Consider the following 109,966-nt stretch of genomic DNA (forward strand, 5'->3'; position numbering starts at 1 on the left):
AAAACTCCTGGAAGAATGCAACCTGAGAGTCATGACTCGTTTGTTGAAGTCTCGAAGTAGTAATATATCATTTTAATAGATGTCAATCACTACAAAATATAACCAAGTATGCAGAAGATTTCTCCGGAAGTTTTGCAATTAGCGATAAAAAATCAGCAAAAATGGATAAATAAAAGGTAAAGACCGGGAATTATAAATTGAATTTAACATCCAACGACAGTTGGACACCCCTGCTCCCATAGTAAACCGTGTCTCATTCGATCGAGCGCGGATGGACTCGCCGCGAATCGAGAACGTGCCAAGGAGTGCTACCACTTTTCAGTAGTAATCGAGACGTCGTTCGATTCCCGTGCTCTCTGCGTGCTGTTGCCCGTAAAGGACGGTTTTCCTGACCGCCGAGGACCTTCGTGTTGGTGTGTGTGTGTGTGCGTGCGTACGTACATGTACGTGTGAGCGTGTGTGTGTGTGTGTGTGGACCAAACAAAACCGAAGGAAGGAAGCAGAACGAGCGAGATTGCACACGTGCTTCACGTCCTTACCAACTCAACAGTGTGTGCGTGCTTGTGAGTGTGTTTGCCCTTATACTACACCCCGCGTGTGTATGTAAGAAGGGTCCTGTACATCCTGAATAGTGGAGTGGTATTGGTAGAGGTGGCGGCGGTGGTAGTAGCACCCATACCGAAGGCAAACAGGGAATGTGAGGACCCCTTTGCGTTAGGGTCCGCGCGGAAGACGCTTCGGCTCATGGTGGTAGATGATGATGATGATGATGGTGTTGGTCGTGTTGAGCGCATTCAGTGTGTAATCTCCCAGCGGTAGGTAAGGCAGTAATTGTAACTCACCCTTTTTCTTGATGGAGGCGCCTGGCCGTTGGTAGCACTGACGATGGTAAGCCTCTTTAGAGGGTGGCTCTGGCCGTCTGGTAACAATTGGCCGACTGGTTTCAAGTAGAGTTTAAACAGACGCCAAACAGTACTTAAAGCTTCGCATTGTTTCGAGCAGCAGCAGCAGCAGCAGCAAGGACCAGTCGTCCTTTGATCATGAAGACATTCATGCGTTAGAGAGTTGCGTTAGCATTATTACAACAAAACAAAACAACAACAAAAAGCCTGCTTCAAAATTCCCCTTACCATAGGGTTCTAACGTAACAGGCTCGTTATTCCTTCTGCTCCAGCAACAGTGCTTCAGAAATTATTCTGAATCTCGACCAAGGCAAATAGAAGACACCCTCTTGGGTAAATAGAACCTTCAGTTCGGTTACGAGCTCCCGTTTTTTAGCCATCAAAGCGAAACGCCTCAATCAACACACCCCTGCTTCCCGTTCTTTCGCCTTTGCTTGGGTTTTCTTTCCAGTTTTGTTTAATTTTATGACTCTTTTAAACTCTACCCACCCAAACCCAGAGAACGACAATCCTTTGACGCTCTTAATTGACTGTTTTGAGTCGAAATTTCACCCGCCCCGAATGCTAAAAGGGATCGAAAATCGAGCTTTTAGCCTTTTTCCGGTAAAGAATTCTTTTAGCAAGGAATCAAATTTCCTCGACCGGGAAAACCCTTTTCGCTTTAAAAAAATGGTGGCAATGTTATATTACAGTAGACCCGTTTCTCCCCAAAAAGAAAGCGCAAACAATCGTTTGCCTTACTTGCTTGCTTGCTTGCTTAAAATTAAAGAGCCTTGTGACGTTCAACTGGTAGGGAAAGTATACGACGTGGTACTAATGATGATGACGGTGATAGCATCGGTGTGCAAGAAGAGTGTGTTGGTGCCTGTTTGCGGTGATGTGAATGTGTGCGATTTTATAACATGTGATCCCTTCTTTCTTTCTCCTTGCCAACCGGTGGATTGTGCACAGAGTGTAAAGTTATTCCCCAAGGATGTGAGATTGAGGCTTGTTGAATGAAAAATAAAGGCAAAAGTGAAGATATAAGTGTCGTTCGGGTGGGAGAAAAAAAATGACGGTGAAAATTGTAATCGATCGCAGTGTACCACCGGGCGGTGTACCGGTGTTCGGTGCTGCCAAAGGCTCACCGTGCTTCTGATCCGATCGGCAGTTGTGACCCAGAGTGGAGTGTGTGACGAGAGAAAAAGGCACAGGGAAAGGAAGCTACACGCGGCAAGATTGCAAACGCTGGTTGCGCGGTTATCGTGGAGTGTTGTGTACTGCTCAAGTGACACTGCCATTAAGTGGGTGTTTGTGTGCGTGCGTGTTGCGTCAGTGTGTGTGTCTTTGTTGCAAGACGCCATTCGTCGGCTCCAAGAGGTCTCCAAGCGAAGACTCCTCCTCCAATTCTGACGGAACGGAAATCCTGTCTTACTGTGCCACAGCAAATAAGCCCAAGAGAGGGAACGTGTCCTCGTGTGCCTGTGTTTGTAAGAGTTGCGTCGGTTGAAGGTCGCTAGAGGCCATTAGTGAAGCTCGCCGGAGGAAGCATGCACGAAAGGTAAGGCTTTAAATAATGTATTCGCATTATCTTGCTGCACACCAAATTTAATGGCACGGCAGCAACGGTAGCAATGAAAAGGCGCGAGAATCGCGGTTGGGTACTCCGTAGTACAGTAGTTAGTGGTTTTAATCAACGGCTAGCATAAAACACCAATGGTGACCACACGCGCTACAAGGTTGACCACATCGGTGGGCGAGTGTTCTTCTATGCCACCACAAGCCACAGGATTGTTAGGGGGATTTCACAAGGACGACCCCGCACAAGGACCCTTCGCGGATCGATAAAATCGATTTTACCGATACCGAGCGAGGGCCTCGCTCCTCGTTGCTGTTGCTAGGACGGATGGGTGGGCTTGAATTCTTTTTTTCATCCGCTCCCATTGGTTGGTATTTATTACAAGCTCGCACTTCCATTGCCACTGGATTATTAGCATATTTTGCATGAATGAAATGGCATGGGGGAAAGCAATAAAATAATGGACGTGCCACGTGGGACATTTTCGTACAATTTTTTCGAATATTTATCCTATAAGCAGAAAATAGTTGCTTCAACGGTGTTGTAAGCTTGGTTTGAAATGCAAACAGATTGTTTAAAAATCAAGCCTCTTTAAAATTTACCATTGCATTTTAATACGTGTAAAATCATTTCACAACAGGTGACACTATGGGGTAGTCTAGAGCAATTAGTGGTCAAAATCGCTATTGCTGTGGTAATGGTGTGAACCAACAAAAGATATTATTTCTCTATAGAAATTGTATGATTTCATGAATTAAGAACCAAAAGCATTCAGAAGACACTATTAAATGTGTTAATTCTACTGACATTTGATACTGCGGACTTCACTGAAGGACTGGGCGCCTCCATTATTCGCATCATCTTCAATTATCACTTAATTTTCTGTTTCTGGGTAGAAATGGTTCTGAAAGGGTTTTAAACTGAATTCAAAAAAGAAACAGCATGTTCAAATTTCTTAGTTGTTAAAAACACTGTGAAAAATATCGGAAAATTTGCTCACAAAACTTTAAAACAATTATCAATTAGAAATTATATACTTGGAGCTTGGATCTTTCAATCTCATAAAAATATTGAGCAATGTTTTATCAGCTTTAAGAAAATTCTGAGATGTTAAATTATCAACGAACCAAACGAAGCATTTTATAGGACAAATCCTGATTGAAACATTTTTTATTCAAAAAACTTAAGGAGGTTTTGTTGATGCTTGATGTAAATAATGCATCATTTTATTCCAAAGCAAGCTCAGGACGCCTAAGAAATTGAATTAAACAAATTGCACCATAAAGGACCAGAATGAAACAAAACTTTCCTGCTAGTATCATCCAGTCTGGTAAATCAAATTAATTTCAACCGCTATTCCTGACGAGCTAGACTCAATTCACCCCAAAGTAATTCAACAGAGCAAACCCTTCCGATTACAGTCCCACAAAACAAAACCAAAGGCAGTGCTGGTACAGTAACTGTCTTAAGAAATCAATTTACTAACTAAATCAACCCAAATCCCAAACCCGTACTGCCGCAGCTCACAGGAAACCCAGCCTTTTCATTGATGGGTCGCTTAATCTTCATCATCATCTTAAAAGGCACAACGCACTACGGCACAGGCTCCAACCGGAATAGAAAACCTCATCCATGTCGGTTGCAGTGCGGGGTATCGCGGGCAGGTTTTGCTCCATTTTTCGTTTCCCTTTGCTTCATTGCACCACCCTTGGCACCACTGTACAATAAGGATCAACCGGCAGAAAGAAAGATCAGCAATCGTACTAAGACCTTCGGGGCTTTCTTCAAGAGGGTGAACAAATTGCATTTTAATTTGCTCTGCAAAAGTGAATTATTGCATCCGGAATGGTACGGAAAATGTGCAAACGAACGCCGATGAGACTGAGACTGAGCTTGTGCCGGTGTGGTTGAATGCAGCACGGGCACGAAAGGATTGAATGACTGTTGATGTGACTTGCCACGAACTGCCATCGAAGCGATAGAGAGAGAGAGAGGTAGAGAGAGAAATCAACCCTTCAGCTTTCCACTGGGTCACATGCTAGTGGTGTGGTCTTTTGCGTCTGTATGAGTGAATAGTTCGCACGTAATTTTTACCGCTGTGTGCGTCTGCGGTGTGCGAGTGTGTTTCGATGAAACAAATCAACTTTCCCAAAGGCACGCCTCAGTTTCAGCTGTGGGAAAGCGTGGGAGAAGCATGGAAGGAAACACCCCAGAACCGCACATGTTACACCAGTGCTAGGGGGTGGAAATGCTGTGCTTGTACGCGATGTGGGTACCAGAGTATTCAGCCCACAAGAGTATAACTTAAGCGAGGGAAAAAGCACATAAAAAACAACCACGAGACAGGCTGGGAAAAAGCTTTTCTGTGTTTCTGTGCCTGCGCCAGCCAACGCATTCGCGTGGAAAGCGACGAAGTAAAGCTGCCTCAGGGTTGGTAAAAGCGGTACACTTGCGGAAGGGAAGAATGATGAGCAGTGGGGGAGAAAATTACAGCACAAAACGCCGGCTAAAGTAAAGTATTCGGGAACGGGATTGGGAAGAGTTTGACCTCCAGTCTCGTTTCGTTACGAATCCACGCGCAAAACGGGAGGAATATTGATTTTACGATCTCTGTTTCGCAGAGTACGGATGTTCGTTCCTGCAGGAAAGTAATGTCGGGAATAAAGGAAAAACTCTTAACGCTTAGTATTGAGTATGGGTTGGTTTGCAGAGAGAAAAAGGAAGGGAATGGAAAAGGGGAAACTATCGCCTTGCTCTGTGTTCCAAATCCTGGAAGAAAGGAACGAGAAACTGAAAAGCCAAAGAAATAAATTGAAAGAAATACTACACTACCACGTATTGTGCATAATGTGTGAATGAATGAAGAAGCAGTTTCTTTAGTAAAGTTGTTTGAAAAAGGGGAAAATGAACAATCAGTAACAAATGTCCCTTAGTCAATGTTTGGCTTCGATTTTAAGTCAGTAAAAAGGTATCATAATGCAATATCTAAGATTTTTTGTTAAAACGGCAAATGGATTATAAAAACCTTTTAAAACCTAAAAATTCCTCAAAATTGACCTCATATTAAGTATATAGTATATATACCTTTCTTCATGAAGAAACGGGTTCAAAACGAACTAAATAAAAAAAATCAACAATTGTCATCAACTGTTTTTAAAGATAACTATTTTCAGAACTTGGAGCGATTTGAGATAATCCAGCCTTCGTCAAGTGCTTATATATTTTATACAAGCATTTTCTATTTTCTTTAATTCACATTCTTTACGTTAGTTTACAAATACAATCAGATAAGCTTTGTAAAACAGAACAAAACACACGACACTGCTTTGTAATCGCTCGCACATAGCTTCCCTTCCGGTAAAATTCATTCAATTTTACAGCGACATGGTTAAGGATTACATTTTTCCTACGAAAACCGGTACGAAAAAGCCAGATTTGTTCGAAATCATCAAAACATGGCCCAAACATACCCACTTTTGGAACATCAGCACCGAACAGCAAATCCTTTTTCCTTCTCCGGGTTTTTTTTGGTCTGACTACCATCAGGAGCACCCAACGTGTGTGTGTGTTGGTGTGCGTGTACGACGTGTTTGTTTATACGCCCGTTTTCATTTCTGGTCGTCTAGCCGTTGGACGCCGCGAGCAATTTTCTACCCGATACCACCCATTTCGCTCCACATGTTGCTAGCGTGCGCTGGACGAAAAAAAGGGGAGAAATGAAAATTTGAGCACAAAAAAACACACTCACACACACACACACACATTTCATTTCCATTCGCCCTCCAGGGGACAGACGTACTAACAGAGTAGTGAGAAAGGCAAGCTCGAAAAGTGATTGTAAAAATTCAAAAGCACAAAGTCAATGTTGGCAGTAGAAACTGATGGGGTTTTGCGGGGGAAGGCGAGACCCAGGCAGACAGGAAGCGTGTATAGAGCTGTAGTAATAAAAAAATAATCCATTATACATAACACCGACGGTGAGAGAGAGAGAGGGAGAGGAAGTAAGAGACAGCACCAGCCAAACAAACCGAAGGCGAAGAATGTCGTGTATGTCACCGTCCAAATGCCGCCAACGTTCTAATACCCATTAATCAGGCTAGAGCTGTTGAATGCAATGTTCAGTGCTCGTAGTGGTAGCGTCGGTGGTGATGTATGTGTGAAGGCAGAACAAAAAAGAAAAAAGAAACAGCGCCGTCATGCAAATGCAGATCCATGGTTGCATGCATCGTTGCATGTGCACCGCCTAACTCGTCTGGTATGTAAGCGTAAGTGTATATGTGTGTGTGTGTGTGTGTGTGTGGAGCGTGGTCGTTCATCCATAACCAACTACCGAAACCAAACCGATGAACATCGTCCGGAGTGGAATGCAAGTGGCATGCCATTGTGCCCGGGATGAACTTGGAACCGATGAAGGATGGAATTTGTTTTGCAATAGAATGGCCGTGCAGCAGTGGCAGGAAGCAAAAACTAAAAGAAGTAAACAACAGATAAATAAATGCATCACATTGTGCAGATAGATTCGCAGACATTTATTATCACTCGTTGCTGGGCAGTTGAGCAGGAATGTTTATAGGTGCTTCGCTGAGGGAACCCGTTTTTTGTTTGTTGTTTATTACTTTTCACACTATTTATTATTGCTTCAGTGGAAGTAGTTGTAGAGGAAAGCTCGATCACACTGAGTTCTTGCTGACAAACGGGGGGAAATTATAATAAATGTATTTTTCAAACCCAAACTTTACAGCGAAATTCCTCTTTGCGTGGTGAAGGTACGTGTCCCACTTTTCCACGATGACGAATGTGTAATGGGAAAGTTTTCTCTTACGCTCACTGAACACATACGAGGATTATGCTCGAGTTTTCCAAACAAAAAAGGCGAATAACACTGGAACTGGAGAGTGGAGAAACTGTTCCTGAGATTTTATTAACATGATTACAGTCATACAGAGCTGTGTGGAATTGAAGCTTCAACCTTGTGCATGAGGAAAACTATTGTGTGTAATTGCATTTCACTCCCAAAAATAATACACTTTTCATCAGCAGCAAACTTCACTCAATAAAACCTCTCTTCAAGGAACTTCGTTCCTTTCCTCCAAAGTTCCCTTTTGCTCTTGACTTTGACACAAACGAACCATCCAGATGGAACATAATTTGCATCTCATTCAACCATTTTTGCATAACTCGAAGCGAAGCTCTACTCAACCATGCGCAAATTAAAAGCCATCATCAACATTATTATGCTGTCGGTGTCGCATAATGCACCTGTCAATCTCGGTGGTGTGCGTATTCCCCGGGAAAAGGACCCACAGTCGTAGCGAGACAAGAAAATGAGGGATAAGTCAAATCTGGCTCCAAAATCTTCCATTCCATTGAGGTAAGGTGTCCAAAGGCGCACACAATCGCATTTACGGGAAGCCAACTGTCTGAACTGTGATGCATCATGGATAGCAGGAACTCGACAGAGCAAAACAAAAATCCTCCGCAAAACGCACCGCATCAGCAGCAAATCAAAATCCCGAGAAGATCCTCTCAAAAGCAAACTGTCACAAGAATGGGCTAAACGCCACACGCATACATAGCATTTTTTTATCGTCCAACTCGTGACCACCGAACAACGGTAGGCCCGGTGAGATGGTGTGTAAGCGGAGATCCCTCACCCAAAACCTAAATTGACACAACCCCGAAGGCCACAGGCAGTGGACAGCTTTTTTCCCTTGCTGAATGTTTAATAACACTGCGGACACGGACAAGGATGCATCGGAGCTGCTACGGCGAACGGCTTTGAATTAAAAGCTCAGCATAAAAAGTGAAACCACTGCTGCTGCTGCTGATGCTGCTGCTGGTGCCGTGCAATCTGGCGCGAAACCCAACCGATGCCGACGTGATGCGAGCGATGGTTAAAGAGGATTGTATGTGTGCGTGCGTGCTTCAGAGAGAAAGGAAGTCAAATGAAGGAACAAATAGGGTGAGCACGTTGCTCACATTTCATCATCAGTACGGTGTACGTGTCGTGCAAGCTGCAGTGACAATGTGCACGGGATGGTTTTTTGTTCGTCTTCGTAGATGGTGCTGGAAGAAGGGTCTTGCATATGGTGAATTGAATGCTGGATGGATAGAAGGAACAGAAATGGATGGCTTCCACTAGGCTTAAACTATCAACTTAATGATGCTGTGGGCCTTCAAATGATCATACACGATGCGTCGTCGTAAGAGCGAAAGCTGGATCCTTGTCCTTTCAATTCTGTGTAAAGTAAAATTAATATGGTTGAAATCGTTTGTGGACTCTTTAATGCATGCTGTCCTTGCTGTACGCTCTTTAAAGTTGTTGAAAAATAACCCTTAAAGTATGCCATTTTCACTGCCTTGCGCTGTAAGTTATATATGTTTCCCTATACCATCTTAATAAGAATCGTATGATGCCTTTTAGTTCAAAGTCTTAGATCATCAAGCAAAAAAGTTTGCTTAAAAATCAAGCAATGATTTATGTAACTGTTATAGAAAAAATAAAAAAAGCCAACAGCTGTTAGAACAGTTTGATTTGATTTTTGATCAAATTTGAGAACAGTTTGATTGATTGACGCAAGTTTACATTACAGGCTGTGAATCATGTAATGAAACTTTTCAATCGCACAAGGTGAATTCTGGATTCTAATCTGGACGGTCTGGTGGCCGAGACGATAGCGGTGCACCAGGGCGGAAGATCCAATTCCATCCTGACTGTCTCCCCGTACGCATGATGAACTATTTTGCTATTGTTAAAATCAAGTCATTTTAAAATCAAGTCATTGTCAAGGGGCGGTCCGGTGGCCGAGGCGACAGCGGCGCCGGTCTTCACACGGCAGGGCCGGGGTTCAAATCCCATCTAGACCACCTCTCCGGACGTAAGGCTGACTACTTTACTACGGGTAAAACTAAGTCACAGAAAGCCAGAAATGGCATGCCGAGATCTCTCGAGGTTGTAGTGTCAAGGAAGAAGAAGAAGAATATCAAGTCATAGAGAGCCCGAAATGCCATGCTAAGACCCATCAAGATTGTAGTGCAAGGGCAGATGAAGAACATTCCAATCTTGCTGTGGAACTTTGCAAACATTTAATGGAATCTTTCATACAGCTATGAAAAATTTCAAAGCAACTCTCAAAAGTTACAATTAGCTGTTAATTTTCTTCCGAACTATTGGTCTAAGCCTAGCATACGGGAAAATTGCCAAATGTCATTACAAGTTTTCGTATGCGACTTGGTTCCTCGTCTTTCCGTATGAAAACTGGAAGTTTAAAGTTTCTGCCACCCAACTTCCTAACATTATAAACTCCTTAAAATATGCAAAAAAAATTGTTATTAAGCGGATTGAATTTATTCCTTCAATATAATTGTTTTAATAAATAAGGCATAATTTCCAAGCCACAAATATTTATGAAATGAATCCATTTTCAGAACTTCAACGAAAAATTTCAATCCATGGAAAATATAAAATTAAATCATTTCAACACCTGTTGGTAACGACACACAGAATACCTCAATGAGAGAGCCAACCAACCGCCAACATCATTATACCGAAGCAAAAATCCTCCAAACCTTGTTATAGGGTGTAGAGGCGAGCAAAAAACACCTCACGACACTCAATTCCCACCTTGAAGCACCCCTTTGTGCGATTGCGTGTCAATGTTTCATAAACAATTAGCCCTGCACATGTGTGACCTAGCACCGAACCTACCTAGCCAGCGAACGTGCTCTTTAATTTCCCAAGGTTGTTTTAAGCCGCCGAAAAAGTGCTGTCTGTCACGCCACTCCGAATGGTGAAACGCACACGTAAAAACAAAACAAAAAATCGCCTTCTTGTGTTTCCGGGTTGTCCAATAATATAATATTTTTTAATTTAATTGTTAAAAAAAATGGCCAGATTTCAGTGGGGAGAACGTTGGCATTATTGATCGACTCTTTTTTCGATTTTCTCTCTCGCACACCACCGATCGATCGTTCGCACCGTAATTGCATTGCCTGTTCACGTACGACACGCACCATTAAGCGATCTTTACCGTTTTATCGCATTCAAAGGTGAAATGGTTTCGAGCACGGGAAAATTAACTGTGAACGTATGAGCAAAGGGGGAAGCAAAAAGCAGCATCAAATGCTTATCCGTCACAGCCAGACGCATCGCGGCTGAGTTGATTGCGTTAAATACTTTTTAAGCTGTGTGACACATGCCCGAGCTGTGTGCCCTGATCAAAAGCGTGAGCCAGTGGTTCAGTGCTTTCTGGAGGGCACATAAGGTCCATTTAGCGTCCTGCTTTTGTCATCTTCTTCTCGCTCTAGAATCGATTTATCCAAGAGGAAAAACAACAAGCAACAGTGCTCTCAGTACTGGCAGGTTCCGTTCCAAACCCATACACCTTCGCACCAGCTGGAGGCACGTAATTATGGCGCCCACTTTCACGTGTATGTATGTGTGTGTTTGCGTGTGTGGTTGAAATTTTATGTCATCATGTTGCTTTTTCGCTTCCGGGCAAGATGAGATTTTTGAGCTCCGGTGTTTCCACGCATATTTGACAGTGTGCTCATCTAAAAATGCCAGCTGAAGTCGAAGTCTTTTTCCCCACTCGTTCGCTTGACACATAAACCAAAAATAATAAAATACATACACACGCATCGTGTTTTTCTTGATATTTTCCTTTACTACAGTGGGATAGGATGACTTTTTCAACCGTTCCAACACACTACAGACAGCACTAAGTGAAGCATTTTTACGCAAATCCAAATGATAAACTTCTGTCCCGTACTGCGTGCATACTTTGTGGTTTTTCCAGTCCCAGCTTGTGTTGCAATTCAGTATCGTAAATGTATCCTTCTTCATACACGAACACAAACATTCAGTTGGCAAGCTGCTACAGCTCCTGTTTGTATGTGTGTGTGGCTCGTGAACATAATCGTAAAAAGTAAAGTTTGAACATTGCACGCAATTTATTTCTGATAACGATTTTATGGCCCTGCTGTTGAGACGATGAACGACACAGCAACGCACACCCAGGCACGAAAAGTGTGCGTGTGTGTATGTGTGAGGTGCGTGTGAATGTGGTTTTTATGATGCTCCGAAAATGGGACAGTCACACCGTTACACCATCAACCAAGTACACGATCGATCGGGACGACATAATGTTACTACGTCCGCTCGTCTTTACTCGCTCCTCGCAAAAAAACCCAAAAAAAAACGCAGCAGGTGGAAAGCAGAATAGCAACAGACGTCCTGAAGTGGGTATGATTTCGCCGAGGGTTAACTATTTTACTCCGTTCACGCTCGATTTGAATGATGGAGCCGAAAGTAGCAGAGAGCGCTCAGGAACACAGGGGAACCAGGCACCGAACAGATCGTCTGTGGACTTTTGTCAACGATCCAAGCCGAATAATGCCACGGTACGGGTACGACAGTGCTACTTGACTCGACCTGCTTGGTCGAGATGAGCATATAAATGGATATTTTTATGTTCCCTGCTATTATGATGATTGCGGGAAGCAAGAGCTAGGGAAGAAAATTGTGCCCAGCATTGCATGTGTGTCGGGTAAGAAAATTGAAATATGCTTGCGTGTGATGATAGTTCGTTGACGGCATTCTTACGCCGGATTGAGGTGGGTTCAAATAATGTGGTGAAATTGAGAGTGCCCGAAAAAGATGATAATGATTTTCCGAAAATAGAAAATTATTATTGAAATAATGATTTATTTTTAGAACTTCAATTTACTAGTCTATCGAAGAATAATTTCTTTTTTAGCTAAAGTTTTTTTAGCTTAGGTTATTGCACCTTAATGTCATTTAAAAATAATTCCCCAACCAATCATTTTTCATCTCTGGGTCTCCTATCCACCGTAAGCTGTTGGCAACAAACATTTACCCACTTTAGATTGCATCACGTTCGCTGCAATGTTGCACGATTTCACGATTACGACACTTGCCATCCTTCCACACCAGATTGACAACCGTTCCCCTGTTTGCCGGTATGGAACAGATCGTTTTCCAACGAAATTGTATCCAACCGCCCGTGGGGCCAGCCACTGCCAGCCGTGAAGAGTCAATGTATTCCTACGCTCGAAATGGTACGTCATGGACAGTTGACTCGTTTTCCTTTCGTACCTATCCTCCCCGGCCAACCGTTTCAGCTTCGAAGCGTTCTGATGTTTTATGACACGGAATGTCCAAACTATTTCCCAACCCTTGCCATTCCATTCCATCCCGTGACTTGTGTTTCACACATTTCAAATGCACCGACTGGATGTTCTTCTCCACTGTCGGTGTCTCTTTCTCACACCTCACCGGGCGGCAACAGCGATTATCTATCATCTCCGAGTCCAAGTGCAACCGAAGTAAACATGCTTCGGACACCGGGCGCACACACAGAAGCACACACCGTCGGCTCTAAATATGTTTAATTTCATTCGCTTTACGGTCGCTTACGTGTGCGAGATTCTGCGTGTGTGTGTGAAGCTCAATCTGTACAAACAAGATGATGAGCTGGAGCGTGGGATGAACTTCGATACAAATTCGGCGGCCACGGGTGAAAAGATACTCCCGGCCATTAAATGGACAAATAAACAAATAACTCCCGTGCTCTATTTTTACTATCGCTACTAAGAGGGGAATGAGGCATGACGGAGGTGAGCACAGGTTGGGAAAGGTTGCAGTACTACCGTAACGAAAGATCATCGGAAAGGTGTTTCAACCGACCGACGGTTGATGATGGGAAATCTATTTTCCTTCGTTTGATACGCGCCAGGCACCAGGCGCCTCCATCGCTATCTTGGCAATTTAATGTGAAGATAGTATTTGCTATTCATCGTATAATTTACTAAATAATCTAACGATTTTTCATTCTTATCCGATATTCTCTAGCTTTGATGGTTGGCAAATGATTTGAAAAAGAAAATTACGTTTTAATAAAAGAATCCTAAATTGTTTGATGAGGTATAACAAAACCTTTTAAATGTAACTAATTTATCTGATTTTACCATTCATGTTTTGAAGAAACTGCATCGTACTTTTTTATTGAAAATAAATCAAATTTACGAAAAATTCATCAAATTGTTTTATGAAAATAAAAATTTCAGGTTTTTATATGCTCGTTCCAATTTTAAATACGAAGCAGTTCTTTAAGTGCCGTAAAACAGGATAAAAAACGACCTGTGGTCAGCCACAACGAACACTCTGACACTATTTGCTTCAAAAATCAACTTATCTCCTTTTTGCTTCAACCTGTTTCGTTTGGCACCAGCAAAAAAAAAAGAAAGCAAGCAAACCCCGTCGCTCGTGATGGGATGCATCATAATTTGCGTGTTTTTAATTTCAATTTGCTTCACACCAGGGTGCCCAACGCGAGAGAGCGCCAGCAACCCGGTGAACGGTTTGCAACCTGTCGCTAAAATAAACGTCCCCCAGCAGCAGACAGCGGAAATGTCGGTTGACTAATCGCGGCTGACATTTTCACGACGGGCCGCGCATGGCCAGGGAATTGATGCTGGGTGTGAAAAATATAAGAGTAGCGGAAAAAAAGAAGCAAAACATAACATCATTCCGACCTGTGAACACGATGTTGATTTACGGGTGGAAAGTATCCTGAGTGGGTGAAAAATGCTGAAGGAAAAACACAAAAACACACGAGCAGAAAAACATGGACCGGTACATGGAAACAAACGTATCGCTTGTCCCTGTGACAAACTGTCCATCCAGCTCGTCATTAACATCATCATCGTCATCATAATTTTTCGGTAGTTGCCAATGGAAAGTAGGTGCCACACGGGGAAGGCAAAAAGAAAACACCAACCCGCAACAGACAAGCGCGTGTTTTCCTTTGGCATATCGACCGAGAGGCAGGTTGTCTTACGCGCACGATCGACTTTTCCTACACACTACACGAATGACCTGTGAAAAAGTGGACCGACAATTAACCGAATGACACTGAATACGGCTGGCTGTGTCGTGAGTGTGTCAGATTCGATAAGGGATGCTGGGAAAAATGAGCCATAGCTGTTCGTGCCGTCGGTGCCGGGCGGTTTGATCAAGTGGAAAATTTCGATTTCGGTACGATAAATTTTCAGCCTTGCAGAGAGCGTGTGAGAGGCATCCGGTGAGAGAAAGAGAGGGCAAAACAATCCACCAAACGCTAGGGAAATTGAATGTTGGCCTATGCTATGGCCGGCGGGAGTTGTGAGTAATTGAATGAAAATCGGTCATCAGTGTTTTTCCCGATGGGGTCACCTGGTTGATGCTTGATTATAGCAGAAAAGGAAGAGCACGAGCAGACAAAAAGCCCGCACATCTCCCTAAGGCTTTCCCGGCCACGAAAAGTTTCGGACCGGGTGAGCCACCGTTGGAAAAATCCAATCCGGAGGAAAACACGAAACAACACGGTGAAACAATTATTCCCAGAAAACAAGTGTTGTTTGTCCGGCAAAGCCGTAGGGACAGAAAGCCGTGGGTATGTTTCTATGTGTGTGTGTGCATGGTTGAATGAAAATTGAGCTCGTTGTGTTATATTCAATTGCAACAGCGAAATGGTTTTGGTGCTTTTCCACCTATTTGCTCAAACCGGCACACCATCCAGTTCGCGGCTGTTGGGCAAATCAATTCGCCACTGTTTCACTTTGTGGGCCTAGAAGCGTCACAGGTTCGTGTTTGTGCGTTTCGAGTAGTTGTCATGTTTGTCAGGTACGATTGGTACAGCGTATCGACAAATGGATAATAATGATAGGCCGAAAGCAGATGGTGGTGACGGTGTTGAGTGGTGGAGCGTTCTGATGGGTTTTGCTTGTTCGATGTCTTTTGACGTGAAGAACAATCGTTCGAGTGCTTTTTTGACCTAATAGTGGAGATTCAACTTTAACCGATTTACAAGAGTTTGTAGGAATTGAATTTTTCGTTGTGGGATATGTACTACTCACATTAAGTGCTTAAATTTGTTTAATCATGTTATGATGTTTCAATCATGTTATTTTCTTCTATATTTCATAACTAACATTTAATACATTTTACATACTTAATACATACATTTTTCTTACATACTTAATACATTTTATAGTATACTGATTATTTTAATAAACAAACCGAACAATGTTAAAGCTGAAACAGAAAAAATAATATTTAAAGAAATCAATGCGTTCAACCTCAACCTCAACCTCGACCTTTTTTTTCATTTGAGCCTCATCTTCTTTTATCTTGCCACAAGACACACACAATCATGGTTTCTTTATGGCCTTCTTCTTGAGTACCGCCCGTAAGCAGCTTTTCTATCAGTTCCCGGGTTTTATTGCCATTCAGTGATCACTTTATCCCATTGATAACACCTTACCTTTGGTGATCCCTTCGGGAGTCATAAACAACCAGCACTCACGTGAAGCAAACCCCGAAACCTCCTTACAAAATCCAACCCTACGGTGAGTACTGATGAAAGCGTCTAAAAATATCAACCCCATTGGATTCTGGTGTCGGGATGGAAAGGTGGGTAACGAAGGAAAGGAAGAAGAGCGGACTAACGGGGTGGAAATAGATCACTGCCTCTGGGTCATATTTTCGAACCACCTTTTCTTCTACCGACCCAAAACAGGTGAATTCATTTTTAATAACCTCATCAAGCAGCAGCAGCAGCAATAGCAGCTTCCAACAACCGCATGCGGCCAACTAGCGCAATACGGAACCGTAATCTCTCCGGTGAGCTATCTGCACCGACACAGTCAGCGTCAGCGGGTCAGGGGGGGGGAGGGGGGAATGTGCCTGTCGATGGAGCTCCGGAAGCCGCACGTGAATGGTTCTCGTGTACCAGAAGAAGCACACTACCGGTCGTCGTCGTCGTCGTCGTCGTCGAGAAACTTCTGCAGAATCTTTCCGGCATATCATTGCGGTTGGCTGTCAACTCTGGAGTGCTTTTGCTGCTGTGTGCTGGTACTTCAACTGTTGAAAAATGAGCTGAAAATATACACACACACCAACACACAATACAAAATCTCCTGGATTCAGTTGTCCCAAACAGTGAGCCAAGCAGTGAATTGTGGTGGTGGAAGCGCACTTGTAAAGTGCACAAGATTGAAGAACTCGCCGGGAAGTGAGTTCTCCGTCGGTGCTTTCATCGTTGATGACGCGCGCTCCACGACAGTGAAGCGACCTTTCGGTTGAATGTGTGGTGCCGACCGTCACACCTTGGCACGCTGAGTGAAAAGGGGGTTCTCTTTTGGTTTGGAAAATATTTACTATCCAGACTGGAGCTAATCACATCCGTTTTCCGAGCCGATGAACAAACTAACGATAAGACAACAACGGTACGGTAGGCATCTTCGAGGAAGGTGAACCCACGAAGCGCTCGAGTGCGGACATTAGCCGACAAAGTACGTAACGAGCGCCGACAGAACCGACCGTTGGGTGTTGGTATGTGTCTGATATTACGTTGGAGTTTTTGTTTTATTATTTGTGGATTCAAGCCTGTTTTTGGTTTTTCAATCAGAAGGAAATGGAGATCTCTTTGAACTTTTTCGTACACTGCATGTGAGTCAAAAGTAATGCTTTTAAGAGTGTTTGAGTACGATATAATAATTTCTGAAGTCAGAAACGACCCTTAAAGAGAAAAGATGCTCTACCATGCTCTTGGTAGCAGAAAGTTTGATATGTTTGTTTTGTCTCATGATATTTGTTTTATGCTTGTGAAAGTAGGTAAAAATTTGTATTGTTTATTGCATACCTTCAGGCGTATTCTTCAACTCTTTCAAATGTAACGATTATAAGATTCATTGCTGAAAATTCAAAGGAGAGAATACGAATATTACTTGAATATAAGGAGAGAGAGAGAGAGAGAGAGAGAGAGAGAGAAAGCAAAATAGTGAGAGCGAGAGAGAAAGAGACGGATAGAGAAAGAGAAGAGCGAGAATGAATAAGAGGGAATCGAAAAAGGCAACTTGAAATTGAAATAAAATAAATATTGTTAAACAATGCTTAATCCTTATTTATTACATTAATTATTTTTATTATCGAAAAAAAACATTTGTTATTTTACTACAGATACAGTATATCTTTCTTACACGAATTTGTATTTGAATTTAAACAAGCATCAAACTAAATACTTCCAGCTCTTCGGTTTACATACATGCAGGCTTTCATACAGACCCCGTTCATAATAAGTAATTAAAAATATTGATAGCAATTATTTTTCCCTATTTTCACCAACCACGGATCAGTCCAACGCAAACAGGGCATCGATCAATAGAACGAAAGCAAATACACGCTCCGCTTCTTCGATCCCGGCTAACAACAGTTTTACATAAATAATCATATTTATTTCCCATCAGATATTGCTTTGCTGACCCATGACCGCATTAAAATGCACACGTAGCAGCAGCAACAGCACTACAGCAGCATAATGAATGGAATCACTTGTCTCGGTTACACTTATTCCATTATGTTGACCCTCCTTCCTTTCATTTACCCCAATTTTCCTTGCCACACGGCTCGCTGTGCAACGAAAGGATTGATTTTACCCCCGTCAATTACTTGCATATTTCATCAAATTCAATTTCCGTGCCGGTAGAATTGGTTTCGGATGGATTTCGGAACACAAATGGAGCTCAGAGCAGAAAAAGAAACCACTCACAAATACTATCCGTAGGCAGGAAATAGACATATGGACACGGGTCGTATGGGTGGAAAGGGTTGATCGATTTCCATTCCATAATCGATTAAAACAACATCCTGTAAGCTGTCAGTAAGCGGGATGTGGTTTTTCGATGGTATGAGCTCATGACCAGATATCGCTGATGTGTGCGATAAAACAGCTCGGGTTTCAATGTTTAAAAATGGTGTGTAATCAGCATTATAAGTCGAAGATTTTTACTCGATCTGTTCCGGTGCAGCAATTTTACCAAACTGTCCTCAGGATCAGAAAGAGAACCACAGCTTTCCACAAATTCAATACAATCGATCCTAGCGGTTGGTGTATGAGTTGGAGTTGGAGTCACTCGAACCATCCATAGCGGAAAATGATATTGATTTTCCCCTCATGTCACCCTCCTCAAATCCTGTGCCATCATCCCTCATCAACAGTAACGCTGATAAGACGAAATAAGACTTTTCAAGTTCACTTCACTCAAGCTCACTCTCTCGCTCTCTCTCTCTCTCTTTCTCTCTCTCTCTCTCTCTCTCTCTCCCTGTCGAGCCTATCTCTCGCTTTCCATGCCGGATGTTTGTCGTTTGATTTGGAGCAAATCTTCCTGATGCTACCTGCAAGCCGGTGGGAAATTACTTCCACGTGCGGCATCTTTTATGCTCGCTCGCTAGGAATGTTCATCGGCCGTAAGCTCATAATGGTGGAAAAAGTTTCTACCTGAGGTTGTGTTGCTTTCTTCTGACGCAAAAACAATTCGGCCCACTCGGCTACCCTCTACTTATCGCTCTCATGGGTTGGGGACACATTTTTGTGCTTTGTGGAAAAGAAATTAAAGCGAGGTGCTTCTCCCGCTTTATGTATGCTTTAAGATGCTTCCTACGCAGCATGTTAAGCATGGAAACGACTGGTGACGCCTGGTGACGACCTATTCTCCCCCGCTACTTACGCACCGAACTGTGAACTGTGTCCTTTTGTGTAGCAAGGACGGAAACAAACAAAAAAAAACTGGTGAAACAATAGCACCGACCGAAAACAAAAACCGAAAAAGTGAGCCAGGAATGAGAGAAATGAAAATAAAAATATCGTGCCCAGCGTGCGCGCCACGAATGAATGAAGCAGTTATGGGAAATGTGCTGGAAGCAATTTGGGACAGCTCGCAGCTCTTAGGAGGCGGAGGGCGGTCACCACCACCAACAGCTCACCCCTCCCCTCGGACCAAACATACACAAAGCATTCACTCAAGCACACAACAAAACCCGCCCGAAAATGGTGGCCGCTGCTGCTGCTGCTGCTGCTTGGCTCCATTTTTGATGCTGAATGTTTTTTCTCCGCTCGCTCGGATCGCGCGCGCCCCCGTGTGTATGCAAGGATTCCCAAGACATTGGGGCGGGCATTATGTTTCGTGTGTTGTTTTCGCTTTCTTTTTTTTTTCTTTTACTTCCTTCACGAAGCTTTCAGCCGAACAGCATACTACAGCTCTACCATACAGCAGCAACCAACGGATGAGAATTTGTATGTAAGCGCAACCTCGGTGGAGAGATCGCGAGCGAACGAGGGTGGATTAGGGGCAAACGCACACTCACACACACATGAACGCATACTTTTCGGTAGCAAAGAAAAAAATCACACAGACCAGCATCATAAAAGGCGCATAAAGGCGTGCGTTGGGCAGCGTCTTTCTTTTCGGGGGCGCTTCGAAAATGTTGAGATTTTTGTGTGCCACGCCCGCACTCGTGGCAAGATTTGTTTCGTGCATGACCCATGGATGGGTTCTTCGGTGTAAAGGGGGTGGGAAGGGGCAGTGGAAAGTATAGGGGATGCACGCGAATGTGAAGCGCTTACGCGGAACGGAATTTTCCCTCGCAGCAACAGCATACTGGTGGTGGTGATGGTTAATGCTTAAATGGTCGAAAATTATTTTGATTGTCACGTCAAACAGTTACTTATGTTTTAATTTTGTTTTACTTTAAAAACTGGGTTTCGTAGTGTTTTTTTTTTTAATAAAATGAATCAAATATTGTCAAAGATTGCACATTGCATTTTATATGTAAAAATGTATAATAAAACAGATTTTTTATGGACAAATATTCATTATCAATCAAACAACATGTTAATGATTGCATACCTGTAGGCGCTCAAAAAACTCTCAACCGAATCGATCAAATCAAACTGTCAGCAGACTATCACACCTTCTAATAGAATCCTTTATCAATGCTCCCCCCTGTACCGATAAACGCAGTGCAAACATAAAAAAAAACCTCAACCCTAAATGATGTGATTAAAATTAATTTCCAAATGCTCTCCTGCTCCAACATTGCTCCCACACATCGCCATCAAGCGTCGAGGAATTAATAGGTATAAAGTCAAAATGCCGGTCCTATTAATACATCCAGACCCGGCCAACCGTACATACCGGCCCGAGATCGTACCGAGTTGATTTGCTACCAGGCAGTGTATAATCACCCTAAATCGATCCACCAGCTGTCGGTGGTTGGCGTTGCTTTTTATGGGGCTTGGGTTGGGCAAGAAATCGTGTGTCATTTATTCTTTTCCATCCTCTCACTTATGCTCGCGTGAACGCGGAATGGCTCTTGTCGAACAACTCTTCCTGTGTGGTGGAACGTTTCCAGAAGGAGGTTGAATCATACCACAACGCCGGTAGCCCTAATAGTGGTATCATTAAAAATGAGTAGGTTCCGTTACGGTTGTGTTGCTTCACGATCGTCACCAGCTGACTGGAACATTTGGTCTGGAGGATGATAGTGGCGATTGTTCGGTTAGTTTGTTAGCACCATCTCCAATTTGCCGAGGAAAGGGATTTGAAACATCCTTTAACTAAATCCGAGGAAGTGCAATGAAGATGAACGAATCTTTGTTTGTCTGCATTTATTTAACAAGTAAGCTTATTTATTAAAAAGTTATATTTCCTTTATGGAAAATATTTAAAATGTTACATTGAGATTTTTATTTTATTTTTTAGCTTCATCTTAACCTTTACAAGCTTTGATGCATTTCATTATTTTCAAAATTTCCAATGAAACAATAAGAGAAATGACGTAAAACAGCGACAAAAACTACACTCTATTGTGAGTGAGCTCTACACACTCACATTCAAAACACCTACAACAACTTAAGTGCATTCTTTTCAACTCAAACACACCACTCTTTTTTTACAACTACTCAAAACCACTCTCACACCCGGCCAGATCCTTCCCGGTCTGAATCTTCCGAAAATCCCTCATGTGGCCACGTACCCAATTAGACTGAATGCTCACGGTCATTAGCGCTCGGGGAATAGGTTTTATTGCAGTCCGGGCACTGCTCCATCGCCCGAAACCGGAATCAGCAAACTTCACTGGCACAGGCTCGCGCGCCTGTAGTCCCCGGGTTTCCGTGCACCATTTGCGCCATGAATTACAACACCGAGTTGGACGGCCTAAATTCGATTCAGTGTGGAACGAACCCTTTTTTTTGGATGCTTCGTTGAGAGGATTGGGAACTGTGGGCCCCTAAAGTAAGGTCCGGTTGGCTCGGTGTTCTGCTGGTTATGATGACCGTGTGCTGGTCGATTAGGACACAGGACACACCGACCCAGAGAGGCAAACGCGCACTCGTTTCGGATCCACCAGACCCTAAACGACCGGTCGCCCGGTTCAGCATTCTTATCAGCGACGACAACGGTGGAACATTATCACCAAATGACCATCCTTGCTGACGCGTAAAAGGGTTCCTCTCGCTGCTGGTGGTGAGCCCGCATGAGGCTTTTTTCTTCGCTTTTCGCCCATGCCTGATGCCTTCTCTTGGCGTTCCGTAATGGTGCAGCACCATTTAGCAAAAGAAAGGGCTGTCTATCTGAGGCGAGTGTCTGGCCGTGGGAATGTGTTATCTACAACCAGCCCTTACAGGATTGCTCGCGCGCGCGTTTCACACTCAGGAAACTAGCTTCCTGCTGCTGCTACTTCCCATCCAACATCGACTGTAGGAAAATCCGTTTTCCCGCCTAGCAAAGACAACCAAGGCGAGCAGAAAATCGATATAAACCTACCCGACCACTGCTCGGAAGCTGATTTGAGTCGCTCGGGGCCCACTTTCGATGGTGCCTTGTGGGGTGTGTAGAAGACTTAGCCACCCACGGGGGATTTCCATCCTGTAGTGGAAGATGACAGTGCTGAAACATGCCGCTTCGGGCTCGTTTAAAGTGTGTCCCATGATCTATTTGATAAGTCCCTCCCGTTCGGCGGGTTGGGCCAGCCCCGTCGACAGTGACACCCGCATTAAATAGAGCATGCAGTGCAGGAAGGAATACACGATTTATGCCGGCTCTAGCCATTCTTCGAGCACGGTAACGAGCACACCAACCTAAAGAAAACCGGGGTTATGTAAAAAAAATTTAAAGTAAGTGAAGAAGCATGTTTCGCTCGTTACAAAACGGGCAAGGTGTACAACGCAACATAATCCTCCCCTACTACGGTGGTTTGTTGCGGCACCACAACGTTGATAAGGTGTTGTAGATTAGCTGGACCCAGTCCCGGCCCAACGCCTCCAATCGTTAAGCGTTGTGATGATGAAAGTAGCTAAATAATTCCCAGGCCAGTATGAACAAACGCATAAATCCAATGCGAAAAGCTCGCTCACCTAGATTAATGCACCGGCTTCGCTCTCTAGCGGTAGTATTTGTAATTATGTAAAACACTCATTCCACTATTTCCTGTAGTTGCTGTAGCTGCCAGGCCGAAACCTTTCTGCCGCATACAAAGATGCTAGGAAAAGGAACGTAATTTAATTTTCATTATTTATCCCAACGCCCGCTCAAACCCGTCAGGCTCGGTATCGTTTTGCGTGGATGGGGAATACTTCCAACGAGAAAGCCTACGTACAAAAGCTTGTTGCAGTGCTAGGTACGTACCAAGCACTGCCGGAGGAAGTATTGCCGGCCACATTTTCTGCTGCAAAACCGAACCTGTGGCACGGCTGGAAGCTTCGGTTTGGGCTTCCATTTTCTGAGAAAACAAGCTCGGAAATGCAGTTGTAGGTTGGGAGCTTGTCGGTGTGCGAAGTTTTCCACAAAACCCCTCGTTTCTTACGTACAAGGCGCTGTAAAGCATGTTGCTGACTTGAAGCTCGGGAAGCCTGTAGTTTTCAATTACTGGTGATGGAGAGTGACGAGACGAGCACGGATTTTGATCGGATTTACTTGTGCCCGTTGGATTGTGTGAAAGACTATCGGTGCACCTGCAACTGGAGTTAGGCGGCTGCAGTGAGCTTTTAAACAATATTAACTCTTAGGATATTATGTTATCAACTGCCACAGATAGACCAACAATACACTATCTAAACGATTTTCTGTAATAAGTTATTAATACCACGCTGGTCCTCAAACAGTCTATTCATTCTGGGTTGCGCTGCGCCTAAATGTAGGCATTTTTTACCTCATGGAGAGATATCGCTTAGAAATAAATTAACAAATCTAGTATAACTTTAGGCGCAAAATATCCACCACACAAAAGCTTCTCAACTCATCTTGTAAATTAATTTTTCCTTACCTAAACTATCAAACTCAGGATTTGCTTATCGTTAAACCCTTTTCCTTATCCAGTGTCATAAAATTAGCCAAATTAAACCAAAATCAACTTCCATCACGCCAGTTTATCGCACCGAAATTCATGCGGGAATCCTGTTTACAAGGTTTTTGAGGAAATGAGCTTGAGTGCTCAAAGCTTTCTTCCACCCCCCCGCTTGAAAAACCCATCGAACACACCCTTTTCCCGAACGAAAGGAAAAGGTGTAATGAGCTTTACGAAATGAGCTGCTCCTTTTATCCACATTATCCAATTCCGCCCCCTAGCATCACCATCTTTTTAACCCTAAATGGCTAAACAAAGAACAATCTCTATCCGTTTTCCATTTAGTTTTTGCACGGGCACCCGTTTGCTAACTCTCGCAGCCGACAAGGGGAAATTGATCCGCGCTACTGCCGGGTTGATAATTTACCATCTTCGGCCGGCTTCACATACACCGCCGCCATACCGAGCGGAGGTTGGCGAGATGGAATGCGTAAGCCTCGGTAGAAGCTGTACCGGGAAGAATCCAATTTCCGGCCGATTTCGCATCTTCCATTTTCCATAATTTGTTAGCACAAGCGTGATGTGATGAGGTGGTGGTGTTGGTACAGCGATACTTATCGACACCGTACCACTGAAACTAACTGGCGCTGCTACGCCTCGCAGTACAGATATTGACCTTTAAGAGGTTTTGCAGTTACTTGGCAAATCATTGCTCGCCGGAACCTATTCAAGTCGTCCGACAGGCCCAGGCTTGTTGAAAGTAACCGAGCAGGAGAGCCAGCTGGCACGATTCCCACCGTTTGACGACCGGCTCGTTCTCGCTTTGCACACGCCATCTCGTCGGTGGAAATGATGTAAAATTAAAATCAACACTGTTACATCGACAGCTGTTCCGTTGGCGGTGGCGAACTTTGTGCAATAGTTGTGCGTCCACGCTCCAAATGATGATTTCTTCCACATTCCAAACACCTGTTTCTATATTTATTCTTCGTGGATGTGCTGAGCCCTCGCGCCCTTCCCATCACCACTACCATCGTCAGGATCTATTGTAATTTAATTGCCAATTTGTCAAGCAGCTCTTCGGGAAACGCTCAAGAGCACCCACTTATGCTCGGGCCAGCCCCGAGAGTGTCTGAATTTTAAACAACTCGCGCGCGCTTACCTTCACCTTTTGAGAAAAAAAGGTATGAAGCTTCCTGGTAGGATATTTACTTTACCACTTAGCCACTACTCCACCTGGCACTGGGGAAGAAAAGCTGGCCCCGGTGTATCAGTTCACACAGAACGCTCTTCAACTGGAAAACTGGAACCCATCTGATTTCACGATCACGTCTGCTGGATGGTAGATCGTGTAACAGGGAAACTAAACAACTTTCACTCTTGTCGCACCCGAGACCGTGCCGTGGAGTCAGATTATTAAATTTATAAGGAGTCGTGCAGCGATACGTTTTCATGCCTGCCCCACGTACGCTAACCGGTGGTGTAATAATTGATTTTGCCTAGTGAAACTCTTGAGCAACTTTTGTCAACATGTCTAAGCCTTCAAAGACATACGAGGGCACACTGTGCGGTGCTTCTGGTCGGTAAATAACCTCGAACCGCGCTCATTTCTTAAGCACGCGAACCAACAACAAACAAGGCTCATGAATAATGAACACACACACACACGTGGTACATCACCAGCCAAGACCCAGACATATCCCAGCGAAAGGGTAATGAGTGACAATTATTTTCCACACCACTTGAGCAAACTATCTACCTGAGGTGGGCTCGTCTTGCCCGTCCAGTGGGTCGGTTTCGTAATTTCGCTGCAATTACCGGATAATGTTCAAATCGCATGAGTAACGCCTTCTGCACCGGTCCTTGTCGAGGCTGGGCTTGGTTGAGCTTCGGCTTGCAAAATGTGGCACAGTGGTTTTAGAAAAGGGGTATCGTTGATGATGCATGTCCGTTGAATGGGGCAGTACTTTGCGTGCTTTAGAGCAAGAAATCACAGAAAGGATGAATTTAAAGTTTATCGAAGGAATGAAGAATATTCCGTTAACAGGAAAGCCTTATGAAAAGCTTAGTCTGAGGACTGAAATACTCACGATTTTCATGGAGTGACTTTGGTGGTCAGCATAGTAACAAGATTGCTATTCAGATTTCGCTGTGATCTCATTAAAGTTAAATCAGCTAGAAAGCCATAAAGGAAGAAAAAACTTAAGCACTACCAGATCTTTTTCCGGAACAAGATGTTGGTCAACAAGAGGACTTTCTGGTCACTCGATGTCAGTATTCGAGCTGCAACTGTTTTTACTGAACTTTAGGGAAAATAAAGTTCTGTTCAACAAATTGATGGGAAAATAGGAGTGTCTGAAATGATGAAGTCATCCATATCTTATGCATAGAGTGAATTGCAATTACTTTAAAAGATATCCGAATTTATTTAAATCGAACTCGAAGATGTTCTGGTAGATTCTATCCCAGATAATGGAGGTGTACATGGGTGCGATATTTGTAACTCACATCAAGTTCCAGCAACGAACTTTTGGCTCTTATCCGAACTTGAACCGTACAAGGATTCACTTGGTGTACAGCACTTGTCAAGTAGAAGTATCACACTGAGAAAACTTCTGGGTTTTGATAAGAATCTGAGCCTTAGGCTTATACTGAGGCATAACATCGCTGAGCTGAAAAGAAACCTGCTATCAAAGAAAGCGAACTTTCCAATCGATCTTCATCATGAGATCCCTTTAACCCAAACATTTTATAAACAGTCACACAAATAAAGTTAAAGAATCTTTTCTTATGTATCGATTAAAGGACAGTGGCAATCGCCTTTTTAGGTGGTTTTTATATATTTGCAACGTTAAAACTTAAGATATTCCATTTATCATCCTCTTCGTCTTACATTGCTAAGGGTTCAGCACGCCTATTAGACATGACCAGGTCGCCTCTCGTTGAAAATCCTTGCAAGTATTGCATCGTGCAAATATCCCCTATCCTACCGAATGAAACGGATGAAAATTACGTATTTGAGGGTTATTTAATGGTTTTCTTTCCTAACACTCTTTTACAACAGAGCAACAAAGAAGAAACCACCATCAGCACAGTGCATCAAACATCGATCCGACAAGAAAAGGGTTTGGTTCTGCTCCACCTTGATAAACTTGCTTCCACTCGCTTCTTTTTCTCACCCGTAGTCCATACTCCAAGTATGTGTTTGCATTTTCGGCAGAGGAGGTTTAGAATGGCCCTCGCCCGTACGTACGTACAGTCGAAAGCGTGCACATCAAAACGGGGTACTCCTTTTTTCCGAACGATAAGTCCCCTAAAGGGTTCCCAGCTCGGCCGTGCTGTCTGACAGAAGGAGCTTCACGGATGAAACCTCTAGTTTGCCGTTTTGTCACACATGCATTAGAGGCAAACGTTGTTAGCGAAGCACTATACTTGGCTCTCTATGCTTGTGCTGCAACGCCAAGCACAGCACAAACACACACACACACCGACGCTTCTTGCAATAGCACGTCAATGTTCAACCTCAATCTTACTGTTGCCAGATCGTGCGATTTTCTCCCTATGAACGACCGAACTGCAACATATCGCATCTGGTTCCAATCCGGAGTAACTCGTCTCGTTCGAATCTCTTTCTCACACACTTGTTCAGGACCGGATTTAAGGCGCCCAACGAAAAAAAAAAATGAGAACGTAAATAAAATTTACGACAGTCGATCCTCAAATCGGGTAGAAAACCGGATTGAATTTATTGCATCCTGGAATGAGCAGCAGAGTCGTGCGGCGTTGTTGTAGCCGTTGCTACACACTTCGTTACAATCCGGAGGTACAGAATCGCCCACTTTGAGGTGGGTTTGACAAAGGGGTGCCTTGGGGATAGAATAGCCGAGTGACTGTTGTTGTGCTGCCGGACGGATCAACCATTATTGGGAAAGTGGTTCGACACACGGATTCCAAATTTGGCACGGATTTAATGGTGAACTATGGCTGCCTGCATTACCGTGTCGGTCGGTGATTCTGTGCTGATGGAATGTTTAGGACGCGAGCGTGTGTGGACTTGGCATACCTTAGGGCAGATCAAATTACGTTGCAAGATGAAGTGCTAGGCATCACGAGGCACAATTTATACCGGAATGCATTTCATGCCGTCTGTTATGATTTGTTTTGTGGAAGGAAGTAATTTGTATTGGTGAATTTATGTTCGAATTCAAATGAAATTGAAAAATGCTTCAAAACGCCAAAAAGTATGCAATTTACATAGCAATGTGCTGCAATCCCTGAACAGCCATAAGATACGGATCTGTAAACAGAATCCTCTTTAATAAAAAGTTTGAAAACTATCAGAATAGTGATTTAAATTCAGTCTCTATTATTTTCTCACAAAATATTAAAATTATTTTAAGCTTGCTCGTCCATGGCTGCAGTGAACATAACACACCACAAGCCAAAAAAAATATAAACCGAACCCCTTTTTTGAAAATTCTATCCATTTTCACAGCTAACACATAAACTATCCACCAACGATCCACCGGTCAGCCATAAAACAAACAAGGTATTCATCTCTATAGACACATGTCCTCTTTCGTTCGAAAGTGTAATCACCATGAAAAGGGACTCTTTCTCTCTATCTCTCTTTCTCTTCACTCGCTGGTCTTTGGAAGCTGGCATGATGAACATTCAAAAAAGCATATTAGCTGTACCGAAAGCTTTTTCCGCTTTATTGCCTTGTGGATGTCCAGCCTGGCCAATGACTACACGTGAAGTATCTCCCTTCATAGTGTCTCCTATTTTCAAAACACGGTCATAAAAATGGGGAAAATTTTCATTTCAACTTTCACCTCTCACCAATGTGGGCGAAAAAAAGCTCAGCCCTCTCTCCCAGCCTACAACCACACACACACACCGATACACAACAGTATGACCTCTTATTGCCAAGGACAAGGCTTGTACACATTTTGTGTTGGTGTTTGTGTGTGTGTGTTTGGTTCTTTTCAACGGGGCCAAAAACTTCCGAAGCCCAACAACCGAGAAAAGCTTAATTAGGATTCATGTTTATTGACGTTTTGAGCCAGGGCCAGGGTAATTTTATCTACCCACCTTCTGCCATTCCCCTTCCCTCCACTTACTTGCCCCTGGATGATGAGGAAATTAAAATCACAGGGTGATAAAAATAAAGCGAAAAACTTTCGGCAACATGCGAGTACGAGTGTTGTAATTTTTTATACATGCCTTTCTCGGTAAACGGCCTTTTAAGCTTCCCAGTTCGGCAGTATCCCCAACACAGCACACTCTCTTTGGAGGATTCAAAATGGATGAGAAAACATTTTAATTACTATCGGGAAAATTAAATGCTTTCTCTAAGTCTTCATTTTCTAGCTCACCAGAATCAATCACCAGACAATGAGTCTATAAATCGCTAGAAAACACGTCCAGCTTGTAGCACGATCGATCAAGTCTAGTTCGCCGGTAGAGAACCGGTAACTCATTTTGAATTGGGACTGTTTTCATTAAGGATATTATCAAATTAGTTAACTCGATCGATTTTTCCTACTGGTGTGCCGGGTCTTCTACTCCTTCCACCACATCGTTCACTATTTGTTCGAACAGAGAATCAAAACAGATCGGTGGTGTAACCTACCATCGCCAAAAATCTGAACTCATTGGATTAGTACGCCCGGCGAGTAAAATGGGAGCAGGGAAAAGTTTGTTTGCCAACTCTAATCAACGATTGTAATTCAGCTATGACAACTAAATTAGTCTCCATTACGGCTTCTCTGTTTGTTGGCCGGCTGAAGGTGTTTCCTGGTCGAGATTGCGAAGAAGAGGAAATTTGTGCTTTCATTGTGCAAGCGTTTGTTGAATAAATTGTTGGAGGCGATTTATTCCCCTTTTTTGGTGAAAACAGATTAATTAAAGAAACTGGATATCAGTAAGTTTTAATGTTTCTATTAATTTTTTTAAATTAATTATACAGGATTCACCCCAACATTCTTTACAAAAGTGAAATGAATAAATTTACCATCTAGCTTCTCTATTAGCTGATTGATACATGGAAAATCCTCCCCAAGCCGGAACTGTTTCGTTCTCGGGTCCTGTATTGATACAACCTGTCAGTAGCAGTAGTTCAGTTCAGCTGCTCTCGCGTTTGGCCATAAACTTTCCGTTTGCCCACAAATCGATCCACAAAACGATACAAACGTGTGGTTCCAACATCGTGTTACATCAATTCAATTCCATGCACGGACTTCTCGGCTGTCTGTGCTGCTGTGGGTTGGCTTTTGTGTGGCAAGTTGCTCGACAATCGATTTTCCCCGTTGGACATTAGCGTTCATTCTCATTCGGTGTGGATGGGAAGGGAAGAAAATGTTGGTGGAAGGTGTAAAAGGACCTACTCCCGAAAAGTAGCAGCATAAGCGTTACTCTGCAAGTAAATTCAGCGTGTGTTTGTGTACCCGAACGCTTTCGTTCGGTGGTGGTGAAAATGAAATTCAATTAAAACTTTCCCGTTAAAAGGGCGCGTGCATGTGAGCGAGCGACATTCGCAGTCGGGAGGCAGATTTTCCGCGAAAAGGAAAACTTTTTTCTCACTGTTGCTGTTCTTCTGCACCATTCGCGTCAATCATTGATGCCAGCAGCAAACAGGGGGAGGCTGTTTAGGCTGGTGAGATTTGCATGATATAATTAGGAAGTAGAAGGGACCTGTTTGCGTGTGTGTTTTTGAAGCGATTTACTATCACTAGAAGGAAATGTAATAAATATATGTATTTTCTTTATGAACATCTAATTTGAAAATAATATCCTATTTTTTAAGAATAAAATTCAGCTGTTGTTCTTTGCACCCTTCTAGAGATTAAGCGATCAAAGCTTCCTGTTGAATGTCCCCTTCAATGCTTCATCATTTTCCAATTAGCGAAGAGAGTGTGGCTTGTTGGCAGCCCAGCACCGTAGAACGATGCTTGTTGCCGGTTTTCCTTGTGGACCTACATGCCAACACGCCCGGAATAAAATTCCACCCAGCCAAAGCACGCAATCGCTTTCCCATCAGCACATTGTTGCACTACCGTTGCGCAACCTTGAAGCGAACCTGGTGGAGAGTTCATTTGGCTGGCAGCTTTTGGGCTGGTTTTATTATGAGTGTGTGTGTTTGGTATGCTGAAAACCTGCAAGGCCAATGCCAAATAACCGTTCCCACATGAGCTAAAATTGGGCTTGTGTGTATGTAATCGTAACGAATTTCTGCTTTAAAGGTACGGAAGAAAATAAAAACATTTAAACACACCCGAAAACACAAACTTTACCATTCAAGGTCCCATCGTGGGATCCACGCGCGCCCTCTCTGATGGCTAGTCGGTAATTACAACTTTTCAATAAGGTGGCGGGCTCAGCAAGGATAAACCTCATTGTGTACGACCATAAACTCATTAAGCTTTTCGATGGGCTTCTATTGAGTCGTCTTTTAACCATCAGATCTGCTGCTGCTTTACCATCTCAGAGGAATATTATTTAATCAAAGTCCCGATAATGATTACGATGATTTAAAGGTGCGAAACGCTTGAGGCGCGGGATATACTCCTGAGAAAACAAAAGGAAGCAACTCGGTAACGGGGAAATAGCAATTAGAGGATTTTTAAAAACTCATTAAAATATTCTATTCAACAGGTAAAATTTGAGCGAGCTTAAAAGGAAAACCGTGCATTAATCAACGATAAACGGGCGGATTATTCGATGCTGAAATTATCGGATAGAATTGTAGGGTCATTGTTAATAGATGTTGAGCATGATTTCTTCACTAAAAATAATCACAAGTGCAGCTTTATCAGGGTCCTCTAAAGTATCGGGAGTATTTTGATGTTTATCGGAAGTTTACCTTTTATAGCCTACATTTAGGCGTCAACTTTATCATAGTCCATTGAAACATGTTTCACTCGTGAGAGTGTAACGCAGTAACTGCTAGGAGACAAGAATACGCTTAACCTCTTATAAAATGCTCTGAATTTTCATCTCCATACGCTCTGCAATCTCGAGAGGTCTTGGTCTGGCATTTCTGATTCCCTTGATTTTGTTGAAGACTCATAGCTTAATGCGAGTCCCTTCATGAAAGCTACTGGCATCTCTCCCAATAAGATCACAAGGCCACCCAAGACAGATCTGACAGGCAATTTGCCTACATTTTGGCGTTAAAAATATCGTTACATAGGATTGCTTACATTAGTCTTTAACTTTCTTCCTCTTTCAGTCTTTAAAAATAATCCATACTGCACAATTTATAGCGTTTGAGAATTTATAAAAAAAGAGAATAAAGCCACGCATGTGGGAATCTAATTAAAATAATAATAGAGCAAGATTTTTTTGTCCATTGTTGGGCGCAAAAAATTTTCTACTCGGATCGAAAGACTAAAAACAGGTGGGTCAAGCACGGTATTCAATTATAATCCAATCAAACCGAGACGCTACATACCACTGAGAAGTAATTGGAATTTCCCAAAATTCCATCTGCTAATGCTTGCACCAATTTGGACAAAAAAAAAAAACGAACTGAATCCAAAACTTGAACGAACAATCAAGTTACCGATTTAACGAGATCGAGTGCTTGAGCGTTGTAAATCACAGTCATTTAGGCTGCTCCCAAACACACTCTCCTACTCAACTGCACTTGATTGAGCTTTGTACTGTACGGGAGGACACAAATTTCCACCGCTCGAATCTCTTCCAGCGCTGACCTGAATAGTAAGAGCTAGGCACCTTATGTGACCCTGTTCTCGACCACCTTCTGGCTCAATGACACAATATCAGTTGTCGCACTGCAAAACGCAAATTACTTTTCTCCTTCGATTCGAGCGTGTGAGAGTGTGTGTGTGTTTGTGGTTCCATTTCCTTTTACTGGCCTGGCCGGAGCAGCAAAATACAATTTTCCACATGGCACAGCATGTTTATCGATTAAAATCAATCGTGTTAAGTAGAGCAGCATCTGTGTGGATGTACTGGATTCGCACACGTTTAAGCTCACATGCAAGCTGATGCATCCCACGAGCCCCTCAATTGTCATCCCGTTCCACCCCGTGAGGATGGGTTCGAGAGAAAAACGAGGCAAAAGAATCGGTGCCTTGTTTCCGCTCGAACGATCCCTTGACACAAGAGCTGTGGTAAACTCGTTCCGTTCGTTCGCTTGGTGTTGTGCAGCATCCGCATGTGATGGGATGCACATCCTAACCGATCACCCACAACCCACAAACAATGCGTTCGAATGGAAGCTTTCTCGAGTGGAAACTCTACCCGGACCGACCGGATGGACCGGTGCGCTTCAAGTGATAATAACCGTGAAAATGCTTGACGTAAAAATGGAACACACACACACACACACGCCAATGGATGTGAATGTTCGAATGGAAATTTATTTTCTCTTTTCCCGCATGCCAGCTTTTTAATGAAAGGGAATTCTCATGGGGTGAGAAAGGAAGCACAAAACAAAACACCGACGGAAAAGCGCTTGAAGGGTTAAAAGAGACGTTACGAAACAAAAATACAAACACACGATCGAAACACGATTGGCCATTGAAATCGAAGGGCACTCGAACGATTTGCTCCCGAGCTGGCGGAACATTCTATCGCCCAAGTTTGGCTGGCTGTGTGGTGATTCTCCCCCCTATTTTTGTTTCTAGTTTTCCACGAGCAGAACGAAAAAAACGACCCGGGAACATGAATATGACATGTACTTTCACGGTTCAAGCATGTACGAGAGGTTCGCTTGCAAGTGATTTCGATTAGTCAAGGCTTTGGAGAGGGTTAAAGAACCATCCAGCAAAGGGAAAACCTCTAATGTCAAGCCACTTTTCCTCTTTCGCACACACACAGTGTTACTTCTGCTCTAGAACAACCGAAGGACACTCGTCCTCCCGAAAAGGACTCTCCTGCCTGGTCAAACAAGTTGGATCTACGTTTTGACAAGTAAAGTAGCCAGCTGAAGACGCTCGATTTGCTCGGTGTGGTAAAGAAAATGGTTCGATCCCACATTTCCACCCTTCCCCTTTTGTTTGATCGCACTTGGATGATGATATGCAAGTAAGCAAGTGCTTCGACAGTACATTCTCCAGCAGTACACACGCCGGCCAATGTGTCACATTTGCACCCAGCATCGCGTTCGCATGGCATTTTTATGCGATCCTTCGGTGGAACAATGGGTTCACGTTTTGTCACGTATTCTGTTCACACGCTGACACGATGCCCATCCCATCGGTTCGATAGGTAGCGGGAAAAGGCCCGCATAAAAGCTGTAACCCAGCTGTTTTGCTCGCCTTGGCCAGCAGCATGTGTCCGCAAATGTTTGCATTGGGTTGTTTTCTCGGGGAAATTTTTGCACATGCATGCAGCTGTGGCCGATGGTGGCTGGTGGTGTTCTGTCCTTGTGGCAGTTGAAGGAAATGGAACTTTGTTTGAAGTGTTTTTATTGTTCGTAAGTTATGGTTATGTTTTACAGTGATCATGTTTGCGACGCACTTAGATAGTAATGTTGTTGAAAGTTTAAACTGTTCAGGGAAGTTGTGAAGGAAGTTTTGTAAGTATTATTTCGCTTTTTATTTGATATGTTCAACTTCATATTTCCTATGATATGTAGTTAATCCTATGTTTAAGAGCATATGCAGTGCCTTATCGCTATATTTTTAACACTTTCATAGAACTTATTATTTACAATTGACTGCTTGCCGAACTGAGGCTCCCTTTAAAAGGCTGGTCAAGGGTTTAAATCCCATCCGGACCGCTTCCTCGTAGTGACTATGCTGCTATCAAGTCCCAGAATAAAATGTTACAGAAGTCAAGTTCGAAATCAAGTCACAGAAAGTTTGAAATGACAGGCCACAACCCATCGAGGTTAAGGTGCCAAAAAAATAGTAGAAGTGTTTTAGCTCGCTGATTGGCCGATTGGGATTAAAAAAATAAAAACAAAAAACATATAAATTAAATGTAAATTATAAATTTGCAGAAAAATAGAGATGAAAAATACATTAGGAGGATTAAACCATGGAACGATTGCTTGACCCAATGCCAGATTCAGAACTGTTTAAACCATCTTGTATCAATCGAGAACAACATTTTTAAACATCTTTCTGTGAATAAGTGTAGAGTTCCTATTCTTTTGAAATAATATCACAATAATGTGTAGCAAATATCACTAGTCTCGAGAGGAAAACCATAACTACCACCTTGAAACAGCTTTAATCAATCCCCTAGTTTTTGACTCCATTTATCGATCATCAACACTCGAAAAACGACTAATATACCCTTCCCGCTAGAGTTTTTCCTGTCCTACAGTCCACTAAAAGCTTCCCAAAATAATTGATTTACGATCATCCCTTTAAAGCCCCAAACCGATTGCTGTCCAGTGTTGATCCGCACATCAAGCGGGCGTGATCGAAAAACGGAAAAACTCACCGTTAATTTGGCCTTTATCCGCTCGGGGCATCAGGTTGAGGTGCAAAACAAAGCCTCACAACACAAAACGGCACGGCAGAATCTGGTGTGGTTGTTCGATTCTAAAAGCTGCTCGGGAAAAGAAAGCATCAACCAAAGGTCGATAATTCAATCACTTCAACAGCTTCTGACATCCCTCTCAAAACGCTGCCATGAAAAGAGAGAGAGAATGAGAGCGAGAATGGTGGAAACCCCGGACTCAAGATTCTATTAAAGCCTTAATCCTGTTGCAGTCGAGACTCCTTGGTTTTTTCGTCGGTTGAGGATGCCAAGCATAAGGGATACGGAGCATTGGAGCTCTGGTCAGTTTGGAAATGATTAGAAGAGGGTGTGCGAACGATTGCCAGCAAGCTCTCTCTCTCTCACACACAAACAGTTGAAAAAGGATCGAAACGAAGCCACACGCGCATCGAAGTTCAAGCACACACACACATGCAGAAAGCATTCGCTTTTGATTTTGTGTTTTCCCTGCTCGGCGAATGATTTTTCCCCCACTGGTTTTCGGTTAGGTGAGCAATACCTGATGAAAATGGATACCTTTGAACTGTGGCTGTGAATGTTTGAATGAAGTTTTTTTTGGGGTGGGTCGAGCGAGTCGAAAACTTAAGCAACCGAAATTGGTTTTAGAGCCTGCTTCCTGTACGGCTTCGAGATTGGAACTGGAGGGACTGCTCTGGTCATTTCGACATTCAATTCTATGCCCGGCGCTGTCCGTTCCTATAAGCTGTTCAATTTCTCTTTGGCTAAAAGGTTGAAGGCAAAAACCAAACCACCGGCATCGTTCGGGCTGGTGGATTTGCTTGATTATGGTATTAGGCTGAAGCATGGATTTAAACGGGGTTGTATTTAACTCGCATTACGATCGATTTGAAGGATTTCGTCATGTTTTTGGGTTGTCTTTTTGGGGTAGGATTTAAATAATTTTCCTTCCACAATAAATGATAATTTATCAAACGTAGTTTCTCTACCATCAAACAGTTCAACAATAATCTTAGTGTAAATAAAATTTATTCAACCTTATGCTTTGCTACCAGACGTCGATTTATTGGAAGTATTGCTAAATTTATTGGATTCGTTTCGGGACGACCACACTATGACACCCCTACCCCGCTTACACAACGATACCATTCGAGGCAGAAGGAATCGAGAAAAACGGTGAGCCTTCCGGTGAAGGTCACACCGGGTCCGCTTTGTTTTTTTCCTTGGATGTAGAAAAAAATGATAGGAAAATGTGCCATCGGGTACAGTTGACCCCTTTTTTCTCCTGGCCATCTCTTTCTCCTTCTCTTTCATACTCTTTCTCCCGAATGAACTAAAAACTCGGTAAGCGGGATTTAAGCAGGGTCGCAAATGTTTGCGAAACCTTTTTCCCAAACCCGATTCCGTTTGCTTTTATTGTTCTGCTTTTTTTCTGCCCTCCTTTGTGTTGGCCTTTTGTTTAACGCTTTTCTTACTTTTTCTTCATACACACCAATGCCAATGGGAAAAGATGCTCCGCCATATTGTGCCTTTTGTGGGTGCTTTTTGTTCCTTTTTTCTCGAGCCAGCCGCGGCAAAGATGCTGCCTTTCCTTTTCAAACTCATTCAAAATCCAGTAAAATTGGTTGGAAGGTTTGAAAGCACACATACACACACACTGCGTGGGCACAGATGTAACGGTGAAAAATGAACACGATTTACGGTAGGGAAAGCGGATTTATCTTTGGTTGCTTACAAAGAAAACTAAGACGAGAAAAAAAAACACAACTGTCCCCGTAATACATTAAATGGCTGGCCGGAAGAGATGTGTAACAGTGGACGGTGAAAGATTTAAGCAAAAAGGTTAATTTGTTTCGGTTGGTTTTCCACGGAAAGCGTTTTTTTTTTTTTTGTCGTTGCCTGCCGGAGTGTAAGTGACTTGTTTGGGCATTATTGCTTTCATATTTTATTTTCATTATTTTAAGAGTGTTGGCTGGAGATTTTAAGATAAAGCATACACCAGGTGCTTAATTTATTGTTTAAATAAAACTGTAGATTCTTGAAAGCCTTCTGAAAATAATATATAACGACGAAGTTATCACTCCAAAATCTCACTTAAATGCTGGCAAGCCAAAACGTTTAGGAGAAAGTAACGATGATGAGCAAATTGCATACTTTCAGGCTCATAAGATTCAAAAATATATTGCGTTGCCTTTCAATGCTTTTTCATTGTTTTTAGTTGATTTATGAGTATTTTTGAAACATAAAAATAAAAGATTCTAATCGTGTTTTATAAAGGCATCACAGTTCATTGCATTGATAATATTAAAAATACATAGTTGTATCGGTCAATAATATGACGCTCATAGCAAAATTCTTCACAGCAAATTAAGTTTATTCGCAATTTCACTCTCAAACTATTTCGGATTAAATTTTATTACACAATTTATATGCATTTAGGTTTTATAACGTTTATCAACGTTCAAATATCAAAATTAGTTTATAGCTTTTATTTTAGAAATATTATTATCCCAAATGGTCTTCCAGAACAACAGAACAAACCTGTGTTACTTATAGTTTATTTGGTCTTAAGCGCTACAAGAATGAGTGTAGATCTTAAAAAATATTTTTAATTGTAATCTATGAAACTCCAAAGTATCTTACTTAAATAGAGAAACATTTTTTGATGTAAAGGATGTTGATTTGCTTTCATTATTATAAAGTTTTCCGCTCGTCTAGTTTAGAGCAGCTTAAAACGGTCCTGATTTACTGTACATCAAGTTCTTTTAAACCAGATTCTCTGATGGCACTCTGTTTGGCGTGAACAGTAATTATTGCCCAGCATCTAAAATGCTTTTACTTGTTGTGGTCAACGTGACACTTCACGCAACGATTGATATTAACTGTAGAATTAAGGCCTAACCACAAAGATGCTTTCGATGCGAAACAAACCTGCCCAAAGGATGAAATCAACCACAAAGCGAGAATATTTTTAAACCCAACCAACCAACTGATGCGGACCACGCATTCATTTGGAATTGATGGAAGGTGTGGTTCATGGCACCCGGACAGAGAAGAAGACTAGACTTCAACCACCTTTTGAAAAGTGCTGTGTGTGTCAAGCTCCAGCTAACCACATGATCCGATTAATGACCAAACAAGGGAAAACCCTTCGATGGCGTGCAAAAGGTGTTCTTTCATCGCTTTAAGCACCTTGAGTTTCCAGTAAAGCTGTTCGGTGAATGTGTCGATAATTTTCGCAACACGATACGCAAAAACCGCAAGAGTTCTTCGGTCTGCCACTGACACCTTAAAAGTGTAGCGTAGTTTGTGTGAGAGCTTGTACATCAATCTCTCGTGAAGGGTTTTTTCGGGTTTTTCGGATAACCGAAGAAGGTCGATGATCGATCGCTTGCTGTGATTACAACTTTTACTTCAAGGGAATCATTTATGTGATTTTATTTTGCATTTTAAATGCTTAGAATTTTGCTTTAGTACAACCAACAGCGATGATAGTTTGTTTGCTCAACAATTCACAGTAATTAGGTTCCATTTCAGTGGAAATAAACGCACTGCACCTGTTTTGCGGTTCTGCTCGGAACTCAATAATACTCCGGACGGAACCATCCTGTAAACCGCCCTGACAGCTGCCGCTGGTGTCAGTAAATTCACTACACCGGTTTGACCAGTTGTACCGACTGGTTACGAACACAATTATTCACCATTACACAACCTTGTCCGGGAAGTATCGCGAGCGCGACCACGGAAACATTTTACACCGTACTGCGTGGACCGTGTTAATTGACGCAGGGACGGCGTTGGAGCGAACAACCCACCCCGACCATCGAGCCTACCCAGGTGGGAATGGAGTGGGAGAAATCGGGAACAACATTCCGTGCTGATGATTCCGAAACATGCCACTCCATTTCAACTCAGTTGTCATTCCACGAACCAGAATTTCGCATCCAGACTGGACGTGATAGCGATACAAAAAAGGCAGGATAAAAATGAAAATTTGTTCCTGATTTCAAGTCGCATTAGAACGCTCACCCGAGGACTGGTTCAAGCGAGCCGGAAAAGGATGGATGGAAGGGATCCGGTCGGTCCAGTGATTTCCACGCCACCGGCAACCGGAACAGTCACGCCCCGAGGGCAAAGGATGTGGCAGATCGTGTCCCGTGATTGGTCAGTGCCTTTCCCTTGAACGTCTGGGTGTCATATATTATTTGTTGTTTGTTGCTTCAGTCCACACGCACACACACACCTCGGTGTTAGGCCTGCCAACTCAAGGCAGAATGTTTATTTTATGGCAATGTTACTTGTCCCACTTTTTTTCTCTTTTCGGTGTGACCTGTTTTCCTCCCGGAGCTGCTAGTAGTACGGCCGTACACGAACGCGTCAATCACACACTACGTTCCCGTGTACTAAAGGAAAATGCTTACAGGGACTGAACTGGGAAATAGATGGTCGGGATATATGTTATTCTCACCCTGCTTCCCATAACGCGGTCGATCGTTCGGCTTGCTTAAAGGCTCATGGCAAACTGAAGAGCTGCCCGTGTCATTGGTACAGGAGTCACGTGCACTGGGCAGATGGATCGCAACTGCAGTCATGATATTTTCATGTCATCTGTTGCGAACGCGACAAAATAAAATTGAGCTAAACTGACAGGCATGCAAGAGTTAGATGAGAAACTTTAAATAACTAAATATCTTCGTTTAGGATAAAATTCTCAGCGAAAAACAACCTTGAATCACAGAAAGACCCCATACCGTAAGAAAGACGAAATTATGGTAACATGTCAGGGTATGTCATAAAATATCTCGAAAAAGGGACAATATCCAGACATATGAAAATTATAAATAAACTCAACCCATGTAATAAAAACGAAAGTGAAGAACATGGGCCGAAAAGGGTTAACACTAGAACACAATGCATACATTGTCATTGCGCGATTAGTTTCATGAAAGAACGATCAACGCACGGTCGTAGGGCAGTGAAGGAAAGACCAACTTGACGAATAGAACAAACGACGCGCAGGCAATAGGCAATAAGAAAATAGGCATACGCACTTGAACCACAGATGCGTGATGCATTACCCATGGTCATAAAACGATAGGGTAACAATCGCCAGATATTGTTACATTACAGACCTCCTACACTAGCCGACGCCTGGCAGGGGTCAACGCATCAGCATACCGAATTAGGAAAAAGGAGATCGATGTAATGCTGTTTCATGTTCTTTTTCCCACGGAATTTTAGTATATAAGACAGGTTTTTTGAGAATAAAAATTGACTTGTAATCCAAACCTCAACGAAGAAACTTGTGTTTCATTGTTTGGGTATCCATACAGAATCGGGAAAGTTTCACCTTTGCCTTCCCTCCGGAAATTGGTTACGCACTTTGGTGCCTCCCCACTCCGTCGGAAGAATTAGGCGAAATCAAGCCAAGCAAGAACCACGGTTAGATACTTCTCCTGGTTATCCAGGAAAAAAGGCTAATCGTCTGATCGAGCTACGGCATTCCCGTTGTCCACGCCGAGTTAGTGTAGTGCGAGTCCGCCGCTAAAAACTTCTCCTGGTTTTCCAGGAAAAAAGGTTAGCCGCCTGATTCAAGTAACTCTAACAAGGCCAGGAATCTGCGCGGAGATCTCCGAATCGACCATTCCTTCGCGTGGTCGGTTCAACAACGGTTCGTTATCGAACTAACAAATGGTGGCTCCAGAGAGGAGTTGTTAATATCCGCGCGCGTTAACAACTCATTCGAGCGAACTAACGTTCGTGGTGTGCTGTCGCCAAAAGAACAGCCTATAACTGAACCCGCACCAAGCAGTGCTTCAAAAAGGTTCAGATTCAAATTCTGCGCTCGTGAAAAATAAAGTGAATTGCAGCGAGTGAAACGGTTTACAATTAAAACACGTAAGAACTACAGTGCTATAAGTGAACCGATCGAGTGCCGTTGCGATCATATCAATGTGCACAAGTGCAGAACAAAATCGGAGAGCATCAGTGAGTGCCAGTGCGTGATATAAGCTATATCTAAGCAATAAACACGGCTCCGAACTAGCCCATACCAAAGGGTAATAAAGTTCTTCCAAAAAGGTAGAACTAAAAGGAGTACGTTATTTTACTATCCGAGAACAATAGTGTTACAATACGGCTCCGGAGTGAACGAAAAAAGTTCACATCCGAAACAAACTCGAAAGTAACTTTAAATGTTTGAGAAAGAAAAACTCTTTAGTGAAGACGTCTATGCTTACGAAAGAAATCGTGTTAAACATCAGTCCGTGGACAACCGCGGAATAATAAGTTAACCAAGTGAATGACGTTGCGATCGCATTAAAGTGCTCGAGTTTAAACAAATTGAGGACATAAAATTACCAGTGCATAAAGGAAGCTCATTAGCGATAAGCACGTGGGAACAAGTTCTCGTAAGGCGTATCTTAACGGAGTAAGTCAGTTGACTATCGGAGCAGATGGTTTTTTAGTACGACTCCGGAGTGAATTATCAGCGAGATCGAGACCACATTGAACTACCGGGCACGTCAAGGAAAGGTAACACCGAAAACGGTAAGTCAAACTTTCTTATCTATAGCTCAGAGTAGGAATTTTAAAGATCCGCCGAGATGCCTTATAAATTTACAACGAACACTTCCGGCAGTTGCCGATTGTGCGTGGCGGAAGACACTTCCGAAGAAAGCATGATTTCATGCTATGAATGTGATAGGTGGTTTCATTTAACATGTGCCAAACTAACACGTAAACCAAAGCCGGAAGAATGCTGGCTTTGCGTAAAATGTCAAAAGATAGCATATGAACTTAATAGATTGCCCAAGGAATCCGCTAGTAAGGATACAGAGGCTATGTTCACACGACTATTGATTGGTCAACAGGAACAATCAAAGGAACGGTTACAAGAATTTTTAAAAGCAGTAACAACTATTGCAGGCGACAAACAAGGATCGCCGCACATAGAAACACTATTAAAAAGACAATCGCTTATGCAGTTGCCAAGATTTGGAGGGGATCCAGTAGAATGGCCGAATTTTAAACAAACATATGATGATACAAATGAGGAAGGAAGATTTTCTAATTTAGAAAATTTAAACCGCCTTAAACAGGCTTTATATGGACCAGCCCTCAAAAGCGTTCAACAATTAATGTTGGATTCTTCAAACGTGCCAGAAATAATGACACGCTTGAAGAACTCCTTCGGGAGAACAGATTTAGTTTATCTTGAACTACGTAATAATCTGTATAAAATCCGAGGAGATTCCAAAACCATTGTAGTGGAAATGGTAAACGCTTTAGAAAACCTCATTCAAACAGTAAACTTGATGAGGGAACCGGACTACCTGAAAGATCACACTCTGGTGTTGGAGTTGACTGCTAGGCTACCACACCAAATTCAGGAAAAAAGAGCCCAGTACATGGCTGAAGCGGAATCACCGTTAAGGGTTCAAACTTTAGATAACCTATGCGATTGGCTGAGACCTTTCGCTAAAACGGCAAACATGTTAAAAACAATATCCGCACACACTCAACGTGGAGGCGTTCATCTCCACGAACAAAAAATCCCATACAAAGGTTTTCAACAACCAATTAAAAGGGGTAAGGATTTCGAACAGAATTCGAAAGAAGCTAGCAAATGCTTAATATGCAATAAGCTACATGAAACGATCAAATGTTATGCGTTGGTCAATGAGGTGCCATCTGAGCGAATAAAAATTGCTCGAAATAAAGGTTTATGTTTAGGTTGTTTGAAATCTAACAATCATACAATACATGATTGTAGATCCGCTCAAATATGCGGGATAATTGGATGCACCGATAGGCATCATAAAATGCTTCATGTACCTCAAAATTTTGAAATCGCAGGAGTAAACAATCATCAAGAACTAGAAGCAACATCATCAACGCACTTCCAAGTGTTGCCAGTTGAATTGATAAACGGCAATCACAAAATAAAAACCTATGCGCTATTAGACCCTGGTTCATCCTCAACCCTATTAGAAGAAAAAGTTGCGCGTCAACTTAACCTAAATGGGGAAGTAAAACCGCTCCAATTACTATGGACACAAGGCAAACAAACTGAACACGTTAAAAGCCAAAACGTGGAATTAAGAATCAAGGGTCCAACTAAAAAGGGTTTTCAACTGAAGAATGTGAGAACGGTTAAAGATTTGAAATTACCTGTTCAATCTTTAGATTATGATAATCTAAGCAAAAGATATCCTCACCTTGCTAATCTTCCAGTTTCAGGATTCCAAAATATTCGACCCACTATAATGATCGGCTTGAATAACAATCATTTATTGATGGGGTTTAAACATAAATATGGTAAACCCACAGAACCGATAGCAATGAGGACAAGATTAGGTTGGCTAATTTTCGGAAAAACAACCGAAAGCCAAGAAGAGGAATATTCCATGATAGTACAAGAGAAAGAAAGTTTTCGTAAACCAATATCCAACAAATTTTCAGTAGAAAAGTCTGTATTGAAACCAGTTGTTCGAATTTCTTTACCTACGGATATTGCAAAGTCAAGCTTAAAACAATCAGCAAAACGACGGAACATAAAATCTGAAAAAACGATATGCAGAGATATCAATGGTCATGGGTCAAAAAGAGACAAATCCGGAGAGATTCGTCAAAAGGGCTACAAATTAATAAATGAAAATTCAGTTCTTCAGGCATCAACTACAAAAAAGAAAAGAAATAGGATTTCTACCTGCAACGCAAACTCCAACTTTTTTTGGAAGTACAGATGAAAAAAGATCAAAAAGGATCTACTCCTGTAAAAACTTTACACGGGAAATATTGCCGTCCAGTCAATGAACTGGCGGATTTGAATGTTTACGACAAACAAAAGTTTGTATCACCGTTAAACAAGAAACAAAGGCTACCCAATAAAGGACCAATTGAAAGTAGTTTCATAGGAATTCATGAAGAAAATATGATAGAAGAGGTAATTGATAAAGAATTACCAACAATAAAGATGAAAAGTAAGAAAATAATTCCTGATACATGGAACTACGAGGTTTTGACACCCAGCTCAAGGAAAGCTACTGCAATCACACAAACGATTAAGCCTATAGGAAAAGGGTTTATTGGTTTAATCAAAGGCCTCAGGGTATTGTCCCACAATTTATCGACCTTTATATTAATCATGTTATTTCTCTTTTCAGCTGAAGTTTTGGGTAATACAACAAGGGGATTGATTACATATTTGATTGCAACCAACAAACTATTCTCAAAAGAAAAAAGCCTCTTACATGCTACAAATGATATAAGACAAGAAAATCTATCAAATCCAATCGACACAAATGAAGCGTTCAAGTATTTTAACTTTCAAAAATTCGTAAAGTAGAAAACGATCGTCAAATAGACATTGCGAGAAAAAATACACATTAGTTTTCTAAGAAAGTAGTAGTGAAGAGATTAGCTCAAACGTTAGAAAAAATCGACTATGACTCTCTATATCAAAAGTTTTGTAATTGCAACGCACCCGCGCAAGGGCAACGCATTTCATCAGTAACGTCTGAGTTCAACCAGAATCAGAGAAGTCTTCAGAGCATCATTCTTCATCCGGCACAAACAGTTGATCTGCTATCAACAATTAGATGACAACGGTCAACGTCGAAGGGAACTACGAAGCGGTAATATGCGGTTGGCTAGTGCTTAGATACGAAATTGGCTATCTCAACAAAAAAGTGGAACTTCAAAGGGTGTGCAAAGTCACAACTATTATCTACGAAGAAAGCTAGCTAATGTTCAACTATCAAACGTTCAAGGTCGAACAAATGCTGTATGTCTTGCTAACGCCATCGAGAGACTACTGTTTGGTCATATGGGCCGAGTCTGATGGAAAGCAAGGTCAAGATGCTGAGATCTCCAGAAGATGAAAAACCTGCTATACAAAGTGATGAGAGAATCACTTCTTCTGTGCAACTAAATCAGAGCTGAACAACACCCAAGTCTAAAATAGTTTCCGCATAACGCCTTACTGCGGTCTAAACTATAATCTTGGTCGACCAGCTGATTACAATGCATCTTCAACTATCGATATCTAAATCTTAAAATCCAGCATCAAAATGACGACTATTCTTCACATCGTAGCCACTTGAGAAATCGCCCAACTGAAGCCATCGTGTTTTAAGACGACGACGTGTGAAATCAACGAGCAACTACAACATCTCTTATCCTGTAGAGATTCTTGAAAATCGTGTCAATCAAAGTCGTACCTAAGCTTCAACGCCCAACGCGCAGCCCTACGAGTAGTCCAATGTGCAAACAACAGTGAATTATGCCTCACAACTATCATCTCCTTCGTGCTTCGTCATCGCCTCGACAACCTACGAGCACCAACGCATCCTCACCGGCTAAACAACTGTAAATTGGTTTCTTCAACCGACTGCAAGCATCGATGAACCATCAACGGCAGATTGCGTGCAATTACAATCAGGTGTCGTATAATGAGAGTCTAAACAATTCAATTGATTAAAATATTAGGAAAATTAACTCAAAGGGAGAATTTGAATTTTATCATGGCAGTAATACGTCGCGATTATTTGGTAAAACTTGTAGTTTTACGAGGGCCGGAATGTTGCGAACGCGACAAAATAAAATTGAGCTAAACTGACAGGCATGCAAGAGTTAGATGAGAAACTTTAAATAACTAAATATCTTCGTTTAGGATAAAATTCTCAGCGAAAAACAACCTTGAATCACAGAAAGACCCCATACCGTAAGAAAGACGAAATTATGGTAACATGTCAGGGTATGTCATAAAATATCTCGAAAAAGGGACAATATCCAGACATATGAAAATTATAAATAAACTCAACCCATGTAATAAAAACGAAAGTGAAGAACATGGGCCGAAAAGGGTTAACACTAGAACACAATGCATACATTGTCATTGCGCGATTAGTTTCATGAAAGAACGATCAACGCACGGTCGTAGGGCAGTGAAGGAAAGACCAACTTGACGAATAGAACAAACGACGCGCAGGCAATAGGCAATAAGAAAATAGGCATACGCACTTGAACCACAGATGCGTGATGCATTACCCATGGTCATAAAACGATAGGGTAACAATCGCCAGATATTGTTACATTACAGACCTCCTACACTAGCCGACGCCTGGCAGGGGTCAACGCATCAGCATACCGAATTAGGAAAAAGGAGATCGATGTAATGCTGTTTCATGTTCTTTTTCCCACGGAATTTTAGTATATAAGACAGGTTTTTTGAGAATAAAAATTGACTTGTAATCCAAACCTCAACGAAGAAACTTGTGTTTCATTGTTTGGGTATCCATACAGAATCGGGAAAGTTTCACCTTTGCCTTCCCTCCGGAAATTGGTTACGCACTTTGGTGCCTCCCCACTCCGTCGGAAGAATTAGGCGAAATCAAGCCAAGCAAGAACCACGGTTAGATACTTCTCCTGGTTATCCAGGAAAAAAGGCTAATCGTCTGATCGAGCTACGGCATTCCCGTTGTCCACGCCGAGTTAGTGTAGTGCGAGTCCGCCGCTAAAAACTTCTCCTGGTTTTCCAGGAAAAAAGGTTAGCCGCCTGATTCAAGTAACTCTAACAAGGCCAGGAATCTGCGCGGAGATCTCCGAATCGACCATTCCTTCGCGTGGTCGGTTCAACAACGGTTCGTTATCGAACTAACATCATCTTTTATGTTTAATCATTTTAAATGGAAGGCTTTACGAAGGTAGTTAAAGTCTAAGGAAACTTTATCTTACCTTCATTGCAATAAATGTCTTAAACCAGTTTTAGTGCTTTGAAGGAATATTTTAAGGATTGTGATATTTTTTTCAAGATTGTAGCTTTAAATTTAATCGAAGATCAAATCTAAAGAAAGATTCGAATCAGATTGAATCCTTAATGAGGAATCAGAATCCGATTCAAAATAATCTGAATCCGATCCGGATCTGATCCGAATCCGAGCTGGATCCGATCCTAATTCGATTCGAATTCAATCTGAATCAAATCGGAATCTGATTCGAATCCAAATGGAAGGAATTCGTTAGAGATTTAATTAGGCTTCAATTAGAATTCAATTTGGATACAAGTAGGATTCGATTGGGTTATGCACGGGATATGATAGAGTAGGGATTAGAAAAGAGTGAAAGAGCAAGGAAAATAACAGGCATGATTGAACAAGATTTGATAAATCACTCTATTTCCATGCAATTCAGATTCTGAGGTTCAAATCTCTACTGAGATTCATATTACCCATCGCTAAAAACATACCAAAATTGAATAAGTCATCAAATATATTTCCTGCAAGTTAAGTTAAAGTAAAAAGCATATGTTTTTAAAAACTTAGTTTAGAATTTATAATTAATTTTTAAATTGTGGAAAAAAGATGAAAAAAATCAGACCTCTCATGTCAATAAAAGTCTGAAGACTGTACAATAAATCACTTTTCACTCAAAATTTCACCACCTTTCAACTCAAAAAGCCAATGGGGCTTCTTTGGAATCGTTTTACGAGCTATATTTCCCCAACGAAGAAACCTTCAACGATTCGCTACCTAGATTCGCTACCTAGAGTTTTTCCAGGTTTTCTGGAATCAAATAACTTCCCTGCAATGGAAATCCTGCATGTGTTTACGATGCGGTGCGCTCATCGTTCGCGGTTTGTCCTCGAAGTCAAAGCCGTGGGTGTATGATAATCGTAATCAGGGAAATAGCGTATGCATACACACACACACACGTTCAGCAATACCGATAAATAACGCACACCAACGCATGCTTCCAAGCACCACCACAAGCGCGTCGGTAAGCTTTTCCGGTATGTTTCTTTATCTCTTCTCCAAACTAAAGACACGGGCGGGGTTTCGATGGGGGTAGATAACGGGGGGGGGGGGGGGGGGGGGGGGGCATGATTGATTGGCTCGAAAGCTTTTCCCTAAGCTGACGTTGTGTTGTATGGTGCGTTGCGTAAAGCAACGCAATATGTGCACCGACAGACACCTGCGTAAGCAGAACGGAAGTCCTACTCGTTCGCCAAACATTCCAACGCCCTTATCGTACTTATCTCTTTCGCTTTCGGAGTTTTCATCGTCTCCCACACACACAAACGCACTCACACACGCACAGGGAACGCATGTAACATCGCAAAGGGCTCAAGAAAGATTGATGAAAGATTTGTGCTTAATTCGTGCTGAATACTTTAGCAGCTGTGCTGACGAAGAAGGGACCTGGGCGAAGGGCCAGCAGTGAACATGAATTAGCTTATTTTTCCCTGAGCTAGAAAATGTAGGGAAAACGATGTTCATCGGTGTTCGCTTATCGCTGCGTGTTATACAATTTTTGCTAATGTGCATTGTATAGCAATTTATAGCTGGTGAAAAAATCGAATTAAATTTTCCATATGCTCGTTTTCGTTATGTTTTTGCTATCAATTGACCCGAATCGGAGCGCCATTTTTCCACATTCACGAGCGACACATAGCGCGTTTTTCTGCTGCATTTTTTGTTTTGCTCAGCGCTGAAGATGTTTTATGGCACAGCTGGAGTCACACTGTCTTGACTTTTCAGCCGGATTCGGACGGATTCGCATAAATCACTATACCCTGTCCTGGTATCCTTGTCCGCTAACAAGCTGCCTGTCGTCCGTTTCAAAGTGAGCAGTTTAGCAGAACATTTAATTTTCATCACCAACACCACCAGTAGCACATGGAAAACAAGGACGGCTGAGAGAGAGGGAGAACGCACAGGGCAAGGCAAACAATAATGAACCGCTTGCAAAACAATAGCTTCGCAGGCAAGCTGCCTCTGCTCGTTGGTGGAAGAAAAATCCGAAGGACACAAGCGTAGTACGCGTAGAAAATATGTTTTACACTGTCTTGTTGCTCTGTTTATACACAGACACACACACAAACACAATCGAGAGCAGTATTTCGGCAACGAAGCAGGAAAAAGAAAACAAAAAATAGAAAAAGCAAAATAGAAACATGAACAATGGAAAGCTCAAAATCACGCCCCGTTCTTTTCGAGCGGTCCGGAACGGGCGAATTTGGTGGTCGTTGATACTGAGCACGCCAGTGTCAGGAATGGAAAGTTTCGTGTCCTCTTGCAGGACATTTTCACGCTGCTGTCCTCGTTCCACAACCTCTTTCCCCCGGTTTATCCCACCTATCTGTCCCCACCAAAAGGCAGGTTAAATTATTGCCGCACGTTTGATGTGAAATTTTAATTCTAATGATTTATGAACCGAGCCTCGTCATGTTTTGTTGGTCCGTGCGGGTTGTAAAGAATCTTCAACAAGAGGACAAGGGTGCGCTTTTGGGCTGCTTTATCCCCATCCACATCCCGGTGGGTTTGAGTTTTGGCGGAAAAAGATTAATTTTCTTCAATGATATCGTTACTTGATTTTGGGTTCTTGAGGTTCTTCTTTGCACTGAGATGAAGATGAAGAGGTTTGAAGCAATATTTTTACTTTTATTTCTTAGTTTGTCGAGAGCTGAAGATTTATTCTAACTCTAAAGTTTATTTGGAAGGTATTTCAAATATTTTCCTCACTGGGTTATGCTTAAACTAAATAATGTTAAAAGTGAAAAGTTTATGACTCCAGGCTTAGACCAATTTAAAATTTGCCTTTAAAATGCTAACTGGTGTTATCTTAAAGCATTGAAATCTGAAATAAAACCGCTCGAGAAAGATAGTGATTAACCCTAATTTTTTTTGAGGATTGCATACAGTTGTGAGTATTTAGTTTACATGTCTTCCAAAATACTTGTACACATAATTTATCGGCATCAATAATAAAAAATATTCATTGTTGTGAATACATGATTCTTAAAGTTGTTTGGTAGATTGCATACATTTAGGCATATCTTGTTTCAGGGCACGATGATGCTGATGATTTGCATTTTGTGGAATCAAAATCGTACCAAAAAAAAAGGCAGTCGTACTTCACAATTCTCAATTTAATGTGAAAAAACACGTTACTTTCTTAAATTCTTTTACAAAAAAAGACTTCTGCAAGGTACTTTCTCAAATGGATAAACCTTTTTACGGCACATTATATCCTACTGATAATCATTTTCTTGGTTTTCTGTTAAAAAAATCAGCAGAAAAAACAATCCAAACTCGGCATTATAAAACAAGAGAGAACCTTCCTGTTTCATACTCTTTTGCATCCCTGTGCCTAATGCGAACCTTCTAAGCAATGGAAACCCGCTGCTGCTGCTGCCAGTTCGTGCGGAATAATGCCAAATGCAAAAGTATTTGCCATTTGCCCGCTATCAAAAAAACAAACGAAGCCCCGTTCATATAAGCTGTGAGGGTGAGCTGGTGGATTTATTTTTTGCCTGCCATTCCTCTGCTCCTTCCACAGCTATTCTCACCACGGTGCTGGGTCTGCACTGGACCGTCGGAGCCATTTTGTGTTTGCAGCGCTCAGCAATAATCGGATATCGTTTTTCCTCCGGTAAATATTTGACTACAAGCAAACGCAACGCCACCGAAAAGAACGACGATCGTTTGTATTTTTTCGATTTGTTCCTCACTTTTCCCTACATTCAAATCCCGATTTCTTCCACGTACCTCACCCCCTGGAGGATGGTGGAAAAGGAAAAATAAAAACCACTTGCTCAAAGTTGAGCCTTCGATGGATTTTTTGTCCTCCTTTCCGCTTCGCACAAGGAAGCTGCAGGAAAAAGTATCATCGGTAAACAGTAAACCTGACCGATTGGATGAAAAATGAAATGCAAATCAAGCAAACACCGACACACACACTCACACACACTCCGAGGAATCCAGGAGCTTGCTGCTTGTAGAAAATGATGGCTATTTTTGCGAATCTTTTTTCTGTTGCGGACCTCGTGCACGGAATATCAATGCGACGTGATGGATGATGCCCGAGGACTTTCGTTTGGTTCCGCAAATCACAAACTAGAACCCTTGCCTGCAGTTCTGTCCCACCAGAGAATGGACACCGAAAGGGAAATGGAGAAAGAAGCGAAGAGCAAAAGAGACGAGCTCTTAAAAGCATAACTAATGAACGATACTTTACTTTCGCTCAATTTTCGATCCCAGCGCAATGCGATTCGTTAAATGGACAGTAAATCAAACTCAATCGAAGACCTGGCGAACAGATCTGTAGGAGGGAACATTTTTACACAACCTTTAATGCACTTTAAAGCACGTTTCCATCACTTTTCCGTCAGTGTGATTGAATTGCTTGGTAACCGAAACCCTTTTTTTCTGGTTCTGGAAGAATTCTATTCGCTGCTTTCCGATTGGTTTCATAAGGTACAATACACCGGGTAAAAAAGGGAACTGTGCACCCTTTTATGCTTCTCGTTTCGATTCTTTCTTCACAGTGAAATACACTCACATACACACATAGGGACATTCACGCGCGTTTGTTTGTGAGACGATCCACAACGTGGAGGCAAACTTACTTTGCATAAACCTGTAATCGACGCCGTGCGGGAGATTGCATTAGAGGTGTAATTTAAGGATACATTCGTAAGCTGCAGGATTTATGTGGTATTACCTTGGATTGATTTTGTTTGGGGGATTTTTTCTTTTCCTTTTCTGTATGCCATGTAACACCCTTGTTTTTGATTAAATATCCGTAACGAAGCAGCTGAGGTGAGGAAACAAAATAGTTAAAATGTCTTCCCGAAAGGATTTGCTCCGAAATTGAATACTTAAATTATCAACTGTCTATAAACGAAAATTCGATAGGAAGGCTGAAGTGGTAAATAATGATATTAAATGTATAATTATAATACAACGACAGCAGTCATATGATCGTTAGCAAAGTGACGCCACATTGAGCATAAAGTGCATGCAATAATTGTTGAGTGACAATTTCTGTCATACGGTTAAATGGACGTGCAAACCCTGCACAATTGCTGTTGTCATTTTTGACGTTCTTATTTTGGCGCCTTCAGCAGCCATTTTGTACATAGTTTCTTTTTCTTTTTCCATCCTTAATAAAGTTAGTTCGTAAGCGTAGCTCTCTCTGAAGTGTCGTGTCCATATAATTCCGTCCGAATTCCACAAAAATCTCATCAGGTTATGGGCCCAGGATTTCGTGTATGACGGTTTATAGTTGCTCTAATAAAAGTGTTGTGTTTTAAAAATGGAATACGAAAACGAAACCGTGCGCGTCCCGCTTTTTGATGGTTCGAACTTCGCATCTTGGAAGTTCCGGATTCAAGTGGTGCTCGAGGAGCATGATTTGCTTGAATGCATCCAGAACGAGATGGAGGAAGTGGAAGAACTTAAAGTGAAAACGGGAGACAGTGACGCCGCTGGTCAGGCGAAGGAAAAGCTGTGTGAAAAGCGCCGGAAGAAGGAACGACGGTGCAAGTCGATCCTTGTATCGCGGATCCATGACAACATGCTGGAGTATGTGCAGGACAAAAAGACCCCGAGAGCGATTTGGCTTGCGTTGGAAAAAGTGTTCGAGCGTCGCAGCACCGCGTGCCGGCTCCACTTGAAGAAAAAGTTATCGACGTTTCGGTACGAAGGGGGCAGTTTACAGGATCATTTCCTAGCATTCGATCGTGTTGTGCGTGATTATAAGGTCACTGGGGCAGTGTTGGAAGAGATCGACGTCGTTTTCCAGTTGATGATGTCCCTTGGGCCGAAATACGCGACGGTTGTGACGGCGCTAGAGACAATTCCGCAAGAGAATTTAACGTTAGAGTTCGTCAAATGCCGGCTCCTCGATGAGGAAGTTAAGTGCAACGATTCGAGTGTAGTGGCTGTTCCGATGAAACGAGAGTCGGCTGCTTTTGTTGGAAAGCCTAAAGTTTTTTCGAAAAGGCAAATGAAATGCTTTGTTTGTCACAAGCCTGGACATAAAGCGAGTGATTGTCCTGAAAAGAAAATGCAGAAGAGCAACAAAAGCAAAGGCAGTGCGAACGTGACGGAGAAGAGTGTGTGTTTTGCCGCCGGTTTGGTTGCTGTAGAAAGCAATGAAGAAGAAGGCAAAGTACAGTGGTTTGCTGATTCGGGTGCCACAGATCACATGGCGAATGATCGAGAACTGTTCGAAGAATTGGTGCCTTTGGAAAATCCGATTGAAATAGCAGTGGCTTTGAACGGAAAGTCTACGATTGCGCAATATTCGGGAACAATCAAAATGATTGGAAAGATCGGAAACCGACGACGTGAGTGTACCTTGAAGAATGTGTTTTTTCTTCCAAACCTACGGTGTAATCTTTTTTCGATCAGGAAAGTAGAGATGGCCGGAATGAAAGTTGTTTTCGAAAAAGGTTGTATAAAAATTCTTCGTGGTTCGGAAGTGATCGCGTGTGGTTCTCGTCATGGTCTCCAATATGAGATGGATTTTTACCGGAAAAGTGATGAGAATTCGGTATTGTATTCATGTGGAAAGATTCTGAAATGTCATGAGCTTTGGCATGAGCGCTTCGGTCATCTAAGCGAGAAAAACCTGGAGAAGATTATATCCAAGAACATGGTGAAAGGAATGTTCAAGTGCGATGGTGATAAAACGGAAACAATCTGTGAAACCTGTGTCGATGCAAAGCAAACAAGAATGCCATTTCGTGAACGCGTAGACAAACGGGCAAAACGTGTGTTGGAAATAATACACAGCGATGTTTGTGGTCCGGTGACACCAGTTGGACACGATGGAAGTAGATTCTTCGTTAGTTTCATCGACGATTGGAGTAGATTTGTGGTCGTGTACACTATGCGCAGGAAGGATGAAGTCTTTGAATGTTTCAAGTTGTATGAAGCAATGGTTACTGCCAAGTTCGGGGTTGGCATTTCGCGATTAGTTTGTGATAATGGCGGGGAATATCGTAGTGGTGAATTCGACAAGTACTGTAAAGAAAAAGGCATCGTAATGCAGTGTACAATTCCATATACACCAGAACAGAATGGCGTTTCGGAACGGATGAACCGTACCTTGGAAGAAAAGGCCAGGTCGATGCTGTTCACGGCAGGAGTAGACAAGAAGTTCTGGTGTGAAGCCGTGGAGACTGCCGCGTATCTTGTGAACAGGAGCCCAGCAAGTGCCATCATCGATTGTAAGACGCCCTATGAAATGTGGGAGGGTAGAAAACCTGATGTTTCGATGATGAGGGTTTGGGGTAGTCCTGCGTATTGCCACATACCGAAAGAGAACCGGAAGAAACTAGACAAGAAGGCTTGGAAAGGTATTTTCCTTGGGTACCACTGCAACGGATATAGAGTCTGGGACCCGAACCGTCGCAAGGTTATCGCTGCCCGAGATGTCATCGTCAACGAGATTGGAGGTGCTCACAGGCAAGTGGGGCACCAAAAGCATCAATCAACAGAATCTACGGATGACGTGATTCGTATGAGATCTTCAGCAGATGCCGATTGTCCAACTGATCTGGCTGAAGAAATACGACCGGAAGCAGAGACGGGCACTGAATTCGAACCAGCACTGGAGAATGATGAACCTGAGATGAACGAGACCGTCGAAGAATTCGTAGATTGCGATGCAATCGCCGACGAATGTGAAGACTCAGCAGGGGTTGATCATCGTGCCGTGTCTGAAGAAAACAACACTCGGAAGCGTGTGCCACCGTCTTGGCAGAAGGATTACGTGATGAATTTTTCTGCTTATGCTTTAAGTGCTGTTAGTTATGTCGAGAACTATCCAGATTCAGTTGCGGAGATGCGGAAGCGTGACGATTGGGACCAGTGGAATGCGGCTGTACAGGAGGAGATGCTTTCTCACAAGCAGAACAACACCTGGACCCTGTGCGAGTTGCCCGCAGGTAGAAAGCCTATTACTTGCAAGTGGGTGTTTAAGATCAAGAAGGGTGAAGGTGAAGCTCCTGACAGGTACAAAGCAAGACTCGTAGCTCGTGGTTTTACTCAGCGTTATGGCTACGATTATGCTGAGACGTATGCTCCAGTGGCCAAATTGGATTCTGTAAGGACAGTGCTAGCCGTAGCAAACCAGGAACGTCTGCATGTGCATCAGCTTGATGTGAAAACGGCGTTTCTTAACGGAACACTACAAGAAGAAATCTACATGGTTCCTCCGGAAGGACTGTCCATAGGATCGAAGAAACTTGTTTGCCGTCTGAATCGTGCCTTGTACGGACTGAAGCAAGCTTCTCGTGCATGGAACGAACGGTTCCATCAGTTCGTCACCAGGCTTGGTTTCAAGCGCAGCGAAAACGATCAGTGTTTGTACGTGCGAACGGTGAATGACGAACGAATGATCCTAGTCCTCTACGTCGATGATATTCTCATCGTTGGACGAGATGTGGTGGCGATTTCGGAGATCAAGAGCTGTTTTAAGAACGAGTTTGCGATGTCGGATTTTGGTGAAGTGAGCTGCTTTCTTAATATGCGTATTGAGAGGGATGTGGAGAAGCGGTTCATGAGGATTTCTCAGCGAGGATATTTGGAGTCTCTTCTTCAGCGTTTCGGCATGGAAGATTGTAAACCGGTCTCCACACCAATCGAATGCCATCTGAAGCTGGAGAGAGGAATTGAAGCGGAACGAACGGACTACCCTTATCGTGAGCTGGTTGGGTGTTTGGCATACGTTGCCCACACTTCGAGGCCTGATCTATGTGCCGCAGTGAACGTGTTTAGCCAGTTGCAGAGCTGTCCGACGAATGAACACTGGTGCTACTTAAAGCGCATCTTGCGCTATGTGAAAGGCACTCTTGATGTGGGACTCGAGTTTAAAGGAGGACAAGCTGAACCTGCTTTGATTGTTTTCTCAGACGCCGATTGGGGAAACGATATCAACGATCGACGATCGATGAGTGGCTACATCCTGCGAGTGTTTGGAGGTACAGTGGCATGGTTAACGCGTAAGCAACAAACAGTGGCTTTGTCTTCTACTGAGGCCGAGTTTGTTGCGTTGTGCACGGCCGTCTGTGAAGGAATATGGATGAAAAGGTTGTTGGCAGATCTCGGAGTTGTCATCAAAGAACCTGTGCCATATTTCGAAGATAACCAGTCATGTATGCGCGTGGCGGAAGAGCCACGGGATAGTCGTCGAATGAAGCATGTCGACATAAAGTTCAACTTCATCCGAGAACAAGTTAAACGTGGCGACATAACCATCAAGTACGTTCCTTCAGAAAAGCAGTTGGCGGACATCATGACGAAGGGGCTACCGCCTGTAGCATTCAAGCGTCTTGTGGAGGAGATTGGAGTGCGAAGTTCCAGAAATTGAGCAGGGGTGTTGAGTGACAATTTCTGTCATACGGTTAAATGGACGTGCAAACCCTGCACAATTGCTGTTGTCATTTTTGACGTTCTTATTTTGGCGCCTTCAGCAGCCATTTTGTACATAGTTTCTTTTTCTTTTTCCATCCTTAATAAAGTTAGTTCGTAAGCGTAGCTCTCTCTGAAGTGTCGTGTCCATATAATTCCGTCCGAATTCCACAAAAATCTCATCAATAATAGGTGCTAATTCATTATTTACATTCAATCTTCCGGTACAGTGTAGAACATGACAGTACGATTTTTCCAGCTCCAGGTATAAAGGATGTCTTGGTTTTGTTTGATTTTAAGTAAATTTAAGACATAAATTAAAATAGAAAAAAATGTCAACATTTTGTTTTATTTTCACTGTATTATACTTATAATTTTTTTTTATTTAATATTTTTAATGTTTTTTTCAAAATATACTCCTATATCATGACTTCATTGCACATTCGTTCAAATTTGTTCATTCATTCATCAAAGAAAGATCCTTCGTATAATTATGTTCATCACTGTAGCTGAAATAATAGCGAGCGTCATTGTCCTTTCTAACATAATCCCGCACAAAACAGATTCAAGCTGCGGAATGCAATAAAACCGTATTCAATCAAAAACAATCCCACCCGAAAAGCCTAATGCCTAATGATGATGACCCATTGTTTGGGCGAAGCTTCGTCAAACTCGTTTACCACCAACAATAATAACCTACCGCGTGCGTGTACAACACATTTACCGGGGAAAAACAACTCCCCGAGCTCGCTTCCTACCCCCCCCCCCCCCTTCCCACCCTCTCCTTCCTGGTATTGACCACATCAGATATCAGCGGCAACAGATATTGATATCCGGCCCGGCATGTACCCAGAGGCCACCGATCGAACAAACAATGGGCTCGAAAACATCGTCGGAAGATGAAAATTAACTTCCTTCTCTCGTTGTGAGCTGCGGAAAACCAATCACACAGTATCAGCTAGCTCTCTCAGCCTCCCCAGTGATTGTGTGTGTGTGTGTGTGTGTGTGTGTGTTTGTTTGCGTTTGCAAAAACAACACCACACGACGCACACACACATACGCAGTGAAACGCTCGCTCACATGCGGAATGGAACGGAGCGGTCCCGAGAAACATGACGGACGATCGCGCGGGCTAGAAATGTCCGGTCGGTGCGGTAATGGTGGCACAAAACATGCGCATAATGAAATGATAATAGAAAATTATGCAAAACAACAACGGCCACACGGTCACGGCTTTGGGTAAGGTACAGAAGCTAGGAGGACGAGCAACATATACACACATGGGCAAGGTGGCAAAAGTCAATGAACGCCGGTGATGATACGGTGTTATCTTTCGTGAATTTGTTAAAGCTTCGTCCACCCACGGCCTCGCTGAAGAAGAGGGAAAAAAATCTACTTCTCGGAAGCGAATGATAAGGGGAGCGTTTTTCGTCCGTGTGCGCTCCGCTCCCAACCCACAGTGACAGTGTGCGTGTGTGCGAAGTTTCATTTCGAGCTGTCCCGGTGGGGTTGTTCTTAATGTCCTAACACGCCCTGAGACCGCTCAGCAGCTGACACAATATAGCTCGAGCCGTGTTTTACCAACTGAAGCAACCTCACGTTTATCATAGTCACACCCATGCCTGTGTAAGCCACGTTCCGTACGCTTTGGCGCAAAAGGATCAAAGGATTCACACACCGAGTGAAGCTCGACTATAAAGAGTTTCGCCCCAAGAGTCTTTTCGAAGAATAAACGAACAGAAATAACTGCACCGGCAAGTCGCATACAGCGGCCGGTGGGGTGCTGCTCGTGGTGCTGTCGAGTGTGAGGAATGTTTTAAAGGAGTAGAAGCTTTGCTATCAAGCCGAACCAGATGAAAACCGACCGCTTGTCTTTGTGAGGCACACCAAATGAACTCAATCCATCGCGGAAAGTGTGTCAGTGCTGTAAGTTAACGGTAAGGGAAGCAGATTCGCAACAATCACGGACAAGAGGACCATGGAACGACGAATAAATCATTTATGATTTCGCAGTATGCGACTTCGCAGGGAATGCAAACCGTGGAACCAAACCGCAAGTAAACGATGGAAGTTTAACAATTCCATTTCACTCTCAATCTGTCCTGGATGCTGATTTCTTCTCAACTTACTTGAAGATGAACTTAAACAAATGAATAAAATATTAAATAATCTTCTTCTTCTTCCTTGGCACTACAACCGCGAGAGGTCTCGGCCTGCCATTTTTTGCTTTCTGTGACTTGATTTTACACGTAACCAAGGAGTCAGGCCTGCGCATGGGAAGGCGGTGAAGACCAGCCACAGGTTACTAGATATTACAATTTAAAACTTGCATACCTTCAGGAGCTATCATTACAAATTATTATAGTTCCTGCGTTAAACACTGAAATAATATCAATAAAACAGTTCATTTTAAAGGAAATTAGTTCTAACTATCTAAACACCCTGCTCCTTTTTGAACGGTGGCTCAAAAGGCCAAGATACAAAAGTTTTATCATGAGTATTGCATACTTTCAGGAGAAAATTATGATTCCCAGGGTAAAAATCTATAAGGCGTAAACTTCCTGATTTATTATCTGAAAGAAAGATTGCAAAAATTGAACTCTCTAGGAATATTTGCACAACTTTAGGCGATACAATTTGCCTGTCTCCATATATGCCATAAGCTACAACAAATAAGTTTTCCAAAAGAAATACGTATAGAAACATAGCTTCTAACTCTTCTAGGCAAATTTCATAAAGCTGATCGTCAAACACAACAAAATCTTTAAAAAATGGCAGCTTTTCGAAGCAAACAACATTGAACGCAATAAAAATACAGCTCCTAACGAACGATTCCTGCGATTCGAATATTTTTGAACGCACACGTGTACGCACACATCAATGATTTCCTATCACCAACATCACATCTGCCTGTTGCCCAAAAGTTGACCAACCGTAACCGACGAACGAACCGACAGCACACATATGGTAAACGGCCATTTTTCCTACTACCCTACTTTTTCTACCCCGAATGCCTGTGTGCTGTGTACTGCTCATGACACGTGTTGACACGATAAGCATTGATTATTAATTACTTAATGAACGTCGGTCATTTGGTGCATTCAATTATTTAATCTCATTAAGTGCACGCGCCTGGTGCGGCAACACTGTTTGTTTGAGATAATTTTCAATCACCCAGACCGTGAGTGTATGGCACACTTTTCGAAAAAGCGCTATGAATCATTTTACCACCCGCCCCAAAAACTCAGCCAGTCCGAGAAACGATTTTCCAAAAAGGACTCATACAGCAACAACAACGATTTGCCGGATTTGCTGCGTATTAATTGAAGCTGTATGCCTTACGGTATAATTAATGAGCAGACGGGACCTCTCGGGACCCGTGTGGATGCGACACAGTGTCAATGATCGTATCCAAGTACGGGCTCTTTTTTTTTTTTGTAGGTTAAATGCATTTATGCAACTGATATCCTGATGTTAGGGAGTTGTTTCACCCACGCTTGTGGTCCACCTGCTCCATCCGGTCGCAGTAATTCAATTCGTCGCAAACATTAATCCCACACACCATTTGCGTCGCATTAAGCTGGCGTGCAAAATTTATCTGCTACATAATCAATTTCTCTCCTTTTTTTCCTTCTATTGCCTTCCAGAGGATACGCTCGTGACACGGAAACGTCATGCTGAGCCGTAATACATGGTGTAAGCTGTGGCGACAGTATCAGCTCTCGTAGCTGCCATCGGTGGATAGCGATGCGCTTGCACGTATCAGCCACACCAGGATGAATGTAGGACGGATCGTCGCATCTTCGCGCTGCTGCTACTACTGCTGCTTCTTCTGCCCACTACCAGAGGTCACTAGTATCGCCGGATAAGGCGGACGATGTGTACGATGTGTCGTTGCATGCCAATCACGAAGCCCGAAGCTGGCGCTACGCCGAGCCCAGGATGAGTCTGCAACGTTTGCTGTGTCCACCCTCCTCAGCGTCTTAGCAGCTGATGATTAATTACTGGAAAAATTAAATGTCCAACGGCTCGGACATCCGACAGGGGGCAACCGCATCCGCTATCTGGGCAACGAAATCGAAGACACGACACGCGCTCATGAAGACACCCAAACGGTCGAGGAATTAGGTGGCGAAAGCAGATAATATCGACCGTGGCTAATAAGCGCACGGGTCGAGCCCGACAAGCACAAACACAAACAGAGAGAGAAAGACGTCTTGGGAACGTGATAAGATCGCGTGTCGCTACAAGCAAATCAAGACGACCAGAACCCCGCGGCTGGACAGCTAGACCACTGAAGCTTTTTTGCTAGCGTATCTAGTTTCAGCCGTGTCCCGTACGTGACGCTTGACGGCATTCGCCCGGTTGCTTAATATGCTGCAGATCAAAATAAAATCACGTCCACGCACAACGACGGGCCAAAGGAGCACAGCGAGCAACAAGCTACAGTGGCGCCCCGTTTGCCAATATTTGCATGGTGAAGTGGACCGGCCAATTCGCTAGCTGCGTCCATCACCTGCTCAAAAGCACCATTTCCGGGAGGGTTTCTTCCAGCCCGTTTTTTTTCTTTTCCGGGAAAACAGTGGAAGCAAGAAGCTTCCACACGTATACACACACGCGTACACTCTTCAAAGAGTCAGCTCACAATCTGGATAGGCAAACAGTGCTGGCGTGGACCCGGGGCAGGTGAATAGGATAGGTATAAACAAACTGGTGAGCGTGCGGGTACTCCAAAACCCCGGGAAATGAATCTTATGAATAACATGGACTCAGAGAACCGGGTGGTTCTGAACGTTGGCGGCATACGGCACGAGACGTACAAGGCGACACTCAAGAAGATCCCGGCCACGAGGCTCTCGAGACTGACGGAGGCACTGGGCAACTATGATCCCGTCCTGAACGAGTACTTCTTCGATCGGCACCCGGGGGTGTTTGCGCAAGTACTCAACTACTACCGGTACGTACACGATTCGTTTTTCGGGACATGCGATGCAATTTCAATCATAATAAATATTATCATGCACATTAGGGCCAGCGGCTGTGAGAGTGTATTAGGAGATAAAGTACTGGGCGTCTCCATTTTTCTTCGGGCAGATGTTTGAATTTTAAATTGGCTATTGTGCAAAGATCATATCAATGCGTTCATTTGATTCAAAAGATGCAATCAGAATCTCTGAATTTAATAAAACACGGGATTTTTTGTGTACCCTGGTCACGGCACCAAACGGATATACCTCGAATAGTATAAAAGAACCAGGAAAACCAATCTCAAGCTCCGTCTTTTTCTAAGGAATTGAATTGAATGGCCCCTTAATTCGTCTTTCCATCCCATTCATCCAGAAAACCACTTAAGTTTCTTAAAATTACGCTACATTTCTTATTTTCTGTTCAGTATTATCTCTGTATCTGTAACTCCCAACGATTTGCCTTTGCTTTGTATCTCAATTTTCATGCTCTTGCCCTTTGTTCCCGTCCATCAGAACCACAAAACCGGAAACCTCGGAACAAATCGGTTACGTACGGCTCGAACTTTTCTATAACACCCAATTCGAGTGGCTTTCTCAAGTCAACCATTCAATCTTCTGGCCTTTCCTGTTTCATTCATCTGCCAAAACGGGCCAGACCAGACCAGCAGCAGAATACAAATGAGTCGCCAAGCATGGCGCGCTATTTCATTCCGAATTCAATATTGCCCTCAAGCTGCTGCCAATTTGTAAAATACTGTTGCCGTTGCCCTCTTTATTGTTGGCCAAATCTTTACACTCGTCCGTCTGCTTCCATCAACCAGTTTGCTCAACAACTTCATGCGCTTCTAGCATCTAAGGAGTAGAGCAATGAAGCATCGGTGCCGGATACAAAAAACAACTAAAGGGTAGCAATGACCTGCTACCCAGTTTCTCACACAAATCTTATAGCAATAAGCCGGAGCGCTGGTGCATACAATGGGCAAAGTTTTCGTCGAAGCGGGGAGTTTTGCACCATAACATTTCGTTCATTTATCGACCGCAGGTTTTTTAGATATTGCTTTAAGCGTAAATCATTTGGTGGCTTAATGGGGAACTCTCCGAGACTGGGAAGTATTATGGCATATTTTGGTGTTTAATTATAAATTTTAAGCAATATCTGACTTCTAAATTATTTGAAACATTTCATCCTGCTTTTGATACCCTGTTGGCTCTTTAAAATTTCCATTCATTAAAACCCTCTTTGCTCGTATTTTTAATCAACCTGAAAGGATCTGCTGCATCGCCTAGCTCGAGCTTTGTTTTTCAAGTTTCAAGGCTGCATCCTACTTTACGCCTGGTGCCACTTACAAACTATCACTCTCTTAGCCACCATTTTGTTCGCCCCACTATTATCCCTCCCCTGATAACTTCCGAGGTTTCCGTGAGCCGAAAAACTTTCCCCAACAGCAAATCGCTCATAATGAAGCAATAGAAAATTAGAAGCTAAAACTTTCTTATTAAACTGTGACTCGAGCCGGCAGCGAACCCCTTACCTGAAGTGGTGCATTCCACCTTACTATGCTTCCATGGAAAAGAGGACTTTAGTGCAAAAAAGTCCGGTTCTTAATGCATTTTTATTCAAACCCTCCAAGAGCCGGGCATAAACTTTCAATCCTTGGGTGGCGGTTTAAGTGCACCCGAGGAAGAGCCGCCCTCCGGTGCGGTGCGCGAAAAACTTCTTAATCGGGTCCGACATCTGCTGCCGGAGCTTTAAGAAACTCTCGCTCCGGTGTAAATGCCTCGCCGTGTGTCACGCGCTCGCACACGGCATTAAGACCGATGGCGTGCTCGAAAAACCGGGCGAGTAATTAAAGAAACCGACCACCGCCAAGAATGTCGATGGTGAACTTTTAATTAAACCGTTTTTCCGTCTTCCCAACTGCATAATGTTGGTCGTTGGCAGGGGGGTGAGCCCAGTGCCTGTGACACGCTTTCCAACTGTCGATTGCACAAAACCGCGCCCTGTACTGTATGCGGGAACGACCCGGAGAGCTGCGTTGAAACTTTCTCAAACACTGTGCAAGGTTCGTCCTTCTGGCAGGCCTCCGTATCCGGGTGAATCAATACAGGCATGCTGTCGACGGCTGTAAGCGAACCGACCTGCTGCCGGGAAACTGGGAATAAATTTTACACACGAACGTGATTTAATTCATCCACAGGCCGTGCGGCCATTCCGGGCAGTCGTCACGCAAAGCCGGATGTTCGAATGTTCGTGGTCACATTCCAGCTCAGCTATCAGCTCTCGGTGGCTTTTTCTGCGCCCATGTTCTCTCGTCGGATCGGTCGGTTGACTTTTTTGTCAACATTTTCTTCTGATTCGTTGGCTCTTAAGTGAACAGGGACAGGGAAAAAAAACTTCGCTCATTGCAAATTCCTGTCGAGTGCTTTCCACAAACAGGCCAAAGGTCCATTAAGCGAGGCCTAGGACGGGAAATGTGGGATGGATGTTCCATTCCGGTAGGAGTGAGGCTTTACGAACGCATCTGAACGCAGTGACGTAATGTATTGACCAGGATCGATAAGCGTATTATATTTGCATTTGAATGAAACTGCACGTTGAGTTTATATTTTATCTCCCGGTAAGAGGAACGAGGAAAAAGGGAAAATGTAGGCCAAAGCAAAAGCATGGAAATTTATGAAAAAATCAGGTCAGTTAATGCCCCCAGCATCATGAGAACGTCGTCATGAAAATATGAAAAAGAATAAAGCATTTCAAATTATTAATTCAAATAATTAATGATTGGAGATAAATAAATAATAACACTTACATACTAGGTGGTTAATTGTTCGACATTCCTGATTGTCAGGGAAGTACTGAATAATTCCTATAAAGAGCGATTCAAAATTCATCTGAAAAATTTAACTCAATTTTGCTGTCTCTGGGCAAAAATAAAATAATTTATGGCAAATATTTTACAATAAATGTTTAGCTTAAACTTAGTTCACCAGTCTGACAATAATGAAGCTTTTCTTTTAAGACCACCTCAACACAAATGTCAATTTCTCATAAAAATCTCAGCATCTAATCGCAAGCTTCACCAAACACAGGCGCATTTTCTAGCCCATTTACTAGTCCGCATTTTCATTAAACTAAAACTCCATTCCATTCCCAACGCATACACGCATCGACAAACAACTACATCTTACGCATTATGACTGCGGACCGTTGGGTTTTTCCCGCGATACGGCACGTTTGCCAATTTTCCGCTCACACAACGGTGCGTTCTTTCATTTGCCTTTTTGTTACTCTTATCACAAAAGAAAGGAGGACACTAGCTTGCCTTCTCACCCTACTTTAAGGTCGAACAGTTTCATTGCCCCAGGCAGAGATTTCCCCTGCAAGAACGTAACGGCTCAATGAGAAAAGTTTTCCTGCTCTGTTAGCTAAAATTACTTCACGAACAGGTTTTTCCTTCTTTTTTTTGTGAAGTCGGGAGGCATTTTTCCAACGAATGTTTCACATTATTATTTTTCCACGCAACAATTTCCGTTCATTCATTACAATTATACCGGCACTATGTCATCCGATAAAATTCAGATCAGATATGCACCGTTCAATGGCGCTCAACATCATGATTACCATAATCACCATCGTCAGACACTGCCGCTGCTACTGCTGGCAGCGTTTGACATGTGGCTGTGTACGAGATGGGCGGAACTCTCTCTACCAGGTCACTTTCCATTGTCTTCACTAGTGTTATTTTAGGCATGATTATTTTCCTATGCGCCCTTTCTGATTCCTGGAACTCATAGGTTCCATGGGAATAAAAACTACTGCCTCCCGTACGCCAAACACCGTTCACTCACTTCACACACGGTATGTTCGGTGGTTGTGTAGATGTTTGGTAAAATAAGGTAAACATGTATCGTGTCGCCCTTGCTGGTGAATCTACGAACGAAACGCTTGCCACTATCAACCCAACTCAGGCACATGTTGAATTTTGTGCTCAAGGAAAATAGACTAAAAGGGAAAACAAAACACTGCAAAAAAAGTGTAACACAAACACGACGGGACGGTAATAATACACATGCCCTTCGCTGTTCACCTGTCCGGAAAACAGTGCGGGAAAATAAACGTTAATGTCCTCGTTCGTGTGTGTGTGTGTTTGGGAATGTCCCCCTTTGGAGAGAAAAAACTACTACCCTTCCATCATTTATCGTGCTCGTCCTGGTGTTTATATTGTGCTCACTTTTCTCTCCCTTCTCTATGTTCTAGCACGGGCAAACTGCACTATCCGACCGATGTCTGTGGGCCGCTGTTCGAGGAAGAACTATCCTTCTGGGGACTTGACTCCAATCAGGTAGAGCCATGCTGCTGGATGACGTACACACAGGTGAGTGTTTGCTTAACAGCCCCAAAGTATGCTTGACGGGCTAAAATTATTTCGAGAACCTCGAGTTAATTGCTCTTTTTATTTGATTTCATAATATTAATTTTAGCACAAATTATAGTTTTTAGACCCAAAATTCGAATAAATCACTATAATTTGTTCTTCTTTCCAATTTTACTTGCAACTAAGTGAACAACACTATCGACATCCTACAAATGACCGCTGTTTGACACATGCAGCGTTTACAGCGTTTCAAGCGTTTCACGTCAACCTACGTCTTCTAATCGCTGAACCCTCTTCATGTACTAGCTGTCAACATAAACTGAAACATCATTTCACTTTTCTCCATGCTTCGAAGAAACATCAAGTGCTTCTTCCTTCCAATAAATGCATAACATGTCGACCCACAACGAACAGAAGAAACTCCAACTCCTCTCATGAAACCTCATTGTCATTCTGTTCGCGTATGGAAACCCACCTAAAGACACATCCCTCAGTGTTTTCTTTGGGAAAAAAGAGTGCCACATAAAATGACATTGACATTTTAAAAGAAAAAACTGGTGCCGTTTTCACCCGTTACAAAATAACATTAAGCTCGCTCGCTCGCATGGGACCGGCGCATCGGTAAACCATCAAACCGTCCATTTAACGAAACCAAAAATCCAAATCACTTTCTCCGAAGCCCAGGGAAAAACAGTGTTCGGCAGATGATTTTTATCGACAGTTGTGTGTTCGTTTGCTTCCTTTGTTGTTGGGAGCTTCGTGGGTGCTTTTTTGGCGCTATTTGGTGGGGTTTCTTTGTTTCGTTTAACGTTTTCTTCCCTCAAACGCTAAGTCGAACCGGAAACCACTCATCGGTGAACTGAACCGGTGAGTGAGTGAGTTTCGGTCTTTCCAAGGAACTGTAACACCCCTCTTCAACGCAAGACATGCTCTGGTGAAGCTTTCGTTGGCTTCACCCAACCCCGGGTTTGGGTGGATTGCGTGCCGGCATTAAACTGTCCTGTGCGTCGGAAAAATGTTTCGCAATGTCATGCCGCTGTCATCGGTTGACTTTCACTTTTCGGCCCTTTTTCTGGGGAAGCGAGTTGAGCATTTTTTTTTGGGGACAGGACCAACCCTTGCTCTTTCCCTTCCTGTGTACTGTTTTCTGTACACCCTTTTGTTAAGTATCCAAGCCGTTTGCGACTTGCGGTAAGTGGTAACCGAGGTAACAAAATGATACAAAATTGCAAAAAAGAAGCTCCGACGACGCCCCAACCAAACAACGCGCGTGTAAAAGAAGCCATCCTATTATCGAGCGCAAAAGGATTGCTGCTGGTGCTGAAAGCCGAAAGATAAGCACCATCGTCTTCGTGCGCTGGTTTCTCTGTTGGTGCTGGTAGGCTGCCACTGTTGTAATGCAGACGTTGGGTTTATGCGCCTTCGTGTACCGGTAATGGACCCCGACACCGGGACCTTGAAGGTGTCACTCTAATCTAATAATGATGGCCATTTTCACGCCAAACAAGGGTTTTCTAGCTGTTTTTTTTTATTTCGTTTGGAGTCGGGAAAAAAGGTGTTCCGTTGCTCTTGTTTATAGTGCCGAACAAAAGAATGTATTGATTGTGTCTTATCGAGCTGTTATCAAGGCTTTTGGCAATAACGTTGCAATTTTTATAAAGCACGACAAAACGGGTAATTCCCTTTTCAATGTGACCTTTGCTGAAGGTGCTGTAAATTCAATTGTATTCTTAAATTATTCTGTTCAACACGCTCAGAAAACCTCTTTTATTTACACGTGTACGGGAGTTCAGGTTTAAAAAATGACACAAAACATCTAAATTTTAAGCGAAACGCTAGCTTAATCTTTGCCGTCGCTTCTTCACTGATAACCTTGAGAGAGGGATCTTATAATTCCTGGGACAGACGATGAAACTTCACCACCAACCGACACTAACTAAACAAATCCTTGCACCCCTTCAAAATCCTGATCGCTTGTCGCCGACCAGGCGCCTCCATCGTGCGTCTCACGAAAGGACATAAAAGACTCGGAAGTTTGTTTCAAAAATGATTAATGAATTGTGCCCGATTGTGTTTACTTTAGCATTCTATTTTCTCTCCTTTACTGTTCACTCCCCGTTTTCCCTTCTCTCCCCTTCCTTCTCCTTATCGCTTGCTTATCCCAAAACAATCCTGTTGATTTACGAACGGGAGCAAACGGTCTCCGTTCAAACGAGAACCTCCGAGAATCTGTACGGGATTAAGAACTTTCGGTCAAATCCTTTCGCTTTTCGGAGCAAGAGTGGGTTAATCGGGTGTGGTCGGACTGTGCTATCATAAACCCTTGCGGGAATATCTACACCATCCGAAGCGTTTCTTTCGGTTTTATGTTGTTTTGGGAAGAAGGCGCTATTGTGCGGTTTGCCATTGATTAAATTTTCACATTCGGTGTCCGGGGAGGGTTGTGCCTTTGCCCTTTTGCGCACCAAACCAAACCAATCGTCCTTGAGTCTTTGGGGGGAAAGCGCTCGGGAGAAGGACATTTAAATTCGACCTCTTTGATAAACATTTCAACCCAACCAGCGCGAGTTCCTTATGATTAATGAGCATTTCGGGCTTGTGGGCCAAGGGGTTTCCCGTTCTCCCCGCGGTCGGTTACATAAATGGACACAAATCATTTCGAATCCGGAAGCGATTGGATGCCGCCGGGTTCGATTTTTTCGGCGCTGTAAATAACCGATCGGATTGAGTTGAAAGTAAAATCCGAGATCATTAATTTTTATCATTCATTCCTTCGCCAACGCTACCCAACCTGCATGGATGTCCATTTTCCCTCCCACTTACGGGGGTTTCCTATTAAAACGCCATCAATAAAAATATATTCACCCCCGATCAAACCAGGCCTTGCCGGAATTCAAAGGAAAAAGCTTCATCCGCAATATCTTCCTTCTCTTTTCTTCCTCACGCCAGCATCGGAACACACAAGAAACGTTGGCTGTTTTAGATAGATTAGATTTAGATACGGAAAAACCGACCGACGAGGAGGTCGCGAAAAAGTTCGGTTTCGAAGACGCTTACAATAAGGGCAAGGTGAGCTGGTGGCAGCACCTGAAGCCACAGATCTGGTCACTGTTCGACGAGCCGTACAGTTCCAACGCTGCCAAGGTAAGAATTTTCACTCCTTACTCATGCTTCTTTTCCATTTTCAGATCAACGTTTTCGGACTCGGCTCAATGGCCGGAGGTCGAAAGATAAAGATAAATCGATCATATTTCGAGAAAACTTTTACTTAAAGCTTAATTACAAACAGAAAGAGCCCACCAGTTTTCCATGATCAAAACTATTACTTTAACGCAAACCGAAGAAGGAAGGCCCTTTCAACCATTAATAATCCATTCTCAACTGCCTTCGATACGTCAATAAACTAATTCAACTTCATTAAACATCTCACTCTCTTGATGGGAGCAGAGACCATATAACAGCACAGAATGGAAAGCATTTTGTGTCCGTTAAGCTGTTGGAAGAGTAAAAAAACTGCATAAGAAAACATCTCACTGAATCTGTAATTTATAACTTTTCCATCTCCGAGTGAAAAACTCGACCCCACCCATTTTGGAAAACTTTTCCACCGGCGTAAAGCACGTCCATGGCCGGTGCACTTTTTTTTCTCCTTCTGTGTTGCCTTGGTGTTCATTTTTCCTTTCTGGGGACGATGTGTTTGATATTCATTTTTCCTCCTTGTTGTTTTTGTCCTGCATTTTCCGATACCCACGCGCCACTCGGTGGGAAAATGATGTAGCAAAAAAAAACAGGCTACCCGAACCATTTCGGAAAAAAGCAGGAAAGGACACACCAGTGCTGGCGGTGCTGTGGACGATGGAAAAGGTCTTCAGTAAACAAATCTGTCAATCAACCAGTCGATTGGGTTTTCCTTCGTGCCCTTTCGGGTACGCGGGCCAGCCCAATCAATGATGCACACCACTCTCGAATGATGCTCGAAGCCGTTTTGAGACCGACGTAAAACCCTGGTGACGATTACGTATTGCACCCTGTTTTTTCCACACGAAACATCCTTGGGCCTTGTTCTGAGTTTATGGAAGGACAAGTAATTCCGATGTGATTTATAGGTTTGCTGGTGCATTCATTCCATCGCCGGGTACGGCATGGAAAAGGGGAAAATTCCTCTTATTAGGCTTGCTGTGGAAAGTGGAATGACCAGTGTTGATGATTCGTTCCCGGACCACGACCGCGCCAGTTTGTTGGTCAATTCGAATAGATTACAAACACCGCCTGAAGCCATTTTCTTGCTCTATGAGTATGATTCGTGCTCGGTTTAAGCGCGCTATTTACTGTCTCTCCATGCAAGCGATAGCTTTGATCGTCTGACCAAGCGAACGAGCGGACGACGTATCGAAGGTCTTCAGGCTCGAGAGGTCGTGCCGATGAATGGAGAATGAATGTGTTTTATGGTTAAATGCAAATTAAGGAATCGGCATCGTTTCTCGAACGTGAGCGAAACAGCGCTTAACCCTCTGAAGAGATTGATGACGGTTACGGTGGTCAAACGGCCAGTTACTGCTTATGATTATTATAATTGGAAGGGTTTTCAAGATTACAGCCCATCCCGAATAGTTCGATGCGTCCTTAACTCACCCCGTTTGCCCTCTCGTTGCAGATAATCGGTATCATATCAGTGTTTTTCATCTGCGTGTCGATCATATCATTCTGCCTGAAAACCCACCCGGACATGCGCGTCCCCTACATACGGAACATCACGGTCAAGACGGCCAACCAGAACACGTCCTGGGTGCTGGACAAAACGCAAACGAACGCACACATCGCGTTCTTCTACATCGAATGTGTCTGCAATGCATGGTTTACGTTCGAAATAATGGTAATTGCTAACTGACTTTCTGCAGATAAACCAACAAATTTATTGAAATACTTACAAGAGGTTACTCAACACGATTTTAAGGTTATTGACATCAGAGGTTTTGTGCTACAATATTTGAAGTTACTTTGGCGTTTGTTTTCGAAACGAACTTATTTAATTTAACTTTTTTGAAATAAAAACGTGAACAAATCTTCTTTTCAGTGGAAGGCTCCAGAACTTACAGGTTTCAAGCTTCATTTGGAATATTTATTTAAATTATGAAGCTTTGATCCCTTATCATTGACTAAGCCATACAATTTAAAGCTCATAAGCAAAAATCCGATAATTGAATTTCAAATCCACACCACAAAAAGTGAAATCGAATGCAGCTCGACAAAAAAGTATAAAGACTAAACTAATTGGGAAAACCCTGTAAAGCAAACATGACTCAAAAGAAGAACTTATCTAATTTTTTAAAGACACTATAATTTCCACGAACTCCACCCCTTCCAGGTACGCTTTATATCGTCGCCAAGTAAGCTAAGGTTCATCACGTCATCTGTAAATATCATCGACTACATCGCGACGCTCAGCTTCTTCATTGATCTGATACTGCAGCGGTTCGCGTCCCATCTCGAGAACGCGGACATCCTCGAGTTCTTCTCGATCATCCGCATCATGCGGCTGTTCAAGCTGACGCGCCACTCGTCCGGCCTGAAGATTCTGATCCAAACCTTCCGGGCGTCGGCCAAGGAGCTCACGCTGCTGGTGTTTTTCCTCGTGCTTGGCATCGTGATATTCGCCAGCCTCGTGTACTACGCCGAACGCATCCAGATCAATCCACACAACGACTTTAACAGCATCCCGCTCGGGCTGTGGTGGGCGCTGGTCACGATGACCACCGTCGGGTACGGTGACATGACACCGAAAACGTACATCGGCATGTTTGTCGGTGCGCTGTGTGCGTTGGCCGGTGTGTTGACGATCGCGTTACCCGTGCCCGTCATCGTGAGCAACTTCACGATGTACTACTCGCACACGCAGGCACGTGCCAAGCTGCCGAAGCGAAGGAGACGCGTGTGTCCGGTGGAGTTGTCGAGGCCACCGCGGCTGCCAGGTAATTGTAACACAAGTACGTACAACCAATCGCACAACGCTCTTCGGCCTTCTGCACCAGAACCATCTTACCCCAGACCATACGCTCAGATTTCTCTTGCTCACTGAGCAGCAACCTTTCTTTTGCTTTCACATGGGGCTTCTATCGTACCACAACTGTCTAATCTCGATCCTGTCGTGGGGCTCGACCACGATTTGCAAATCTGTTACAGGTCAAGCGGGCCCAGGTGTCTGCAACACCGGTTCCGGTAAGCTTCCTTCCTCGAACGCGCCGAGCACGGGCAGCATGGACCAAGCGATCCGGCGGATGAACGCCAATCGAACCATAACGAAGGACGTTATACTGCCGAAGATGGGTAAGTGTTTGGACCTTCGTTTGCTACCTCAACAATGAACGTTTGCTGTTGTTTTCCCTCATCACGTACCGCTTGTCTCACTGCGTAGCAAAACTTGAGTCAATCGCTTGCGAAGTAGCATCCTGCCCATTGGGGGAAAGGGACATAGTTTTCACACCGATGCCTACGCCTCCATTCCATTACACTCTGTCTGTCTCTTTGTTTCTCTCTCTCTCTCTGTCTTCTCATACCTATCTTTCTTCTCCTTCCCGCAGCATGATGTGATTGCCGATTTATTCTTGTCGCTTACTATCTCCAATGCCTAGTGTAACGATGTGTGGTGTATTTGCGTGCATTCGATCACTGAAACAGCAGAGACAGATAGCAAAATTTGACAGCTCCTAAAGAGAACCTTGGGCCGAACGGACAATTTATGCAATTTTGCACCAAACTTTCCTTTTCAGTTTGTTTTGTTTAAATTGCCAAAAACGCGTTCGTAAAGTAAATCTGGCTCATTCGAACGATCCCGGCGGTACTACAATATCACCATTTGTGTACAATATTCCATGTAATGTTTGGACTCTGTATGTGTTTATCTGTGTGTATGTATGTGTGCGCAATTTCAAGCTGCCCAGTCCGTTTTGCTGTGATCTGTGTATATTGAGTTGCAAACCAGCGTCCAGATGCAGTACGCCCAAAGGTTCGAGTTCTCGTATGTCAGCAGTTCTTCCGACGAAATCGTTGCGGTACGAAGATGAGCTTGTCAATCCCTCTCACCCGCTCTGGGTGGATCAATTCCACGTCCAAATATCCAATCAAATGGCATTCCCAACCAACCAAGCTACCTGGCAACAGCAGCTGCAAAGGTGGCACCAGTTTGAGCGTGGCTATCTGGCGCCATGCAGACCTCAACATCAAAGCATGACCGGGCGGTACCAACACGAATCTCTTCAGATCGTTTGAAAATCGGAGTGGATGATAGAGCCAGCGATAGAACGGACCAGTAATCGGAAGGCCACAAAATTACCGGAAATTGGATTCCAACCAGCAGCAGGTCCAAGTAGCTCGGATCGATACCCGGATACAGGTGAAGGAACAAATGCTTCGTGGAAGAAAAATACGCATCGCTTCCGGGACCGTCGAAAAAGTGGTGCGTGCTGGTTGCTTTTGTGTGAAGGTAACCGGATTTTGGAATCGGGGTTCGGTTGCTCGGGCTGAGTGAATGTGCGCTGCCACCGGCCTAAGCCTGTTCTAGACTAGTAGCTTTGTGTAGATGTGTAGTAGAGCTTTCGCTGTCCTGTCCGGTATGTTGCTTTTTTCTCACTAGTACTAGTGCAAACGTAGCATTTTCATCCCGCCACCTAATCACCATTTCCCTAGCCACCATTTTCCCCGTTTCAGCCTAATGCCCAAGGTGTAGCGAATCGGCATCGTCATCAGCACCGTGTCCGCATTGATCCGATTTGCGATTGGGGGAAGAGTAATCGTTACCTCGCCAATCAATACGCGATGCAAAAATAGGCCCGAGGAAAGAGATTGCCATAGCGTCAAATTTCGCAACCATCACCGGCAAACAAAAACAAACAATCGCCTCTCGAAGTCTTGCTGTCGAAATATCTGTTGCATCCTCCGTCGGCGAACCTGTTCCCTGTCCATGGTGGAACGTCTTCGTCTCCTGACCAGCGCCCTCGTTTGGACGTCCCGGTGAGGGGGTTTGGGTTGAATTAGCATAATTTATGCAGACTGTTTGTTTTCGATTTGCATCAAAGACCTTTCGCCAGGACTAAGGGCGCGATCTACGGGGATCAGTGGCAGGCTGAATGACTTTCTGGTGGATCCGTTTTAGAAGCAAGCGCAACACCGACTGTAGCGATAGGACACCGGCGACGGAAGGGACGCACCATTAAGCGTCGAAGAATTTGGTGTTTTTGTCGAAACATTTCGGAATTCGGAATGGGAAAAAGAGAAAGTTCGGTGATTTTCAGCGTGCATGGAAATTCGATCTGTTCGTTGTTCTTGTGAACACAAACTCTAAACCATACGGAACAGTCTGAGACAAGCTCGGCATACCCTTCAATGTCACAAGAAGAAGATGTGAGAAAGCACGACTAGTTAGCAGGACAAGTTGATCGAATTTTTGGAGCACAAGCCTCGTTTCGTCCACATTTTCCCCCAACATCGCAATCGGTCGAAGTTCTCGGTCCCAACCTTGATCACTTGAGGCGGTAAGCTTTGGTGGTTTTAGAGGACACACTACTATACACCGTGACACTGACATTCGAAGGATTTAAATGACAAATATTACGAGGAGCTCCGGCGTATCCTCTCGCATGTTTCGCTTTATTGTCTTAAGCACGAGACGCGATAGCGAAAAGGAAACATCACGTTGCGTTAGTTTTCGGTGTTTGCTTCAGGATTGGTGTCCATTGCGGTGCGAATGGTTATGATAATGGGTATAATTTCAAATAAACGATGGTAGACTCCGATTCTAGGAAATTTTCCCTGTGTTTTACGGTTCGGCTAGCATTAATCCGGATTTGGTCCATTGTACACGGGATAGATTTTACATTTTATGGAGCAATATTTGAAGCACTTTCATGTTCTAATTAAGTGGTAGGTTTTTTTTGTATTTTGTTAGAGCAAGAAAAATAATCCCAACTGCCATATGACACGATTCGGGGTTGCTTGTATCCAACGTACTAAATCTCCATGGCAGCTCTAACGAAACAAAATCTCCACGAGCGAAACACACACAGCATGCCATCCATAAAACCGACACTTTATGAAATCTTATATCCCCATCCCAGACTAATGAGAAAAACGACCGTTCGTGTGTGTGCGTTTATGTGCGTAGGGAACTAGTAACCGGCAAAGAAAAAAAAAAGTATACGAAGCCATTAAACACTTGTAGAAACTTTTAGCCTCTTCATAAAACTGTCCCATTTGCCGTAAACGGACACACACGGATCTCGTCTTTTTTTTTGGGAGGCATTCGAGATCCCTTCGAGACAACGGTAACCTGAAAGGCCATGAAAACTATCATGGTTATTGTGATTCTCAAACGAACTAAACTCTCTCACACTTTGATAAACAAAAGAACTCTTGGTCAAAGCCTCAAAATTTCTAGCAAGAAGTGCATTCAATAAACTTGTATGAATGATATCTGTAGCTTGATCGGCTAACGATGGGATAGTTAGGATCGAGTTTGATACCCTGTAATATCGGTTGAAAGCCTGACTCCTTTATCTCTCACATCAGAATTCAAGATGCTTCCGATAGCCCTTTGAAATATAAAATATATATAATGAGATTTTAAGCTCTTTACTCTCTCTAACTCTCGAGGGGGTGGTCCGGAGGCTGGAGCGACAGTGGCGCTGGTCTTCACATGGCATGACCGGGGTTCAAATCCCATCCAGACTGACTCCCCGTATGTAGGCTTGACACCTTTACTACGGGTAAAACATATTCACAGAAAGCCAGAAATGGCAGACTCTCTAGGTTGTAGTGTCTAGAAAGAAGAAGGAGAATCTCTCCATCGGATAGCCAAATAATAGCGAATATCTTCACTAGAGAACATCTCTCTAACATTCGAGTTTGGCAATAGACCACCTCTACGGAAACAACTTCGGAAGCACGTGATTATACGTGTGAGAAGTGTGTGTGTGCGTTTGTGTCAGAAAAGCGCTGGCAAAAAGTGAAATGATTAAAACCATAAACTCTGAAAGAAGGGACCAAAAATGGTAGCAAGACATGCACAGTCTTTTGACCGTGCGTGTGCCGGTCCAACTCTTCTTGACAAATTTCCCCTTGGCTGGCTAGCTGGCTAGCTGGCCATACACGATAGTTAATGGGTATGGGTGTCACAGGCCGAGAATCAGTTCAAGGCACAGCGAAAAGCAAAGCAAAAAATACATCCCACCTCTCGAATGATTCCGGGACCGTTGATGAAAATAGTGCTTCTTGCAGGAAAAACGTACGGTATCCGATGCCGGAAATGTTATCATTAAAATACAGACCACTGCTTACATGGTGGACGTTTCGGTTTTTATAGCCAGCTGTCGTCTACAGCGATGTGGCCCTTCAGTAACGGGGAACGTAAATCCCCAAAGGACACATTGTTTTATTGAGCGTTTTCGGACGCACTGGACGGAAGTCCCTGTACCGGTCGGGATAACATTTCGCTCATGTTTTGGGGGAAGACCTTTCGAGGAGTGACATTGCGCTGTATAGAAGCGGTTTTTGCTTGCAGAAGTGGTTTGTAAGAGTAATGGTTGGTCCATTAAATTTGGAACATCCCGAGTTCTATGAAGACTTGAACAGAGACTGATCACACGATAGTTTATGAAAATTTCTTCAACCGGACCTCCTTCGTTGAGCCACCTGGCACAAGTTTGTCCTTCAACAATCAATCAACGTAATACACTTTCCCATCTCGCTCGTTATAAATTGCATCGCTTAACAACACTCTCTACTCCATTTCATAAATCAATATCCAATGCTCAAGGACGCCCAGACCGATTCGCTACACCAGTAAGCCCTCATATTGCAGCTCCACTCGCTTTCCATTAACTGCAATTTACCACCATTTACTACTCAACTCAACCATCCCCACTTACCACGCGACGATCGATCATTGTTGCGTCAACGTTGGAAGTTTTAAACCATTTCTTACCAATTCTTCCTTCTTCTGCTTTCCCTTTGTTGCGTTTATCTTTGCTTGCAGAAACAAAAGAACCAGTGGGCAACGTTTAAACAGCCGGAGGCACACACCAACAACCGAGATGGACCGAGATGGAAGAGCCTGAGCCTGCTTCAAAAGCCCGGCTAACCCCTTGTAACGAGCCTGTAACGAACGAGAAGATGAGTGGCGTGAGCGTTTTACCAGCCGTGGACGCAATTCCAGGAAGCGGAAACACTTTTCCGCGCACAATCAATGCCCGCCGGTAAACGGATTTGAGCAACACCACTCACCGATGCATCTGCCAGGAACGTTTTTCATTTAATTATAGTCGCTGTATCAAAAACGCACACGTGCCACCTACAATGGATCAGTTTCTTGGGACTGAGTTTCATCCCGGTATTAAGCCGAAAACCCTCGTACGGAAAAAGACCCCCATCATAAAAAACCTTGACCCTCTGGTTGGTCTTTGATCTTTCGCATGGTTTTCGAAGAAGCAGGAAAACTTTGCCTTTTCTACACACGAAAACAAAAACTTCACATCCTTCGGGCATCGTACGGGAGTGCTCGCAAAGGAAAGTCCGAGACCGAGGACCTAAAGCAAAAGCTTCGGCTAACTTTGTCTTACTAAGCTGTCCAGCGTGATCGAACCGGCACCGACCGGAAGACAGGAAAGTTCTAAATCGTTTAAAAAGCCGGTTCTAACCTTTGCTTCCTTTTTTGTTTGTCTCTCGGTCCCATGTCGGTGTTGAAATGATGAATCGACAGACCATTCAGTGTGTGCATGCGTGTCGCACAGCAGGCATAGTCTGGGAAGTGGAAAAGTTTTTCGCCATTCCCTTCAAGACGGGTGTTCTTTTGCTCTTTTGGGATGTCTCGAACTTCAAGCTTGCTGCACCAAATTTTGAATCCGGGATTGGACGATTATTGCCTTTTGGAAAATCCTTCGAGAGAAAGGAAAAAATCCCGGCAAAAAAATCTTTTGCACAGACAAAATGAAGAATGGTCCTCGAAATTTGGTCCGTGTTACAAGTGTGTTGGTTTGCTCCAACCATTCAACTGGTGGGACTCGATCCGTTCTAGTCCTTTTCAAGCTGGGAAAAGGAAAAAGAGAAAAGGATTTTTCCTTCCAGGATTACAAAGAAACATGATTAATACGACGTTATGCTTCTCTTTGGTGTGCCCCTGTTTTCCCGGGAGCTGTTCCAGCTCATCGAACACTCCCTCAAAAAATGGCAGATGATTTGATGAAAAATTGGGTTGCCAGCTGTGTGCGAGGAATGCTCCAACTTCGGTTCCCGGCGATGAATGCTGCTCCCGGCTGAGGGGTTCCCTGTAAATAACATGAATTGACCACAAAAAAAGGCTCTGGATGGTGAAAGTCGCGAGTGAAAAAACTAGAAAACCACACACCCGCCAACCGTATCCGTATAACTAGTTAAGTAAAGAAAGCAGCAAAAAGAAAGTAATAATATTACATATAAAAAACAACAAAGGTCATCCCCAAGGAAGATGACACGGATGATAGGGTAAAGTTACAACAAAAAAAAAAAACAACAAACAAATTGTATATTTTAGAAACAAAAGGCAAATCGAAAAGTGATATAAACCCAGTTATTTCCAATCGGAAAAGACGGCGGATTTGAACGAAGACGGGACGGGATGGACGGTGATTGAAAGAACAAAGCGTTCCTTCTTTCTCCCGGAAAAGCACGTCCCGGTTAAAAGCTTCCGTTCTTTTCCTTGCTCTTACTCTCTCTCTCACACACACATACACACGCACTCATGCACACACACACTACCACTCACTCCACACATACATCTTTCCGTGCAATAATTGCTCTTTAATCGTTTGCGCTACTTGCTAAGGTAAACGTTCGTACAAATCTAAAGAAAAAAAAACCCAGTGTCGAGAGAAGAGTAGGTAAATGATTTAAATAAGGTGAACGATGCCGTACTCCGGGCATTACGATTGTATCTCGTACGAGGAAGACAAAAGTTGTGTAAATATTGTTGACCAAAGTAGCTCTCTAGCTTTCTTCAGCTAAGGAAGAATTCGCACACAAGCACCATCTCTGTGGTAATTTGTTTCCGGCGTCCGTTTAACTGACTGCATATGTGTGTCTGGGAGTGTGCGTTTGAAGATAGAGCGAGCTCATTAAAGATAAAGCTTTTAAACTGTTTGTTCTTCTGCTGGAAAATTGCCTCTCTCAAAACTTAGCGTTTTTCCGTCTCCTAGTGCTCGGCATCATTCAACATTCCTACCGGCGTTAAAAATCCCACAAAAATGAAAAGCAATAGCTAGACGATCCTTAAGAGAGAGGAAGCAACAACACACATTCGTCCTTTCGATGACGATGGTACTTTCCCAACTTCTCCCAGCAGCATTCCAATTCCGGGCGTAAATTAAACAACAAATCTAACTACCAATGGGACCAAACGGGGGAAAACCGGTACAGCACACACACACACTCTCAAGCTGTTCTTTGCATCCTCACCCGCGCCTAAAGTGGACGTGAACGGGAAAAAGTTTTCGGCCCCCAAAAGCCGATAAAAGCTTGACCCAAAGCTTTTCCCGCATCAGTGTGTGTGGGTGCGTGTGATGGAAGGAGCATGGACATTTGCATGTTTATAACGGGAAATGAATTTGTTATGAAGCTTCCCGCCCCGGAAAACCTCAACCAACGGGCTGCCTCTGCTGGTGGCTACAGTTGCCCGTGGTTTGGAGATGGGTTGGTGAGCTGTTGGTGAAAAAGTTAACCATCTCACCACACACAAACACACTCGAAGGCACCGGTGATAGTGGCTGGATGGAAACTGATTGCCTTGGACGCATCGCTCTGGACGTGTCTGGATTGGGTTTTCTGCTTCTTTTTTCTTGTGCCGTGAAATGCAGTTGAAAGACAAACTAGAAAACATGTTTGTGTTTTGCAATGTTAATTTGCATTTTAATACGTTTCCAATGAAACATGCAACCACGGGGCCGGTTTTTGTTTACAATCTAAAAACAATTTTATTTCGAAATATCGTCATCATGTTACAGGAATAGCATTTTTTGACATAGGATTGCATACATGTTGGCGTTTCACTATTGAACTGTGATTTAATGGTTAAATTTTTAAGTTTTACTTAGTTTCAGAGCTCATCATCAGAAAGTTAAGTTAATGCTAAGTTTATAAAGATTTTGAGGCTTGGAAAATGCAGATTTGCCTTTCCATGTAAGCTGTCCACTTGGTTTGAAAAGTATTCAAATATCACTTACAGTATAGAAATACCACTTTTTGGTACAATATTTATGAGTAAACCGATAGGAAAAATTCATTGAATGTTAAAATAATCCTTAACTCAGAAGAAACATTTTTCTTCACATTTGAAAATGAACGGTTTCACTTCTTAGAGAAAACGCCTGAATGTATGCAATCTGAATAGAAGTTGCTCACAACCATGTTCATCAACACTTTTCTTTGACTACTTTATCTTACTTTCGATGGCCATGTTATATTTTTGATTTTCTTGAATAATTTTCGAAAGTTTCTAACAATTTCTATTTTCATATATAATCATTAAGAGCTTCCTCATAAAAATGTTTCTCACTTAATCAGTTTCGGTAGGCCATTTCGGTAGCAGAAACTTTTCCTTGTTCAATCAACCCGTAGCGTTGTAGCTGCTACTCTCCATGCTCAACAAATGTCACCTTCCTAATCGCAAGCCTAGTTGGCCTAGCCTATCAAAAGAAACACGGTCACACACTTTACTTGCTGCTCATCCCCTAACCTTTCCGGGCAGGCATGATCTTCTCGATCCAATCATACGTCCAAAAGTGGTACTTTCTCACCCTATCAGCAATCGTTCAAGCGTTCTCCAGCTACGTGACGCACTTTACTATGCGTCACTTGCTGTCACGAAGTGTTCCGGCGTCTTTTTTGTTCCTTATTGATTCGTTTTTAGCTTCGTCTTTAGTTTTTCCCGTGTCAAGCGTGCAGCACCACCAACACACTGTATCGATCCCTTATCATTGACACCACCAACTTTTCCGGCATCGAAAGCTGTCGTTCATCGTTTTTCACCTCCTTAATCAAATTCCACCCAGCTCCAAAGGGGAAGGGATCCATGCAGTTTAGCTTTTTTTTCTTTCTTGTCGGCTTCCCTTTTCGTTGTGCGATCAAAACATTTCCAAACAACGAAATTGTCTGTTGTGAAAGAAACATGGCAACAAAAGTGTACTTTAGTGTTTTTTGAGGCACACCACGAGAGAGAATAGGGAAAGACAATAGGAAGGGTGTGTGAGTGGATAGCCGTAAAGTGGTAAACATTTCTTACCCCCTAGTACAAGCACGAGGTGAAAAGAATTGGAAAACTTTTGGTGATCCACCCGCACACACACACACACGTTCGCAACTACCGCCCATTGACCTATTTCAGAGCGGCCTCTTTTGTGGCTGGTCTTTCTTCGAAAACCAGTTGAACGTTCGGAACGGATCGGAGCTTAAACTTTTAGGACACGCCGGGCCAGAACTCATTGTATGTGTGAGTGTGTGCTGTGTTTGTTTTCGAAGGACCTTCATCGGGGAAGGTGTGTTTTTGTTTCTCTTTTCTTAACTCATTTTATTCTGCATTTTATAGCAAACAGCTACGAGAAGAGTGTGGGCTGTCGTCTTTCTTACTCGATGAAAGAAGGAAAAATGGTAAAATAATAAAAGTCTTCGTTTGACGCTTTTTGAGAGGATCATAAGAAACCGTACTCTTTTTTGTGTGAGGTGATTTAAAACTTACGCATTGTGGAAAAATTCTTAGTCGGCTAAAGACGTAGTTTTGTATTCCTCGCGAGAAAATAAAAAAAATCAGCAACAACTGCAAACATATGGGACACACAATCAACCCCACTCGGAACAGAGAGACTGGATGGTGACTCCCGCCGCCACAAACACAAACAAAAGGTGTAAGAATGTAAGGAAAGAAGTCAACAACAAAAAACTCGAAACCTTACGCTCTCGAAACACGCGTGACACAGAACTCGTTCAGGAGTGGGTAGCAAGCAAGCAAGCGTGCTGACTTTATGAGCACAATCAATGGGCCGGAAAATTTATGCAAATAAGCACTGGCATCCCCAGCACTTTTCAGTCGTGGTGGTTCACCTTTTTTACTGCCTCTATTTGTCACCGTGGGGTTGTTTGTTGTTCCTTTTTTTCGTTGAGACACATCGTACACAGCTGGGGTTGATGGTTGCACATAATCGGCGAGACACATTTTCCACCCTAGTATCGGTGCAGAAAGCGGTTTTTGTATGGTTAAATGATTCTGATAACATAAAGTGATAATTTTTAAAATGGTTTAACAAAATCCGCTGTTAAAAGACCCATGCTGGTTTATTGGTTTCCAGTACAAAATCAACTACTAATGCTGTAATGGAGACGCCTGGTGCTTTGTGTTAAAGTAGTCATGTGGTCGTAAATGACACAACAAGCCATATCGGTATTTTTAAGTGAAAAAGGTTCATTTAAGTTGAGCTTATCAGTTTTCAACACAGAAAACCCCCATGCAGATTTTCCGCTTTGTTGTGATAAAATTGAAAATCTACCATATGATGGAGACGCCTGGTGCGCCGTTACACTTTCGATGGAGGCAATAATGGTGCTCCACAATCAAAACGAAAAACAAAAACCACTCCCCTGACACGGCATATGAGCAAAATCAGACACCATTACGAGCACAATGCAACAGATGGAATGAATAGCTCAACCATTGTACGTGCTGGTTGAATGTTGAACAGCGTGGAATACACTCGGGAAGGGCCGCTTTTCATCTTAATCATTTCTTTCAAACAGTGCTCTTGACAAACGGCACAAAGCAAAGTTTTGTTTTCTACAGGCAGTCCTTTAACCGCCCTCACTCTTTCGGCACAGAGCAGCGCGATAAGGACGAACGGAACCTGCTCACTCAATGCCAAAGTGTTTGCTGATTGATTGAGGCCAGACCTAAGAGTAGCAGCTGCTACTGCTGCTGCTGTTGTTGGGTACAATCATTTCTGAATACCTCAGCAGGAAAGAAATGGCAATGGTGATAATCATGTGTTAATGTGGCCCACCTATGCCTTGCCAGAAGTTACAGCTAGCTAGCTTGAAAGCAGGCATGGTTTCGACCTCTTTAAGCACGACAGGGTGAACAAGCAGGTGATTCATAATCGGTCATTTTGAGGGTGTGTGTGTGTCTGTGTGCTGGTATCAGATTGAACGTCTGGAGATAAGTGATGGCTCTTTTATTCGTCGTAATCATTTCCAGCCAGTGTGTGTGTACCGTGTGTAGTCCTTCTCTTGTGGTTACCCTTCACATTGCTTCTCATCTAGCACCTTGAAGAGCACAATCGACGGCTGTTGGGTCGTTGGTTCAAAACATCACGCTACAAGTAGCACTACTTCTCACTTTTATTGAACTGTGATTTATATTAAGCAACCATTGTCATATGTCGCTCGCTGCAAGCATTATGTTCTATGACATAAATACAAAGGAAACTGTACATAACTATCATAGAAATTCAAATACATGCTGATGTATGAGTTTGTGTGTGACAGTCGATGAAACATTACTATACTCTTAAAACAAAACAGAAAACAACACTGTTTATCCGATCGCGTACCGCTTTAACAAAGAATAGCAACAACACATACCACATCACATAGCTACTCACATTAAAGGAAGAGAAACTAAATTTCCAAACGATGTAAAAAAACAAAGAGTAAGGAGTAAAAATAGTTTCATAAACGTACCTTTGAACGCTAGCGACACGTAACTCACCAACAACAACCCAGAAGCAAGCAAGCACAACATACGAGCATAAAGGAGCAACAATCGTTAATGCAATATGATATTTATAATGCATCTTAATGGTAGCTCCAAATTGGTAGCTATGGTTCATTTTAATGCGTAACATATTCTTCTCTCGATGTAAGTGAACGTGAAGCGCAAAACAATTCGTGGGAAACAAAAATAATAACTGAAGAAGAAGAAGAAAACAAGCAAACTTAAATACATTAAACTGTAACACTATAAACGAATAAGTATTGTAACATCCAAAAATATCAAACGAAAAAGAGGTGAAAGAAGAGTTGGAAATGCAAATGGATAAAGTATATTTGTACAAGCAAGCAAGTTAAGGTGAGCAGCAAACAGACTAGAGAGCAAATTCGAACAAAGATGCTCATGGAATGCGAGGGCACATTCGATAGGAAACAACAACCAAACAAACAAACAAAAAACCCATAAACAATAAACACAAAGCAAAAGTAATATTTAACACACTCATCGCTAATAATATGCATTTGATAAACGATAAAGGATACAAGTTGTAAACATTTTTTTGTATTGCGTTACCTAGAAATTGATATATCGGTATGTAAAGGGAAGGAACTGGATAAGACAAAACAATCTAGAAAGAGTGTCTTGCAAAAGGGAAAGAGTGTTTAGCATATGTGGAACAAATAGAACAAATGTAAATAAAGAGTAAGCACAAACGAGCAGCTGAGACAAGCTTGTGGGGGGAAACGGAAGACAGAGATGAGTAAAGTACACAATCCATACAAAAAAAAAATAACACGCACACTAGCTAAACGTGTTTTTGTGTTCTTGGTTTTTCCGTATTCGGTTTTACTTCTAGAAAAGTAAAATAAGACAAAAAACGTTTTTAAACAAAAGTGTTACAAAATGATATCAGCTTGCTAAATAAAACAAAACAAAACAACTATTTAAACCTTAATTCGCTAATCGTAAAACATTTAAATCAACAGAGTTACAAAATGCGAATAAAAATCGAAGCATCGAGCAAGGACCGGGGACAAACTAGAATATGCAATAAGAGGAAAGGGGGAACAGAGGGTATTCGGTGGTTTCTCGGAGGATGAGAAAAAACAGAAAAAAATGCACAAATAAATCGAATGTATCACAACCTATTCAGCAACAAGACCCAAAAACAAAAGGCCGAGGTCCAAAAGTAACAAATGAAAGAAAGCAAAGGAAGCAGAAAAAACAAGAAAACGAACAAAATGAATAAATATTTTAAAAAGCATTAAACAACTCACAACTGCAGAATGAAAAATGCTACAAAAGAAGGTAAATAGGAACATACTGACAAGAAATTAAAAATCCGTTGTACAACCCACAAAACCACTAACAAGGAAAAACTGATACCCGAAAAAGAAAAAGAAAAGCAAATAAAATACCATACGGAAAAATAAGCAAAATGGAAGCAAAATTCCACCACAAAGAAGAAAAAAAACTACCAAAACAGAAATCGAAATTGTGCAAAAAATAATGAAACAAAATGAATAACTAATGAGTGTTTTTAATTGCCACTTTGAGAAAACCAGGGCTCACTGGAAGCAGCGAGCGAGATTGATAGTAACGATCGTGTTCGTAGCGCAGTAAAGCGAACAAGAGGAGACAAACTAACTCGGTAAATGATGTGGAAAACAGGCTAGTTCTTTACGACGGGAAGGCCATGTTGTCATTATGCCCTGCCACAAGCGATGATAAGCGGACGGCGCACAGATAACAGTTTGTCGAAGGGGCAATTAATTATGCATTTTTTTGTTCGTCTCCTTGCCTTTCTCTATTATTCTCTCTCGCTCTTTTTCTCCCCTCTAAAGTTCACCATGGGGCGGTGAAAAGTGTGACCTAGTACAAACTTTATCTATTTCACACGTACTCCGCCCAATGATGCTCGAGAGTAGCATTGTAATGAAAGTATAATTAATTAAATTGCTTTAAATTCTCATATCCTTAATCACGGTGCGATAGAGAGCGAGGGAACGAGCGAGAAGGATAGCTTCATGTGCTGAGTGAAAGAAATTGAAACGCTCATCGTCTCCAATTTCTACGGACATTGAAAGCTCATATGTGGTGAAAAGTGATGTGGTGGCTGCAGCAGCAGAAGCAACAAAAAAGTGGAAGATCGTTCCCAAGCGTTTTGCCTCGCAACATCATGGACCCATCCAGTTTGCAAACCATCCCTTGTGATTATTCAACCTATCCCCCCGGTTTGCTGAACTCGTTGCATCAACTCTCATTAACGCTAATTTCCATTCGCGATTATTATCATTACCAGAGTCCGACAGCGAGTGTACAGTGAGAGGGGGAGCTCTCCCGGAATGCTTCGTTCTTGTGGGAAAACTCTTCATTAGCGGATCGGGTCGGATGTCCTATCACCCCACGGTGCTGCTATTGAGCAAAGCCCCGAAACTTTTTGAACCGTTTAAGCCAGTATTTAAGGGTGGAAGAATTAAATTATACGATCAACTCGCTCAGTGTGAACACATTTTCCACCAGGGCGATGCAATCTCACCGGAACCGGAACAATTATGGTAAATTTTATGTGTGAAATAGCGTTGGAAATTTGGCGCATAATGCTAAACAATTTTTAATATTTTGCGTGGCTGTAACATAATTAACTTGAATATTTTGCTTGATAATATGAGCTTATGGAAATAAAAAAAATTCCGCTTCTTTTCTTGATTCAATTACCAAAATACGTAGGAAAGTATCGCACTAAATGGTAAGTAAAATAAATGCCGTACGCATTGCATACCTTCAGGCGCTTCTTTCCTGAGCCAAGTCTCTTCGGAAGCGTATAATAAAGCCATGTACCGGGAAGCAGCCAACGCATAATAATGGAAGTTATTACTTTAAAGTCCTACCGGATAAAGACATACCTACCCACAGATCCAATAATCAACTTGACCCATACAGATTAACCTAATTATTCAGTCTGTAACGACAAAAAATCCAGCGTTATTGGCCCAACCCAAACCCATCGAAAAAGGTTCCGAATGGAAACCCTTCCCTTACCGCCCATTCATTCTGTTAATTCAATCAAAAGTTATTACTCTTACGGGTTAAAATGGTTCTTTGCGAGTGTGTTGGACTGTGTTCATGCTCTCGAAATCGAACGAATTTCATCACCGCACACACATTTCCGAGCTGAAAATTTAACCCTGGATATCAAACGGAAATCCGAGCGTCATTACAACAGTTCTTCTACCTAATGGAAAAAAACGAACATCTCGAATGCTCTCGGACTGTGGCAGAATGCACAAGGAATGTGCTTTATTTCCACTCCAACGCACATTCGGTCAACCGTAATGCGTAATGAAGTTAATAGGGAAAATTTATGGTCCATACGGTGCTGCTACTACAATTCACCTTCGACTCATTTTTTTTTTGGTTTTCGTTCGGCTGCTGGCTCTTTGACCAACACAGACCGTTTTTGGGTTCCGTTGTCGGCAATAAATCGAAAGATGACTACCAGATGCTGCCACCTCCACACCAAACGCCACTTTACCCGAGGCGTCAAGTGGGAAGATAACGTACCGGGCGGTGGTCGAAATTTAGCACGCCCAGTGCCGCACCGGCATCAAATCAATAACTTAGTTTTTATTATTCGCCACGCCACACGAAGAATTGATATATCTTCCGGGACGGTTTCGCAAAATTGTTGCTCCCGCTAGGGTCCGCCACCACGTAGAAGTCAGATGGTGAGCCGGCGGCAAAGAAAAACCAAACACCCGGAAGGCAGACAGCATAACTTCTTGACATAAGTACTTATGCCATCAAAATAGCGAGCGAGGCGCAAAACGGGCGCCCCTTCGCCTTTAAATTGAAAATAGACAGCCCGATTCACGGGAAAAACAAATCGACGATCTCCCCCCCTGAAAACTGTCGAAGCTTCAAAAACATCAAACACACATACTTGAAGTGTTCCATCATAATGAAAATGAGCGGAATTTAAATTTTCCACCCAGGCCCGGTGCTTGTGTGGAGTGATTCGAATTCTCGGCGCAACAAAAGCTATTCAACCTTTCGGTGGAAAAGTGATTCTAATGAAGGCCACACTTCAACAAACACGTACAAAAGCAAATATCTTACCGGAGTGCTTCTTGCGCTTCTTGATTTTTACGAGCAAATCATTTATTCTGAATGGAGCGAAGGTATTACTGCTCACCTACACATGTGACTCGGATGTGTGTGTGGGCGTACTCGAATCCTTTAAGAAGTACTGTACTTCTCCGAATTTAATGATGAAATGTCGTAAAAAGAAGGTTTTTCTTTTACAGTATGAGCGGCAACCGACACACCGATCACATTCCTGCGACATTCCTCCCGGATCATCCTTTTGTCCGTGTGCAATGAACTTTCCATGCACACACGCAGATACGCTTTCCAGGAAACCTCATAAAATCATAAAACCGATCCCACATGCTGCGCGTACAATCTCAAGCCGGACCTTGGACCGCATGTTGCGTGCAGTTGCTGCATTGCTGGTGAGCGAAACTTGAATGTTTGTAATGATAAAATTCCAGCGCACCGAGGGCGGCACGATGCAATACGATTTCAAATAGTTGGACTATGGAAGGTAGAACTCGACCCGGACGGATTGGCTTTGATGTTGACGATTATGTTATTGGTAAAATCAGTCGCATGGATGTGAGGAAATATATGCAATACAACATTGTGTCTACAATGTAATGCTTTAAGAAAGACTGAGGGGAAAAAAGTGCTGCAATGTGTATTAATATCAATAAAAAAGTTTCACTTCCTTCCATGAGCATTTAATGTGCACTGAGAATATCCTTTATGGCATATTTTTTCTCATACAAAGGCCGTGTCTAACTGAGCAACGCATTACTTACATGGAAACAAGTTTCTGGAGCATACCTCTAGGCGCATTTCCTTTCAAACAGCCCCGCCAATTGAATTTTAACGCCATCAGAATGACGACAACTTTGATGTTACAGTAATCGACGTCATTTTTCAATAAATGTGGAATTTTGAATCTTACGTAAATGAAGTTAAGTATTATATAGTTGTAGTTTAGTTGGATAAAATGCTGCTTGCTCTCGAAACAAACTGATTGCCTAGATGCAGCAAGCCAAATTTAAGACCACTGCTTAGCTAAAGTTATAATTAATCAAGCCCTGGATATTAAAAAAAATACAAAAAATCTAAAAGAAATAAAAATAAGTTGTTTTTATGCTCTCGAAACAACAAAAGCCTGGGTGTATGCAATACATGATACTTGAAGTTCAAAGGAAGGTGAGTCATTTTTTTGTACAATTGATATTATATTGAATTTTAATGAATTTCACTTTTTTAAAGCTACAACAAAACAAAATCAATGGCCCACAATCAGTGTTTGCTCTCTATATACACAAGGAATTAATTATAATAATAATGATTGCATACATTCAGGCGATTCATCCTCGTTCTCCTACACCATAGCTATAAGCTAACGATAAACAAACATCTTCCAGAGTTGATATCAAACAGCCAACAACTTTCCAACACCATTCACCCAACTAATTCTTTGCATCGAATCCACTCACTCAGCAAATGGAAATTGATAGAATAAATTATTATCACCGAGAAAACCCATCGAGACAATAGGACCACACACACGCTCGCGCTACGAACCGATTCTTTCCTTCAGACCACACAAACATAAGCATAATCGTTATCATTTTTCATCCACTTCATGCCTTCGATCGTCAACGTCGAAGAATTGGCAAATAATAATGCCCGCGCGCTTTCTCTCTGTGTTGCTTTCTGTATCAAGTTTCCCTCATTCTGCACGCATGTATGATCTATTCATCCGTTCCTTTCCGACTAACTCCATGTTTCCAAGCTTCAATTACACACTTCTCCCATCGCTGAGATAGTGAATGAAATTGAAACTTGATTTCCCCATCCTTGCAACTCGGTGGCAAAGCCCGGGAGAAAAGTCGATGTATACACACACACACGCACAGATCGAGATAAAGTGACGCGAAGCTGAAAAAGCCATCCATCCAGTGATCGATAGAACGAGTTGGATGGGGTTTGTCTGTCACACAGGGAGAAGCGTATTATGCTTACGCCGGCGAAAAAATGCAGACAGATTGATAACGTACAAACGCAACACAAAGCGCAGCTTTTCTATGCGCCATAAACGATGATGAAATATTGTGGCTGTTTTTTATTATAATCGAACCACAAAATGTGAGCCGAGAGTACAACAAATCTTACATAATCAATTCGGGCACGCCTAGCACATGAGCGCCCCTTATTGTGTGGAAATTCTGTTCTCGAACCGTTCTAAAGCAAGTTACGTGAAGCAAGCCAATAGAAGCAAAAAATCTTAAACCACTCGAATCAATCTTGGGGACTCGATATTTTATGGACCAAAAAACTTCGGCAAGCCTGGAGACACACTCGGCCCAGAAGATACACTTGCACGTACCACTGTATTAAAGCCATTTTATTTTTTCACTCGGTTCGATTTGATTCAGGCTACCACCGTGCTGCATCAAACACGTGTCATCTGGTGCGACCGGTTCCCCCCGAGTCGAGTCGAGGATGGATTGTATGGATTTTGCCCGGGCTCTGTTGTTGCTACTACCAAACCCAACCGCTACTGTGTTCGCTACCGGATGCCGGGTGTATGATTGATGATGTTTGAGCTGCTCATGCTTTTCAATAATCGGAACCAGAAGGAGCGAAGCAACTCGAGAAAGCTCGAACACACACACACGCGAACCGAGCACTGAGGCTGAGACATATTATGTTCGACTTTCTGCAGATAGCAGATGCAGCTCAGCGAGGAAGACGTATTTCATCACTTTTTTTTGCTCCGCGTCGGTTGGCGATGGTGTGGGAGGAGTTGCCAGACTTAAAGCGACCGGTCCGGAAAACTCTAAAGCTCATCCTGCTGATTGATTTATTATGGTTCGTTACGAAGGGGAAAAAAAACCCTAGCTGCTTAAAAGTACAATTAAAAACTAACGCAAACGAACCAATCGAAAGTCTTCCCCCGTACCGGTCCCAATATAAATCAATTAAACGCGACGGTAACGGTTGTTCTGGATCGGTTCATCTGCTCCCGCGAAACCCGAACCATCTGCCAAAACACCGCAGCGATAATTCCATTTATAGCGTATGCCGTTCGATTTTATCACACCACTTTGTGCAGCGAGCGCACGCTCACCATCACACGCCATCAAATGGTAATGGTGGATCATTTGTTGCGATCTTCAATTAATTACACCGTTCGTTTCCGGATGCAACGCGCAACACGCTTCCAGGCACGAGCGAACCGGCCACCGCCACTAACGATGGCCGAAAACGATAACTCAACGGATTAGCGGTGGCGAACAGGGTACACGAAACGGGTCCGGAAATTGGAAAATGTGAAACCGTGAACCATGAAACTTCGGACTTTTGATTCGGCGGAACAGAGGAGTTGAAAAGTTTGGACGAGATGTGTCGGAATTAAATCATAACAAGGGATTAAAATGTGGAAAGACGAAAGATTGGAGCGATTTCTGGTAGTTTTCATTAAAAATCAGAATTTATTTTTCCTTAACAAAAAGTTGTTAAACACCATATCTGATAATATAGAGTACACATAAAAAAGGCTATGGAAGTTATCCGATTTATTGAGGTCTTCAATAGATAGGTTTCCATCGAAAGTGTCAAGAATCTTGTCGAACGATATATGGCAGTAGGTGAAGCCAGCAAACATCCGTCTTAAATAAGAGCAAACTAACAATAGTTTGACAGAGAGGCAATGTGACAAATGTGCAATTCCTGCTTACAGGACATAAGAGGCTGCTCTTATGATCTATGAATTTTGGAGTGGTCAGGTGACAGTTGCGCCGGTCTTCAAACGATGAACCGGGGTTCAAATCCCATCTAGACTGCCAGAGCAAAGGAATCTATGGATCAATTTAAAGGTGAGTGTCACGACCTTCAAGAATAACGCTGCTGGCAGCTCAATACTGTGTCACGAAACATTCTATTTTATTCTCCTCACCTCGTTCTGCGATAATCTACGAATAAAAATAGAAAAGTTTGGATATAAAATCCTCGCAGATAGGTCTTCTGCACACCTCGTATTACTCATTGCTTAATGAACATAAAAATCACGCCTCATCCTCATCTCACACACTTCATCCCATTCTTACTCCATATCCCAAAGCAGCGAGCTTTGCAGCTACTAAAGATACTACTACTTTTCAGAATTCATTATTTTCCAAGGTTACTGGGTGCGCACATAATTATACCGACCCAGCCGTTCCCCGCCTATGCGCACCAGACTCTCGCTAACACCCCCCCCCCCCCCCCCCCCAAAAAAACCACTCGTAAAGTGCCAAAAGCAAAAGTGTCGGAAACAAGAAATATTAACAGATGAGCGGGTAAAGCAAGTGAAGCAACAAAACACAACTCTCCCGCTGTCCCACTCAAGAAGGTCAACATTTCGCCATTCCCGTGGACGTGCTTCACCAGCGAATGAACCACTTTCGCTTGTTGTTGATGGAATGGTTTTTCTCTCGCTCCATTTCGTGCGCCACTCGTCGCGTTCATCAAGTTGCTGTGTTTTGTCCACGAGATGAAAAAAAAAGAAACCAAAAGCAAGGACAAGCAACAGCGCAACAATTGCAACCAGGCACTAGCTTTTGTCCGTTGGTTTTTTGGGGAGTACCCTTTTCCCGTGGCTCCGTGGTGGATTTTCTCACCCAACAGCGACTGGTTGCATTTTAATGACGATTTTCTAATTAGGCCAACGCGCTGCTTCCAGGTGAAAGCTCTTAAAGTGTGAACGTGGAATAGCCAGCCACTCGGCCCGCTTGTATGCACTTGGTGTTGTTTTGCAAATGAGAGTCGTGTAATGCTACGAGAGAAGGAAAAAAAGGGGAAAAAGTCCGCCCAGTTATGGCTATCGTTAAAATTCATAATGATCGTCATTTCAAAGGCTTAGCTATGGAGTTAAGGATGGCAGAGAAAAGTAAAGCTGGGAAGAAAAAACTCTCATACACATTTTCTACTGGAAACAAGAACGTTGTAAAGTGTGCAAAAAAGTCCATTGTTTGTGATGCGATTGTAACAACTTTTGTTATGCGACCGTTTGGCATGGTGCAAAAGTTTTGCAAATTTATGTTTATTGTCTCTGTTTGCGTGGTACGCCGTGGCGTCTGGTACATTGTACCTTCTTACCTTTTTCCCCCCCCTTTTCCACTCCTACTCACCCAACCGGTGCTTGATCATATTTATAAGTCACGATTATCTTGTAGTCCTTGCGCAACTGGGTGAGTTTGCTCGACAAGTTGTCTTCTTCTAGCGATAGGAGAGAAAAATATGATTAAACTTTTCCCTAATTGCAAACTGGTACTCAAAGCAAAAGCCAGTAAGTATGAGAGGATTTTTTTTCCGTCTTCCATTATCTATGGGTGGCGCGGAAAACAAAAAAGAAGCTAACCAGACATAATTCACGCACGAGTAACATTCTATGGCACCAGGATAAGGCGCACATACATCGCATACATACGCAGGGCAAACAAATGGTGACATAAACGGTACTTAAAACTCTTCCAGATACTTTTGCTTCGTTTTGTTTTGCTGGTTCTTTGGTTTGACTAAAAAGATTATTTCATTTTCCGAATGCTCATTATAGCTCGGCACGTGTATCCGTAACTCGATGGTACCTGTTAAGCAAGAGTGATTATTATTTTCTGCAACAGATAAACAATCTTAACAAAGGCTTGGATTAACAATCGATACGGAAGTCGGTGATGTTCATGATGAATATGAAAATCAGTTAAAGGTAAGGGCAAGTCATACAAGTGACAGGCAGTAAGGAAATATGTGAAATGAAATGAAACAACAACAAAACTTTTAAGTTTGTTGTGTCAAATCAACTTAAATATAATTAAACTACAAATTTGCAACTAGTGTGCCAAACGCACATTCGTTCTCCCGGAGCAAGACAAATTGGTTCTCCTCAGCTCGCAAATCACTCTAGCCAGGCAGCCAAAAATCCTGCCAAAAATCGACTGAACACTTCCGTTTCAGATTATAGCACCACCAGTAGACTGGAAGCCGGTGCCAGGAAGGGCCTTTTACTTCCGTGTCGGCTGGTGGTGGCAGCTTGTTTGAACGACGATTATTTACACAGCCAACTTAAGAAAATGATTAATGAACAACCTTTCGCCGAACAGTGGTCCCGGAAAGCTTGAATGAGTGAAATTGAGGACCGGCCGGGAACCGAACGCACACACACGCGCACACGGGGAAACCATTTCTCGTAAGCAAATAGATGTAAGGATGGTTTTTATTGCTTTCCGTTCTTTCTGGTGGCTACGGTGAACTGTATTTTGTTTTATTTCTATCGTTGGCTGTAATGTTAAGGATAGTGGGGAAGGAAGCCCAAAAAAAGCGTGCTCTAAGAAACTCAACCAAGAACGTTGACATGTAGGAGTGTGGTAATACGGCTGTCCATCAGACATTGGTTTGCTTCCGTGTACACAAGCATAAAACATCTTTTTTCTTCGAATGGGGTCGAAACCAATTTTTGTACCGCAAACAACCTCACAACAAGCAACAAATAAGATGCTCGGGGAGTGCTGATGTCGAACGTGAGTAGTCGTAGTGGAGTGAGCTTTACCTAAGCATCACCCTCAAAAAATCAAATCGATTAGTCTCGTTGTCCTATTTGAACTAGTGATAATTTATTATAATGACGAGCCTAGCAGATTGCCCTTAGAGCACGTCAAAAGTATACGGCATCGATAAAGGTGTCAACAATTTGATTAGTTGCTAATTGATTTCGGAATCGGTTCCAATCTACCACAAAGCCGATGCGGTTTGCTGAGGGCTTTTCCATTGCAGAAGGGATAAAGCGTTAAATGATGGTTGACAGTAGTGTAAATAGTTGATTTATGTTCAATTTAACACGCGTTTCACTGCATTAAATTATCTTTATTGAAACAAATCATGTGTCCTTCATACCTCATTCGCTTGTGAAGGGTTTAACCAAAAAAATAATCAATTTACCTTTTTTAAATAAATTTTCAATAAAAATATTTTATTTAAATTTCATCCTTTTTGTCAGTATGAATTTTCTTTGTGTCTCTTTGAAAATCATGATCTACTAATACATTCATAATCAAATTTCTTATAGAAACATAGTAAAACAAATGAGCCAATTATTTCGTAACTAGTTTGTTCGCCAACTTAATCGTCCAGTTAAACAATCCAAAACAATATTCTCCCACACCAGGATTGACTTTTTTGCTTCATAAACATCCTTTGTAACTGTCATTTCAAACCGTATGCAACATTCAAATGCTTCAACTAAGTAAACGATAAAAACGATAACTTTACCCTCTCGCTTATGCTTTTTGCAAAACAATTTAGATGGCAAGAGACACACCGACACCGCAGCACAACGTTTGCGCTCAACTGCCAGCATGCTGTCAGTGGAGGCGCCTGGTTGTTTATGACTAGACGAGAGTTTACCCCTACAGGCAGTCAACAGTTTGTCGACACTATCGTTTCGTTTCACACTGTCGTTTCTATCTCGCTCCCACCCGGCTCCAAACGACTGACAGGCAGCCAGCTGCAATCCGGATAGCACTGTCATTCGGTCGGCACTGTCAGCCGTTCGGGTGTTGTTTACTTTTTCCACTTCGGTTTTCCGGCTGCATGCGCTAAGGTAGCAGTGAATGGAATGAGCAAGCGAAAAAGAGAGAGAAAGAGAGACCGATGCACGACATGACTTCCTTTTATCACATTTCCAACGTGCGCTCGCAGGGGATGTTATTCTAGCATTCGGCTTTTCCTCACCTATCCTCACCCGCAAGTGATCTGCCGTTCCGCCGGAATCGCTCTGTGCATCGCTGCTCGCGAGTGAATTTTGTAACGTGGAAAAGCGTGAAATTCGCCGTTAGTCGGTGCCAAATCGTGACCGCGTTCGCACACAACCAGCACGATCCCGGGATAATCGAACTACTGTGAGTGTGAGCTAGTGAGTGAGTGGAGTTGAAGTAACCCATAATAAAAAAGTCCTTTTTAAATTAAGGTGCAATTTGATTTTTAACAAATTTATTCGAAAGTATTAAACCTTTTATCTGCTTAAAAAACGAGTGAAAAAATAATCACACCAAAATGCCCGTTACTTTCCAACGGCGGTTCCTGGCTATGATCGAAGGAAGTGGTTAATTTCGTGCTCATTTGTTTGGAAAATTACCCATCACACGCCGTGCCAACCGTTACCGAAACGAGCGATTATCGGTGCATGTGTGTTGCTGTGTGTATGTTTCACCCGTTGTTACGCCGAAAATGTGTTAATTGAATTCAACATTAAGAGTGAAATTTGTTTCCTTTTCTTCCCGCCCGGTGTGTACCGTCGTCGTTAATCCAACCAGCTCGCATCTCACGTGCCGGCCATGTGCTTCTTGCCCTGCGAAAGTTTTAAATTGAACCTAAGAAGCATAAATAAAGCATTGCGAGCCAAAGACGAGCCAGTGCGGTACGCGGGTTTCACGTTCGTGTACCGGATTCGGTGGGTTAGCTTAAGCTTGCCGCGAGACCGACGAGGCTGGTTAATTAGATTATTCCGACAGATCCTTTTGCCTCACATCAAAGGCATCGTTTTAATTAATCTCGTTTCCTTAACGAACGCTGAATAATGGCCGTATTAGGTGCTGTTGTTGGTCTAGCTTATTTTTTTGTGAAGTTTAATTTTGGTGAAGCGAATAGCAAGCTTCTAACGTTACAACGGCCGCGGCTATTTATCTTAGTCTATTTGGCAATATTTGGTTCACCGTTCTTTCTTCCTACCGTTTTTTATGTTTTATACTTTCTTCATTGATTTTTCACCCAATTTTGCTCCCAACGTCTTAGTTGCATTTTGTGTTTGTCCTACCTTCATAGTGGTTTTCTTGTCTGTGCTCCGACTCAACGCTTCTCGGAAGACCAAACAGTAACCAACACCAATTACACTTTGGCCGTAATTATGACACGCCAAAAAAACATCTTACCGCCGGAACCATTTATTGTATCTGACCCGGCACCATCTTCAGCGCAATTACGGCACTCATGTGGAAAACTATTTGCACCCGGTTATGTTGTGTAATTAAAACCGTTTTACGTTCCCTCATCAGCCAGCTGGGAGTGTTTCTCGGTATTCAGTGAGAAAGTGGCGGTTAGCACGGCGGTGATCCCGATAACGATCTTGATTCATCCGATTTTGCCTTCCCCGGACCGACCCATCCCGTACTGGGCCTTAAGCAGAAAAGGTCACTGGAGCTCGAGGTGAACGGTGAGCTCGTTGTGCCTGGCGTGTTTGTGGACGGAAGTGTGCGATTGTTGTGAAACGGCTTCAAATATCTAATTACACTCATTTGAATGTGGTTTCAGGGAAAAGGGTAACATTATCACGACAAGGATGTGTTGGTGCTTTTAAGTGAAGCGTGTCCGTGTCCGTGAAAGATTTGTCTGGTTGCTGCAAGACATGTGCGGTGGAATGAAGTCGAAACAAATGTGCCAAAAGCTATGGAAAACGAAAGCAAAGCAAGTGAAAACCTGTGCAAAATGAAAGAAAAATATTAGAAAGTGAACAAAGCAAATGAAAAAACGAAGAAATTTATGTGAAGTTTGTGCAGTTTTTGTTAAGTCAAAAATAAAGTTTGAAGGTACGTCATGTAACGTAATGCACGTAACAAGCAGACATTTTCCACGAGATTGAATATGGTTTGTCATAAAACTCCAATTTCCTCTTAAAACTCCAAGTCAATCAACGATTTTCTACGATACTTATAACGATCTCAACAAACCTCACCATTTCAATTATTAATCACCAAGTCCATCTTTGCGCTGTAATCTCACTAATCTGTAATCAATACAAATCCGCTCCAACCAAAACTATCGACAAAATGCATCTATTTTGCATATATTTCGTCGACATCTCGATCAATCTTCTCCCCCGCCATCTTTCTCGATCCATAATAAACAAATGTTCATCATGGCGCCCCAAAGCCCCAGACCGCACACAGAGAGTGAGACCATTGGTACGAGCGGGGACCGAGCTAGCAACCATCCGTTTCCATGGTTTAATGAAGTTAAGCTCCGGGGTTAAAATTTTCATTTCATCCCGCACACACACACACACCTACACAAACCTATGCACACGTACAACAATTCGATGAATCATTCAACTCCACTAGCTCAACATAACTCCAGCACCGGACCAGATTACAGCCAGATTGTTCCGTTTTTTGGGGACTAGTATGTAAAGGTGGAAAACCGCTTTGTTTCCTGCTCTACATCTGCAAACGAGCTCTTTTTGTTCATTTTTCTGGTGGCCAAAGTTGTTCATCAGCTGGTATGGCACACACTCCCACGAACTGTATTGGTGGTACATTGAGGACACCCGGTCACTTTATGCAGCGAAACGAGCATTTGCAATTCAAATCCTCATTTCAAGCTGGGACCGGAATGCCACAGATCGGAAATTTGACTCGAATACACCGCCCTGAAACCCTAACACAAAGGAAAAGCCACAACGAAAAAATGCTAGTAAAAACAAGAACAAATGTAACGACAATACGGTACCGAACACCCGAAATAATCAATCCATTGGCCACCACGTAAATAGAACTCCCCTACCAGAAAACCCCCCGCGGTTTTAAATGTATTTTCTTCCTACCCTCCGATTGAGTTTTCCACCTCACACACCCGAACCGGAAGCGGGTGAGAAGGTAATTGAACTCGCGGAACGCATCATCAACCTTACCATACAGATAATGGATTGTTCCGAGCGATAGAAAACACGCACCGCTTCGTATGTCGAGCCACTTTTCAACGGCTTTTCATTGACAGGTTCTTTTCCGTCCGTTAGAAAACATTCAAGAGCGGAACGAAAAATAAGGGAAAAGTTCATCAGCACCCTTTTCGTGGAATTCGCATTAGAGCAAGGGTGTAGGGAGAGGCTTACAAGGTCACAAACTCAATTTGCTTACGACTGCTGCCACTTGCCACCTTTGCCAATACCCTCCTTTATACAATGGAATAAATTTTCCATGAAAAATCAACTGTCGCTTAGGCTTAAGTCACCCGAAAGCGGGGAGAAATGGGATCGATGTGTTTTTATTTCGCCGATTGAACAACCTTCCATTAAACCCCAGCAAATTCCATTTTTTGACACCCTTTTCCGATGTGCTTGTTTAACTTTAAATTTATGCTGTATTTGATGAGGTTTAAAGTTGAGTTATTTTTTTACTTTGGAGGAAACATGACGAAGAATTAAAATAAAATTGCAATGTTTGATTCGATTGAAGAGGTGAAAGATTTGTTTTAAAAAATAAATAAATAATCATCGTTACAATCAACCAAGCTTTAAAAAGTTAGCAATGGAGACGCCTAATAAGCTTCTACAATCATGCTTATTGAACATATTTAGCTTGATTTGAACTTCTGAGTGATAGAATTTAAATATTTGCTTTAAATATTTGCATAAACGAATCACAAAAACAATTGAATATATACAAGAAGCCGTACACCCAAACTTCCTTGATGAGGCTCGCGATGGAGACGCCTGGTAGGTTTCAACTCCACAACATCGACAATGCAACAACTAAATTACAAAATTTGAAATAAAATACAAAATTTAAGACAATCCAATTAACATGGGCTGCAATATTTTAAATCAGAAAAAAATTAAGATTCAAAGTTGCAATATTTTGTTTTGCCATGCAGTCAACATGAATATGGCTGATAGAGAGAATTTTTTTACCAGCCCAAGCCTCTCCTAAATCATTCAAAATCGTGTTAGTTTAAATTATTTATCTGTTTTAAAGTTGTTTTATCTTCATTTTTATAAAACTCAAACTTTCTACCAGCTTATATAAAAAAACATTTTCATTACGGCAATGGAAGATCGAATGTCCCTCAACTCAACGCTTGAATTCGTACCTTTATCACTGATCCAAACCGAATTTCCGCTCCATGTTTTTAGCTTTTCACCTGAAATTTTCAACATGCCACCAGTGACATATTTTTCCCATTTCTCGAAAATATGACGACGGCCATTCTAGCCCTTAGCGCAACAACCGCAACGGCAAAAAGAGACCTTCCTATTTTCCCCACTACGACCCACCATCTCATTTCCACCCTTAAAACCCGCGCCCGGGGTGCGCTTTCATCTACCACCGGAAAGATAAATTAAATAAACATAACTCTTGCCTTAAGGCGGTAACGGTTATGGTTCCCTTTCGGGTGACAAACATACAAAACAAAACGCCACGCCACCTGGAGACACCTTCACCGGTATGGATATCGGTGGTACGCATCGAATGGAAAATCACGAAAAGCTTTCCATTTGCCGTACACAAATCCCGCCCGCCGAGCATCGAGTGTAACACCGCACCGATTTCGTGACAAAAAGGATTCACCGGCTTATCTCGGGCCAGCTGTCTTAGTGAGGCTTTCTGCGAGGCTCGGAAGAGCTTGGGTGGTTTGGAAAGGTTTTGGATTGAAATATCCAATTTCAGCGGCGTTTTGCTCCAAAAGGAAACCAGTCGTTGTTTGTCAGTAGTGGGTCTGCGTAGAATGGTGATTTGATGATTGGGATTTTTGTTGCTATTCTCTATTGAAGCATTATTTTTGGCTTTTCTAAAATTGAATGCTTTGTCAGGCTCAGATCAGAATTCTTTGGAAAGAAGCGCTCCGAAAATCATTCTCAATTAATATTCCAAAATTAAGATGGCAAAGAGTTTTCTCCCTACAATCATCAATTTATCATACTTTTATGTCGAGAAGAGCTCAGTTGAAGAAGCATGATAGAAAACTATGAGGACACTCCTTTTGATGATTAAACATTCCTTAATCTTGACGAATATTTTAACACTTTCTGTTTGACTTTCAGTTAAAAGCGAATGTTTTATTCCGTCCAAATCACTCACCACTAGAAACCAAAACTCTCCTTATCGATGTCGAGAAACTTTACAACACAATTACCTCTTTCGCTTAATTGACTGTCCCATGCAACACAGACGGGCGGAAGGAAATCTCGCTTCGCATAACACCGACCGAAAAAAGCTTTCAACATCCTGTAAATTCCACATCAGCAAGGACTTTGAATTTAAATTGGATTTGAATTCCTTTGATTGATTTGTTCATGTTGCTGCTGTGTCGATTCAACATTCAAATGTACAATTTTCTACACTCATCGGATACATTTTCCTGGGTAGGAAAATCCGATACACACAGCTGTCTGGACAGCGGCCTTCTTCCCTCCGAACCCAGACGTCCATCTCGGTCAGTGCTGAGTGGTGGTAATTTGCATATAAATTCGATCTGACGTCGGCAACGTCGTCGTCGTCGAATCGGAACTTGATTTCTTTGCCATGTCGACCAGCTGGTCTACGTGGGGAATTTGGTTTCGATTTAGCAAAGCGTCCTTGACAGACACATCGGGTAAAGCCTGGTGCTGGTTCTGCCTGTTTCCACAAACATTCACATGCACCTTTCCAAACAGAGGCCCTCACTGTGATGTCTGACGTCTGGTGGTGGTGAAGAATGTTTCACCTCAAAACCGAACTCGAACATCAAGAAACATGGTCGGTGCTTCCAAAAATAAAATCAAACCCCTTTTTCGGTACGAAACGAATCGTGGTGGTCCCGTCATCCGTTCAGAACGACAGAAATGCAGAAAAATGTTTATTCATGTACCTTTCGGCGCGTTCTTGGTTTTAGTGCCACAAGCGTTAGTTTCACCAGCCCCTTGAACCCAACCGTTCCGGAACCTCTTCCACTAGGAATTAGATTCAGGAAACCACCGAGAAGGCAAAAAAGAAAACCGAAACGAGAACACGGAGTTGCTTTAACCTTACCCGGACGATTTGATTTATTAGTACCACAACCCCTAAAGTTGACCCTTTTTTGTGCCATGTGCCTCGGTGTGGTTCTGCAAAAGTGTGATTTAATTCTTTGATTTGCTTGAGTTGCTCTTTTAAGTGTTCCTGCCATACTTCCCAGTCTTGCGGTCAAACCAAGCGATGATAAAAGGATCCCCAATACCTTCGTCGCCATCAAACAAGTTATCGTAAACACCCGGTTTCGGGTGTGACAGATTACTCTTATCATTATTCCACAGCACACCAAGCGCTTGGGTTAATTAAATTTTCCATTTGTGTGCCTTCATTGCACGAGCCACACAAAAAAAGTCCCAGAAAGAATAACATAACCATTTTCATTTCCATTCGATTGCTACAATTGAAATACACTTCGTTATTATTAATTACCTCGAGCCGGGCCGCGAACGACATGATGGAAAATCATCACTGTCCCGGGGACATCCAGCATTGAAGATGCTGGTCACGCTCGCGTGATTTAAATAATTAAAAGCCTTACTTTCTCGCTTTCGATACACGCGGTACCCGCGATACAGACAAGTTGCATCATTGTAGTGCAGTTTGTGATTGTGCAATTAAAAGGAGAATTGGGCAGGCGAATGGAAAATAAATAGAAACAGTTCAGCAGATGATATTTTGCTATTTTTTTGATATTTTTATCATGATTCATTGTTTAATCTTTCATTTTAAGTAACACATTTAATGATGTTTTATTGAGTTTTTATTTCGAAACACTTTTTTCCTTTAATTTCTCGCACCCTGTCCTTTCTGTCCTTATTTTTTCCACTCTTATAGCTTTTTCACTCGTAGTTCCCTACATTTTCTTCATATTAACTATTTTCTTCTTGTAATTCTTATTGTAATTGCTACTTTTATATTTAAATATAGAGTTATGATTCAAATGCTCCTTTTTTCTGCTTTCAAAAAATCTTCTTATAAATATTAATCTATTTTCGCTCTCTATTTCTTTCTTTCTTTCTTTATTTTCTTCTCTTCTTCTACTTCTCCTTCTCATTCTTTTTTCTCCATCATCTTCTAATTCTTCTTCTTCCTCTTCTCCTAACTCTCCTTCACCCTCTTATTCATCTTCTTTAGCTTTCATTGCTCTTATCTTATTCTTTTACTTCTGCTTCTTATTATTACTTCTTGTTAATCTTTCTTTGATTTTTCGACTGATACTTTCATTATTTGTTCACCGTCGTCCGCTTACTGTACATTAAATTTGAAATTTTCTTTATTGTGTTGCTATGTTCGTTATTAAGAGATCTCTCACATTTTTTCTGAAAATCTCATGTCATATTCTTATGGCTGTTAAAGACTTGTAATGAAGATTCTGCCGTTCAAATTATTTTGAAACTACATACAAAATGTTTGTTTAATTATCTGATTTTGTCATACAATTATTTTATTTAAAAAATCTCAACCACTCAAATATCTATAGTAAGAATAGAAATGCAATCAACATGAATCGCTTAACTTCACTAAGATCATTTCACTTTCACTCTCCAAGACACCGCTTTTTTACTGCACAACAGCTGATGTATCTCAAATTTTTATCTCACATTCAAACAAACATCATTCGCTCCGCTGCAAACATTCGGCAGCTGAGTTTTCCGATTTCCGATCATCCGATCCGGTACCGACATACACACAAAAGAGCGAAAAAAAAAACTAAAACCCCTCACCCCGACATTGATCGTAAATCGTTCACGCATCTGCACCAAACTGGATCCGGCTGTAAACAGACCTCTGCCGAACGCGCCACACCACAACAAAAGCATCCCGGGAACGAATGGAGTGAGTGGCTAGTGGTGGAAGAAGAAAAAAGTCCCAAACAACATCGTTCCACTAGCTATAAAAAGAACGAGCTGTTAATGCTGGTTGTGGTCAGGCCACAGAATGAAGGCGTCTCGGGGAAAAAACACTTCATTTTTCATTACACGCACTTTCGACTGTGCTGGTGTTTTCGGACAATCGATTTATTTGAAACAAAGGGCTTGCCGTACACAAACGATCATGTAGTGGATTTGTAGCTTGTTGATCAGTCTGTCATTCGAGTCAATTCATCTCAGCGGCTTTCTGTTGGAAAAACGATTTGACTTTTCCTTCACAATTAGTAAACACACGGCACGGTTGGGTAAGATCGTATCGAGCTCGAGCATTCCTAATTAAAAGCAAACAATCAACAATCTGCTGGTTGCTCATTCAACTCACCCAAAACCCGCCCGGGCAGCATGCGAGCGTCAGGTAGAGCGCTTTTCCGGACAAGCCACATATTACATATTAATTCACTTTTACGCACGGCCAAACAGGGAAAGGAAAAACAAAGGAAAACAAGGGCCAGAAGAAAGGTGAAAACTTTTCAACATTAAACCCAAGAGAACACACACACGATGTAGAGTAAAATAATTGCACTAACCGTAAAAGACCGCGCGTGTGTCTGTGTGTGTGTGTGTGTTTGCGTTCAGTACGCCATTTTTAATGGTTTACTCTGTCCGACTGTGGAAAAACAGGGAATAGAATTTTTTCTCAACTCCTGTCCACCTTTTTCTCCCCGTTGGCTCTCTGGTTTGATTTAAAGCACCATGTGGGTCGTGAAAGGCAAGTGAGCACACGTGAGTGATGAAATAAAAATAATAATCCCAGATTAAAACAAAAAAGCCTCCACAATCCACATCCGCTTCCACTTATCGTAATAACCCGCATGATGTTATCTTTCACGGGCTCGGTGAAATACTTTCAATCATCGGGATACGATGGAAATCCTGTGGAAAACCTGCATTTATGATCCTTTCTTTTTCGCCTCTTCTACCTGTATGCCTGTGAGAACACTCGAAAGGGCTACGAAAGGCTTACAAACACAAACGAGCGCGCGCCAGCCCTTAACAACTTGCTGCCATTGTTTATCGATCAATGGAGAGTTACGCTAAGTGCAACACGATGCACGCGCTAATGAACGCACCAAGCACAAACACACGCACGCACTCGACCACTCTGGACACATCTTGAACGTTTGCCATGACCACCACCAGGCACTATCTTCCCGTCCCTGTTGGCACTTATTCCCATCGGATGCGCTTCGGACGCCCTTCCAGTGCTGTGCAGTGATGTTTTAATCTATATGCAAATTACTAACATCTTGTCGCGGAGCACGCGGTACCGCCTGAACCCCTTTTCAATGTTGTCTTACTGCGTCGTGCTGCACTGCGGTCTGCAGGCGGAAAAGTGCACTGCTTTCGCCCAACCCACCGTGAATCTGGCCGGCAGTAGCAGTAGACAGGAACTCGCAGCGCTGTATCTAGCTCGCTCACGCATCCGCTGGCACACATCCGGGCCAGCGAAATATTGGTTTCGTTGTACATCCGGACCAAAGCGGGGTTCGAAATTTTGTGATGATTCACACCATTTAAATGGTTGCCGGCTATGTCGGTAAATGGTTACTCATGGTGGTTTCAATGGACGACTGTGTTGCGTTTGTGTCTTCATTCCTGGAATATTTTAATGCTTCAACCTAGTGAATTTCTGTTTAACGGAAGAGAATTCTTTGAATTTCAATTTGGGGATTTAAAATTGGCATGTAATTGATTGTGTTTCTAACAGGTTTTCTTCGGTAATAATTAATTGTAATATGTGTCAACATTTTTTAACTTTTCTGCAATAATTCGTGTTGACTGATCATCATCTGCGCTATTAAACGAAATGTCTCACGAAATAAGAGGAAGATTATTGATTCACTGTAAAAATACTTTGGTAAATGCTGAAATCCTTGAAGCGATAGCAGACAAGTCTGAGTACAACTTATGGCCTCACTCGGACGGTAAGTAGAGACAAGCTCTGAACAAAAAACGATATGCTTCTATATATGTATTGAACTTCCAGGGGAAACGTTCAGCTAGTAATTTATACTTAATAATTCATTTTGAATTCCCAGAAAAAAACAATACCGTAGTATGCTGTTGTGAATTTTGGCTGCTCAAATATGGCAAGTTTATGGCACATCTACGACTCATTTAATCTTCGACTAATATCTCCAAGAGCTGGCAAGTCCTTGAATTGTAGCAGCTCGTAACCTGCATACTTATTAAGGTAGAGCAAATCCGTGTTTGGAACCAGATATTTGATCAACATATTCATTTTTTTTTAGAATAAGAGCATATGTTATTGAATTTGTTTCCTTAACTATAAATATCAAAAATTATATTTTATTCAAAACTTTGTTAAAGACTCTATATATTCAAAGAAAAGACGAATCTTTGTGATAATTGCATGAGAAACCTCTTGTTCGTTCTTGCAGTCCAAGTAGAATACAACACCTCTGTTGTTGCTCTACAACATCAACATTTACGGAACATAGTTCTACAATTTCATAAACTACATCCAACACGCAGCATATTGATTCGAGATGATTCTGTCTCATATTAGACCACAATTTCCCTATCTAATCATATTATGCTGAACGCTACAATGATTGTAGCCATTCGCTGAACTTCTAAAAACATTACATTGACCAAATATACCTCAACACTCTCATTGAATTACTGGACTTTTCACTTAACCCAACCAACCGGAACCACGGCAATAAATTATTTTCCCCTAAATTAATCTTCTGTCGAGTTAAAATTTACAAGGCGTTAGGCAACGGTGAACAAATTCAATTTCATAATCCACACAACAAGCGCCGGAACCGTGCCGCGTATTGCAATCACGTATTCCACCAAACACCAAAACATCACTGTGCAGCATGATCTCCCGTATTCCTCCAAAGTTCTCGCCCTCTATCGAACAAAAGCCTCATCCCAGTGCTCGGTAAATTAAATTAATTTCTTTCAATTGAATTTTATTTAATTGCCACCAATTGTCACTTGTTGTGTTTCGCTCGAGCACGGACACCACGGTTTCGATTGCACCGAGCAGTCAAGCTTGGGCAGGCTGGTTGGGAGAGCTAGAATTCAACCCCGGTACACCGGAAATTTTTGCCCAAATAAACCGGAAGCTGGTGGGGGAAAAAAAAACAAAGTTTATAAAAAATCCAAATAAACAAACAAAATGGCGCTTCGGTATGACCGACGTGTCTCGGTTGCACGGATGGCTGGCGACTAGGTGTGCGTGTGAGGCGGTCAAAAGGCAGTGGTGGACCTGCGCCACGATTATGTGTTGTGGTCCGGTGAACTAATTTGCCATTGTTTGCGGATCGCTCGTTTCCGGAGCCACCGGACTGTGGCTTCCGGTGTTGTCGGCTTTGTTGAGGAAGAAGGAGAAAAAATGAAGTTTGGAGCGTTGTGTCGATACACAATGGATCTTTAATTAGTGGGAAAGGAGAGATTAAGCAACAAGTTTAAGGGATTGGGTAAGCAACAAACACACACACACACACATGATTCAATACGTCTTAAAGAACAATACGGATCGATGTTCCTAGATGCCACATTTAAAATCTAATAAATTCCATTTGCTGTTGCTGATTCGTTTCGTCCACTGGAATGTTTCAAACTTCCCGGTACGGTTCACACCATTTACTTGAAGCGATTATCTAACGCACCAAAGAGTGTTTCGACTCTTCTTACACGACGGCTAATTTATCCCACCATTTAATCAGCACATACCCATCATCACCATCCAATCCACGCCACGATACAGCCCGCCAATCGCCAGGCGGATTCCACACTCCACCGACCAACCGTCCAATAACCGGTCTGGTGGTGGAAAACAAAACAAACCACCGAGTGCTCAATCGGATCTCTCCGCCCCCTTGCCTGCCTACACTCCGTGGGGCAACTGACTAGAGACCGGCCATAAAAATAGCACAAATCGGTTCTTTCGAGCGGAAATCTCACCCACGCCCCGACACACGGCGGACACTGACGCCTGGGACGCCTGGGCGTGTATCGATACATCGACGACCCCCGCCGGGGTCGGGTGTGGTTTCGTGCCATCTTGACGACGTATCTGGAGCAGATGTAACATCAACATTCGCGATACATTGCAAGCGGCACAGAAGTGGAGTTTGGCAAACGTTTTGTTTCGTGAAATTGAATGAAAACTTACGACCCGAATCGATCGGACAGGATGTAACAAAGGGAAACACTGGCAAGGAACCAGTGTTTTGTGCTGTTTTAGCGGTCGTTCTGCCAAACGTAGATTGCTCTTCCGATCGATCTACATCGATCGATGTCAGTGGATATAGACTAACGCCTAAGAACTATTGGGGCATCTTCTATGGCTGTTGTTATACTCCGATATAAGATGTTTTCTATAATTATATAGTTCTATGTACACAGTACCCAATAGATTGGTCTCTCTAAGAACACCTCCTCCTCATACATAAAAAAAGGAATAAGAAAAACAAAGCGCTTAAAAAATCATTTTGCTGTATTTAAGACATATTACTAAAACAAAACAACCAAATCACCAAGTATTTTCAAATCATCCTCAATTAATTTATATCCTCTCAGGATAGGTTCAGCTTCGTATCTCGTTCGAACATCTCTGAGTAGGTCGAAGCTTAGTTAAAAACTACTGTTGACACAATGATACATAATAAATAAATGAATAAATTTCCCCGCAAATTCTTGGCTTGCTCTGTTTTCCTTTAATCCAGGTCATAAGGCTTGCGAGGTCACCTTTAACATATTTTTCCATTGAATTTTCATCTTCAAGCTTCTAGTCGTGTGAGAGGGAGCGAGAGAGATAGCTTCCTTAAAAAGATGAAAATTCACTCAAAATGCAACCACAATCCATCGCCAAGTAATTCCATCGATTTCTCCTCCCAGGAACAAGCGTACAACACACGAGATTTAACACAAAAAATCAACCAGACACCACTAACAGCTTTACGTTGCTGGCCCGAATGCGGTGCTGGGGGCGATTTGTTGCGAGAAAAAACGAACGAAACAGCTCACAAAAGTGGCCGAAGTGGTGATGTGACAATGAGACGATATCAATTATTCCGATTCAATTTACATTTCACCAGTTGCAACAATGCTCGGTTCGACGGAGTTGCTGGAACGTCTCTTTAATCTTCGCGTAGCTTTAAAATGTCTACCGACCGACCGTTGGGCAAGCGACCATACGCAGCACACACACACAGTCGGACAATCGGATTAGTGGGGTAGCCGGATGCCCACGGTAACCGCGAAGTTGCCCGCGGGCTGAATGCTCATGTTTCGTGGTGAGTCGAAACGACTCGTCTTCTCCTCGACCGTTGTTACCGCAGCAGGGCGACCACCCGGTACGGATCGGACACCGGATATCGATTGCAAATCGTGTGCCTGTCGGTCTGTCCGTGAAGCTGGAACACTCCCTGCAGAGGACATTCTTCTTCGTTGCCTACCGCAAAAGGCAGATCGATCGATTGATTGCCGGTACCGTTTTCTCTCGGGAGGATCCCCATCGGGAGGGTGGCACCTTAGCATTTGTGAGGCGTGTCATCAGATATGGGAGACGCGTTATCCGTGGTCGTCACAGCTGGCGATGCCTCGAGGAATACAGTTCGGTGTCTCGGGAGCATGTGTTACGGTTGGGATACGATTTTCTTTAACGTGCTGAATGTTGAAAAAGACGAAATATTAACTGAAGCAATTTCCACGAGAGTTTCAAGAAAAATTTCCTGCTGACTAATCGAAAGACAACAAAGAAATTGTGGGAAAAGAGGACAAATCAACCAAGGCCAGTTATTGCTCCAACGATGAATAATCACTGCAAAGCTTATTGATTCAGTAGTAAACACACACATTAGCTCATTTTGATTTAGTTTGCTTGTTATGTTGATAGACGTCACAGTAAACAAATGGCAGATCGATAGAACGCTTAGGCAGGAAACAGTAGCCAGCCTATAATTATGCTCGAACGAATATTGCAGCAGGCCGTTAGGAATGAATTGGGTCCTTGAAGTAACGCACATTGAGCTTTTGGTGAGATTGAACCTTAAATAATGAGAGTGAGTCTTTTGAAACAGACAACTCTATTTTTATTCATTATTCACAATTCACAATATTGTGGGGTCAGGTGTTACAGTCAGCCCTAGAAACACTCAACAAAATTTTGCACTTCATTTATTTTTAAATTCATTATTGGGATAATCATTGTTGAAATTTAATTGAATACACAAAAATCGGGAAGAAAATTTGTTCAAAGAATATATAAAGAATATAAAATATTTTCACAATGATAATTCCAAAGGAAGGATCATTTTATGACAACGAGTACATAAAAACGCACCATCATCATAATTTCCCACAGTGCAATAGGGTAACGCAATCTCGAACCTATTCACCCACGGCTTTGTTAATGCATAGAAAGCAAACGGTTTCTTACCAATCAAAGTTAAACAAATTATTTAATGATACAAAAGGATTACATTCCTGCCAACCTACGACCGATAGATCAGACGAACGTTAACGAACAGAACGAGAGGCTCGATTTATCCCTCATCCGGTAACAGTATGCCACCGATCCAGCCAAAAAGTCTGCCAACGTCATAATTAAGACATGAAGCAAATTGAAGGCGTGTGTCGTTCCGTCAAGCTGAATGCATTCGGGTTCAGCTCCACGAGGCCACGGTTCATTCTTCTCCATCGCTCTCAGTTCCTCTTCGTAGAACATGCGTTCGTCCTCTGCAAGCGTCGGGTCATGGGCCCG

General features: G+C 42.7%; 1 protein-coding gene and 1 long non-coding RNA gene across 4 annotated transcripts; both read left to right on the forward strand.

Moving 5' to 3' along the window:
* The first annotated feature begins 442 nt into the window (after positions 1–442).
* On the forward strand, positions 443–84,811 carry LOC118517144 (potassium voltage-gated channel protein Shaw-like). 3 transcript variants are annotated; one of them, XR_004908264.1, is made up of 10 exons: positions 444–819; positions 1,854–2,442; positions 59,943–61,252; positions 65,518–65,635; positions 68,585–68,779; positions 70,290–70,508; positions 71,001–71,619; positions 71,816–71,959; positions 72,214–73,115; positions 76,662–84,811. XR_004908264.1 is itself a non-coding variant. In XM_036063003.1 (9 exons), exons 3-9 carry the CDS (start codon positions 61,041–61,043, stop codon positions 76,688–76,690), a joined length of 1,521 nt encoding a protein of 506 aa, XP_035918896.1. In that variant the 5' UTR covers positions 443–819; positions 1,854–2,442; positions 59,943–61,040; the 3' UTR covers positions 76,691–84,811. The 3 variants fall into 3 exon arrangements, 2 of the variants coding, with proteins under 2 accessions (XP_035918896.1, XP_035918895.1); XM_036063003.1 differs by lacking the exon at positions 72,214–73,115 and having other exon boundaries at positions 443–819; positions 71,001–71,604; XM_036063002.1 differs by lacking the exon at positions 72,214–73,115.
* A 10,518-nt stretch (positions 84,812–95,329) lies between these two features.
* LOC118517129 lies at positions 95,330–97,111 on the forward strand. The gene is made up of 2 exons (XR_004908263.1): positions 95,330–95,496; positions 96,837–97,111. It is a non-coding gene; the product is annotated as an uncharacterized LOC118517129 (long non-coding RNA).
* The last annotated feature ends 12,855 nt before the right edge of the window (positions 97,112–109,966 follow it).

Source organism: Anopheles stephensi, unplaced genomic scaffold, assembly GCF_013141755.1.
Source record: "Anopheles stephensi strain Indian unplaced genomic scaffold, UCI_ANSTEP_V1.0 ucontig53, whole genome shotgun sequence".
NCBI lineage: Eukaryota > Metazoa > Arthropoda > Insecta > Diptera > Culicidae > Anopheles > Anopheles stephensi.

Bases quoted from the DNA above. Each gene is read 5' to 3' on its own strand.
- LOC118517144 (XM_036063002.1), top strand. From the start codon at position 61,041: ATGAATCTTATGAATAACATGGACTCAGAGAACCGGGTGGTTCTGAAC. The intron at 68,780-70,289 runs GTAAGAATTTTC...CTCTCGTTGCAG, and splicing joins ACAGTTCCAACGCTGCCAAG to ATAATCGGTATCATATCAGT. The intron at 71,620-71,815 runs GTACGTACAACC...AATCTGTTACAG, and splicing joins GCCAGGTAATTGTAACACAA to GTCAAGCGGGCCCAGGTGTC.